Below are 141,001 nucleotides of genomic sequence, written 5' to 3'. Positions count from 1 at the left end.
AGATGGAAAATGCATACTACAAATAAGGGATTTTTATTCATAAGATACAAAAACAAGCCACCGAATAGATAAATGAGCCAAGGATATGCATAGATACCTCACAGAAAAGCAAACCCAAAGGGCCGATAAATAAGGGGAAAGATGTTCAACCATATTAATAGTCAAGACAATTCAAATTAAAATAATAACCCTTTAGTTGATTGCTGTATTTTTCATTTTTAAAAGTAATAATGGTGCTGTCTTTACATTTTAAAGAGTACTATGGCTTTAACTTCCTGAAATAATTACAGATGAAGTGATATGATGTCTAGGATTTGCTTCACAATTATATGGGAAAGGGGAAAGTAGCTGGTAGTCTAGGTGAAACAAGGATGACCATGACCTGGTTATTGTCGAAGCTAGCTAGTGAGTACTTGGAGATTCCTTGTACAATCTGTCTACTATTGTAAATGTTTGAAATTTCCATAATAAAAGATTAGAATAAAAAGATACAGAAATGCTTCAAACAAGAGGTAATGTAGATATGACCTTGAATAGTACCCATGGCAATGCAACAAGAAAATATATGTAAAAGATGTTACACAGGGGCGTCTGGGTGGCTCAGTTGGTTAAGCGACTGCCTTCGGCTCAGGTCATGATCCTGGAGTCCCGGGATCGAGTCCCGCATCGGGCTTCCTGCTCAGCAGGGAGTCTGCTTCTCCCTCTGACCCTCTTCCCCCTTGTGCTCTCTATCTCTCATTCTCTCTCTCAAATAAATAAATAAAATCTTAAAAAAAAAAGATGTTGCACAGGCAGAACCTCCTAAGGCTTGGGTACTGAAGAGGTAAAATGATCGCAGGAAAAAACACAATTAAAGGAGAGCCGCAGGTATTGAGTCTAGGTAATTAGAAAGATGTTGTCACAGAAACAGAGCAATAAGGAGAAAAGCTGGCTTGGACAGTTCAGAGTTGGTTATGTGTTAGACAACTCTATTGTGGGCACAGCAAATTTGGGACAAGCGTGTTGACTGGGACGAGGAACTCTTCACAACAGTTCCAGTGGCATTGGAATTGTCCCTTTGTCCATTTCTCATGCTCATTGTTTAGTTTGTAGCAAAGAAAGCTGTCCAACAAGTGGATTGTGATAACTGAGAAGAAAGTTGCGATGTCAGTATTTGTAAGCTTGTCCCTAACCACATGGACAATGAAGTCTCTATATTCAAATCCAGGAAGTAGCAAATACTGCTCTCTAAGAGCTTATATGAGAATCATTAATGATGTAAACCAAGCTCAAGATTTAGAGTATAAGAAAGTTCAAAGTAGCTTTCATCAGCAGAGAGCTCAAGACCAAAAGTACAGGAGGTATGATATCTGTACCCAGCGTATTATGCATTAAATGCCCCACCAGGACACCTCAAAAGTAAAAGCTAGAATCCTGAAGAGAACTGTATTCATTATCTGCTGTTGCATAACATACTATCCCTAAACTTAGTACCTTAAAACAGCAAGCATTTATTAGCTCACGATGTCTGAGTTAAGAATCGGGACATGACATAACTTGGTGCCTGCAGCTCAGGATTTCTCACGAGGTTATAACCAACATGTAGGCTAGGAAGACTGTCATCTCAAGACACCATCTGGAGAAGATCTGCTTCCAAGTCCCCTCATGTGGCTGTTGATAGGCCTCAAGTCCTTGCTGACTGACACCTAGAGACATCAGTTCCTCACCTTTGGGGCTTCTCTGAAAGGCAACTCACAACATGGCAGGTGGCTGCCCTCAGAACAAGCAAGAGAGCAAGAGAGGGTATGCAAGATGGAAATCACAGAATCTCTGTAATGTTCTCAGAAGTGACATCCTATCCCTTTTACTGTATTCTGTTCATTAGGAGCTAGTCACTAGTTCCAGCCACACAAGAGCAGAAGGGATGACACAGGGACATGAACACCCCACGAGGGTGGGGACCCTAAGGGCCATCTCTGAGGCTGCCTATCAAAAGAAAACTGAAGACCAGTCTGTGACACCAAGTATTTGGTGCTATTTGATGTCCCACTGAATATTACAAAAGTTCTCTAAAAGCACAGAGACTGTATTACCTCTGTCCTCTGTTTGGAGAGTTAGAAGCAAACATACTCTCCATGGAATCTCCAAGAGGCTACAATGCAATCCACCTATATCAGAATCACCTAGGCAAAAGACTCAATCATGAGCTCTTATGATGCAGGGACCGTGTCTTCTCCATTGTTGGTTTCCCCATGCCACCTGACACAAGGTGAGTGAGTGCTCAATAAATCTTGACTGAATTGAATGGAATGGAATTTAAGGTAACAGAGCAATGGCTAAGAGAAAACAAGGTAGGCAAAAGTGTAGAAGGCAGAATCCCACTGTGACAACTCTAAGCGGTCTCAGCGGTGGTTCCCTCATGCAAAAACCTGTCCTTTCCTCATTTGACCCTTCCCTCCAAGTTCTGGGACAATCCTGGCTGTCGGCAGTGAGATTTTGGAAGGATCCAGGCCAGCTCTATGGGACTCAGCCTCAGTCTCACTTCCTGGTAGTCCACATTCACCCTGGTGCTCCTTTTACAGTGACTAACTTTTGCACTGTTTCTGAAACAAAGACTCTTGTGCCCTGTCCTGGGAATTGGACCCTGGCCTTATATTCAGTGCCTCAGTGCTGATCCTGAGGACCTGCCTATTCTTCCATCCATTGAGGATGTGATTTCTCCTTAGCTCTCCTGACAGTCTGCCTCCAACCTCTCCAGGGACTATAGACACATTCTTGAACTACCAACTAGCCAAAAACTTCTGACACCTGCAGATAGACTTCCCAGATATCAATGGGCTGAAATCTACCCAGACCACCAACCATTCCCTCCTCAAGGATGCCCTTTCTGTGCTTTGCCTACCTGGCCAGGCCTGGTCATTTTTAAGATTTTATCCTCTGACCACAGTTTCCTTGCTCAGGCTTTCAATCTACTTTTGCCTGACCTTATTTTTTCTCCTAATCTAGTAATCTTCATCAAAAGTAATGAAGATTTTCCTATGTAATTTCTCTCCCGTACCCTGCAATAAGTCCCTTCATCTCTTTTCCTCGTCCTCCTGCCTGCTTCAATTTCTTCTTCCTACCATTCCCCAGAGTGATGACTTTTTAAAGCATAACAAGATCGTGTCACTTCTCTGCTGAAGACCTTCCGATAGCTTCCAGTTGTACTTGGAATGCACCATCCTCCTTTCTGGCCAGGTCTTCAAGGCTCTGCAAATTTTGAACCCAGCATAATGCTCCAGCCAAATCTCACAACACCATAACCCTCTTCTTGATTCACTGGCCTTCTTGCTGTGTTTCAAAAACACCAGCTCTTTGCCATATCATGACCTCGAAACACTCTGTTCTCTTTGCCTGGAAACTTTCATGACCAGTCACGTGGACAACCCTGAGTCTGCCTTTAAGTATGAGCTACATTCATACTTCCTTAGCATGCCTTTCCTGGCCATCCATCTAAGGCAGGTCTCACCTGTTTTTCTCTCCTCAGACACCCACTCTATGCCTTCAGAGTCCTCATAATGCCTTGTTAGTACATATTTATTAATATGTGTTCTCCTCTGAGTGTTAATGTGAGAAAAAAACTCATTTCCCAGTTTGGAGGAAAGTAATTCGGGTTCTTTTTCTTTCAGATGAGGAGCCCTTTATCCAGAAACAAAGATTCACATAATAAGGATAAAACCATGGTCAGGGAAGAAAAGGGAATTCCAGGGAAGAAAAGGGAGAAACTCTAGTCACAGAGGGGAGTCAATGTTTTCATTTCTCACCATGCCTGGCGTATGCCCACTGATGGGTGATCACCATTCAAAAGCTGCAAGGCTTAGAAACCAAGCCCTTTCTGATCTGGCCAGAGAAGGAATAAAATTTCAACAAGCTGATCCCAGCAGATACAGTGTGTGCCATGTTCACTCTTTACCCTATGCTGTCCAGCTGTCTGGGCCTCCTTCTTATGGGTCACTTAACTTTTAGGTTTGTAGTTTGTAGTTTGACTCTTAGGACCTGGTAAGGTGACTACACAAGCAGTTTATATAACATCCAAGTGGTTAGGGAATGGTTCGCCAACACTAGCCATCCTACCACATCAAGAATAGCCGAATTCTCAGGAGAGAGAAACCTTGGTCAAATTAATTCACTCAGCTGTTTAAAACAGAGAACTGAAAGTCAGTCACTCATTTGCCTTTCCAAACACATCATTGGCTCCTAAAATCATACTACTTACTGCAGTCAACTTATATCAGCCAGTTCTATCCATTCTAAGCAGTAGTGTGGTGATCAAAGAAAGAAGGTGGGATTACAGAGTAGTTTTCACTTGAATGGGTCAAAGACCAAGATGGGGACTGTCCCAAGATCCTCTTACCAAGACTCTCCCAATGAAGAGTAAGTTCCCTGGGGACTAGGAGCATATTTCATTCACCACTCATAGTCAAACTCACTGCATAGCAGAGTGCCTGGCACATAGTAGGTGTGTAATTAATGAAAAGTTTTCATCCCCTATACGCCAACTCATCCTTTAGGTCTCAGGTTTATAGAACTCCATCAGGGACACCTTCTCTTGTCTTTCCGTCTAGTTCAGGATATCCTATGAGCTCTCCTTCAAGACACTTATCACCATAGTAATTAATCACTTATGTAATTGTTTCATGTCTTTGATCCCCACAAGGCTCTGCCTGTACATCTCTGGTATCTAGACATTATTTGCCACACAATAAGCACTCAACAAAAATTTGTCGAATGTTTTGATAGCTGTACTTCTTTGTTATAATTAAACATCATTAGGAGTTTTGAGTTTCTCAGCCAGAAAAAAAGTAAACTCTCAATCTGAAATTTGAAGAAAGTTAGAGGTAAGGGACCTTCCTAGGTCCCTGTTACCACTGATGGTAATGAATCTCAGGGGAAGCACAGCTTCATCCTGCAAAAGAAGAGTGGGAATCTCTAGATTGGTTAAGTTTGAGCTGTTTGCTTTATATATCTCTGAGCTCCATGGAGACCAAACAGAACTTCAAACAGTCCCAGCCCAATGCCGGCTCCACAGAGACAAGGCGTCTGCCACTAATAGTTTACCCCCAGAATCCTCTATGGGCACCATGACCCTGGAAAGGCATGTACCATTAGCTAGAAGCCTCTTAAGTCCAACTGAAGATGAGTCATATGAATCTGCACCAGTTGATATCTGTGTCTGCCTTAGTTTAGGAGGGACGGGTAAATAATTAATTGTGTGTCTACATCCATTTCCCCAGGAAAGTGGTCCAGCAGGGGTACTGTGATAGGGCAGAAGCAATAGAAATTTCCAGAAAAACTGGTAAACCCAGAAGTTCTGGGGAATGCCCAGAGATAGCACATTTCTGAGGAGGTCTGGGGATGTGTTGGTGACAAAGGAGTCAGGGAGCATTTCGTAAGGAAGATTGGTTGTTGGAAAACATAGAGGTTTGTGACACATGCAGTACAAAGAGGATAGAACCTGTCCATGTCCATGACCTTCAGACCATGCTACAGCTCTGGAGCTTCCTTCACTTTGAATCTCTGGTGACTCCCCGAAGAAGTGTGGTCCTCAGGCAACATTGCAGAGCCAGGAGTCTCCTGTGAAAACCAGGCTCGGTCATCACAGGTACCTTGTGAAGACAATTGAGTACCTCACCTGGTAGCTAGTGAGGTAACCTGCTTTGGTGCAATTTTTGGAATGGGGGAAGGGGAATCTGATTGCTCTGGATGCTCTGCTAGACACCTGTTGTCTGTTTGCCAGTGCCACTGACAGGCTATGGCCCAGCTAACCCCTTTGGTTCTTTCATCATTCTCAATATCTTGACTCAGTTTCAGCTGATGAGTCACAGAATCGCTAAAGCTTTTTCTCAGTTGTCATGGACAGCCGTTTGTTTCCCCTTTGTCTCTCCTGAAATGTTCTGCCCAACTCTTAACACAAATGGTTTCACTGTGCTGGTTTCTCTTGTGAGTTTGAATTAAAGTTATTTTATAAGCAATAATTAAAAAAGGAAAGACAAATCACCCACAATCCTCCCATCCTTACTGGCAATTACATTAATTTTTAAATATTCTCATCCAGTCCTTCTTCATAAAAATTCATATTTCACATAGCTATAATGTAGTGTGTTATCATTTTTTGATGCAATCTTATCACATTAGGTTCTGGTCCTTTCTTGGATGGAGTCAGTTCTTCCCTATAGAAGCTTGCCTTAACCTGTCAAATCTACAAAGAACAACCAATGACAAAGTTGCCTCATTCTTTATCCAGATCTCCAAGGATGATATTAAGCAATGAAGTAACAATCATTTTTTAAAAATCATTTAAAAATCATTTTAAACAAACAATAGGGGCGCCTGGGTGGCTCAGTTGGTTAAGTGGCTGCCTTCAGCTCAGGTCATGATCCCAGGGTCCTGGGATCAAGCCCCGCGTCGGGTTCCCTGCTCAGCAGAGAGCCTGCTTCTCCCTCTCCCTCTGCCTGCCTCTCTGCCTACTTGTGCTCTCTCTCTATCTCTCTGTCAAATAAACAAATAAAATCTTTAAAAAAATCTTAAAAAAATAAAAATAAAACAAACAATAAAATTTGAAATTGACCAATGAACCATTCTGAATATCACCATTAATTGTTATCATTCTTTGTTATCATATTTAGGATATTATCCCAAAGTATTAAGCATGATGCCACATCTACAAATATATGCTCTCTTCCTCACTATATATCAGTTTCAAAGTACATGCATCCCTCCAAAAGTATCAGCCAAATAGTATAATAAGAAAAAGTTTGTAATAACTTGGCAAAAATTTCTTACAGTAATATGGAAAATTTCTTACAGCAATAAGGAAAGAGGTACAAAATACATAATCTATTAGCATGGTATGTAAAGCAACAAACACTAGATAAGAATGGAAAAAAATACAATAGAAATAAATCAAAATGTGCATAAAAGTGTCTCTATGGAACTACATGAGATTCTTTCTATTTCATTTCTCTGTGTTCCTAAACTTTCCAGAATGAGCTGATAATGTCCTCAAATTTTTAAGTTTTGTTTAAATACATATTGCCCCAAATCCCAGTATCTTTTCTCTAATTTTAATCTAATTCCCTCTATTATTGCCCCACTAGAGTTTCAGTCACAAAATAGCTAACATTACGTGACTGCTTGCTCTGTGGCTAGCCTTGTGCTAAGTGTTGGGTATGCGTCATTCATTTAAGCTCTGGGAGAACTTTTTATCAATGTGCTGGTATTGTTCCCACCAAGGAAACAGTTTTGTTGAGGTAGATAACCAGTCCCAGACAAGTTGGTGAATGATGGCGCTCAGGTGCAACCACCGTCTCTAACTTAAATGCCTTCTGTAACAGGCTCTAGAGTAATTATTCCATCAAGGCTTTCTATAAAGTTCTGTGATCCACTGGACACAGGAATTGCAGAGGGATATATTTTAATATACTTGAGACACTCCTTATAACATTTGGATGAATATGAGAAAAGACATCATCTAATCTAAAAGAAAAAAATGAAAGGAATTTAATACAGAGTTTCCTAATAGAAACAAGAGAAATGGAAAAAGAATTGGTAAAGGTAAAACTTTCCCTAAAGAATCCCAGAAAACTGGGGCGCCTGGGTGACTCAGTCGGTTAAGGGTCTGCCTTCGGCTCAGGTCGTGATCTCCAGGTCTGGGATCGAGCCCCCGTCAGGCTCTCTGCTCAGCGGGGAGCCTACTTCTCCCTCTCCCTCTCCCTCTGACTGCTTTTCTGCCTGCTTATGCATCACTCTCTCTCTCTCTGTCTGTCAAATAAATAATTAAAATCTTTTTAAAAAAAGAATCCTGGAAAAATTGATTTAAATTGGGTCAAAGTATGTGTGGCTTGATGCCAACTCAATGAGAATTCTGGACAACCAGCGTGAGGAGGCAGAGAAAGGGACTGATAGATCAAAGAAACAAAGGACTCCTTCAGCTCTGAATCCTTCTTTCCTTTCAGTTCCAAGTGCCCTCAGGTCCCCAGAATATCACAGTTCTGGATGCTGCACACCTCTGATTGGCCACCCCCAGCAGACATCAGAGGAGCCATGAGGAACCACAGCACCGTCACTGAGTTTGTCCTGCTGGGGCTCTCAGAGGCCTGTGAGCTGCAGATGCTCATCTTCCTGGGGCTGCTCTTGACCTACCTCCTCACTCTGCTGGGGAATCTCCTCATTGTGGGCATCACCCTCATGGACAGGCGCCTCCACACCCCCATGTACTATTTCCTCCGCAACTTTGCTGTCCTGGAGATCTGGTTCACCTCAGTCATCTTCCCCAAGATGCTGACCAACATCCTGACTGGATACAAAACCATTTCCTTCCAGGCTGTTTCCTACAAAGTTTCCTCTATTTCTTCCTGGGCACCACAGAGTTCTTCCTACTGGCAGTGATGTCCTTTGACAGGTATGTGGCCATATGTAACCCCTTGCGTTATGTCACCATCATGAGCAAAAGGGTCTGTGTTCAGCTAGTTCTTTGTTCATGGATGGCAGGATGCCTTCTCATCATCTTTCCAAGTTTCATCACTTTTCAGCAGCCATTTTGTGGCCCCAATGTCATTAATCATTTCTTCTGTGACAGCTTCCCACTCCTGGAGCTCATATGTGCAGACACGAGTCTGATAGAGCTTCTGGGCTTTATTGTGGCCAACTTCAGTCTACTGGGCACTCTGTCCGTGACAGCCACCTGCTATGGCCACATCCTCCACACCATCCTGCGCCTCCCCTCAGCCAAGGCGAGGCAGAAAGCCTTCTCAACCTGCTCCTCCCACATCATTGTTGTGTCTCTCTTCTATGGCAGCTGCATCTTCATGTACATCCGGTCAGGGAAGGGTAATGAGGGAGAGGACAAAAACAAGGTGGTGGCCTTGCTCAACACCGTGGTGACCCCGATGCTCAATCCCTTCATCTACACCCTAAGGAACAAACAGGTGAAGCAGGTGTTTAGAGAGCAAATGAGCAAGCTCCTCTCATAAAGATGAGCTGGGCCTGAGAGAGGGTAATTTGGGCTCCTTGCCTGAACCTCTGTAAATGCAGTCTTGTCCTGATCTCCATGAACTATCTCCTTCTTGACAGTTTTTACCATGTGCTCTAATCTACAGTGGTTTCTTACATGTATTATTGGCTCATACAATCTTCTCAGAGGGTAGAGAAAATTCAGTATACCGCTACTATGTTGGTATGTGTTCATGCTTCTGACCCTGTGCTGTATCTCAGTTTCTTAGTCTTGCCTCATTTTTAAGTTATAATGATAAACAGGGGTGCCTGGATGGCTCAGTCAGTTGAGCAGCCAACTCAATTTCAGCTCTGGTCATGATCTCAGGGTCATGAGATCAAACCCCGTGCTGGGCTCTGCACTGAGTGTGGAGTCTGTTTGAGATTCTCTCCTGCCCCTTCCACCCCTCCCCCTGCTTACACACTCTCTCTGTCTCTCAAATAAATAAATAAGTTTTTTAAAAAGTTACAATGACAAACAGCACACCTTCTTTACTAGAACCTTTCATAATTGATAAAAAGATCCTCAACAAGAATATATTGATGATAAACTTCAGGAATAAGATATACATGGAAAAGTTAATGAGGTGAAATATCCAAGACATAACGAAGTAAAAAAAGTATCAGGTATTAAGAAGCGCCTGGGTGGCTCAGTCAATTGAGCATCTGCCTTTGGCTCAGGCCATGAACCCGGGGTCCTGAGATCAAGCCCCACATCAGGCCCCCTGCTCAGCGGGGAGACTGTTTCTCCCTCTCCCTCTACTCTTCCCCCCAGCAGGTGCTCTCTCTCTCCCCGCCCCCAAATAAATAAGTAAAATCTTTTTTAAAAAGAAAGTATCTGGTATTAAAACACTAAATCAAGAACTAACAAATGGGGCGCCTGGGTGGCTCAGTCATTAAGCTTCTGCCTTCGACTCAGGTCATGATCCCAGAGTCCTGGGATCAAGCCCCACATCCAGGTTCCCGCTCTGCAGGAAGCCTGCTTCTCCCTCTCCCACTCCCCCTGCTTGTGTTCCCTCTCTCTCTGGGTCTCCTTCTGTCAAATAAATAAATAAAATCTTTTTTTAAAAAAAAAGAACTAACAAATAGAACAACGAAACTGGATATATAATCTGGAAAGATAATGCAATACACATAAGGATCTAATAGATGATTAAGTAGACTTTGTAATCAGTAAAGAAAAAAGTTCAAATCAATAAATGATACCAAGACTATTGCCTAACCAGGTAGAAACTTTCCTTTCAGAGATATTAGGACTAGTACTTGGTTGGTTATTTGGGGGGAGAGGGGGAAGTTAAAGCAGAAGAACAATTTAAAAGTGATACACACTTTAAGTACTTATTTGAAATTAAGCCTGTAAGCAAATATGTATTCACTAATCTATATATATCCTTTTCTATGAGAATGAATGTGATGATTGTTGTAGTCTTTCCTCTTTAAACTACATTCATTATTTACCCTCTCTAATTTTCAGGATTTGTTTCAGTAATACAAAAATTTCAAAGATGCTTAGGAAATTATCTGAGAACAGAATTCCAGAATTTTTGTTTTTTGTTTGTTTGCCAATCTTCACAGTTCTTGCCCACACCTCAATCAACCACATGTTTTCATTAGCTGGCTTTATAGAATCTGTTGAAAGGAATCAACTTGGTTTTCATAGAAACAGCTCTGTTTTTATACTCATATTTCATTGGTATATCTTTATTTAGTTAAAATATGTGATTATAATCACAAGTCTAATTATCAAATCAAGGTTTGGAAACAAAGAACTGATTCTTGGTACAAGCCAACTGGTGGGAACAAAAATATGCATGGGTACTACAGAAGTCTGCTAGCTGCAAAGCTGCAAAGCAAGTAGCTACAAAGCATGTTGTAGACAGCAGTCATTTTGAGAAGCAGAGATTGGAAGCCTCCCAAAAGGTACTGGAAGCCTACTACATGCATTCAGATCCCAGATATCTACTAGCTACTGAATCTTGAGTAAGCAATACTTCTTTGTATCTCGGTTATATTAATAGATAGTATAGATATACATATATCTATATTAATATTATATATAATATTAATAAATATTATTGATGCTAATAATATTAATTATTAATATTATATACACATATAATATTAATAAATATTAATGCATTAATATATGTTATAATGCTTAGCACATGGCTTGGTACAGAGCAAGTATTATGTTAAAATTTAGGTATTATGTTTTACTGAAGGAATAAGTTGAATAAATGAAAGTAAATTAAGAGATCATCTAGTATATTGAAGAAAAAGTTAAGTTAGATCTTAAATTGCAATAAATTTAAAATGAATTAAATAGATAAATATAAATGATGAAAACATTAAAAAAGAAAATTTAGGTAAAAATTGTCTTATTAAAGATATGTAGGGAGTTTTTTAATGAAAGAAACATAAAAATAAATTTATAAATTTGGTTATGTAAAATTTTTAGACTTCTTCAGGAAAAAAAACAAACTTGTAAATGATATAATAGCTGTATGTGCTTTCTACCTGCCTGGCATCCATTCCTCATTCTTAAAATTGAAGGACCCTGACTTTTCTCTTCCCATTCTCAGTCCGTGTAGCTAGGATGATGCTGACTTCATTCCCAACCAATCAGAGCATGGTTGTGTTTTCAGCTATAGCTACATGACTAAAATCAGACCAGTGAGACCAAATGAGTCTCAATTTAGAGATACTTAGGGGAACTGATGGAAAAGAAACTCTTTCTCTGCTGGACTTAAAGGTAGGAGAATGCAGGGAAAAAAAATGCTGGACTTGAAGGTAGGAGAATGCAGGAGAATGCAGAAAAAAAATTACCAATAAGAGAATAACAAATAAGAGAGTGGACACCACTATGGATTCTATAGGCATTAAAATGTAATAAGGGTTGATGGGTATTGGGGAGGGCACGTTCTACGTGGAGCACTGGGCGTTATGCACAAACAATGAATCTTGGAACACTACATCAAGAAAAAAAATGTAATAAGGGAACATTATGAACAACTCTGTGTCAACTTATATGACAACTTAGATGAAATGGATACATTTCTTGGAAGACACAAACTACCAAAGCTCAACCAAAATAAAATAGATAACTTCAATAACCCTATGTCTTTTTTAAAAATTGCATTTGTAATTTAACCCTCCCCCAAAAAAGAAAAGTTCAGGCCCAGAGGGCTTCATTGGTTAACTTTACTAATTATAATACCAATGCTACACAAACTCTTGTAGAAAACAGAAGAGAAAACGCTATCCAAATTAACCTATGAGGCTAGCATTACCCTCATTTGGTATCAAAACCTGATTTCGGTCTGATACCAAAATCAGACAAAGATATTACCAAAAAAGAAAATTACAAATATCCCTCAGGAATATAAATGAAAAAAATTTTAACAAAACTTTGGCAGATTATTTCCAATAATATAGCAAAATAATACATCCTTAACCAAGTGAAGGTTATCCCACAAATACAAGATTGGTTCAACATCCAAAAATCAGTATTGTAATTAACCATATTAACAGAATAAAAGGGAAAAAAAACACATGATCATTTCATTATATACAGAAAAAGCACTTAACAAAATTCAACACTTATACATGATTAAAAAAAAAAAAAACTCTTAGCAAACTAGGATAGAAGAGAATTTCCCCAAGCCGATAAAGTGTATTTATGAAAAACCTACAGTAAACATCATACTAAATGGCAAAAGACAAGGGGTGTCTGGGTGGCTCAGTTGGTTAAGCATCTGCCTTCAGCTCAGGTCATGATCCCAGGGTGCTGGGAGCAAGGCCCATGTCGGGCTCCCTGCTCAGCGGGGAGTCTGCTTCTCCTTCTCCCTCCACTCTCTCGCTTTCTCTCTCTGTCTGTGTCAAATAAATAAATAAAATCTTAAAAAAAAAAAACTCATACAACTCAATGCCAAAAAACCCAAATATGCTGATTTAAATATGGGCAGAGCACCTGAATAGACATTTTTCCAAACAAGCCAAACAGATGGCCAACAGACACATGAAAAGATACTCAACATCACTAATCATCAGGGAAATGCAAATCAAAACCACAATGATACATCACTTCACACCAGTCAGAATAGGTAGCATCAAATAGATAAGAAATAACAAATGTTGGCATTTGTTATTGGAATAACAAATGAAACTGGATATGTCATCTGGAAAGATAATGCAATACACATACACATACTGGGCTCCACTCTCAGTGCAGAGTCTGCTTAAGTTTCTTTCTCCCTCTGCCTCTCCCCCAACCCCCTCTCTCTAAAATAAATAAATAAATCTTTAATTGGAAAAAAGGGAGCCCTCATGCATTGTTGGGGGAATGTAAACTGGTGTCGCCACTACAGAAAATCAAAAAGTTAAAAATAGAAACACCACAGATACAGCCCAGTAACTCCAAAAACACTAAATCAAAAAGATATATGCACCCTTATGCTTATTGCAGCTTTATTTACAATAGCCAAGACACTAAAGCAGCCCAAGTGTCCATCTATTGATAAATGAATAAAGAAAATATGGTATATAAACACAATGGAATATTATTCAGCCATAAAAAGAGTGAGATATTGCCATTCATGTCAACATGGATAGATCTAGAGTGCATAATGCTAAATGAAAAAAGTCAGAGAAAGAAAAATACCGTATGATTTCACTTATAGGTGAAATCTAAAAACACAAACAAACAAGACACAGAAACAGACTTATAAGAGACTCTTAACGATAGAGAACAAACTAAGGGTTGACAGAGGGAGGTAGATGGGGGATGGGTTAGATGGGTGATGGGCATTAAGAAGGGCACTTGTTGTGATGAGCACTGGGTGTTATATGCAACTGATGAACCACTGGTTTCTACTCCTGAAACCAATATTGCACTGTATGTTAACTAACTAGATTTAAATAAAAATTTGAAGAAGAAAAAAAAGTAACGGACTTATAAATACAGAGAACAAACTGGTGGTTGCCAGAGGGTAGGTAATAGGTGAAATAGCTTAAGGGAATTAAGAGGTACAAACTTCCATTTACAAAATAAATAAGTCACAGGGATGAAAAGTACAGCATAGGAAATATAGTCAATAATAATGTAATGATTTTGTATAGTACCAGATGGCAACTACGCTTATCATGGTGAACATTTTATAATGTTTTATTTTTATTTTTTTTAATATTTTATTTATTTATTTGAGAGAGAGAATGAGATAGAGAGAGTACATGAGAGGGGGGAGGGTCAGAGAGAGAAGCACACCCCCCGCTGAGCAGGGAGCCCGATGCAGGACTCGATCCCAGGACTCCAGGATCGTGACCTGAGCCGAAGGCAGTCGCTTAACCAACTAGCCACCCAGGCACCTGAACATTTTATAATGTATATAATAATCAAATCACTATGTTGTACCTGAAACTAATATAACATATATGTCAACTATACCTCAATTTAAAATAATACATAAAATAAAATTTAAAATAAAGCAACCAAAAAGGAAAAAATATTTCACCTGTAAAAGAACAATTAGACTATCTGCTAATCAAAAGTAGCAATGGAAAACCAGAAGACAGTGGAATATAATGAGATAAAATAATTATCAACCTGGGGGCACCTGGGTGGCTCAGTGGTTAAGCATCTGCCTTCAGCTCAGGTCATGATCCCAGGGTCATGGGATCGAGCCCCACATCGGGCTCCCTGCTCTGCGGGAAGCTTGATTCTCCCTCTCCCACTCCCCCTGCTTGTGTTCCCTCTCTCACTGTGTCTTTCTCTGTCAAATAAATAAAATCTTTAAAAAAATAATAATAATAATTATCAACCTGGAATCCATACTCAGCAAAACTCTCTCAAGAACGATAGCAAACTAAAGACATTTTAAGTCAAACAAGACCTGAGAGAGCAGGTCATTAACAGAGCTCTCTAAAATAAATTATTTAAATGGAAAAAAATAGTCCCAGATAGAAGAACTAATAGGCAAAAAACAAATGGTGAGGAAGACATTGATAACATAAAAAAAAGTACTCTTTAATTTGTAGAATCAAAAACAAACAAGTACTCTAAGTTTCATATATTAGATAAGAATAAAATAAAGATATTGATGGTATTTAGACTTTGTACATATTAAAAGTTCTGGAGAAACCTCTAAAATAAAAAATATATATATATACAGTTCATAATCTTAGTAGACAAAGGAAAAGGAATGAAAAAAAAGAAAAAAGAAAACACTTCAATCACTCTAAAAGAAGACAAGAAAAGGAGGCACCTGGGTGGCTCAGTTGGTTAAGTGTCCGGCTCTTGGTTTTGGCTCAGGTCATGATCCCAGGGTCATGATCTCAGGTCATAGTCTCAGGGTCACGAAATTGAGCCCCACCGGCATTGGGCTTCATGCTCAGTGCAGAGTCTGCTTAAGTTTCTTTCTCCCTCTGCCTCTCCCCCAACCCCCTCTCTCTAAAATAAATAAATAAATCTTTAAAAAAAGAAAAAAAATCTTTAAAAAAATAACAAAAGACAAAAAGAACAAAACAGAAAAACAGAACAAATGCAAACCATAAAATCAGAACAAATACAAACCATAAAATCAGAACAAATACAAACCATAAAATAAGAAGGTTGAAATAAATTCAAATATATTAGTGGACAAAATAAATGTAAACAGATTAAGATTTTTTAGATTGAATTTTTAACTCAAAACTAAGCTATAAGCTATTTACAGGAGGTAAAACTAAAACATTAGAACCCAGAAAAACTGGTAGAAGGTGAAGAAAAGATACACCAATCCATCTGGGGTGCTATAATAAAAATACCATAGACAAAACACCTTAGAGTGGCTTCCAAACAACAGAAATTTGTTTCTTACAGTAATGGAGGCTGAAAGTTCAAGGTCAAGGCTTAGCAGATTTAGTGTCTCGTGAGAGCCTGCTGCCCAGTTCATAAATGGCCATCTTTCTACCATGACCTCACATGGTGGAAGGGGCAAGGGATCTCTTTGGGGTCTCTTTTATAAGGCCACTAATCCCATTCATGAGGGTTCCACTCTCAGGACTCAGTCACTTCCCAAAGTCCCTACGTCCTAATACTGTCATCCTGTGAGTTAGGATTTCAACATGGCAAGTGTCCGGGAGGGGGGGGTTCCACAAACACTCAGACCATAACAACCAGAGGAATATTAACCAAAAGAAAGTCAGTATGCTTTTATTAATATCAGGCAAAATAGACTTTAAGAGCAAAACTAGTATTATAAAAAATGAAGAGGATCATTACTTAATGACATAAAGTTCAATTCACTGAATAAGAGCCACAAAAGATATAAAACAAGAACTGATAGAACCGGGCGCCTGGGTGGCTCAGTCATTGAGCGTTTGCCTTCGGCTCAGGTCATGATCCCAGGGTCCTGGGATCAAGTCCCACATTGGGCTCTCTGCTCAGTGGGAAGTCTGCTTCTCCCTCTCCCACTCCCCTTGCCTGTGTTCCCTCTCTTGCTGTGTCTCTCTCTGTTAAATAAATTAAAAATCTTAAAAAAAAAAGAACTGATAGAACCAAAAGGAAATATTGACAAAACCATCATCACAATGGAATATGTAACATAATTATTTTAGTTATTAATAGCTGAGGCAAATAAAATAACACAACTCTCAAGCCTGTTTTGAAGGTGATAGATGAGTTTATGGTAGACTGTGGTGATGGTTTCACAGATGTATACTTACCTCTTCAAAATCACCAAGTTGTATATAGTAAATATGTATAGCTTTTTGTATGTCAATCATACCTCACCATAGTGGCTTAAAAAAAATCAAGCCTAATCTAATGGACACATAAAGAATATCATACCCAACAACTGGAAAATACACAATCTTTTAAAGAACAGGTGAAACATGTACAAAAATTGACCATATATGAGGCCATAATGCATGAATTTCTCTAACAAATCGAATTATCATTATAAAAACTAAGTTCTGATCACTATAAAATTAAGTAAGAAATCAATAACAAAGACATAACTAAAAAGAGCCATAAGTTTAGAAATTTAAAAAGTATTTCTAACCAATTCATGGGTCAAAAAGTCCTATATTGGGAATTAGGAACACATTAAACTGAACAATAATGACAATTCTACCTACATAAAACCTTGTCAGCTGAAGTGTTATTTAGAAAGACATCTGTGGGGGCACCTGGGTGGCTCAGTTGGGTAAGGTTCTGCCTTTGGCTCAGGTCATGATCTCAGGGACCTGGGATCAACCTGCTTCTCCCTCTCCTCCCTGCTCATGCTCTCTCTTACTCTCTCTCTCTCCCTCTCTCAAATAAATAGATAAATTCTTTTAAAAAGGGATATCTGTGATCAACAGATGAATGGATAAAGAAGATGTGGTATATATGAACAATAGAATATTGTGCAACCATCAAAAAATGACATCTTGCCATTTGCAACGACATGGATGGAACTAGAGGGTATTATGCTAAGCGAAATAAGTCAATCAGAGAAAGGCAAGTATCATATGATCTCACTGATATGAGGAATTTGAGAAACAAGACAGAGGATCGTAGGGGAAGGGAGGGAAAAATGAAACAAGACGAAACCAGAGAGAGAGACAAACCATAAGAGACTCTTAATCATAGGAAACAAACTGAGGGTTGCTGGAGTGGAGGGGGTGGGAGGGATGGGGTGGCTGGGTGATGGACGTTGGGAAGGGTAAGTACTATGGTGAGCGCTGTGAATTGTGTAAGACTGATGAATCACAGACCTGTAGCCCTGAAACAAATGATACATTATACGTTAATTTAAAAAATTTAAAAAGTAAAAGATAAAAAAGGACATCTGTAAATTAAAATTTTTACTTTAGAAAAGAAAAAAGAAGGAAATTCATGAGCTAAGCATCTCACTGAAGAAATGAGAAAACAGGGATCAGAAAAAAAATACACACTGAAAAGAAAAAAGGAAATATTAGAAAAAGAATAAACACTAATGAAATAGAAAAGAGATAAAATAGAAAAAAGCAACAAAGTCAAAGTTCAGTTCTTTGTAAAGACAAAATTGAAAACTTTTGACAGAAAAGATTTTTAAAAATGACTAATGAAACAAAAGAAATGAGTCATAAAACATACTAAAGGAATATTATAGCCAAAGAACCCTGAGCATCAATTTGAAAATTTGGATTTAAAAGGACATATCCCTAGAAAAATATAAATATATATATATATTTCTGAAATACGAAATCTGGTTGGTCCTAAAACAAAGAAATTGAATCTGTGGTCAAACTTCCCACAAAAAAATGATTAACCCCAGGCAGCATTAAAGGCAAGTTTTAACAAGCATTCAAAAACTGAAATTATGGGGCGCCTGGGTGGCTCAGTTGGTTAAACGACTGCCTTCGGCTCAGGTCATGATCCCAGGGTCCTGGGATCGAGTCCCATATCAGGCTCCCTGCTGAGCAGGGAGTCTGCTTCTCCCTCTGACCCTCTTCCCTCTCATGCTCTCTATCTCTCATTCTCTCTCTCTCAAATAAATAAATAAAATCTTTAAAAAAAAAACTGAAATTATTTGTAGCAATTTTTAAAAATAGTCTCAAAATTCTATGATGCTCCTCCCACCACAAAGTGGGCTCTGTGTCCCCTCCCCTTGAACCTGGCTTTGCTGTGTCAGTTTCAGGCCCAGACCTAAAGAGACAGGCAGCTTCTACTGTCTGCCTGTTGGGAATGCTTGCTCTTAGAACCCAGCCACCATTCTGAGAGGAAGCCAAGCAGTCACATGGACAGGGCACATGAAGGTACTGCAGCCAGCACCCCAGGTGAGGTCCCAGCCAACAGCCATCCTCAATTGCCAGACATATAAGTAAACAAGCCTTGAGATGATGCCAACTCCACCTTACCCTGCCCCAGTATTTGAGCTGCCCCAGCTGTCCCCATATGCAAGAGAGACAAGCTGGCCCACCAAGCTCTGCCCAAATTACAGATCTGTGAACAAAGGATTGTTGTTTAAGCCGCTCAGTGCGCGGTGGCTATTATGCAGCAATGGGTAATGGAAACATTATTCTATTCTCACCCAGCTATTGCAGAGAAGAAAAACAAGCAGAGATAGAGAACACCCCCAACATGTTTTTAAAAGGTTGGCTGTAAATTCAGTGCATTTCCAATCAAAACTCCACAAGAGTATTTTCAAGAAGCTTGTCGTAAATTTCATGTAAATTTACATGAAAGAGCAACGAACCAAAGACAACCCTAACGAACTAACTAATGTTTTCTGCCCATTTTTTACTGTGATTATTTGGACAGAAAACATGAACAGATACTTTTCAAAAGAGGACATACAAATGGCTAACAGACACATGAAAAAATGTTCATCATCATTAGCCATCAGGGAAATTCAAATCAAAACCACATTGAGATACCACCTTACACCAGTTAGAATGGCAAAAATGGACAGGGAAAGAAACAACAAATGTTGGAGAGGTTGTGGAGAAAGGGGAACCCTCTTACACTGTTGGTGGGAATGCAAGTTGGTACAGCCACTTTGGAAAGTGGTGTGGAGGTTCCTCAAAAAATCAAAAATAGAGCTACCCTATGACCCAGCAATTGCACTACTGGGTATTTATCCCAAAGATACAGATGTAGTGAAAAGAAGGGCCCTATGCACCCCAATGTTCATAGCAGCAATGTCCGCAATAGCCAAACTGTGGAAAGAGCTGAGATGCCCTTCAACAGATGAATGGATAAAGAAGATGTGGTCCACATATACAATGGAATATGGCTCAGCCATCAGAAAGGATGAATACCCAACTTTTGCATCAACATAGATGGGACTAGAGGAGATTATGCTAAGTGAAATAAGTCAAGCAGAGAAAGTCAATTATCATATGGTTTCACTTTTTTGTGGACCATAAGGAATAGCAGGGAGGACATTAGGAGAAGGAAGGGGGAAATGAAGGGGGGGAAATCAGAGGGGGAGACGAACCATAAGAGACTATGGACTCCAGGAAACAAACTGAGGGTTCCAGAGGGGAGGGGGATAGGGTGATGGGTTATCCCAGTGATGGCTATGAAGGAGGGCACGTACTGCATGGAGCACTGGGTGTTATATGCAAACAATGAATCATGGAACACTACATCACAAACTAATGATGTAATGTATGGTGACTAACATAACACAATAAAAAATAAATTAGTTAATTAATAATTAATTAATTAATTAAAATTTAAAAATTAAAAAAGAACAAACTAATGGATGTGACCTGCCAGAAAATACTTATTATAATGCTAACATAACTAAGTGAGTGGAATATCATGCAGGGAGAGACAAATAGACCAACAAAACCAATAAAACCCAGAAACGCTCAGAAGCAGTTATAGGACCTTAATTGGGGATACAGCTAGTGCTGCAGAAGAGTAGGGAGAGGAACACTGCGATGATTTCTTCTCCCTAGGAGAAAAAACAAAATTGGATCCCTCTCTCACATCACACCAAAAAAAAATCAATTCCAAGAAAATTAATTACTTAAATGTAAAAGAGAAAAGCCATAAAATTTTTAAAAGATTATATGGAAGAATATATTCATGCTTTGAGGTCGGAAACAATTTTTTAAGATTTATTTATTTAGGGCGCCTGGGTGGCTCAGTTGGTTAAGTGACTGCCTTCGGCTCAGGTCATGATCCTGGAGTCCCGGGATCGAGTCCCACATCGGGCTCCCTGCTCAGCAGGGAGTCTGCTTCTCCCTCTGACCCTCTTCCCTCTCGTGCTTTCTATCTCTCATTCTCTCTCTCTCTCAAATAAATAAATAAAATCTTTTAAAAAAATCTTTAAAAGATTTATTTATTTACTTGACCCAGAGAGAGAGAGAGCACAAGCAGGGGGAGCAGCAGAGGGACAGGGAGAAGCAGGCTTCCTGCTGAGCAGGGAGCCCAATGTGGGGCTTGATCCCAGGACCCTGGGATCATAACCTGAGCCAAAGGCAGACGCTTAACTGACTGAGCCACCCAGGCGCCCCGGGAACAATTTCTTAAGACAAACACAAATTGTAAAGAAAAAAATGATTACTTCGACACTAATTTCTAATCTAGAACAAAGCCCTTAGCCAGGAAGGTAACCAGACAAAGGGGTTCCAGTTGCTTCTGGTCCTTTCCCCCAACAGCGGCAGTCCATCTGCCCCAGTCTTGGCCCAATCTTCCAAGGCATCTTTCCTACACTCAGCCCACAGCTTAACTCCATAATGCCTAAGGGAGAAACTGGTTAAGGGATGGCCTTCCACAGCCTCTGCTGTTAAGCCTTCATCTCTATGACTTCATTTTCTCCACAGGTGAGATGGGTAAATAATACTTTTTAAAAGATAGTTCTTTGTGCTTTAGAGAACTGTGGGCCCATGTAGCTTCTAGGTAGGCCAGAGTGAAATATACCTGGGGGCATCCCCAGGACAATGTCTTCTCCATGTTCACCTGGCAGGGTCAGTCTGAAAAACCAGTTGGCCATGTTACTCCATGACTGAGAAGCCCAATGGGACTTGTGTCTTCAGTGACATCCTGGTATTCCCATCTGTTTTCCAGACCACCTGAATAGTGCTACCTTCACATCCCCTGGAGCACACCCTTCCTGAAATCCCCTCGCCCATGCCTTTGTTACTGTGTGCTCTTAGATTTCCTTCTAAAATTCTGACACCCCCAGCAGGTAATCCTAAGCATCCTCTGAACCCCCACAGCCTGGGGCTATGGTCACTGACTTCCCCTGCACTTTACCACACAAGAGTCACTTAGATGGTTTCTCTTCGGACTTAGCTCCCCATCTTCTTGCAGTGCTTGCTATGGAGAGTGCCTTGTAGCTTAGTGTGGCCTGTCTCACTTTGCCAGGACCCACTAATACATGGCAGCTCTGACCCAAATACCCCTCAGACATGTTACAGTAAATGTGGAGTCACATACCGTTTCCCTCTATTAGCAGCCCACTGGAAGAGAAATTCCATGTCGGGTTTACTTAGAATGAAAGACACAATCAACACCCCTTATCTGCGGGGGATACATCCCCAGACCCCCGGTGGATGCCTGAATTGTAGATAATACCAGCCTATATACACTGTGATTTTCCTATATATATAAACTTATGATAAAGTTTAATTTATAAATTAGGCACAATAAGAGATTAACAACAATAACTAATAATAAAATAGAACAATTATAACAATATATGTAATAAAAGTTATGTGAATGTGGTCTCTCTCTCTCAAAATATCTTTTTGTACTTTACTCACCCTACGTGAAGAGATGAAGTGAGGTGAATGATGTAGGCATTGTGATCTAGTGTGACAACTGAGCGTCAGAGGAGGATCATCTGCTTCCAGGCCAGGGTTGACTCTGGGAAACTGAAACCTTGGAAAAGGAAACCAAAACCAGGATGAGGGGCGACAAGCAGCGAACTAGTGTACTTGAATTGCTGAGTGCCTGGGAGTGCCCAGCTTCTGCTCCACAGTATCAGCAGACGGCCATTGTCTGCGGGTTTCAATGATACTTAAGCTTTTATGTAACTTTTTGTTAAGATTTTTTTTAAGTGTTTGTGTATCTCAATTCATTTTGTTCAAGAGGAACAAAAAGAGATTAAGACTTCTCTTCATCTAAAGACAGAAAGGGAACCAACAAGCTACAAAGCGAAAAAAACAATCTGAAACCAATTTAAGGGACTAAATATTCATAAAATACAAATTTACAAGTCTTTAAGAAAGAGATAACCAACGTAATGTTTTATTTATTTTAATATTTTATTTATTTATTTGACAGAGAGAGAAAGAGAGAACACAAGCAGGGGGCACAGCAGGCAGAGGGAGAAGCAGGCTCCCTGCTAAGCAGGGAGCCCAATGCAGGGCTCCATCCCAGGACCCCAGGATCATGACCTGAGCAGAAGGCAGATGCTCAACCATGTGAGCCACCCAGGTGCCCCAATGTAATTTTTTAAATGCTAAAAAAAAAAAGAAGAATGGCCAATAAATGTGTGAAAATATGCTCAATCTTATTAGTATTTTTTTATTTTTGAAAGATTTTATTTATTTGAGAGAGAGCATGAGCAGGCGGAGAGGCAGAGGAAGAGAGAAAGGGAGAAGCAGACTCTCTGCTGAGCAGGGAGCCCGATGCAGGACTCAATCTCAGGACCCCTGGGATGGTGACCTGAGCTGAAGGCAGACGCTTAACCGACTCAGCCACCGAGGCGGCCCTCAATCTTATTAGTAATCAAGGAAATGTACACCAAATGCCACTACACAGCCACCTGATTGGCGAAAATATTAAAGTCTCACATAACTAAGTATTGGCAAAAAATGTTGAGCCCTCATAAATTGCTGGTGAGAAAACAAACAGATATAATTTTATATTATCTAATAAAGTTGAAAGTCTGCATAAACTACCACCTAGTGGTAGAGTGAAGGGGAAGGGCAGAGGGAGAGAAAAGTCAAGCAGACTCCATGCTGAGCATGGAGCCCGACACCGGCTGGGTACCACGACCTTGAGATCACCACCCAAGCCAAAACCAAGAGTTGGATGTGACTACACCACCCAGGTTCCCCATAAAGTAGTTTTTCACACAGTGGAATACTATAAAACAGTGAAAATCAGTTAACTATAGCCACGTGTTTTAACATGGATGACTGTCAGGATCATAATATTGCAGTCACAAAAAGACTATCCTCAATTCAATACCATTTTTATAAAGTTCAAAAATGTGCAAAGATTAAAAAAAATATTGACTAGGAATATATACACATAGTAAAACCATAAAGGAGTGTTAGGGGAAGGTAAACTTCAAATTCAGGACTGCTGTTAACTCAGGTAGGGGAGGAAAATGGAGTTGGGGAAGGCACCCATGGGCCATCAACAGTATTAATAATGTTCTATTTCCCAGCAATTGCACTACTGGGTATTTACCACAAAGATACAAATGTAGGGATCTGAAGGGGTAGGTGCACCCCAATGTTTATAGCAGCAATGTCCACAATAGCCAAACTGTGGAAAGAGCCAAGATGTCCATCGACAGATGAATGGATAAAGAAGATGTGGTATATATACACAATGGAATATTATGGAGCCATCAAAAGGAATGAGATCTTGCCATTGCAATGACGTGGATGGAACTGGAGGGTGTTATGCTGAGGGAAATAAGTCAATCAGAGAAAGACATGTATCATATGACCTCACTGATATGAGGAATTCTTAATCTCAGGAAACAAAGTGAGGGTTGCTGGAGTGGTGGGGGGGTGGGAGGGACGGGGTGGCTGGGTGATAGACATTGGGGAGGGTATGTGCTATGGTGAGCGCTGTGAACTGTGCAAGACTGTTGAATCACAGATCTGTACCTCTGAAACAAATAATGCAATATAGGTTAAGAAAAAAAAAAGAAGAAGATAGCAGGAGGGGAAGAATGAAGGGGAGTAAGTCGGAGGGGGAGACGAACCATGAGAGATGATGGACTCTGAAAAACAAACCGAGGGTTCTAGAGGGGAGGGGGTTGGGGGGATGGGTTAGCCTGGTGATGGGTATTAAAGAGGGCACGTTCTGCGTGGAGCACTGGGTGTTATGCACAAACAATGAATCATGGAACACTACATCAAAAACTAATGATGTAATGTATGGTGATTAACATAACAATAAAAAATTTTAAGAAAAAATAATGTGCTATTTCTTAGTCTAGGTGGTAGGTATATATATGTTCATTTTATTGTTGTTCCTTTTTCTTACACATAGATTATAAATATTTTTATGTGTTTAATGTTTAATAAAATAGTTTAATAAAATAATTTTTATTAATATAATAAAATAATTTTTAAATAAAATAAAATTAAAATCCCCATGAAAAGCTCCTTAAGCCAAAATTAATAATGGCACACACCCTGCTGAGAATTAACGAATCACGTATAATCATGCCAAAAGCTGGCCGAAGGGGCACCTGGGTGACTCAGTTGGTTAAGTGACTGCCTTCGGCTCAGGTCATGATCCCGGAGTTCCGGGATCAAGTCCCACATCAGGCTCCTTGCTCAGCAGGGAGTCTGCTTCTCCCTCTGACCCTACCCCCTCTTGTGCTTTCTCTCTCACTCTCTCTCTCAAATAAATAAAATAAAATCTTAAAAAAGAAAAAAAAAGCTGGCTGAAGACTGTTCCAGTAAAGGAATAAGAGTTTGATGGATAGGAGGAAAATGCAGGTATTACATTTTGAGTGGTAATATTAAAAAGTCACTTATACAAGCACTCTATCACTTGAGCCTCATAACACCTGTTCGAGATGTTATCTCCATCATTCAATAGGGAAGCTGAGAATCTGGGAGCTTAAGGGACATGGCTGAGGTCACACAGCCGTTGGTAAGTGGCAGAGTCAGAACTTGAATCCAGACCTTCCAATCACGGGCCTAGTGCCCCCTCCAGTGTGTAGCGCTCTCACCTTGCGAGTAGCACAGAAGCCCGTGGCCAAAAAGGAGTTACCAGAGGGGATGTAGACTCAGGAGATAAAGAAAGATAGGAAAGGGCGCCCGGGTGGCTCAGTTGGTTAAGCGACTGCCTTCGGCTCAGGTCATGATCCTGGAGTCCTGGGATCAAGTCCCGCATCGGGCTCCCTGCCTTTGCCACTGGTAAGAATTCCCTCCAGTCTTTGGAACCCTCCATGGATCTCCTCATTCGGATGCCAGAAAACAACCCACCTACAGGCATGAAAATACTTCAAGGGTTCACAGGATCTCGAGCGGGACCTCGGAAATTTTGGTGATATTTGCTGTGCAAAACCCCAATCTATCTCCAGAGACAGCTCTTCTATCTGTGCGGTGGCATTCCAGCTGGCAGAGCCTCCTGGGGTATGTGGTGGAGATAAATCTCTATGCCCCGCACCTCCCCACCCCCGCCAAAGGAAAACAAATCTCCCTCCCTCGTCATGAATTCAAGAATTCCTGGAGTTCACAAGTTTGTGATTTTTCCTTTTTGGAAACCCAAATACCCAAGATGGGCTTTAATACCCCTTAAAAAAATGGCCCTCATCACAGGATATACCAACGAAAGATGTTAAAAGATGTTATCCAGGCTTTGCTTTAAAAACAGCCAGGGCAAAGCACTCTTCGTTCTTTGGAAGCTGACTCTCTCTCACTGTTGAACAGGTCATTTAACTATTAGGGTCGGGGGACAGAAGGTGGGTCCCAGGCCTCCCGAGGAGGCCTAAGGAAACCAACTCTGTCCGTAAACATTTGTCCATATCTATAGATGCCAATCCTAATTCTCAGGACTTACGCCAGCCTCTAACTGACCTTGGCCTCAGATTTACCTACAAACTGACGCTGAAGCTTGCCGGCCATGGGCTGAGTGTCTCTGAACCTGGCCTGAGCTCATCCTGACTCCCCTTTTCCTGTTGCAGGAACAAGATATTGACATCTTGCTCCACCCAGTGTCCAACCTGTAAATGGCTAATTTTCATATAGATTGGAGCAGGTCACTTCCCTGTCTACAACTCATTAGTAGTTTCCCTTTAATCTCAAAATAAAACCCAAAGGCTTTACCTCAATCCTTAATGTCTGTCCTTTGATGATTCCAAGATCATATAATTTTTTTTCTTTAAAGATTTTATCATTTTTTAAGGATTTTATTTATTTATCTGACAGAGAGAAAGCGCACAAACAGGGGGAGAGGCAGAGGGAGAGGGAGAAGCAGGCTCCCCGCTGAGCAGATGCTTAACCACTTAACCACCCAGGTTCCCCCTAAAGATTTTATTTTTAAGTAATCTCTACACCTAACACCGAAAGCCTGACCTGGGCCAGACAAGGCACCCAGAATCAACTGGGGAATCTCTCTTAGAAAATCATATGATCTAAGGGTACCTGGCTGGGTCAGTTGGAAGAGCATGCAACTCGATCTCAGGGTCATGAGTTCAAGTTCCTTGTTAGGTGTAGAAATTACTAGAAAAGGGGCGCCTGGGTGGCTCAGTCATTAAGCGCCTGCCTTCGGCTCAGGTCATGATCCCAGGGTCCTGGGATGGAGTCCTGAATTGGGCTCCCTGCTCCTCGGGAAGCCGGCTTCTCCCTCTCCCACCTCCCCACCCCCCACCGTCCACCCCCCACGTGTCTCTCTCTGTCAAATAAATAAATAAAATCTTTTAAAAAAAAAAAGAAAGAAATTACTAGAAAAAATAAACTTTTTTGAAAATTTAGAAATAGGCACAGCACTGGATGGTTTTTACCAACTACACATAAACAAAACCTTGCCGGCTCAGTCAGCATTTGTCCATATGTTTCACGCAACTGTAATGAAATATAATTCCCGACCTGTGAAGCAGAATACAATTCATAACAAGATTATAAACTAGTTTAAAATATTTCCCTTCTAATACTCTGCATCCTCTCTCTTTTTAGGTCTTTACTGCCCAAATTTACGTCTTTGCTGTCCAAATCACTGAAAATCACTGAAGGGGAGAGAAAAAAGAAAGGAATCAATGCTGGAGGAAGACGTGGGGGTGGGGTGTTGTTTCTAGCTGACCTCTGCAAACAGTACCAGCCAGCATTATAATGACGGTACTGTGTCAAGATTACATAGTATTTCCAACCATGATGAGGTTATACAGCATTTCCGACAATGGCCCCATATTCAATCAACAGTTCCTTCCTCAGTACCTGCCATATGCCTAACATTCATTCACTCATTGGTTCAACGAAATTATATGTTCCCAGGATCTGTGTTAGGAGCTGGAATAAAAATACGAGTAAAATGTGGTCTTTACCCTCTAAGTAGCTCATTTCTGCAGAGAAAACAAGATCACTGATAGCTACAACTGAAGAATAATGAGTTAAACTCATGTGTGCTAGAAACAAATCTTCACAGACAGTAGAGTTCAGAATGGGCTGAAGTTGTTAAAAAAAAAAAAAGCGAAAAGCAAACAAAAACCCTTCTTACAGGAGGAAGTGCCTGAAATGAAGGAAAAATAAGTAACAGATAAGCTAAAGAAAGGAGGGGAAGGCACCCCAGGCTGTGGGAACAGCTTTGGCAAAGGCCGGAGACTGAAATAAGCTTGAAATGCTTTGCAAACAGTGAGGAAATGCGAAGGACAAAGTAGGCTCTTCATTAGATCCACAAACCAGTTTAAATCTCTTTCGAAAGGAATGGTGAAATTTTGATAAGATATTGTGTGTGGGTTACGAGTCTTTTAGCTGTGGTAGCTTATAATTAAACCTTTGTTTCGAGGCATTGTTAGATCGCTCCTGAGAAAAGCCAGTTACCCCATGCTGATGTATAACCTCTTTGTTTTATGCAAAATAGCCAGCTTCGGTCTCCAAAAGAGCTTCGTGCCTCTATTCAAGTGGAAATGAATACCTCCCCCTGGTTGGATAATAAGAACCCAGGGCTTCAATGATCACAGGGCCTTTCCTGGACACACACAGTCAGAGCATCATGAAACTTTCTCTCTTTCTCTCTACAGCGTGGAAAAAGGAAGCAAAAGCCCTGTATGCAGGGAGGCCTAAGAATACGCCAAGGGCTCACTGGCCCGGTGCAAGGAGCCAAAGCAGGCAGACGCTACCACTAAACGAAAGGCAGAGAATTATGGGAGGCATGAGAGATACAGTGCTAAGGAGGGGAAGGACAAGGAGACCTTCCAACAAGAGTCAGACTGAAGGGAAAGATAAATCATCAGTAAGTGCTTTTGTCTACAAACTAAAACTCGGAGAGAACAGATAAGGAAAAACTTAAGAATGAATAGAAAAGTCCCAGAAATTTATTTTTCTCTTAAGAAAAAAAAATCAAATCAAGATAAAATCCTGGACACTAAAGATGAGTTAGTTGGCCAAAGTTGTTAATTTTGGTCATCCTAATAAAGAGAATGGAGGGAAATGAGAGGAACCATGAGTAATAGCCAGAGACAGAGGACTGGGAGTTGATATTCTCTATTTCTAAACAGGAGCGCTTCCTAACAGTGGAGTGCGTTATGCTCACCATTAGAATGAGTAACTGAAACAGATTATGAAACCTGGAGCTTTCACAGTAGAAGAGATCTTCTTACCATTAATGACCCATTGCAGTGGGGAGAGTGAAGTGTATGTATGGGATAGACCCTGAGAAGAGTAGAGAAGAGCCTACGGACAAGGAATGCTCGTGCATTGCTAGCAGAAATGCAAGATGACACAACCACTTTGGGAAACAGTTTGATGGTGCCTTTTGAAGCTAAGTATATATTTACCATACAACCCAGCAGTCCCACTTTCAGATATCTACCCAAAGGAAATGAAAACATACGTTTATTCAAAGACTTATATGCAAATGTTCATAGTAGCTTTATTCAAAATAGCCCCAACCTGGAAACAGCCCAAATGTCCATCAGCTGGTGAATAGATAAATTGTAAAATATCCCTACTATGGATGCTACTCAGCAACAAAAAGGAATAAACCAATGATATACGCAACAACATGGATTGATGTGGAAATGTTGGTGTTCAGAACAAACAGTCAAGAAAGAATTCTTGAGATGTCTTTAGTGTAAAAAGGTGGTTTTATTAAAGCGCGGGCGCAGGACCCGTGGGCAGACAGAGCTGCACCGGGGTTGTGACGGGTGACTGATTATCAACTTTCAAGTTGGGAGAAGGTTAGAGATAGCATAAGTCTCTAAGGAACTTTGGAAGCAAGGGTCCCTGGGAAGTCCTCAGCTAGTAGAAACTGAAGTCGTGGGTGCCTGAGTGGCTCAGTCCTTAAGCATCTGCCTTCGGCTCAAGTCATGATCCCGGGGTCCTGGTATCGAGCCCCGCATCACGCTCTCTGCTCAGTGGGAAGCCTGCTTCTCCCTCTCCCACTCCCCCTGCTTGTGTTCCCTCTCTAGCTGTCTCTCTCTGTCAAATAAATAAAATCTTTAAAAAAAAAAAAAAGAAACTGAAATCCTGCCAACTGACCCATCCTTCCTCCAGCACCCCCCTCCTCAGTTTGGCTCTAACAATTTCACTTGCCATTTCTTCCCAGAAGGTCAGACTATCCAAAGGCCATAAGGCAAAGGGTATAGTGGCCCCCAGTATCCCCATCCAATAGAGGAGAGTAAACGTTGAAAAAAAAAAAAGGCTTGAGGAGGCTAGCTGTTGTTAGGAAAAGGTCATTTATTATTGTCTAATAAAACCTTAGTCATGAGAGACCTTTCAGATGTATGTCAGTGGGCCATATGCTTGGAGGATAATTGCTAACATATCTTGGGAGGTAGAAATAAAGGAAGTTTCTAAAGGAATTTCTATATGTTTATTATTTATTTATTTTACTAGCAAATCTTGATTTTTATTTCTCTGTTAAGGCAAGATAGAAACATGATACTTTAAAATTATTTTCAATTTCCTATGAACCTATTTTATAGTAAAAAATTATTTGGTACTAAGTGTTCTTTATGCTCAAATTCTAAAAGTAATCTTTAATCCCAACTGAACTTGGTACCCCAAGATTTAAAAAAATTTTTGATGATATTTACATAATAAATATAATTTTAATCACTCAGTTCTTCCTCATCACTGAAATACGTGCTTTTCTTTATCCTTGGGCATCTTGAATCATCTGATGTTGAGGGACCCCCTGAACTGGGTTTCCATTTTTTCTGTTCTTCAATTTTGGCTTGCTGGAAAGCTATGGCCTAAGACTGTCAAGAGCAGGATCTTCCCCTTCATCTTCACTTTCTTCCACTTCTTCAATTTCTTCTTCTGGTTCAGAAATTTTCTTTTTTTTTCTTTTTCTCTTTCTTCTTTGGAGGTTCCCGTTCTCCAAGCATATTTTTAGGACAGGCATAACTTAAGTGTCCACTTTCCCCACATTCATAACACTTAGATTTATCAAAGTAGTTTCGTCTTCAGATGAACTCAGCTGCTCTTCCATTTTCGATAGCAATGCTTGCTTTTATCACTCTACCAAATAACTGTTTGTTGTTTATTGCCCTGGTACAGTTTTGTGCAGAGTCTTTATCCAAAAATAAAATAAATGCAACCCCTTTACTCTTCCTGGTATCTTTATCTTTCATTATAGTAACCTTTACAACTTTGCCATACTTGGAAAACATCCGGTATAAGTCATTGTTGGTCAGGGAAAAGGGCAAGTTGGATACATACACTGTGCTTTTACTTTGGGCCAATCTACCACTCATCTCTCTAGGTGGGGCGGACCTGGGAGACTAGAGCACGAGCCCTCGAGCCCTCGACTCAGCTGGGGCTTGACCTGACTCTTCCTCGTCCCCCGCTGGGGCCTTGGCTTCACGGGTCCTGGGAGGGGTCAGGTGCCGGAGACTAGAAGGCAGCGACCAGGAATTTCTATATGTTTAAAGTAGACTCACAAGAAGGGCGCCTGGGTGGCTCAGTCAGTTAAGCGTCCAACTCTTGGTTTCAGCTCAAGTCATGATCTCAGGGTCGTTAGGTGGAGCCCCACATCAGGCTCCATGCAGAGTCTGATTGAGACTCTCTTTCTCCCTCTCCTTCTCCCTCCCCGTACCCCTCCCTGCCCTACTCTCTCACACTCTCTCTCCAATAAATAAATAAAATCTTTAAAAATAAAATAAAAGGAACAGGGCGCCTGGGTGGCTCAGTTGATTAAGCGACTACCTTCAGCTCAGGTCATGATCCTGGAGTCCTGGGATTGAGCCTTGTATCGGGCTCCCCGCTCAGTGGGAAGCCTGCTTCTCCCTCTGACCCTCCCCCCCCTCATGCTCTCTCTGTCTCATTCTTTCTCTCTCAAGTAAATAAATAAAATCTTTAAAAATAATAAGAATAAATAAATAAATAAATAAATAAATAAATAAAAATAAAATAAAAGGAACAAAGGGAAGACTACCCATGTGGTTTAGACAATGGACTGAAAGAGCCAGCTGTGTTCTGCCAGTGTAGCAGAGGTGCCATCCTCGCTGCCCCAGCTGCCAGTGCTCCAGCTCCTCAGCAAAACCTCAAAGCCCAAGCACAGGCATGGTTTCCCCCACTCCACCAAGGTTCTAGCAGTGCTCTTTATCCTACAAAAATCAAAGGGTGTTCTCATAGAGTGCATTTGAGACAGGGATGGGTGTTCCTCCAGCTCAGGGTGCCTGGACAGGTGGCTCTAGGGCTCTGTCCTCAGGTGATGCCATGTTCCCACTCAGGCCAGGCTCCAAGGATCAGATGATGAAGTCTCTGGTCCAGTCCAGCCATGGGGTCCTGAAATCATGAAATTCACAGAAGGACTGTTCTTGATGGGCTTATCTCAGCATCTCCAGGATGGGAAAAATCGCCATCAGAGACCAGGATCAGACCCCAAGTTGTCAGTCCTACTGATTGCCAATCCTGGGAGCAAGTTGCAGTGGGAAATGGAGTTCTACCCTGTTCTCTGCCAAAGTAAAAAAAATAAAATTAAAAAAAAATCTTTCAAATGATTTGTGATGCAAAGAAAAAACAGAGAGAATAAATTTAAATTTTCACATAAAAGTGGTTTAAGAATTCATATCCTGCTACCCAAGTAGTCTTTGATATACTCTGCTGCTCATACACACACACACACACACACACACACACACACACACATTATCTGTCCCAAATATTTTCACTTAAACTCACACATTCATCTTCAAAAATAAGAGCAGTTAAATAATGCTTGCTATTTGCAAGGTATTGCTCTGAACACTTTACATAAATTAACAATATTGGGAGTGAAGTATAGTATTATCCCCATTTTACATATGAGAAAACTGAGCCTCAGAACAATTTAACTTGTCTCAATTTACTTAGTGAGTGACAAGGTAGAGTTTAAACCAGATAATGTGGTTCCAAACACCAGGTTCTGCCCCACTGGTCCACTCTTCAATTCCCAGCCTTCCTCTCAACTCTGTGCCCACAACCAATAACCACCCAACATCTCCCAAGAGCAGACAGGTGAAGGAAGCTCTTTGCCAGGTGCAACCTCACTTGTTCTCAAAGAGAAGACTTAGGGGGTCAAGGCTAGGAGGACCTTAGAGCTCATTTAGCCCATTGGTTTTGAACTTTTTCTGGTTTTCTCCCATGAAATGTGATGAACATTTGACTCTTTCCCTAGGAAAATGCTTTACAAGTTCACAGACACCTGGAAGCTTATTCATAGTCCCAGCTGAAGGCCCTTGATCTATTCCAGTCCCTTCATTTTACAGTGTCTGGTTCAATAGTAAACATTCAATACATTGTTATGGTTGTAGTTGTTGGGGGGAAAAACAAAAAACAGAAGGAAGCCTGAGACTTTAAAAATTTGAAATGGTGGGCCCAGGGCCATACAGATCATGAATGACTGAGTTGGAAATAACCCAAGATTCTCAGGCCAGTGCTCTTTCTAACCCAATACCTTGAAACACAGTCTTTTAGAATTTCATTTCAGCCTTTTTAAAGTTTTACCTTCATCCCATAAAGACCAAAGTAGTGCCTGCCAGTTGGGCAGAGAGATGTAAACCAAGGGGTCGGTCAGATAGTTGGGAATCTCCCATGTTCCAGCTCTCTCCAGGCCCTTCCTTTTCCTCTACTCCCTGCCTTTCAACAGGCTCCCCCTCCTACCCACCTACCTTCTCACTCACACACCTTTTGCATTCCCCAGAAATAACTAAAAACACAAAAGGAAAGTAGCTACTGATAAAAAGATCCAGATGACACTGATAGCATGAAAGGGGCCTCACCAAGCCCACATCAAGATATACTATGATTCTCTTACCTACACACAGTCACACGACCCATTCTCTTCTCCCCCTGCCTTTGAAGCGATTGTCATACTGGGGAAGTATTGGAGTAAAAAACAGTGCAGGGATCTTTTCTTTGAGACTTCCAAGAAATCTAATATACCTTACCCCGTTGTCTCACTCACAAAATGTATTTCCCTCTATCATCTGAACACTCCGAGCTCACTGAGAGTCCCTTCCCTCTGGTTCTCAGACTCGGGCCATCGGCTTTTCCAAGATCAGAGGTCCTCCCAGCCCTTTCTCCTCCTGTCTAAATAATTCAATATTCAGGATCTTGGATTCCTAGATTCTCTTGCCTAATTCTTTGATCATTTTTATGACCTATCTATGGACTATTTCAAAGGTCCTGTTTTAGTTACGTAGCCTCAAACTGAACCCAACGCATGAAGAAAGCTCTGACCAGAGCTAAGTAAACAGAATTAATAACGACCAGTCCCATCTACTAGTGGAATCCATGATCATGTAGGAGTTTTTCACAATATAGTATAGGTGACCTGACACCTATTTTATCTGGGGGAGGAAATATGGCCCTCTAGTGATTGCATCCCTGGGAGAGAAGAAACTGAAAGTGCGTGAGATTGACAAGCTGTCCTGGGAGTGTTCAGGCTCTCCCATCCACCGGCATCATCCGTAGCCTACTTCAGCCTTGGTTGCTATTTTTATAAACAAAAATAATGTCTATTTCAACATCTAAAAGTGGTGCACACAAAAATTAGGATACCCTATCTTGTAGAAGTTCAGAGAAATACATGCTCTCCAATAACTAATATGATTCCTTTGGAGCATAGTCTGGGAATGTGAGGAAAAAAGCCTTAAAATATGCAGCACTACTGATCCAGTAATTCTACTTCTAGGCAGTTATCCTAAGAATGTAATGGAAGGTATGTGCACAGACCTAACTACAAAGACATTCATCTCAACCTTGTTTATAAAAGTAAAAAAACTAGAGTCAACTAAATGCTAGCAATAAATGATTGGTTAAATAATTTTTGGCATAAAATAGGCAGACAACGGGATATTATGCGGCCATTAATACTCATGCATGGAAGAACATTTAATGACATGAAAATATGTTTACAATGCCCTAGGTAAAAAAGCAAGCTAAAATATACAGTATGCTCCCATTTTTTTATTGAGAAATAAAAAAATATGTATAGAAAACTCTGAGAGGCTAGTATAAAGATGTTAACAATGATGGCCTTAAGAGTGATTTTTATTCTTTTCCTTTGTGTATATATATGTTCTAATTTTCCATAATAAACACATTGCTTTTCTAAATAAATAAACGTATTTTTATTATTCATAGTATATACTTTTCTCACAGGGTTGCCGTGAGGATAAAACAGGATAATGCACCTGAAAAATGCTTTTAGTGTAGTCAAGCACCATGTAAATATTATGATCTCCTCTACCTAAGCCCGGAGTGTCCTTCCCCATCATTCACGCATAGCACTGCGTAGAGCATAGCAGACTCTGCACTGAGTGTGGAGCCTGATGCGGGGCTCCATCTCATGACCCTGAGATCGCGACCTGAGTGGACATCAAGAGTCGGTCACTTAATGGGCTGGGCCACCCAGGCACCCCAACCTCCTTCTTTAAAAAATGCTGATATAGTCAGCAAACCATGGTGCCTATCTTTTCCATACATAATAGACTATTAAAGACCCAACGATATTACTCCACTGAAGGGCCGTGTTTCCACTCATCCCTCTCAGTCATTACTTGGTTTAGTCATTCTTCATAACTTCTGTCCCTCTCCACTATGATCATCACCCCATCGCATTTATACATCTGCCTAAGCCTGTAACCAACCCTTTTCTTTCATTCATTCCTTCATCTATTCATCAAAAAACAACAGTGATTGATTGATATGCAACAGTCGCTGACAGGTTGCTGGGACACAAAGATGAATAAAATACAAAAGAGGTGGGAAGGCGACTAACATAACAAAAATTTTTTTAAAAAGAGGTGGGAGGGAAGACAAGTAAGGTGACTGACAAGAGGAAACAGGTAAGTAAAGGCTCAGAGATGAAAATGAACATAGCATTGCAGAAGACCTGGTTTCATTAGAGAGCAAACATCGAGTGGGAGCACTGCTCCCAAGCAGTCAGGGACCTGCTGGAAGCTACTGCTCACGCAGACCCCCACGGCCATGGCAAAGGCTCACATCCAGGAAGCTCACACAGCCACTTGCCTGCACTGCCAGAAGAGACAGGGGAACAATGCCTTCTGCTTCTCTTCTGCTTTCCAAAACTAGCCAATGTCCCTCATTAGCAGAAGAGAAATGACAGCAAGAACCGGGAAAAACCAGGACGCCCGGGTGGTTCAGTGGGTTAAACGTCTGCCTTCGGCTCAGGTCTGATCCTGGAATCCTGGGATCTAGTCCTCCCCTTGCTCCACAGGGAGTCTGCTTCTCCCTCTGCCTGCCGCTCCCCCTGCTTGTGCTCTCTCTCTCCCTCTCTCTCTGACAAATAAATAAATAAAATCTTAAAAAAAAAAAAAGAACCTTGAAAAGCCAAGAAGTCTGAGAAATACCATTCCCAGGTTTCTAGGCTCTGGGATACAAAGGAGGGCACCCAGTGGGTGGGAAATGATGGTGATTGCCCAGAACACCGTTTTCCCTGGTCTTTATTACAGTTTTGGGTCTTTCCTTCAGCATACTATGGGATGCCGGATTTTGCATGTATTTCATTCAACCTTGTTATGACGGTGGCTTTGTCTCTCTGACCGGGTTGTAAGTTCTCTGAGACAAAATTCCACTTGTTTTGTTCCTTTCTTAGAATCCTCTCAATGCCCAGTGGACATATTGCTCTACACTGAGAAGGTACCCAATAGATATTTCCAAATAAATGCAGTGTTGAGACCAGAATTCCAGCCTTCTGACTCACATTTCAGAGCTCCACCCATCATCGCTCAGACTTTCTTCATTAACAGGAGGATTTTTTTTAGTGAGGGTTAAGTATGAGTTTGAAACTGCTCCATTCGGTTTTGCTTGGCAGGGGCACCCCATTGCAGTAAAAAGAACTGAAGAGACCACACTGAATGAGAAGTTCTCAGCAGACACTGGGTCAGAGGAGTGGAACCCTGGTATCTATGAAGAGCTGTTTCAATTCCCGGTGAAGTAATGGTGAAAACATCACTGGGACAGAAGAGAGCCCCAGCTGGACCCAACCAGCTATTTTTCCAGAATGGACCAGCTCAGCCTCACCTATTTCAAACTAACAGAGATGCGAAAGAAGGTGCTCCCTATACATTTTTATTAGTAAATAATAATCGATTCATGATGTCTATAAGAAAACCAAGACAAGAAGGCCGATTAGATTTGTTATGGAATTTTTTTTTTTACTAAGGATGAATCTGAAGTTTAACATGATACTAACAACCACAACTACAAACTGATATCTATTGGATGTCTCTCTTGTGCCAAGGACCACTCTAAATGTTGTACGTAACCCCATACGGTAATTGTACAGATGAGGGAACTGAAGCACGGACAAGGTAACTAGCATGCTGAAGACACGAATCCAGTAAGGAGTGTCATCAGGATACAAACCTAGGCAGTCTGAGACGATCCTCCCTCTCAGCCACGGGGCAATCATTACCCATGGTTAGAAATTCAAACAAGTATGCCTTACAGACTGTCAGTAATGACTATATCAAACAAACCATTGCACTTAACGTTACTGTAATTCATGAACTTACTAATTGCCATTACCTTTTTAATACATACAAACCAAAGTGTCATATATATAAATGGCTTCATAACATTAGGTAAATATCACGTAATTTTCTAAGTTTGATCCCAAACCATCAAACTCATTCTTTCTAGTTTTTTAGGCAAAAGGTAGAGGACAGAAGGTTGGTCTGTCAAGGAGTTCTAGAAGTTTATTAGCAAATGAACAGGGCAATGAAAGTGGTTAGTTGAGATTAGAGCTGATGAAGGATGACACCATGTTCCTTAGCCCTCTGGAGCCCATTTTGTCTGGGGTCAGGGACCTGGTTAGTTTGAAGCTGCCTGAGAGGGGTAGTCTAACCCACAGGGCACCTGGGAAGGCCAAGTTGATTCAAAAACCATTCTAAGATATGCATTCCACTCCAGGATGAAACTTCCATCCATACTCCTACCCAAGGCTTTCTATGGCAAGCTCACGCTCTGGGGCAGGAGCACCTAATGGGAATCATTCTCGCTATAAAACAGACTGAAGTTGAGCTCTGCTATGCCCAAATGGAGGGTGATTATTTATCCTTCCCCACATTTTCTTCCCTTTCTGTTCCTGTTGCTTCTCCCTTCCCCATTCTCATTAAACAATGCTAATCCTGCAAATATTAGTCATTTTAAGTATGAAATAACATGGCACACTAGGATTTCTTGAGGGGCCTAAATTCCTGAAGAGTGTTAGATTCTCACAAAGGAACCAGATGAATAAAACACTGGCCTTAGAGTCAAGATATCAGGATGGCTCCTCTCCTTCCCTCTTCCCTGCCCTTCTTTGCCCAACCTTCGAAGGTGGCAGTATGGCCACCAAAGAGGCAACCACAGGGAGGCAGCAAACGAAGGGCAATGCTGGCCAAGGATACATGGCATCAGGCCTGGATGGAGATATTGACAGGACCAAGAAGCCCAGCCAAGGAGGCAGTTTCTGCAGTTAGGAAATTGGTTACCTACAGGAAGACTGAAAAGTAGGTAATTATATTGAGGCTGAGAGCCAAGTTCATCAGGGCCTGAGGAGCGATTTACACATACGGAATGGGAGAAGCCTAGAAAAAAACCTGAATATTAGATTGGAATTGGAGATATTGATGTGAGCTCATACTTCCACGTAGAGGAAGATAGATAGATGATAGATATCAAAGAATGCATGGTTACAATAAGCATACTAAGCACCCAGCCTTCTAAATACCATCCTCCACTAAAAGGAATGAGGACTCCTTAGAGAAATGACTGAATCCAGGACTGAGGCATAAGATGAGCTTGGAACATCCCATTGTAGCAGAAAATAAGGAAGGGTTCAGAGTGGTGGGAATATGTCCAGAGAACATGGGACTCAGCTTGAGAGGGTTCTTACTAGCTAATCCTGGGACAATCTGATCATCATAATGATGAGAGTAACAGATCCTAATCTATCGACTAACATAGGAATCCATAAGTCCACTGATAAAATAAGTGAATGATATGAACAAAGGAAAAGCTCTTCCTTACAGCAGAATGTCATCTAATAATGTAAAAGGAATGATAGACTTTTAAAATCACCATGTGGCAACCATCATATTGAGGGCTGATTCAGGCAGGAGTCATCAATGGAGTTAAGATTGTTAAGTACAGTTTGATGAGGAACAGAATATTGGAATAGTCTTGGACCAAACACATTACAAATGTAAAAATAATGACTTCACAATGGAGAAACTTGGCAGATATCAACTTAGCCAAATGATCATGGTTAATGTCAAACAACAGTGGGACTGGTTGATGTCAGATGTCTCCTGATGCAATGCATTGAGAAGAGCACATCATCCTTTGGGGGCTACACCTGCCAAGAATGCATGGCCTAAGTCTGACCACCAGGGAGCATCAGACAAACCCCAATTGAGAATATTTCCAGAATTAAAAGTGTATACTCTTTAACACTGTCAAGGTCATGAAAGAGGGGGAACTAGTCTAGATTGCAGAAGACTGAAGAGACGTGACAACTCAGTACAACATGGTAGTGGATTGGATTCTAGGCCAGAAGAAGGAGAGAGAGAATGGAACAGTAGGCAAAATTTTAACAGGACCTGTGAACTGAATAATAAACAGTGTGGTATGAATGTTGATTTTCTGATTTGGGATGGTTAAATTATGATTATATAGGAAAGTGCTCTTGTTTGGGGGAAAATACACTGTAGTATTTAAGGAATGGGTCATCATGTTTGCAATTTGTTCTCCAACTTGTTCTGAGAAGAAGAATCATCATGGGGTACCTGCATGGCACAGTTGGTTAAGCCTCCAACTCTTGGTTTCTGCTCAGGTCGTGATCCCAGGGTCGTGAGATCAAGCCCCGTGTTAGGCTCTGTGCTCATTGCAGTCTTCTTGGGATGGTCTGTCCCTCAAATAAATAAGTAAATCTTTTTTTAAAAAAAAGAATCATCCAATACATTAGAGGAAGAGAGAAATATGGTAAAATGTTAACAAATAGGGAACCTAGGTAAGGAGAATATGCAAGTTTTGTGTACTGTTCTTACAACTTTTCTCTAAGTTTGAAATTAGTTCAAAATAAGATTTTTTAAAGGTATTTTAAAAATGAGATGCTAGAATGACTCAAATTAAAAAGACTAATAATGCCTAGTGTTGTCAAAGATATGGAATAGCATAAACTCTCATACATTATTGGTGGAGGTATAAACTGATACAACTACTTTGGAAAACCATAAGGAAGTATCTATTAAGCTGACATAAATATACCGTATGACCCAGTAATTCTGCTTCTAGATATGTACTCCGAAAGAAATGCCCACATAGGTGCCCTACACATATAAGAAAATTTGGGCAGGACTATTTGTACCAGTCAAACACTAGGGGGAAAAATCTGTATTAGTTATCAATTACTGCAAAAAAAATTACCCCCAAAGTTAGCAGCTGATAACACAAACACTTATATCTCACAGATTCTGTAAGTCAGGAATCCAGTGTGGCTTAGCTTCATGACTCCTGCTCAAGGTCTGTCATGATGTTGCAGTCAACTGTTGGCCAAAGCTCAGTCATCTCAAGGTTTGACTAGGGCTGGAGAATCTGCTTCCAAGCTCACTCTTGTTTGTTAGAAGACCTCTGTCTCTCACCACGTGGACCTCTCCAGAGGACTGTCTCATGATATGGAACTGATTTTCTTCAGGTAAGCAATGGAAGAGAAAGTATCCATGACTGAGGCCACAGGCTTTTTGTAACCTTACCTCAGAAGTGAAATTCCATCACTTTTGCCATATTCTATTCATTAGAAGCTAGTCACTAGGTCTAGCTCACACTCAAGAAGAGCAGATGACACAAGGTCATGAATTACAAAAAGCAAGGATTATTGGGGGCCATCTTAGGGACTGCCTACCTCACAACCTAAACGTCCAACAGTGGTAGAATGGGTAAATAAATTATGGTCTATTTAAATACACTGCAATATTAAAGAACAAGAAAACAAATTACCTACATTTACTTAGAACAACAAGAAATGACTCTCACAAACATAATATTGGAAAAAAATACACACACAAAAAAAGAATCGTATGGTATGATTCTATTTATGTAACGTTCAAAAACAGACAAAACTAAACTGTGATAGAAGAAGTTAGATAAACGTTACCTTTGTGGAGAAAGGATGGAGTAATGACTGGGAAAGACACTTCCAGAATACTTGTAATGTGTTAGATCCTGACCTACATCACAATTACGTTAGGGGTTCATTTCATAAAAATGTATCAAGCTTTACACTTTTGGTGTGTGCACTCTTCTGTATGCATTCTACACTTCAATAAAAGATTTTAAATTTAAAATTCACCCTGGAAAATTCAGGATTGGATTTATTTGGTAACTTTTTATTTTCTTGTAATTTCAAATTTATAGCAAATTTGCAAGAATCATACAAAGCACCCCTGTATACTCTTGTCCCAGATTCACCAAGGGCTGACATTTGCCCTACTTGTCTTATCATTCTCTCTGTATATGTATCTGTACATGTTTTATCTGGACTGTTTGAAATTAAGTTGCAAATATCATACCTATTTGCCCCTAAATACATCATGTGCATTCCCTATGAACAAGGACATTCTTTTAGATAATCACAGTACAGTTATCAAAATCCGGAAATTTAACATCAAAATACCATTGTCTCAGCTACCGTCCATGGTACAATTTCATCAATTGTTCCAACAATGCCCTTTCCTTTTGTGGGGGGTGGGGTGGGTTGCAGCAAAGCAATAGCAAAGTGATAATACAAAGCTCCCGAGGAGTGAGGGGACCGGAGAGGGTTGCCCCCCTTTTTTTAAGTATAGTCTCCAATTCTAAAATTACATGTTACATTTAGTCATCATGTCTTTTTAGGCTCCTTTAATCTGGAGCAGTTCATCAGTTTCTCATGACCTTGACTGTTTTGAAGACCACAGACCAGTTGTTTATAACGATCCTTCAGTTTGTCTGATATCTCCTCGTGATAAGATTGAGCTTGACACAGTTTTGGCAGGAACACCGCAAAAATGATGTTATGTCCTTGTCAATGCATCACATCCGAGGTACCTGATTCTACTTGGTCCCATTGTTGGTAATAATAACTTTGATTATTTGCTTAAGGCAGCGACTACCAGATTGTACCACTATAAATTTAACTATTTTTCCTGTTATAGTCACTAGCTAACCTTAGGGGAGATAATTTGAGACTATGTAAGTATCATGTTCCTCAGCCAACTTCCCCCACTAATTTTAGCTTCCATTGATGATTCTTGCCTGAAGCAGTTATTAATATGGTCATTGCCAAATGGTGATTTTCTAATTCCACCATTCCTTGTGTATCATGTTTATTAGTTGGCATTCTGCTGGAAAGAGATTTTCCCTTCTCTACCTTTTACATATTTATTCGTTCATCTGTGTACATCAGTATGGATTCGCAGATTCTTATTTCAGTTCCTATCACTATTAATTTTGAGGCTCCAATTGTCCTGGATTTGACTAGTAGGAGATCTAAGATGAAATCTTGCCCTGACTTACTTATTACTAGCCAAGTGATTTCATACTCTGAAATCCCCTTATACTAAAGTAAAAATAGACTGTGCATTTGAACCACACAATGTACCCGAGTACAACAAATGTGTAGGGAAAAGGCAGTACAACCTATGAGGAGAAAGAAGAAAATACAGAGAGTCTATGAACCTTATGTAGAGCAATCTCCTTAGTTTGTATCTTTAGGTTTCAGCTATAAATGGTTAAGTCAGAGTAAATGACAGCAACAGGGATGAGTTTTAAGGCTCTACTAAAATCTGCTGTGTTTGCAATCAGGAATAAATAAGAGTTCAAGTTCACAGAGAAATAACTTCAGGCTTCTTTTTTTCTTTGCCAGGGAGGCTTCTTTTTCCATCAATTCATAACGCTCAGTTCTCTTTCCATTTGGCCTAAGGCTCTATGATAAGTATCAACTAACAGCAATAGCAAGTAGAAGCTCACCTTATAACTTAGCACAATACAAAAAGAAATGGTTTGTGAGATCAGGTTATTTTCTGTTGTTGTTGTTATTCTTATCCAGTCTCAGTACGAGGATGTTTTTCAAGCACGCCCTTCTTATTTATGGAGAGACAATTCTTCTCGCACAGCAATGAACTCTGTCTTCTGCATCTTAAATAACAAACATAAAAGAAGCATTCTGCTTTTCAAAATCTAGATAATGTTAAATAACTCCTACCTTTAACAAGAGAGAAACGCCTGTCAAAGCAGGGCTCTTTTCTTCTATAGAGCACTGTGAATTACACTTGGGGTTGACAGTAAACACCTGCAGAACTCTAAAAATTTGACAAATAAAATCAGCACGTACCATTAGGAAATAAGAAGTAAAAGTCAGAATTGAGAGCTTGACCACAGCCTAAACAGTGGAATTAATATATCCAAGAGATTAGAAACCGAAAGGTTGAAGCTTAGAGAAATAAAGAGAATTGTAAAGGCCAGATCAGCCAGAGTTTAGCTGGCTAGCTAGCACTGTGCAGGGAAGAGACTATCGAGAGTTAGTCTTTTATACAATTTCTTACTTTAACCAGCCCCGGACACAATCAAACATCCAGACCCTCCAAGCTAAGGAAGCTTTTAACATCATTGGACAACATCCTACAAAGCCTGCCTGAGCAGCAATCAGCTTTTGGTGACCCCCACTATTTCTTCATGCCCTCTTCAAGCTGCAATAGATAATGTTAGAAATTAAGCTCAGTATATTTAGTCATCCAAACTGTTGTGAAAAGCTTAGAGCAAAAAGATGAGAAGAAAATCATACGTTGTACCGTGAAAGCCAAGAAAGTTTTAGAAAGTAGGGTAATCAACGGTGTCAAATACCATAGAGAAGTCTAAGAGAATGCAGGCAGAGAAGAATCCACTGTGCCTGATGATGAGGAAGACAGAATTGCCTTTCAGTGGAATGACAGGGACAGGGGCTGCAGAAACAACAGGAGTCAAGAAGGCAGAACTAAGAGTGACTGAGCATTGGAAAAATGGAGGTCTGTCCTTGACCATTCAACAATAGAAGGATAAGGAAAATAGGCTAAGAGTTGCATCAAGGTCAAGTGAAGGTTTGGGGGGTTGGGGTGTTATTTTTTTGGTTTTGTTTTTGTTTTCTCAGCACAGGGAAGAAAGATTATGTCTGCAGGCAGAGGAGAGAAAAAGGAAATTAAAAGTGCTTTTAAGCTAGACAAAATGGAGATCATTAAGGGAGAAAATCTTTGATTCTAGATGTTATAGCCCCCACAAGGGAGAAAGGTGGAAAACAGAGAATTGAGAGCCAAGGATAGTTTAAACCGAAGTTTAGTTCATCTGAGATAAGGAGAGACAAAGAAACAGATACAGGGTTATTTTGGAATGGATTAAAAGGCTCATCTCACATGGTCTTTTCTTCATTTTGTCAGGAAAGTAGGAGGTAAGAGCGCCTTTCAAAGGAGAAGAAGGTACAGGTACTAAGGGACACCCAGAGGGGACGAAGGAGAAAAAAGTCTTGGAACAACTGTGGACCCTAAACTAACACAGAACGGACACCTGATACAAAGTAGGCACTCACTGGATGTTTGAATAAATTGATAAGACATGAAAAAAGTAATTGTCAAGTCACAGGAAAAGCCACAGTTCATTAGAATAATAAAAATTTCACAAAAAATTTTTTAAAGATTTTATTTATTTTGTCAGAGAGAAAACAGGCAAGGGGAACGGCAGGCAGAGGGAGAAGCAGGCTCTCTGCTGAGTAAGGAGTCCCGATGCGGGACTCGATCCCAGAATCCTGGGATCCTGACCCGAGCCAAAGGCAGATGCTTAACCAACTGAGCCACCCAGACATCCTAATTTCACATAATGTTTGTAACCTTTTGTAGAACCAAAAGGCAAAAGGAAGGATAAGTCACTACCTTCAGTGTGACCTCAAGGCTTTCCCCAATGGTCCTGTAGGAAAAGTAAGAAGAGTTCCAGGGTACCAAGCCTTGTATTTCTAAGTATAGCCCCAGTATTGGGATAGACTTGGAAACACAGGCTGGGCAAGAAGTAAACAGTACCCTCCCCCCCCCAAAAAATATCTTGGTATGAGCTTCACTTGTTAATGCTTTAGGATTAAATCATCATTGTATCTCCAAGTTCGTGATTTTTTTAAAATTGTGTTGCTTTTTCTTTGTGAGTATACATGAGACCACTGTTAACCGTCTGCTGCTGGCTCCCCAACACCGCTCACCCAGAGAACTCAAGAGGTCTGACAGTTTCCGCCCTCACCTCGGTGCTGACAATGACAAAACATTTGCAGCTCCGATCTCTCCTACAAACTCCAGTGCCACATTTCCATCTGAGTACAAGATACCTCCACTTGGCAGCCGTCCCCCTTCCCTGTCCTGCGAATTCCATATATCCGAAACCAAACCTGACACCTTTCCAAAACTCCAGCTCCACTTCTGGAGTCAGGATCCCGTCAAGAGCCAGAAACCACAGCAGTTATTTGGAGTGGACTAGAAGGAAGTGTTAAGTCTAACGTTGTAAACTTGTAGCCCAAAGGGTAAAAAGAGAACTCTAAGGTATCCCAGAAGCAGCACCTGCACAAGCAGCAGCCACTCCACACTGAGGGAACAAAGGGAAGAAGGTGGGGTTACTAGAAGCTGGAAGCTTAGAGAAGTCCCCCTCAGAACTGAAATTCAGATATCTGAGGAGGGAGCATCCGACAACTGGTGCCCGTGTCTTGGCAGGGGGAGAAGACTGGTTCTGCAGGTGTTGGGAAAATGGAAAGCTGGATTCCACATCCTGCCAGAAGGACTGCTGGGATGAAGAAGCCCTGCTGGGACGCTGTTCCCAGGAAATGCAATTAGAGAGGAAGCCCATGTGGCTCAAACTAGAAGGAGCCAGTCGTTTCCCCCTCCTCCAGCCTTCCAGTCTCCACCTAGTGCCCTTTGTTGGCAGAGTTGAACAGGGAGTCAGCTGGTGAAGCAGAAACGCAGTTTGGTAGGTTGCCCGCCCCAGCCTAGCAAAGCAGTCGGGTATGGAGCGAAGAGACAATTACTTGAGAAGTGACACAGCTTCTGAGCTATACTAGCTAGGGTCCAGCCAGGAAACAGAAACCACTGGAAGTACGTCAGAGGAATTGTACCACAAGGAATTGGTTGGCACATGGGCAGTAAAAGGGCTATGAAGTCAAACGGGGCCAACAGCCAAGCAATCCAGAAACTGACAACAGGCAGCTGCTATCCTGCCCTAGGCTGGAGGGACAATGAGAGCTGGGGGCGGTATAGAGCCCAGAATCGAAGGGCATCCCAAGGGCACTAGAGTCACAGCAAGGTCTGCACGGAGGGAGCCAGCATTATGGAGAGAAAGGCTGTCTGGCCAAGGAGATACAGTTGCTAGAAATAATTCAGGAAGCAGAGAAAGGAGGAGGAAATGCACTAGATTCTCTGTCCTTTCTACATTCCTTTTCAGCCAATGACTTCCATTGCAGACCTATCCAGAAGCCAGAGGGCAAAGAAACACAGTGCCATGTGATACAAGACAAAGAGGTTAAGAACAGAGAAGGATCAGGGCATCTGGGTGGCTCAGTCGTTAAGCGTCTGCCCTTGGCTCAGGTCATGATCCCAGGGTCCTGGGATGGAGCCCCGCATCGGGCTCCCTGCTCAGCGGGGAGCCTTCTTCTCCCTCTCCCTCTGCTCCTCCCCACCCCTCCTCCCCACCCCCACCCCCAGTCATGCTTGCTCGCGCTCTATCTCTCAAATAAATAAATAAAAACTTAAAAAAAAAAAAAAAAAAGAACAGAGAAGGATCTGAAAGCAACCAGGCAAATGACCAGCACACTAATATAACCAATTATATCAGTGGCACCACCGTTTTCCTGACTTCTCTGTTCAGTGTCCCCAGTGTTCAAGTCCCACATCCAGTGTTTGACCCAACCTGATCTAAGGTGTTTTTCCCTTGAAATGTCTCTAACACCTGTTTCTTTCCATCACATTGGCCTAGCTTAATTCAGGCCTTCCTCACTGCAGATATGATTACTGCAATAATCTCCTTCTAATTGGTCTTGAACCTCCAGTTTCTTTCCAGTACTGTCTATGTCTATTCCAGGGGTCAGCAAACGTTGGCCAATGGGCCATATCTATTTTTGTACATAAAGTTTTACTGGATCAAAAACTAATGATGTGGGCGCCTGGGTGGCTCAGTTGGTTAAGCGACTGCCTTCGGCTCAGGTCATGATCCTGGAGTCCCGGGATCGAGTCCCACATCAGGCTCCCTGCTCGGCGGGGAGTCTGCTTCTCCCTCTGACCCTCTGCCCTCTTGTGCTCTCTATCTCTCTCATTCTCTCTCTCTCAAATAAATAAATAAATAAATCTTTTAAAAAAAAAACAACTAATGATGTAATGTATGGTGATTAACATAATAAAAAATTATTTAAAAAATAAAATAAAATAAATAAAGTGGGTTTCTTGTAAAAAAAAAGTTTTACTGGAACATTGCCATGCTCATTTGTTTACTGCTTTCACACAGCAATGACAAAGCTCAGTTCTTGTGAAGGAGATCATATGGCCCACAAAGACTAAAAAATATTTACTCTCCAGCACTTTATACATTAAGTTTGCTGACCCTTGGAATGGAATAGCCTGCTCCATTCTGTTACTAATCTTCCTAAACTACTCTTCCTTGTGTCGTTTTCCCACCTTCAAACTATTCTTCATGTCTATACAATAAAACCCAAAGCCCACAGCCTACCAAGATTCAACAAGTTCCCAAAATTGGTGCCATATCAAATTAATGTTTAAATCAATGATTTAGTGAGATAGTGAATATAATGTAGCATAACACCCAGCACATAAAAATTAAGTATCATTGTGTTTATTTAATCTACTTTTCCAGTTATCTACCACATCCTCTCTACTCATATTCACCCCATTTTTTTTTCTAAAGTTTATTTATTTATTTTAGTAATCTCTACACCCAACATGGGGCTCAAACACAACCCTGAGATCAAGAGTTGCATGTTCTTCCAACTGAGCCAGCCAGGCATCCCCCATTTTTTGTTTCTGAGCTCACCAATAATATAGTAGTTATTTTTTAAATAATGCTGTAAGCTGAATTGTGTCCCCCCAAAACTTGTATGTTGAAATTCTAACCCCCCACCCAGGACCTCAGACTGTAACTACATTTGAAGATAAGGTCTTTAAAGAGGTGATTCAGTTAAAATAAGGTATTTTAGGTGGGCCCTAATTTAATATGATCAGTGCCCTAACAAGAATTACAGGGTTGGGGGTGCCTGGGTGGCTCAATCTGTTGAGTGTCCAACTCTTGGTTTCAGCTCAGGTCATGATCTTATGGGTCATGGGATGGAGCTCCATGTCCCATGGCTCTGTGCTCAGCCAGGAGTCAGCTTGAAGAGTCTCTCCCTCTGCCCCTCCCCCCACTCAACGTGTGCAAGCTCTCCATCTCTCTCTTTCTCTCCCTAAAATAAATAAATCTGGGGCACCTGGGTGGCTCAGTGGGTTAAGTATCTGCCTTCGCCTCAGGTCAGAGCAGGGAGCCTGCTTCTCCCTCTCCCTCTGCCACTCCCCCAGTTTGTGCTCTCTCTCTGTCAAATAAATAAGTAAAATCTTTTAAAATAAAATAAAAGAAATCTTTTAAAAAGGAAAAAAAAAGGGCGCCTGGGTGGCTCAGTTGGTTAAGCGACTGCCTTCGGCTCAGGTCATGGTCCTGGAGTCCCGGGATCGAGTCCCACATCGGGCTCCCTGCTCGGCAGGGAGTCTGCTTCTCCCTCTGACCCTCTTCCCTCTCGTGCTCTCTATCTCTCATTCTCTCTCTCTCAAATAAATAAATAAAATCTTAAAAAAAAAAAAAAAAAAAGAATGACAGGGTTAAACTCAATTGCAGACCAGTGTTCATGGTGTCCTCCACACACCGGACTCATTGCCTTGTCTGTGCTGTAGGCTTGCTCCACCTCCCTCGAAGCACCAACCGAAATCTCATCCACTCCCCTCTTTCTTGAATTTCCCCTGACTGTTGTGGCCTTGTTAATTTTGCCCTCACAGTTAGTCTGTATTTTGTTACCAAAAACTTCACTGTAAACTCATTTTTAAAGTACTTTAATCATGTCATGCATCTGTATTTTCTCCATATCTAGACTGTGAATTTCTCTGAGGTGTTTTCTGTATCCTAGAGTGTTTAGTGCTGAAAAATGAACAAAGAAAAATTATGGAAGACCAATATTTATGTATAAATATGTATCTTTTTTAAAGGAAGACTAGGGCGCCTGGGCGGCTCAGTCGTTAAGCGGCTGCCTTCGGCTCGGGTCATGGTCCCAGGGTCCTGGGATCCAGCCCCGCATCGGGCTCCCTGCTCCGCGGGAAGCCTGCTTCTCCCTCTCCCTCTCCCCCTGCCTGTGTTCCCTCTCTCGCTGTGTCTCTCTCTGTCAAATAAATAAATAAAATCTTTAAAAAAAATAAATTAGAAAAAAAAGGAAGACTAAATAGGACTACTGATATCATACTCTACCTAAAGTGGTTTTTCATTCATTACAGAGTGGTTTTATTGCCTAGAACAGTGCCAGGTATATAACAGGCACTAGACACCTTTGAATGAACGAATGGTCTTTTACATGGTAAATTGCTATAATGGCAGGAATTATTTAGTTATAGCTAGTGCCAATTTTTAAGTTAATGAATTCCTAGAGATGACTCTTTTAAAAGATTTCCTGACTAAGAATAAGCAGCATTCTGCATAGGGAAAGATCATCCATGTATAATTAAAAGTGACAGAAAATTACATATAGGTGTTTGATATAGAGACATGGTATAATAAACAGTGAAGTGCAGACTTGAAGTCTCCCCAAACAGTGTATTTTTGCAAAAGACAATATTGCTTTGCTTTATTGTCCATTCTGCCTGAAATGCCATATCATTATCTTTATTTTCCTTTCTCTGTTTCTATTAACTAAGGCCAAGATTAAAAATGGTTTCCTCCAGGAAGCCATCCCTGGTGTTCTCTTACTTAGAAATAATATCGCTCTCTCCTCAGAACTGCCAAAGCACTTTATGTGTATCTCTCAAAGATACCAAGTATCTCAAAGACCCAAAGAATTAATATCCATTCTGGGTGAAAAAGTAAGATAATTATCCAGAGAATTATTTTTTTTTTAATTTTTTACATGAGATTTATGGATAAATGAGGCAAATACACTATTTTGACAGAGCAATGACTTCTATAAACATTTTTCACTTATAAATCAAATGTATTGATGTATAACACAAAAAATGCACCCATTTAAGTGAATCATTTGCTGAGTTTCTCATAAATGTTATTCATCTATATAACCGCCAACACAATTGAGATGTACAATATTTCTATCATCACAAAATGTTCCCTCTGGCCTCTCTGCTGTCAGTTCTACCCTCACCCTTACACCCACAGCTCCAGGCAATCACTGATCTGCTTTCTGTCACATTAGATTCATTTACAGTTCTAGAACTTCAGATAATGAAATTGAATTATGGATTCTCTTGTGTCTGGCTTCTTTTGGTCAGCGTAATGTTTCTGAGATTCACCCATGTTGTTGTGGGTATCAGTAATCCATTCCTATTTATTGCTGAGTAGCCTTCCATTGTATTAATATACTGGAATTTATCTAGTCACACACATGAATATTTGTTTCCAGTTTGGTATTGTTACGAATAAAACTGCTGTGACTACTCCTGTACAAGTCTTTTTGTGAACATATATTTTCATTTCTCTTGAAAAAATAGCTAGAAGTGGTATTGCTTGGTCATTTAGTAAGTATACATTTAATTTTATAGGAATCTGCCAAGTGATTATACCATTTTGCATTCCTACCAGCAATTTATGAAAGTTTTAGTTGGTTCACATACCCAACACAATACCTGGTATTGTATTAATTTCAGCAATTCTAGTAGGTATGTAGTAGTATATCATAACATTGTGGTTTTATTTTGTATTTCCTTGATGACTAATGATTTTGAGTGTCTCTTCATGTGATTTTGGCTATCTTTTTTTTTTTTTTTTTTATTAAGTAGACTCCATGCCCAGCGTGGAACCCAACTCAGGGCTTGAACTCACAACCCTGAGATCAAGACCTGAACTGAGATCAAGAGTTGGACACTCACCCGACTGAGCCACCTAGACGCCCTGATTTTTGGCTATTCTTTCTAGTATCTCCTTTTGTGAAATGTCTGTTCAAAACATTTGCCCATTTTCATTAGGTTGCTTTGTTTTTAATCAGTAAGTTATAAAAAGAGTCGCTCACATATCCTAGATACAAATCTTTTGTTGGATATATATAGTGATTATTTTTCCAGTCTATGCTTGCCTTTTAATTTTTCTAATAATGCCTTTCAAAGGCAAGCATTTTAAATTTTGATGAAGTCCTATTTATCAAATTTTTCTTTTATGACTAATGTTTTTGTGTCCTGTCTAGGAAATCTCTGCCTACTCTAAGATATTCTTTTGTGCTTTCTTCTAGAAAAATTATAGTTTTAACTTTTAAGCCTAGGACTATGAGCCATTTTAAGTTAATTTTTATATATAGTACAAGCTAAGAGTTGATCAAATTTTTTCTATAGGGATATCTAGTTATTCCAACACCATTTGTTGAAAAGAATTTCCTTTTCCCTTTGAATTGCCTTGGCAGTTTTATTTTTCTTATTTTTATTTTTTTAAGATTTTATTTATTTATTTGACAGAGAGAGACACAGCGAGAGAGGGAACACAAGCAGGGGGAGTGGGAGAGGGAGAAGCAGACTTCCCGCCGAGCAGGGAGCCTGATCCCAGGACCCCGGGATCATGACCTTAAGGCAGACCCATAATGACTGAGCCACCCAGGTGCCCCTGCCTTGGCAATTTTATTGAAATATGTTGATCATGTATGTTAGGATTTTTTTCTGGACACTATTCTGTTCCTTTGGTCTAAATATCTATTTTTATGCCAGTACCACAGTCTTGATTATTGTTGTTTTGTTATTTTTTTATTGTTGTTTTATAGTAAGTCCTGAAATCTGGTACTATAAGTCATCCAACTTTGTTCTATTTTGAAAAGTGTTTTGTCTATTCTAGGTCTTTTATATATTTCATATAAATATTTCATATAAATTATTTGTCAATTTCTACAAAAATGCTAGGATTTTTATTGAGATTGCTGTAAATCACTTTGAGAAGAATCAACCTCTAAACAATATTGAGCTTAAAATCCACCAACATGGTATATCTCTCCATTTGATTAGACCTTTTTAAAGTTTCTCTCAGTAATGTTTTGTAGCTGTCACTATACAAGTCACACACATATTTTGGATTTGTTTGTTTACACTCATATTTTGTTAAATGTACTTATGTTTCTTGGTTTTGATGTTCTTATAAATGGCATTTTTTATTTTCCAGCTGTTCATTGTTAGTGTATAGAAATGCAATTGATTTTTGCATATGACCTTGTATCCAGCAACCTTGCCTAATTTACAAGTTAGTTCTGGTAGAATTTATTTTTAAGATTTTATTTATTTATTTGAGAGAGAGTGTGTGTGCCTGGGCAAGCTGGGGGAGGGGCAGAAAAGGAGGGAGAGGAAGAGAATCTCAGTCAGACTCTGAGCTGAGCCCAGAGCATGACTCCGGGGCTTGATCTCATGACCCTGAGATGATGACCTGAGCTGAAACCAAGAATTGGACGCTTAACTGACTGAGCCACCCTAACACCCCTAGAATTTTTTTATATATTCCTCAAAATCTTCTTTTTCCAGCTTTATTGAGATATAACTGACATACAATATTGCATAAGTGTACAATGTAATAATTTAATATACATATATATTGCAAAACAATCATCACAGTAAGGTTAGTTAGCAGTCATCACCTTGCGTAGTTACAATTTGTGTGTGTTGAGAACTTTTTTTCCAGCTTTACTGAGGTATAATTGACATACAGCACTGTATAAGTTTAAGGTGCACAGCATAATGACTTGACTTACATATATTACAAAATAATTACAATAGATTTAGTTAACATCCATCATGTCATGTACAGAAAAAGAGAGAAAATGGTTTTTATCTTGTGATGAGAACTCCTAAGATTTACTCTTTTAACAACTTCCAAATATACCATACCAAATGTGCATATTAGCGATAGTCATCATGTTGTGCATTACATCCCCAGGACTCATTTATACCTGGAAGTTTGTACCTTTGGACCACCTTCATCCTATTCTGCACCTCCCCACCCCACTGCCTCTGGTAACCACAAACCTGATCTCCTTTTCTATGAGTTTTTTTTAATTCCACATAAAAGTGAGATCATACAGTATGTCTTTCTCTGTGTGACTTATTTCACTGAGCATAATGCTTTCAAGGTCCATCCATGTTGTCACAAATGGCAGGATTTCCCTCTTTTTTGCAACTGAATAAGTTTCCATTGTCTATTTATACCACACTTTCTTTATCCATTCATCCTTCCACAGATACTTGGATTGTTTCCATGTCTTGGCTATTATACATAATGCTACCGTGAACATGAAGGTACAGATATCTCTTTGATGTATTGTCTTTGTTTCCTTCAGATATATTCCCAGACATGGGATTTCTGGATCATATGGTAGTTCTATTTTTAATTTTTTGAGGAACTTCCATACTGTTTTCCATAGTGGCTATACAAGGCTCTACAACGATGGTTCATTTGGGGCCACCAAAGTAACGGTTTGATTTTTTTCTCCCAAGTGTCCTGTAGTTGTATATTTGTCATCACCTCTAACTGGGTTAATTTTTTAAAGTAAACTTTAAAATCTTATTTACAGGGGCGCCTGGGTGGGTCAGTCTTTAAGCGTCTGCCTTCGGCTCAGGTCATAATCCCGGGGTCCTGGGATCGAGCCCCGCATTGGGCTCCCTGCTCTGCGGGAAGCCTGCTTCTCCCTCTCCCACTCCCCCTGCTTGTGTTCCCTCTCTCACTGTGTCTCTCTCTGTCAAATAAATAAAATCTTTAAAAAAATAAAAAAATAAAATAAAATAAAATCTTATTTACAATAATATCCAACATATGTGATTGATAGGTGATAACCCCTATTATTACTAAATCTGGATTATATTTTTTGCCTATCTTTACCATGTCTGTCAGGTACACTAGATGTAGGAAAGATGTTAGGATTCAAAGCTGACAGCTAAGAAAAAATTCTTGAGCTGTCTTTGGTGTAAAAAGGTGGTTTTATTAAAGAACAGGGATAGGGCCCTGTGGGCAGAAAGAGCAGCGCTGGGGTCATGAGAAGCGGCCCATTATACACTTTCAAGTTGGGAGGGGGTTAGGGATACCGTATGTCTCTAAGGAATTTTGGAAGCAAGGTTTCCAGGACCTTGAGGGGGGGCTAGCTGTTGTTGGGAAAAGGTCATTTATTACTGTCTAATAAAACCTTAGTCATGAGATCCTTCAGATGTAAATCGGTGGGTCATACGCTTGGGGGATGACTGGCAACGTATATTTTCAGGGTAGAGATAAAAAGAAGTTTCCAAAGGAATTTTTATGTTAAAGTAGAGCTACAGGATCCTGGGGGGGTTGAGATAATGTTAAGCTAAGATTGCCTTTTGCCCTTAGCAAAGTATTAACATTGAGGCTGAGCTCCTAGAGGAAGGTCACTCTGCCGGTTTCAAGGACTTGTCAGTGGGCTGTAAGTCATAAGGAAATTCAGTTTTTCTGCTGCCTTTACCTCCCATATCACATTCATTATCATCCCCAAAGAGCAGGGACTGAAATAATTTCAGGCTATTGTATCTTTCCAAAAATAGATTATTCAAAAAGCACTCTGGGGGCGGGGGGTGGGGGGAGCACTCTAATTTGAGAGACTTTGTAGGAGTTCAAATATAACCAATTCCCACCTTTCGGAACAGAAATCTTTTTTTCTTTAGGAGAGAATTTCACCTCATATATCCTTAGGAATGCTTTCAGCTTCAAGAAACAAAACACCAAAGCAACAGAGGCCTGGAGTCTGGATAATAAAGACCTTTAATTATCTTACACAAGAAAGTCTAGATACAGGTGGTACCAAGTCTGGTGCAGCACCTGAAGGACATCAGCAAGTAGTCAGGGTTTTTCTCTTTCCGTACCACCATCTTCAACACGTTGGTTTTGGATTTATCCCCTCGTGGTCACAAGATGATCCTCACACAACCCCACTTAAGGAAAGGAAAGGTGAAAGGTGGGGTCCCCTCTTAAAACTCTGTCTTTTTATCTGGGTGGAAAATATTTCCTACAAGCTGCCTTCCCGCAATTTCTGTCAGACGCCGGACTACCCTCACATTTCAGTTAATCTGTAATTACAATATTATCTAGCAGTAAGAATCGAGTATCACCGGACAGGAAAGAGCCACGCCAAGCACAGCCAAGACTGTCCCGAACTTGTTTTTTAAATCAACAAATGAGAGGAGAATCGCGGATTTACAGAACGGAGGAAAAAAATCCCCAGGTTTTTGCAGTCACTGCGTGAGGGCCCCTCAAGTGGCTCTTCGATCTCCTTTCAATCTCCTGAACACCCTGCGCGATCTTGTTAATAGGGCCCTTAGCGTCTTCTATACCCACTTCAAATATGGCCGCTAAGTCCCAGTCTCCTTTACCACCGGATCGTGGCAACAGCTCTGGCTTCATGCCCATTTCCAAAAGGGCCTCTTCCCGCGAGGCTGAAGTTCTGAGTGCGCAGGCGCGAGCGCAAGTTCTCTTCCCGGCAAAATGGCGATGAGCCTGATGTGCGGACGCCGGGAGCTTCTGCGCCTCTTACGGCCACAGCGTCAGGTAAGGATCCCCCGGGGCTGAGCACCAGGATGCGGCCCTATCCCGGTGGCCCGAGCCAGAAACAGCTCGTGCCAGGAGCAGCCTGAGCAGACGCTGACCTGCTCACCGGGACCTGCCTCTCTTGACCTCGGCTCGCATGAGTACACGGAACGGTTACTTCCCCGACCTTGCGGGCTCAGCGGCCGCGTATTGTTGTCTGTTCGTGGGTCTCGTCGTTACCCATGCCACAGAAACTTCAGCCTCGACCTCTGCGCTCCGGGGTGGGTCTACGGTAACCGAGAGCCTGGCCGCACCAATTGCATGCCATCGGGCCAGCCATCTGCGCGCGGAGTAGTAGTGCCTTCATCTGTGGTAACGGGCTGGCAGCTTCCTGGCGAAGGAGCATGATGAGCGACATCTGTTCCTGATAAAAGGGCTCCATCCCTCTTTTACTCTTTCAGTTCCACAGCGCCTCGGGGCTCTCTCATTGGCCGCGGAAACCGATGACTTCGGGGCTCCTCTTCCCAACCGGCCGGTGCTGCGAGCGCCCGCACTCTGTCCTCCTCGCGGGCCCTGGTCCCCGGGGTCTCAGTACCTCCGTGATCTTGTTCGCAGAATCCCAGGTAAGAGGCCATTCGTCCCTGGGACATTAGGGGTAGCGTTTGTTGGTTGATTTCTTATTTTTTTTTTTAACAACAAGGAGGGGAAATGTGGCACAGGGGAAATGTGGCACAGAGTTCTTGGCCACACTCCATGCAGCTCCCCAGAATAGTAGCATCTCAACTTGGGATAGATTTTCCAATCCGTGGGAAAATGAGAGTACAGCAGGAGAAATGTATGTTATATACAAGGTATTGTTTGCCATAATGGTGGCAAGCTGCTGATGGTGTATGAGATGTGATTCCAGGTGTGCATGTGTATTAGAAAAGTTATAACTTGCATATCACTGACTTCGTGGGTATTAATATTTCTGATGGTGAGACCAAGTAAATATTTTGGTCTTAAAAACTGAATTGTTTTAAATAAAAATTACAACAGTTTCAGTATCTGCAAAATCGTGCCAGTGATACTCAAATGACAAGTTTGTAAAACACTGATAGAAGAAATAACTTACTAATAGGAAGGGAAGTCATGAAATCTTACTCTAAGTAACTTGTCTTCCTGCCTAGAGGAAAAAAATAAAATGTCCTTTTCAAGCCTTGAATTTTGTGTACACTGTAGACTAATCTGGGAGAACAAAAAGTAGAAAGCCCGTAGAACAACCTGATACTAGTTATTATCTTGGGCCGGTGATTGCTATATGTCCCCCCTACTGAGTATTACACAAGACTTCCTTTTGCACAGGTTCAGGCCCCTCCTGTCATTCCTGCAACTCCCTCACCCACAGCAGTACCCGAGGTGGCTTCTGGAGAGACCGCAGATGTAATCCAAGCTGCTGCAGGACAGAGCTTCGCTGAACTGGGGCTGGGGTCATACACCCCAGTGGGACTGATTCAGAACTTACTGGAATTTATGCATGTTAACCTAGGCCTACCTTGGTGGGGGGCCATTGCTGCATGTAAGGGAAACACATCCTGGTCAAGCATAGAAATGGGAACTTCGGGGGTAGAACTTTAAAGACAGCAGTTCTGTAAGTGGATGGAGGAAATACAGCTGACCCTTGAACGACCTGGGGGTTAGGGGCACTAACCCCACCCCACATTGAAATTCCACATATAAATTTTGACTCCTCAAAAACTTACCTACTAATAGCCTACTCTTAGAAACCTTGCTGGTGAACAGTCAATTAGTACATGTTTTGTATGTTACATGTATTCTATATTCTTACAATAAAGTAAGGAAGAAAAAATACATGTACAGTACTTTAAAAAAAAAAAAAACCCATATGAGTGGGCCCATGCAGTTCAAACCCCTTTTGTTCAAGGGTCAACTGTAGTTGCAGAAGTTTAGGGGTCACAAAAGCAGATGATTCAGATGAGGGATAGAGGCTCTTGATCCTTAGATACACTCTATTTATCTTTATTAAAGGGCATTATAAAACCACTGGATCACCTGGGATTCAACAAGTGTAGATATTTAATGTGAGCATGGGGTTAGAGTAAGGAGACCTTGTTAACAGTGATGAAGTTGCCCTGGTTTAGGAGAATAGAAGGTCAGGCCAGGCGCTTAAATCCCCCCTCCCCCCGCCAAATTGGAAGGTGCCGACATTGTTCCTCTTGTAGGCTAAAACTATACTTTAAATTCTGTTCTTCCTACCCTTGCTCCAGTGATCATCCTTTTCCCTAGGTCTTCAGCTTCTCTCTTTTTACTGCCCTGTTCAGACATGTTCAAGTATACCATGGATTTCTTGAGGAAAAGTCCCTTCTTTTCATCCTTAGTTCTTTCTCCTTTCATAGCTGTCATTTAAAAGACTGTTCTGCATGCAGTGGACTTCTTTCTTTCCACTCTTTGACACTCAGCAGTCTGACCTTTTTAGCAATCTGACTTACTAATACCACCTCATTTTGTCAGTGACATCATTATTAAACCCATTATTCTTTTCATACTTTCTGTGTTAGACACTTTTTTCCAATTTTTTTTTAATGTTTTATTTATTTATTTGACAGAAAGACGCAGCAAGAGAGGGAACACAAGCAGGGGGAGTGGGAGAGGGAGAAGCAGGCTTTCCGTGGAGCAGGGAGCCCGATGCGGGGCTCGATCCCAGGACCCTGGGATCATGACCTGAGCTGAAGGCAGATGCTTAATGACTGACCCACCCAGGTGCCCCTCCAGTTTATTTTATTGAAGTGTAGTTTATATACAATATTATGTTAGTGATAGTGATTCAACATATATATATGTTGAACATATATGTATATTATGAAGTGATCACCATGTCACCATATAAAGTTGTTACAATATATTAACTATATTCCCTATGCTGTACATTGCATCGCTGGGTCATCTTTAGTTGTAACTGGAAGTTTGTGCTTTTTGTTGTTGTTGTTTTAAGTTTATTTAAGCAATCCCTGGGGCACCTGGCTGGTGTTCAGCTGATGAAGTATGCAGCTCTTGATCTCAGGGTCATAATCCTGACCCACACATTGGGTGTGTGGGGCTCGAACGCACAGCCCCTAGATAAGAGCCGCATGTTCCACAGACTGAGCCAGCCTAGCACCCCTGGAAGCTTATACCTTTCAATTACCTCCTATTTTGCCCATCTTCTCCAGTCTCCTCCCTTCTGGCAACCAGATTGTTCTCTGTATCTGTGAGTCTGTTTTGTTTTCTAGATTCCACATATAAGTGAAATTATACGGTGTTTGTCTTCCTCTGTCTTATTTCACATAGCCTAATACCCTATAGGTCCATCCATGTCACTGATGGTAAGAGCTCATTCTTTTTTATGGCTGCATAATATTCTGTTGTGTGTTTATACACTACACCTTCTTTATCCATTGATCTGTCAACAGACATTTAGGTTGCCTCCATATCATCACTATTGTAAATGCTGCAGTGAACTTAGGGGTGCATATATATTTTTGTTTAGGGGTTTTGGTGTTTTCTTAAGATTTTTTTTAGAGAAAGAGCAAGTGCATGCATTAGTCGGGGGAGGGGCAGAGGAAGAAACTCTTTCCAGACTCCCCACTAAGTATGGAGCTGGACACAGGGCTGTACTATTTTGCATTCTCACCAGTGGTGCACCAGGGTTCTCTTTTCTCCACATCCTTATCAACACTTGTTATTTCTTGTCTTTTGATTCTAGCCATTCTGACAGGTGTTGAGGCAGTAACTCATTTTGCTTTTGACTTGGATTTCCCTGATGGTTAGTGATACTTAGCACCTTTTCATGTGTCTGTTGGCCATCCATATGTGTTTGGAGAAATGTTTGTTCAGGTCCTCTGCCTATTTTTTTAATTGTACCATTTTTTTGACCCCTTACTGATTATACCATTTGCAAATATCTTCTCCCATTCAGTATGTTGCCTTTTTTGTTGTTGATGGTTTCCTCCACTGTGCAAAAGCTTTTTGTTTTGGTACAGTTTCAATAGTTTATTTTGCTTTTGTTTTCTCTTGCCTGGGGAGACATATCCAGGAATACATTGCTAAGGCTGATGTCCAAAAGTTTATTACCTATATTTTCTTCTAGGAGTTTTATGGTTTCAGGTCTCACATTGAAGTCTTTAATCCAGTTTGGTTTATTTTTGTATATGGTGTAAGAGGGTGATGTAGTTTCATTCTTTTGCAGGTGGCTGTCCATTTTTTTTTTTTTTTAAGAACACCATTTATTAAAGAGACTCTCTTCTCCATTGTATATTCTTGCCATCTTTGTCAAAGATTAATTGACTGTAGGGGCGCCTGGGTGGCTCAGATGGTTAAGCGTCTGCCTTTGGCTCAGGTCATGATCCCAGGGTCCTAGGATCAAGCCCCACATCAGGCTCCTGCCTCAGCGGGGAGCCTGCTTCTCCCTCTGCCTCTCTCCCTGCTCATGCTCTTCTCTCTCTCTGTATCTCTGTGTCTCAAATGAATAAATAAAATCTTAAAAAAAAAAGATTAATTGACTATATAAAGTGTGGGTTTATTTCTGGACTCTGTTCCATTGGCTTATGTGTCTATTTTTGTGCCAGTACATTACTATTTTATAGCTTTGTAATATATCTTGACATCTGGGATTGTGATACCTTCAGTTTTGTTGTTCTTAAGATTGTTTTGGCTGTGCAAAGTCTTGTGTGGGTCCATACGCATTTTAGGATTATTTGTTCCAGTTCTATGAAAAGTAGCATTGGTATTTTGATAGAGATTGCATTGAATGTGTAGATTGCTTTGGGTAGAGTGGATATTATAACAGTATTCTTCCAGTCTGTTAGCGTGGTGTGTCTTTTATTTGTGTTGTCTTCAATTTCTTTTATGTGTTTTTACAGTTTTCAGAATACAAGTCTTTCACCTGCTTAGTTTGGTTTACCCCTAGATACTTTATTCTTTTTGGTGCAATTGTAAATGGAGTTGTTTCTTGTCTTCTACTTCATAATTAGTGTGTAGAAACACAAGAGATATCTGTATATTAATTTTGTATCATGCAGCTTTACTCCAATTCATTTATTACTTGTAATTTTTTTAGTGAAGTCCTTAGGGCTTTCTATGTACATTATCATGTCATTTGCAAATAGTGGCAGTTTTACTTCTTTACCAACTTGGATGCCTTTTATTACTTTTTCTTTGCTGTGGTTAGGACTTCCCAGGGCTGTGTGAATGAAAGTGGCAAGAGTGGACATACTTGGCTTCTTACTGATCTTAAAACAAATGTTCTCAGGTTTAATTGGGTATGATGTTAACTGTGGGTTTTTCCTTTTTTCTTTTTCTTTTTTTTTTTTTTTTTTTTTAAGATTCTACTTATTTGACAGCATGCACGCACAAGCAGCTGAGCAGGGAGCCTGACACCGGCTTGATCCTAGGACCCTAGGATCACGACCTGAGCCTAAAGCCCATGGTTAACAGACTGAGCCACCCAGGCACCCCTTAACTGTGGGTTTTTCATATATGACCTTTCTTATGGTGAGGTATATTCTCTCTAAGCCCAATTTGTTGATTTCATCTTGAATGGATGTGGAATTTTGTCAAGTGCTTTTTCTGCATCTTTTGAGATGATCGTACAATTTTTCTTTCATTTTGTTAATGTGGTAAATGACACTGATTTCGTGAATATTAAACCATCCTTGCATTCCTGGAATAAATCTCACTTGTTCAGGGTGAATCATCCTTTAAATGTATTGTTGAATATGGTTTGGTAATATTTTGTTGAGGTTTTTTGCATCTGTTACGTTCATCACAGATTTTGGCCTGTATAGTTTTCTCTTTTTTTAGTGTCTTTGTCTGGTTTTGCTATCTGGGTAATGCTAGCCTTGTAGAATAAGTGTGGAAGCTTTTCTTCCTCTTCTGTCTTCTGGAATAGTTTGAGAGGATCGGTATTAACTCCTCTATAATGTTTGGTAGAATTCCCCTGTGAAGCTCTCTGGTCTTGGGAGTTTTGTTTGATGGGAGTTTGCCCATTCAATTTCATTACTAGTAATTGGTCTGTTCAGATTTTCTATTTCTTCCAGATTCAGTTTTGGAAGATTGTATGTTTTAGGAACTTACACATTTCTTCTAGGTCCCATTTGTTGGCATATAATTGTTTATAGTAGTGTCTTGCAATCCTTTGTGTTTCTGTGGTGTTGGTTGTTAATTCTTTCAGTTTTGATTTTATTTGGGCCCTCTTCTTGATGAGTCTGGCTAAAGCCTTAGCAATTGTTTTTATCTTTTTTAAAAAACCATCTCTAGTTTTCTTGATCCTCTCCATCGCTTTTTTAGTCTGTTTCATTTATCTCTGCTCTAATATTCATTATTTCCCTCCTTCTACTAACTTTGGGCTTTGTTCTTTTTCTAGTTCATTTAGCTGTAAGGTTAGATTGAGATTTTTCGTGTTTCCTAAGGTAGGCCTATACTCCCATAAGCTGCCCTCTTTGAACTGCTTTTGTGGCATCCCATAGGTTTTGAACTATTTCCATCTTCATTTATCTTAAGTTTTTTTTTTCTTTGATTTCTTCCTTGACCCATTGGATGTTTAGTAGCATGTTGTTTAGCCTCCACATATTTGGTTTTTCCATTTTTCCCTCTTGTAATTGAGTTTTAATTTCATCCCATTGTGGTTGGAAAAGATGCTTGATACGATTTCAGTCTTCAATTTGTTAAGACTTGGTTTGGGGCCTAACATGTGATATTACCTAGAGAATGTTGCATGTGCACTAGAAAAGAATGTGTGTTCTGCCATTTGGGATTTTTTTTTTAAGTTTATTATTTATTTTTAGTAATCTCTATACCCAGTGTGAGGCTCAAACTCACTACCCCAAGATCAGGAGTCTCATGCTCTTCTGACTGAGCCAGCCGGGCACCCATGTATTCTGCCTTTTGGGGATGGCATGCTTTGTATATATCTATTCAGTCCATCTGGTCTTGTGTTTTTGTGGGTGTTTTTTTTGTTTGTTTTTTAAGATTTTATTTATTTGAGAGAGAGAACACAAGCAGGGGGAGGGGCAGAGGGAGAAGCAGGATTGACATGGGGCTCAATCCCAGGACTCTGGGATCATGACCTGAGCCAAAGGCAGATGCTTAACTGACTGAGCCACCCAGGCACCCCAGTCCATTTGGTCTTACGTGTTGTTTAAAGCAACACTTTCCTTACTGATTTTTCTGTCTGGACAATCTATCCATTGATGTTAATGGGGTGTTACAAAGTCTCCTACCTTTATTGTATAACTGTCGATTTCTTTTTGTCTGTTAACATTTCCATTATGTATTTAGCTGCCCCTGTGTTGGGTGCATAGATATTTACAGGTGTTACATTCTCTTTTTGGATTGATACTTTTATTCATTTTATAATGCCCTTTTTTGTCTCTTGTTACTATTTTGTCTGATACAAGTATTGCCACCCCCGCTTTCTTTTCATTTCCATGCAATATCTTTTTTTTTTTTTTTTTTAAGATTCTATTTATTTATTCATGAGAGACAGAGCGAGAGAGGCAGAGGAGAAGCAGGGTCCCTGCTGAGCCGGGAGCCCGATGCAGGACTCGATTCCAGGAGTCTGGGATCATGACCTGAGCCGAAAGCAGACGCTTAACCAACTGAGCCACCCCAGTGCCCCTTTGCAGTATCTTTTTCCATCATTTTCAGTCTCTCTTTATGTCTCACATGTGAGTCTCTTATAGGCAGCGTATAGATGGGTCTTTTTTTTTTTTTTTTAATCAGCCACCCTGTATCTCGATTAGAACATGTAGTTCATTTACACGTAATTACTGATAGATGTATTCTTCTTACCATTTTCTTAAGTAACCTCTATACCCAGTATGGGGCTTGAACTCAGGACCCTCAGATCAAGAAACATGCTCCCCTGACTTGAGCCAGCCAGGTACCCCTACTTCTTACCATTATATTGATTTCTGGTTTTTGTAGTTCTTCTCTGTCCCTGTCTTGTTCTTGTAATTTGGGAACTTTCCTTAGCGTTATGTTTATATTCCTTTCTCTTTATTTTTGTATGTCTATTATAGGTATTTGGTTTATAGTTACCATGAAGTTAATATTTAACACTGTATGTATATAAATCTATTTTAAGTTCAAGTGGAATATAAAAATACTAGTCCCCCCCCTTCCCACATTTTGGTTTTTTTGCCCCCCCCCCAGGTTTAAAATTTTTATTTAGAAAGCCTGTGAAATAATTGTATAATAATTTGAATGGGTAGGTTATACAAAAAAATTCCCACATTGGTTTTGACATCATATCTTAGAATTTAATATTTTGTGTATCCCTTGACTAATTATTGTAGGTCTAGATGATTTTACTATTGTAACCTTCATACTAGCTGTGCAGGTAATTATCTACTACCTTTATTATATGTTTACCAGTGAGATTTTTTTTTTAAATAATTTTCTTATTCCTAATTATGGCCTTTTCTGTTTTGAGAAGTCCCTTTAACATTTCTTATAAGGCTGGTCTGGTGTTGATGAACTCTTTAGCTTTTGCATGTCTGGGAAACTCCTTATCTCTCCTTTGGTCTGAGTGATAACCTTGCCAGGTAGAGTATTCTTGGTTTTAAGTTTTTTCCTTTCAGCATTTTGAATATATTGTGCCACTCTCTTCTGGCCTTTAAAGTTTTTGCTGAAAAATCAGCTGATTGTCTTATGGGGGTTCCTTGTATGTCATGAGTTTTTTTTTTTTTTCTTGCTGCTTTTAAGATTCTTTAACTGTTGGCATTTTGATTAACTAGTCTTAATGTGAGTTTCTTTAGGCTCAATTTTTTGGGATTCTCTGTGCTTTCTGGACTTGAAAGTCTGTTTCCTTTGCCAGGTTAGGGAATTTCTCGGCTGACAGGTTTTCTGTCCCTTTCTCTTCTCCTGGGATCCCTATAATGCCAATGTTAGTTACACTTGATGTTGTCCCAAAGGTTCCTTAAACTGTCCTTAGTATTTTCCTTTTTGCTGTTCCAGTTGGGTGATTTCCACTACCTTGTCTTCCAGATCGCTGATTCATTCTTCTGCATCACGTAATCTGCTGTTGAATCTCTCCAGTGGACTTTTTATTTCAGTTACTGTATTCTTCAGCTCTGATTGGTTGTTTTTGTTCGTTTTGTTTTTAAATCATTTCTGTTGAAGTTCTCATTGTGTTCATTCTTTTGAGTTTGGTGAGTATGTTTATGGCCATTACTTTGACCTTTTTACCTGGTAGATTGCTCATCTCTTTTGTTTAGTTCTTTTTCTGAGTAATTATTCTTTCATTTAGAACATACTCTTCTGTTTCTTCGTTTTGCCTAACCCTGTGTTTCTTTGTATTAGTTAGATCAGTTCTGTCTCCTGGTCTTGAAGGGGAGTAGCTTTTTGCAGGTGTCCTGTGAGGTCCAGTAGTGCAGACTTCCTAGTCACCTGAGCCAGGTGCCCTAGGGGTTCTTTTTGTGGGCTGCGTGCACCCTCTTGTGGCTGGGTCACTGTTGGTATAGACTTAGTGGTTTGCAGGCCTGTCCCCTGACACAGCTGTCTGCAAGATTCAGCCACAACTTCTTCAGGTATGCTGGTAAGCAGGACTGCCCCCCAATCCTGTCTGAGAGGTCCAGCCACTACTGTTGTTGGGTGGGTAAGTGGGGGGTTGGCCTCAGCACAGCTGGCTACAAAGCCCAGCTGTGACAGCTCCATTCCACTGGTGGGGAGGGCAGGCCTCCTGTGTGGCAGACTGTGAGGTCCAGCTGCTGCAGGTGCTCTCGTATACACAGGGCAAGGGCTGCTTGGTGGGGGTGGCTCTGGTGCAGGCTGAGGCCACCTGCTGGGTGTGGCAGGGGCAGGGAGCCTCTTAAGAAGGGCTCTTGGCCTGTGGGTTGGTTGGGCTGGGCAAGCTGATGCTAGCACAGTAGATGGAGAATGTCAGAAATGGTGCCTGCCAGCTCGTCCATCCCCAGAGACTGTTCCAACAGATCCCTGCCCTGCCAGCACATGCCCTAAAATCAGTCCGTGCATCTCCTTCGCCTGTAGCCCAGGCATTTTTCAAACTGCTGCCTCTGTGCTGGAACTTCAGCAAGTGAGATTGTGCTGCACCTCCCAGGCATAAGCCTTGCTGGTTTTCAAAACCAGAGGTTGTAGGGGCTGGTCTTCCTAGTGTAGGGCTGGGAACCCAATATGGGGCTTGGACCCCTTGTTTCACAGGGAGAGTCTTTATGGTTATGATATCCCTTCTACTCGTGGGTCCTGACTAGACCTTGTCTCTGCCTCCTACCCAACTCAAAATGACTTTTTCTTTATATCCTTAGGTGTGTAAGATCTGTTTTGCTAAAGTTCTTTACACAGTGATAGTTCTATATGTAGTTGTAGATTTTGGTATATCCTTGAGCGGATGTAAGCCCAGGATCTTTCCTTCTCCTCCATTTTGATCCCCTTGGGCCTATGGTCCTGTATTAGACATTTTAGACCTTGAAATCTCTCCCTTGGCTTTTGTGATCATCTTTCCCGATTTTCTTGTCTTTCTGACCACATCTTTCCATTGCCATTGCCCAGTTCTCAGTCTGCTCCCTCAGGGCTACTATTATCGGTTTCATCCTTAGCTTCCCTCTCTTCCCACCCCATGTCAGCCATCATAATGTTGATAAAGCCTAAGCCCATATTCCCCCCCTGCGCCACCACCCTCTTCTTAGCCCAGACCCTCTTGCTTGTCTACTGATAAACTAAATAAATATTTTTGGAATGATCAGGAAATAGGAAGTATAAGAAATGGGGAGGAGCTAAAGCAGTAAGCCACCAGATTACTTCCTACCCTAGGGATTTCTAGGATAGTGGCTTTCAAACTTCATTCCTGAAGTTCCCAGAGTTGTGTATGGTGCCTCTCAGAAAAGCAAAGGCCAGAGCTTGAACAGTTCTGTAGCCAGACTACTCTCTCAGAGCAGCTCGGTTTTATCTCTTATGTATATTGGGGCTACACTTAAAGAGTTGAGGGTAGGGAGATTCCGTTGATAATAGAAAAGTTCAGATACCACTGATTTAGAAAAGTATCTTCTCTCACCTTTTGTTCGAGGAAATAAACGGTATCCCTGGCCATTTGCTTACAGAAGTTAATGTTAGACTTTTGTGAGGTCAAAGCAGAGAACTGAGCCTTGAAGGAGCCAAGTCACTCCTGCTCTTTGTTTTGGGTTCCTTCAGCAGGCACCACAGTGTTGAAAAGACTAGAATAAAAAAAGGCCCTTTCAGTGAGGCCCTAAAACCCTTCAACCTTCCAACTGCAGAACTGCTTTGATTTCACTCCAGTCCTAGTTTGTGTTTTCCAGGTACTGTCCTTGCCCGCTGCCTGGTGTTTCCTCTCATCGTGAAGGGCCAGCGAGAAGCAGCCAAGATCCACAACCACTTGCCAGAGATCCAGAAGTTTTCCACTCGAATCAGAGAGGCCAAGTTGGCAGGAGACAATGCTGAGTGTGAGTCAACTGCAGAACGCACATAGGAGAGGACCATGTTTGCACTTTCCTGACATTCTGCTGAGGGTTGCTAGAGGTGGGCGAGTTCTAAAGATCTACCTGCTTCTTGGGCCTAATGTTTCCAGTGACTGGCCAGGGTCAGGTAGAAATCTTATGGGCCAGGTGGTAAGGATGGTCACCTCCATCGATGTAATTATTAGCCCAACCATTAACTTCCCCTCATTCACAGTTTACAAGGCCTCCTCGGAAATGACATTTTACCAGAAAAAGCATGATGTTAAACTCTTTAGACCTCTTATTCTACCTCTGACTCAGGTAAGCAAAAACCTTTTCCTTCTTATTTTATCCTACACCAGTCAGATAAACTCCTCTGTGTTTCCCACGCCCTAGACTCCCAAAGAGCAGGGGTGGTGGTAAGGTTTTCATTGATGGAGTAATGAAAATGTCCCCTTTGCTAAAAGGCCCTGACACTGTTTATCCTGTGTAATAGGCCCCGATTTTCATCTCCTTCTTCATTGCCTTGAGAGAAATGGCCAACCTTCCTGTGCCCAGCCTGCAGACAGGTGGCCTCCTGTGGTTCCAGGATCTCACACTATCTGACCCCACCTACATATTACCACTGGTGGTCACTGCTACAATGTGGGGTGTCCTTGAGGTAAGCCCAGGTTGGCTAAGTGCCAGGCCTGCAAAGTGGGGAATAAAGTAGAATTGATGGGTTGAAATCTGAGCCAGATTCTCTAGAAATGATGTGCAAGTGTTTTTTTTTTTTTTTTTTTTTTTTTTTTTTGGCAGTTAGGTGCGGAGACTGGTGTGCAAAGTTCTGATCTTCAGTGGATGAGAAATGTGATCAGAGTGATGCCCCTAGCAGTGTTGCCCATAACTATCCATTTCCCCACGGTAGGTAATGGCTTAGGAACTGGCTCCAGGCCTTTCCATCTAGCCTAGCTATCTGCCATCAAGCTGACAGCAGAGGACAGCTCCTCAGTACTGTCTCTCTCTTCTCCTTCAGGCGGTGTTCATGTACTGGCTCTCCTCCAATACGTTTTCCCTGGTCCAGGTGACTTGCCTCCGGATTCCAGCCGTACGGACTATACTTAAAATCCCCCAGCGTGTTGTGCATGACTCCAGTAAATTACTTCCACGGGAAGGTTTTGTAAAAAGCTTCAAAAGAGGTAAGGGTCTGTCCTCAGTGAAACGGGACTGGGGGGAAGTAGTCTAAAAATGGGCCTAGGACCCACCATCTTCCTCCTCTTTACACAGGATGGAAGAATGCTGAACTGGCACATCAGCTCAAAGAGCGCGAACGACGCATGCAGAATCACTTAGAACTAGCTGCCAGGGGTAAATAACCCTTGCGGTCTAAATTCTGGGATTTATTTCTTCCTTTCCTTCATTGAGATTTGTTTTCTCTTGCCCTAGGTCCCTTACGACAGACCTTTACCCACAACCCATTGCTACAGCCTGGAAAGAATCAGCCTCCCAGCACCCCTAATGGCAGCAGTGCCAAGCCAAAGCAGCCCTGGCGTGACACGCTGGTCTGAATTCCGTTCCTGCTCAGACTGGTAGGAGCTCTTCAAAGACTCGGCATCAGAACAGATTTGACACGGAGTCCTTGCCCCAGACCTAGAAACCATGGGGTGTCGAGATCTTCCTTTTAAAAGTGGTTTCCATTACAGACTCTCACACCTAAGTGTAAAAGAGCCAAGTGATCTTGCCAGCCACAGAATCAGTAAACCTCTGAACTACATGCTGCTTCCGGATACTTTATTAAACAGGGAAACGGATGGTGTGCTTCAGAAAACTGAAGACTAGATCAGCTGGGGATTGCTCCTGCCTGTGCTCTTAGGAAGTGCCTCAGCATTGTAACCTGGCATTACAAGCTTACACTCCCACCCCATACATGGGTTTATCTCAGGATGCTATAAAATAATCATCATTTTGCTAATAAGCAGCTTAGGTGTGTTCTCTAGTATAGAGAGTGGTTGCATCAGCCACCAGCACCTGACTTGAGAGGAAAGAAATACTCAGATACTTTCAAGCACAAGACCTATCTAAAATGAAGCCACTCGAAGTTTAGAACATCACCCTTTTTTTTTTTTTTTAAAAGATTTTATTTGAGAGGGAGAGAATGAAGGAGAGAGAGCACGAGAGGGAAGAGGGTCAGAGGGAGAGGCAGACTCCCCGCTGAGCAGGGAGCCCGATGCGGGACTCGATCCCGGGACTCCAGGATCATGACCTAAGCCAAAGGCAGTCGCTTAACCAACTGAGCCCACCCAGGCACCCTAGAACATCACCCTTTTATTATCTAGCACCTGTGACAGTTTCATGTCTCTCTAAAGGAGACAGGAAGTTCGGAGCATTATTGGCCCTTTTAAAGGAAAAGGAGTGCTTGGGCACACCCAGAGGTGAATGAGTATCTTAACACGTGGGAATGTGCTGCTAGTAAAACCAAGCCCACACCTGACATGCTCCCCACCATAGTCTGTTCCAGATTTTTTTAAAAGGGACAATAAAGCAATGGGTAGCAAAACAAATAAATTACTTTTCATCTCTCAAACAGCAAGTTCGAAAATTGAAGGCACCTGTCCGGAAGCCTGGTCTGAGCAGCTTCAGCAAAGAGGTGTACTTTCCCTTTTCATCTTCCTTGGCTCCAGCCAGTAAGAGACAAGAGGCCCCTGCTTTCCACATCTCAGGCTTGATTCTAGATGGTATTTAGTTAGACTTGGGATCTCGTTGCTTGGGCATCTCTCCTCCATCTTCCAAATCCATCTCTGCAGCAACTGACATACATAGGACCTGGAGGTACCACGTAGCGGATGCTACGAAGAGAAATGTGAGTCAGGACTGAGAAGAGGTCAGCTGGGCTCAACTCCGGTGGCACCGACCGGGGCTGGCCTGAGGGCAAATTCCATGAAGCCTTACAGTGAACATGGAGAAGGGGCTAGGGCAAAGCTGACGGGGGGGGGGGGGGGGGGGGTACCAGATTGGGGGGGTGGAGATGGCCGCATGATAGCCGGTCAGCTCGAAGACCCAAAGGCTTACCCACAATCCTTCGGAGGCAGTGAGGTCTTCTGTGTTCTGGCACTCTGATGATGAGGAAGTAGAAGGGCAGGCCTGAGAGCGCAATGCCAATGCCGATGAGGGAGTTGATGGTGTCGCTGTAAAGTGGCACAGCCACCAGGAAGATGGTGCAGAGGCAGAAGACCACGGGGAAGAAGAGGCTGAGCTGCAGGCACAGAGGAAACGGGGGCTCAGCTCGCGGGGCAGCTGTGCTAGTCCCTCCTGGGAGGGGAGGCCGCTGAGCCTCTCCCGCCCTTCATCACGCCCTAGCGCCCCCGAGGCCCAGGCAGAGGGAGGAGGGAGGTCACATACCTTGAGGGGACGAGGCCGATTAGGCTCCTTCCAGCGCAGATAAAGGTGACCCACAATAGAGAGCCCCACAAAGAACCAGTAGCTGAAGCTGTAGTAGTTAATGAGCTGGAAGATGTCCTCCACACACAGGTAGATCAGTGCCATGATACCCTGCAGGCGCAAGCCCACGTCAGCTCCTCTCACGGCCTGTCACTGAAGGCGCGCTTCCCCCTTCTCAAGGCCTCAGGGTCTCTCCTCCCCCGCCCCCCCTTCTGTTCCCACACGCTTCAGCACCCTAGTGACAATAGCTCCTTCCTTTTCTAGTAAGCCAGGGGCCTCTCGATTTTTTCAGGCCCATTCTTCAAACCTTTGCCACAGATCAAAACAATTCCTCACAAATCTTTTGCTAAAGAGCCTCTCCATGATGGCTCCAACCTACATTTCCAGGCTTTATCTCCTACTACCCAACTTCACGCTGCTTTACCCCAGGACTTTGATACGGTTTTGAGGGGTTTTTTTAGTGCCTTTTATTTTTTAAGTAATCTTAAGTCCAACATGGGGCTCAAACTCACGAAGCCCCCGAGTCCAAGAGTTGGCATGCTCCACCGACTGAGCCAACCAGGTGCCCCCCCCCATATTGTTTCTCTTAACTTAAAGCCCATTTCCACCTTTTGCAACCTATCCTTAAAAATCCACTTCAAATGTACTTTGTCTAGAGGCGCCTGGGTGGCTCAGTCAGGTAAGCGTCTGACCCTTAGTTTTGGCTCAGGCTTGGATCTCAGGGTCACAAGTTCAAGCCCGTGTGCGGTTCCGTCCTCCCTACGGAGTCTGCTTAAAAGACCCTCTCTCTCTGCCCCTCACCCCTGTGCACGCACTCTGAAATCTTTTTTTTAAAAACAAAACAAATGCACTTTGTCTAAGAAGTCTTTCTTCCTTTACCTTCTATTCCCATGGAAGATCATTTTTCCCTTAAGCACTATGTCATTTACTATCATGGCAGTTATTTCATTATATTCATTGTACTTTATGCTTTATCCTAGACCAGAGGAGGTTACTTTTTTTTTAAGAGAAGATAGTTTTTCTATTAAATTCTATAAGGTTTTGGGAAAGCTAAAACAGTTGCTTCTACTGGTTTTATTTAAGATTTATTTGTTGGGGGGAATGGTAGAGGGACAGCGAGCCTTAAGCAGACTACACGCTAAGCGTGGGGCTCGATCTCACGACCCTGAGACCATGACCTGAGCTGAAATGAAGTTGGACGCTTAACCCGGCGCCCCCTACTTCTGTTAACATTTCCCCCACAGTCTGGTGCGCCCCTGACACAGTCAGCCCCATCCTTGAGGTCACTTACATTGAAGAGCAGAGCAGGTACTGGTGTGAACCGCTCAACATGAATCAGGGAGATGGCATCAGGGAGATGGCCTTCTCTTGAACCCACAAAGAAGAGCCTATTTTGGGTAAGATGAGAGAGGCTGAGAAACTTGGGGGACACTGGGTGGGGCTGGTTCACATGCCACGTAGCCCTCCCACTGCCCTCCCCTCCTCCAAAAAAGTGAATAATACGGAATGGGGCTCAGTTTTGAGATTAGGGAGAACTAGAGGCTGCTGATGGAAACAACAAAGGAGTAACTATGACCTGGGGAACACCGTGACTAAACCTGGGTCCTGTAAGTCCTACCCTTCCCCCCATAAAAGGCACCACTCCCACCTAGAAGCAGCCACAATGGAGGCATTGAGGCCACCAAAGCAGGATAATGCAACCGCCAGCGGAATCGTCCAGTTGAAAATTCCAAAAATCTGGTCTGCAAAAGTCTAAGGGAAAGGACCAAAAAAGAGTCATTAGCAGGATCTAAAAAGGATGCAAGCATGTCCTGAGACGGCCCTGAAACTAGCCAACCCTTCTTCCACAGCTGGAGTGACAACCTTGTAAACGCAGTATCCGAAGCATACTTTTTAAGATTTAAGTAATCCCTACACCAAACAGGGCTCAAACTAAACCCCCAAGATCAAGAGTCTGTCCACTCGACCAACTGAGCCAGCTAGGTGCCCCTACGCATACTCCTTCCAAGGACTACCCCCTCTCCAGGACTGGAGCTGCAGTATTCCGAGAAGCCCACAAACACACCCTCAGCCTTCTGCTAGTGAAAATCCTTTACCACAGCAACGGCATCACTGGCTAGGATGTCCCTCATGTCTAGCACGGTGTAATAGGCCACATTGGTCAAGATGTAGATGATGGTGACAATGGGCATGGAGATGCCAATGGACAGGGGCAGATTCCTACAGCCAAAAAGAATAATGCACACGTTAGTCCCAGGGTCACATCCCCATCTCCTTTAATCCTCAGACTCCCACACCAATCCAGGGATGGGGCCTCCTGTGCGTTTCCCCAGTGCTTTTGCCTTTGAAGCTGTGTATAACAGTGACTTCATTCTTGAGCTCAGAGCTTAAAGAGCATCAAGGGAAAAGAATATCACATTTAGAGAAAAGGCTAACCAAACAGCAGAACAAGGATTAATAGAGAACAATGTCACCATGTAATAGCACAGGAAATGGCAGGGGGGCAGGGGGGTTTTTGGGTTTTGGGGTTTTTTGTTCTTTTTTTTTACATCCAAGGCCTCTTGGTGTCAGGATTCCTTCTTAAGATTGCCAACATAGGAAATTTGTCTTAAGGTTGAGAAATACAAGAGGAAATTAGGCAAATTGTGAAATCCAGAGAATAAGGCCCTCACTGACAAGAACAATGTGTATATCCAAATAAGCAACCTGGGAACTGTGTTCACTCCATCCTCCTACTCAGTGTGAGAACCTGGGGGGCCATCCTAACCAGTGGCTAAGAGAAAAACACAAAGACAAGGTCCTCTAGACCAATAAAGCTCTGACCTTCATAAACCATTCTTCACAGTGACAGGGAAGGGGCATACTCAAGTCATTTAGCTTCTGTCCAGTAGGTGGGAGCACCACCCAGGCTTTGGTCCTGCTTCTAGCATTTGCTCCGGGGATTGCAACACTGGCGGTGTGCCGAGAGTTTATTATTTTGACTTAAAAATTTACAGAAACTCCACTCCCTGGTAATCTTAGTTCCAAGAATCTGAATTTTAGAGCCAGGAAGGGCTCTAGAGATCATATAATTCAACCCCGTCAATTTACAGATAAGGAAGCAGGCAGAGTTGGCAGGGGACTGAAATCAGTGGAAAGACAGGCTCCAGGCCCTTTGACTCCCTGTCCAGTGCTCTTGTCACTCTGCATGACGGCCGAATAATTTAGAATAGCCAGGCTGAAGTAATGCTGTTAAATGCTGACACGATACCACTATGTCAGTACACATTTGAGAAAGCAGGAAGGGCTCAAAAGGAAAATGGGAAAGTTTTGGGGCATCTATGACCTAAAGTTGTCTGTGTGGGAATAAGGGTGGGTGAATATCAAGGAAAACCCGTGAGAAAGCACATATGAACACATGGTACGACCTGCTGTAATGAATGCAGGAATGAAGGGACAGTTGTGACAAGGCCTGTTATCCGGGACAAGTTATCTCTCTGGCCTTCGGGCCTCCCATCTAGTCAAGTGGCACTGATAAAATCTGTCTCGGTGGTTGTGGTGTGCTCTCAGTGAAGGACAGCTATCCTTCTTGCCATGGAAGACTGATGGTGAGATACCGACCTCTCAGGATTCTTGATCTCTTCGGTGACGTAGTTGAGCGTGTCCCAGCCCGAGTAGGAGAACAGAGCCGAGTACAGTGCCAGGGCAATATCACCCATTGCAAATGATGAACCCTCAAAAGAATTCTCAAAGTGCGTTGAGGCTCCTAGAGTCCAGAGAACATGGAAAGGCAGGATTAGTGGCCTACCCCCAGCTTCAAAGTGATCCAGAAAAGGAGTGGGAGAACATGATGCTTAACAGCAAGTGAGTGGCTTAGAACACCTTCGGCAGCAAGGGTGCTGGTAAGAGAACAGGGAACGGGAGACAGACCTCTACAGTGATAGGCTGGAGTGCAGGGGACAGCACGGGCATCTTGACAGGAAGGACTGTGATGGCTTTCTAGGGTAAGAAACCACTACGGAGCAGGCCTATAGAACAGAAGTGATGTGGTTCCGTCCTGCCCTGTAAGCTGCCCCATTCCTACCCCCTTTCTAACACCACAAATAGCTGGCACAGGATGGAGGAAGGATAGCGCTCCTTATGCCCAGGGCAACAGACTGGCGGGGCAGGTGTTCCTACCTGGAAACTGGAGAGGAGTGGATACAAGGAGTTCATTTCTGCCCTTGCAGAACTTCCAAGGGCAGAACAATCATAGCCTACAGCACTGGGCTGGACAGTCGGCTAAAGCCGGCTCCCAGGGCATGATGGTCAGCCCTTTTGCCAAGACCAGCCTCCTCTGGGAGCATGCAGAGAAGACAGGCTTTGAGGTCAGTCTGAGTACAAATCCCCACTGACGTACTAGGAGCTAGGGACTTGGGCAAGATACTGAGTTCCGCAGCCTCAGTCTCCTCTACAAAATGAAAATTATGGCACCTAGCAAATGAGAATGCACAAAGGGCATTTAAAGAAGTAGGACTCAAAGAAAATGCTCACGAGTTCGTTGCTCTTCCGCTTACCCTGGCCAAGTCTAACAATGCCCGCGATGATGACAGCAATCAGCGCCAATACTTTAGCATAGGTGAAGATATCTTGTACCAGCGTTCCCCACTTGACGTAGGCACAGTTAACAAAGGTTAAGAGACCTGAAAAAATAATTCTGTTCGGTGACTGAAAAAATAATTCTGATTGGTAACCAACCCTACCACCCAAAGAGCCTTAGACTCCCCCCAAGCATTATTTCCACTAGCAGTCCTCTTTGGCCAAAGACAGTGTTTGGGCTCTGATCTGCTCTGTATTCAAAACCTCTGCCCAGCAGGTCCTCCCCGTTAGCATTCAAAGGCTCCTGCTAAGCATCTGCATAGGCAGCACCACACACACCCTTTAGCACTTACCCGCGAGGAAACACAAAGTAACTGGATTTTGCTTACATACAACAGTGCTCACAGCAGTGGGAGGTAACCAGTAGCCATACAGGATTAGTGATGCTTTCCGGCTGTTGGCTCTGAAAAGTCACCATCCTCCCAGCTTTTGCACCCCTCTACCTCCTGATATGGGCTCCAGGACTCGGCGCTCTGTGCTATTGTTAACCTTGGCGAATCCTGTTGTGACTTATCCAGTGCTGGGCCAGCGGGTCAGGACATGTGGCCAAGGATTCGAATGGAGGCCAGACCTCCCGCTACTGCCTGCCAGCTCAGCCGCTTGTTTTTGTACTTGGAAAGATCCTTGGAGCCGAGGTTCCTATAGAGTGGGGATGGCATTTTTCCTGACCACACAATGCAAAAGGGTGAGCCACAAACACTCCTTAAGTCCTACCCTGGGGGAGAGGCAATCCCTTTACCCAGACGAGCTTTGGGAAAGTTCACGGATCACCCTTAGAGCCAGGGTTCTTAACCTAGGGCTTCCACGAGGCCTGAAATTCCTTGTAAATGATTACGTACATATGTCCAAAGTATATGCATTTTTTTTTTTTTAAAGATCCTATTTATTTATTTGACAGAGAGAGACACGGCGAGAGAGGGAACACAGGCGGGGAGTGGCAGAGGGAGAAGCAGGCTTCCCACAGAGCAGGGAGCCCGACGCGGGGCTCGATCCCAGGACCCCGGGATCATGACCTGAGCCAAAGGCAGACGCTTAACGACTGAGCCACCCAGGCGCCCCCCAGTATATGCATTTTTCTAAGAAAAAGGTCCATGGCCTTTGTCAGAATCTCGGAGAAATCCCTTACCCCTAAAAAAGTTTCAATCCAGTACTTCAGAGGAAAGAAAATCAAGAAGGGAAGCCCACAGATGCTGTGAGGTTGACCCCTAGCCCCAGGATGTGGCCAGGAAGAAAGTGAAAAGGATTCTGAGAGCCAGCTGGAGGTTCCAGATCCCGCACCGGTGCCTGAAGCGTGCAGGGAGCCCGCCTCCACTGTGGCAGCCCATCACCTCACTGAGCCTGCCTTCCTGGCTCAGCCATGGGAGCCCCAGGGGGAAGGCTTGCCAGTCCTTGCAAGAGCTCGAAGGGCAAGGTCAGAATCAGCCTGCCTTCCCAGTGGAGAAAGGGAGGTCTGCTGCTGGGCTTGCCAGCTTCAGGCCACCAACACAGGAAGCCTCCTCCTTCCCTGTCCCTAATCCTCCTGTTGTCTTGTGTCCTGGCCTCACCACCCTGGCCCAGAAGCATCTTCATCCTGAGAAGCAGGAAAGACCAACCTCAGGGAGCAGCTGGCTCATCTTCGGCTTCTCCCTCTCCCTCCCTTACACCCCTTCCTAGTCTACTGGCTGCCCAAGTTCTTTTCTGCTCTTCCCTAGATGGGGCATCCTACTCCCATACAAACACTTGCTTTTCTGCCTAATAAACAAGACAATAAACAACCAAACCTGATCACAGGGCTGGGCAAGACTACTCCCGTAATTCCTCCGTGCTAAGTTAATAATTAAAGACACAAGCACACAATCTCCACAAGCACCCCACAAAGTGACCAAAGTGCCTGTATCTCACCCTCCACAAATCTTTCAGGTCCGTTGATCCTCCGCGGTCAATCACCCATCCTTTACTCCCCACTGGACTTCTGTTTCCAGCCATTCAGTAGCCCTCATGTCCCTTCTCTCCATCCTGTAACCCCTACGCCTCACCCTTGGACTCTGCTGCTGCCTTACAAATAGGACCCGGCCCAGGTTTCTGATTAGAAACGCCAGGGACAGGGCCGCCTCGGTGGCTCAGTCGGTTAAGCGTCTGCCTTCGGCTCAGGTCATGATCTCGGGGTCCTGGGATCGAGCCCCGCATCGGGCTCCTTGCTCGGCGGGAAGCCTGCTTCTCCCTCTCCCTCTGCCTCTCACCCTGCTCATGCTCGCTCACTTGCTCTCTCAAATAAATAAATAAAATCTTTACAAAAAGAAAAACATGAGGGACCAAAAAAAAAAAAAAAATGGGGGGGGCCACCTGGCTGGCTCAGTCAGTAGAGCATGCAACTCTCAGGGTCCTGAGTTCAAGGCCCACACTGGGTGTAGAGCTACTTAAAAAAAAAAATAAAAAGAAACACCAGGGACATCTGATGCTGCCCCCTTCACAAGGGAACGGGATCACCTCGTTGAGATGGATGGTCCCAACACCAAGCCGGGATAGGCTGAAGGGACTCGTTCTGGATCAGAGTCAGTCTGCAGCCATGTGCCACAGGGATCTGCTCTCGGCTTTGTCCAGGCACGCGGGCAGCAAACAGACAACTCATCATCCTTTACTACAACAAATTCTGAAATGAAAATACATGGATCGTTTGCATTTTAATCCCTACTGCTTCACGACTTGAATTCCATATCCATCCATTTGTACCCGTCCCTTGACCCGCCAGTTTTTCTCCCTCCCCCACACCTGAGCCTTATTTCTCAGCCACTGACCCACCATCTTGCCCTGATCTACTCTCTGTACTAAGCACAGGGACTCGGTTTGAATGAAGAAGGGAATCCTCTGGAAAGAAACCAGGAGCAGAGGAACTGCCTGAAGAGAGCTGGCCCTCACCCTCTCCAAAGTCCAGCTTCCTCTGGGGCCTCTTGGCCATGGGAGCAGGAAATGGGTACAGCAGGCAGCACCACTGACTGGGCTCTTTGTCCTCACCCACAGCGGACACAGCTGACCAGAGACCCCAAAGCCCGGCCTAGTGCACTGTTCTTAAGGTGGAGCCCAGCCTCCTGCTTCAGAGGCAGAGAAAGGAGAGGACCACGGACTTAGAGTAATATGGAGGCAACCGCAAGTCCTCAAGGACAGAAATGCCCTACCCTCCTACCACTAGGTGTAACTCCATCTCCACCCAACACCGGGCCAAGTCCACAAGAAGACGGCCTGAAATCACCCTGGACCCTTGACTCAGGTGCAGCTCCATTCCTGCTTTGACCTGCTTTGGAGGAAGGAGAAGCTTTGAAGAAGTCACTCCTACAATCATCTAAATAGATGCTCCCGAGGGGCGCCTGGGTGGCTCAGTCAGTTGGACGTGCCTTAGGCTCAGGTCGTGATCTCAGGGTCCTGGGATCTGGCGCCAGGCCCCCTGCTCAGCTTCCTGCTCCTCCCTCTGCCCCTCCCTCCAGCTCATGCTTGCTCTTGCTTGCTCTCTCTCTCTCAAGTAAATAAATAAAATCTTAAAAAAAAAAGAGAGAGAGAGGTGCTCCTGAATGGTCATGAGAGCCAACCTACATGGGCTCTCCTGGAGCAGGCGACTAGTCCTAGCACTAAGGCCCAGCATCAGCTGTAGAACTAAAAGTAAGGAAAGCACACACATAGGTTGATCCAGAACAGAACAAAGCTTGCAGGCCCACTCTGAATCAGATGCCCAGGTTTGGTTTAGAAGCCCACATTAAACAGTCCCTGAAAAAGAACATTAACCCCACAATTCTCCCAACGTTGTTAGTTTTTGGTTTTTGTTTTGTTTTTTTTCCAGCACTGTTAGTTTTAAATATGTAGAATGTAACACATAAAACGTAGGCCACTCTTCAGTCTATTTTCTGCTTCAAATTCCCAGGGACTATAAAACCTCAGTACTTTACCTATGAGACAACCCATTCCATTTTTAAAGAGATCAATAGCTCTTCCTTCCATGAAGCCAAATATTTGTTCCTCACAATCTCTACCCAGTAGTCCTCTCCTCTGGAACCACACAGAATGCGGCTAAATGCGCATCCACATAATGGTCCTTCTTATCATTAAAGATTAACATCCTGTCCCCCTGGAGGCTTCCCCCTTTGGGGCTAAAAACCCAGTTTCTTCAGCCTCCTGTGTGCAAATGTGGCTTCCAGGCCACTCACCATCGAGAATCTCCCCTCTGCATTCACTTCACTTTGTCAGGAAGTCGCTGAAACATGAGACCCACAGAGAACACTCCAGGCATTTTTGCACACTATGGGGTCTCGGTTTGAATTCATTGTCAACTAAAATTCCACCTCAAACTGATGAGCATTTCCCTATCCCCCTTTTGGGGCCTATAAAAGTGATTTTAAAAAAAAAGATTTTCTTTATTTATTTGTTAGAAAGAGACAGTACAAGCAAAGGGAAAGAGAGGCAGAGGGAGAAGCAGGCTCCCAGCCGAGAACTCTGTTCTAGGTCCTCCTTTCGCTTTCATATACACAGCCTTCCGCGGATAGACATGAAAATGTTACCTTCCACTCAGTTCTCTATCTTGAACTTCAAAGTCACCGGTGACACACCTCGGGTATCTTCTGACTGGTGACATCATTCATCCCACAGGATGGCAAAAGGATAGTTGTCTGTGGGCTTAACTGGCTCGAGCGAGCTCTTTGTGCTATGTTGCTCCAGGAAAACCCCATGTCTCTGCATTAGGCTGCTCTACGTATAGCCAGAGTCACAGCCCCTAGCGAGCAGCCGAGCCTCTTAACTGGTTTGCTCAGGGCTGCTATACCCAGATGTCTCCAGAACACTATTGCTGCCATTTCCTCAGAAGGACCAGATGTAAGCTCTCCAAAAAAGCCTCAGGTATGTTGCCTAAACCCACAAATTTCAAGTCTTTCTTCCCTTTCTCTGCTGTATGTCTGTCTGTGTTGTCTCATGCTGGTTTAGGATACTCTCGACACCTTAAAAATCATTTTTCTTCCTGTCTTCCTTTATGTATTGTTTCTTCCACCCTTCCTAGGTGCGGTTATAGGTCTCAGACAGCAGATGGTCCTCAAATTCTTTTACCTTTCAGGCTACAGAACCACTCTGCTCACTCAGACATCAGGGGTGAGAGCATCTGGCAAGAAGACACACCAAGCATAAACCCTATGGGTCACTGGACCAGAGACCTCCTCCTCTGCCTCCTGGAACTCAGCCAGCACGTTGGTCGCCATGACCCTGCACCACTCTGAAGGAGCAAGCAGGCAGTCTGCACCAGCAGGCCCTCCGACTAAAGCCACACTATCTGCTCCCTTCTCAAAGCCGCCTAATCCTTGTCCATCAGATTCTTCCTGGTTTGCTCCACCTGGTACAGTTCAGGTCCTCAGAAACAGGACCCCAAGCCTGAGTGAGCATCAGAGTCACCTGGGGAATGTTACCGACAGCTTCAGGGCTCCGACCCAGCAGTTCTGATGTGGGAGGCCTGAGACGGGGCTTCCCGGGGCAGTCTGATGATCTGCCTGCTTTGGGTGTGCTCCGTAAAGGTACTCACTAAAAGAAAGCATCACCCACAGAACCACCTTGATCGGAACAAGCCCAAACCCTTCACTTAACGCAGTGCCCCTCTATCCTGGCTGCAACATTGGCATCACTCAACAAGCTTTAACAGAGTCCAGGGCTCGGGCCCTGCCCAGGACAATCAAGTCAGCAACTCTGGGGTGGAACCCAGGCCTCAGCATCTTCTCAAAGCACCCCGCATAATCCTAAAGGACAGTGACAACTGAGAACCTTTCTTCCCAAGGCCCCCATCAGTTCTCCTCAGCAGCAACTTTTCCGCTTCCCCAAGTCTCGTTCTCCAAGCCAATTCCCATTCTTCTTCTTTTTTTTTAGATTGATTGATTTATTTGTCAGAGAGAGAAAGAGAGCATGAACGGGGGAGCTTCAGAGGGAGAGGGAGAAGCAGGCTGACGTGGGACTCGATCCCAGGACCCCGGGATCATGACCCAAGCCGAAGGCAGATGGCTAAACGACTGAGCCACCCAGGCGTCCCCAGTTCCCATTCTTCTAATCAGCGGTTCAGATTTATTTGGCTGGGGAAACGAGGTGGGAGAAGGGGCCACTACCATTTTTCTTTTTTTTTCTTTTTTTTTTTTAAAGATTTTATTTATTTATTTATTTGAGAGAGAGAGAATGAGAGAGAGAGAGCACGAGAGGGAAGAGGGTCAGAGGGAGAAGCAGCCTCCCTGCTGAGCAGGGAGCCCGACGCGGGACTCGATCCCGGGACTCCAGGATCATGACCTGAGCCGAAGGCAGTCGCTCAACCAGCTGAGCCACCCAGGCGCCCCACTACCATTTTTCTAAAGCCCGAGGTGATTCTGACATACAGCCAGGGTGGGGACCCACTGTCCCTCGCTCCTTCCCCAGCCCCCTTTAGGCTATCCCCTCAGTCTCTTCTGAGGCAGAGAGAAAGAGAACCAAAAAAAGAGGAGACCAAGGGTGAAACCCTGAAGAGCCTTGGGAATCAAACCAGCACAGGCCCTACCCTCTCAATACTGGTGAAGGTTGTGCCAAAGTTTACACTGACCCCATAACAAAGAACCCTAAGCCCTGACTCCAGCCTGTTTTGTTGGTGTGAAGATGGGACGCAAAATGTAAGCTTCCTCACCTCCAACCTAAAGTGGCTCTTGAGAAAACTCCTCTGGCAAAGTAACTAGCTTCCAAGGAGAAAGTTCAAAGGGCAAAAATCATTTGGGGGCCGAGCACCTGGCTGTTCTACTTCATCAGCCCCAAGTACATGAATCAGTCATCTGGTATCAGAAGCTGCTGCACAGGAACGCATGGCCAAAGCTCTCAGACACACGAGGAGATCCGGAGTCCTCTACGTCCCACAGGTGGCTCTGGGAGACTCAGGAGGAGCTATGTGCCCTCCCCTGTGCCCAGCTCCCACGGTGGCCCCAGCCGCCAGCCAAAAGCCCCCAAGAGCCCCAAGCATGCAATGCCCTTCTCAGCCAAGTGGAAGCTGGAGGCCTATCTTCTGTTCATTCATCCAGCTGCCGTTTCTCGAAGCACCTACTCCATGCAAGTCACTAGGGTCAAGCATCAGGGACGCAAAGATTCTGTGTGATCCCTGAAGACCAGTGCTCTGTTCACAGAGGGGCCTGCATAGGTGCTGCAGGCTGACCTCTACGGCGCGGGCAGACCACCTGCAAGAATACGGGGAGTAAAATGCCCCATCAGTGAAAGGGGAAGCTGGAGCTGGACTTGGGTGGAGCCGGCCTTCTGGACACCTAGCCCTGACTCTGCCAAGAGAAAAGTTCCAGCTCTCACACCCACAGGAAGAAGGATCTCAGCCCTCCTTCCTGATCTCTGAACTAAAGAACTAAAACAGCTCTTAAGTGATCCAAACAGAGAATGCCGAAAGTATTTAGAAATTAGTAAGACACATGTGACTGTGAATTAATAAGATGCATGTGAGTGAATAGAATTTGCAGCAGGAGATACAATTTTTGGCTGACAATAAAGTGTCAGGTCACTCACATTCTTACACACATCATCTAACTTAATCGGACAGAGTAGGTCAACTGTCTTTATCTTATAATTGAGAAAATGGGGGCCACTCAGTCCATGGCAGGCTCCAAAGCTTGTATACATTCCAGAACACCATGTGCCTCCCTATTTGTATGCAAAGATGTGGGATGACCTCCCTCTGGGGTGTTGGGGCTTCTGACCACAGAAAACTGGACCAATCCTCAAAGAACTCTGAGATTCCAGAATAATTGGCTTCAGGAGGGGCCACCTGCATACCTCTCTGGTTAGGAAAAGTAATCTTTTTTTTTTTTTTTTTTAAGATCTTATTTGAGTTAGAGAGCACAAGCAGGGAGACCAGCAGGCAGAGAAGGAGGGAGAAGCAGACTCCCTGAGGAGCAGGGAGCCGGATGTGGGGCTCCATCCCAGGACTCTGGGATCAAGACCTGAGCTGAAGGCAGATGCTTAACCGACTGAGCCACCCAGGCACCCCAAAAGTAACCAGGACAGCAAGGTTCCTTCAGAACTCCCAATTCATTCATTCATTCATTCATTCATTCAGCCAGCCAGCCAGCCAGCCAGCATGTACTGAGCATTGGCTGTGCTCCAGGCCCCATACAGACCCAGTCCTCAGCCTTCCCAGAAAAGTGAACATAGACAATTGTAAGAACTGGGTGCTATGAAAGTCTGTGTGAGGTACCCCATCCAGTCTAGGCCAGTGAAGGGGGTGCAGGTGGGCACCAGGACCACGGTTACCTGGACTGAGCACACGGAGGAGGCAGGTGCTAGGGCTGGGGGAGGGGAGGACAAATTCCTGGCAGAGAGGACAGCATGTGATTACCCCGACAATGAAATCAGCAGGGAGTGAAGTCAGCCACGCGTAGAAAAAAACTTACTTAAGCAATCATCAGTAAATGACTTCAAGGTCTAGTAGCAATACTAGCCTAGCTAGGGCTGTAGCTCATCAGCAGTTCTAAAGGAAGACTATACCCGGAAAAGGACAGTGAGCCACCATGACAGGAGCAGAAACTCTATTTGCTCTCTTGAAATGGTCACTGTTTGAATAGAAAAGGAGGAAAGTATGGGAAAAATAGAGATCACGCCTCTATGAGAAGAGACCCCATTCTACAGATGAGGAACCTGAGACTCATAAATTTGGCCTGATGCCATGCTTTTTTTTTTTAAGATTTTATTTATTTATTTGACAGAGAGAGACACAGCAGGAGAGGGAACACAAGCAGGGGGGCGTGGGAGAGGGAGAAGCAGGCTTCCCGCCGAGCAGAGAGCCCGATGTGGGGCTCGATCCCAGGACCCTGGGATCGTGACCTGAGCCAAAGGCAGACGCTTAACGACTGAGCCACCCAGGCGCCCCGCCATGCTCCTACCCACCATGCACTGCTGCTTCCCAAAGGGACGAGAGGATCCTCTACACTGGTCAAAGGAGAGAAATGCCGACTCAGGGCACCCAAGCATTCCAACCATGGGCAAGACCTTATTGTTAAGGATATTTCATCCAGCTTTTCCAGAAATATACCCCCAAACCAATCTAAGGCAGACTTAAGTTTTTCCCATAAACTCCTCCCTCAACCTTGATCCCTCCCTCTAACTACCACCCTCCTTGTCTTCAGAGTCAGCCTTCTGGAAAGGCTATCTAGATCCTCTCCCCTTCCCTCGACTAACATCCACTCCACCACTCCAGCTGAAGACAGTTTTCCTTGACCTCCTGCTTGCCAATTCCAAATGATATTCCATGCCTTATCTTACTTAGCAGTCCCTCCACAAAGGCTACTTTTGAGGGTAAACCCACCACCTTTGGGTATGCTGCCCCTGCTCTGGGCTCCCGCATCCCCACACTAACCACACTGCGACAGAATGGTTTATATATCTGTTTCTACCATCAACTGGGAGCCACATGAGAGCAGACTGAGGAACCACCATCCTTGGATCCCTAGGGCCTAGCTCAGAGGTAGGCACATAGCAGACACTCAGATTTCACTGGATGAATAAACAATCCCTCTGAAATCTGACTATACCCTCACTGCCCTGAAATTTCCCTCTCCAGAGTCACGGTGGCCTCCTGTTGATACATCCAGGCCACTGCCCTCCTTATCTAGCTTGGCCCCTTAGCAGATTGCATACTGTTGGCCACCAACTCCTCCTCAAATTGCTCTCTTCTACTCACTGCATTCCATTTCCCTCTTATTTCTCTAGATGCTTCTTCTCCTTTTTGCAGAGTATTTATCCTTCAATGTTGGCATTCCTGAGAATGCTATCCTAAGCTCTTTCCTCCTCTCTTGCTACAACCTGGCCCAAGATCACCTTATCTGCTGAATCCAATGACCATCTCTACACTGATGATTCCCAAAAGCATATCACCAGCCCAACTATTGTGATTGCAGATATATATGAACATCCAACCACCTACTGGACATCAGCAGGCGCAAACTCAACCTATCCAAAACCAATCCTATCAATTTCTCTCAACCTACTTCTCCTCCAGTCTAACTCCCTATAAGTAACTGGCAGCACCATCCACCCAGGTGCCTGAGCCAGAAACCTGGCCATATTACCCTCCTCAACTACTACCCATATCTAATTAGTATCCAAGTCTTAAACCAGTCTCCTCCTCTCTCATCCCATGACTCTAATCCAAACCACCATCACCAGGGATCATGGTAACAGCTTCCTAACTGGTCTCCCTGCTTTCAGTTCTGCAAACTGAAGTCGGAGTAACTTTCTAAAAATCACAAATTCGGGATGCATGGGTGGCTCAGTCAGTTAAGTGTCTGCCTTCTGCTCAGTTCATGATCCCAGGGTCCTGGGATCAAGTCCCACAGCCAGCTCCTTGCTATGCAGGGAGTCTGCTTCTCCCTCTGCTTGCTGCTCCCCCTGCTTGTGCTCTCTTTCTCTCACTCTCTCACGAATAAAAGCTTTTTTTTCTTAAAGATTTTATTTATTCTTCAACAGAGAGAGAGAGACAGCGAGAGAGGGAACACAAGCAGGGGGAGTGGGAGGGGGAGAAGCAGGCTTCCCGCTGAGCAGGGAGCCTGATGTGGGGACTCGATCCCAGGACCCCGGGATCATGACCTGAGCTGAAGGCAGACGCTTAACGACTGAGCCACCCAGGCGCCCACGAATAAAATCTTTTTAAAAAATAAATAAAAAATAAAAATCACAAATTCTAAGATCTAAATCACAAATGACACAAGTCACTCTTCTGTTTTACACCTAAATAGGTTTTTCATTGCCTTAGGAGAAAGCCCACCAAACTCCTTAATATGGTTTGGGCAATATTTTCCAAAGTATTTTCCAAAGATGTCTCAACAATATCTCCCAGGTAGAGACATTCACAGAAGACCATTCATTCCTGAGATGAAGAGGCACAGGCCCTATCTCTGGACGGTCAGAGTGTTGTAGTCACATTGTAATCTTGCGGCCGGCTGCCCGCCCCGCCCCCAGCGCACGCACACGCACGCACACACCAAGAGCTCCATAAAAACAACGAGCAGTGCCGGGGAAATGAACGTTCAACAAGTAGTCACGAAGCACTTGCCAATCTGAAGCCCCATCTCTTTCCTGAGCTCCAAATGGGCAAATCCACCTACTAGCCTACAAATAAATTTCAGCTGCAACATGATTCCATCTTCCCCACCCCCGTAAATGATGCCACCACCTACCCAAACCAGAAACCTCAGCTTTTCCTTCAAGCAATCTTTATCAAGCTTCTCTCTTTGTCTCTTTGCTGGGGATGCAGTGGATCCTAAGACAGGCTTAGCCCTTGTGGCACAGAATTTACAGGCTGGTGAATGCTTTCCTCATCACCTACCTCTCTCTTACACCGGACATCCCAATGAGTATCATTGGTTATACAGATTATACCTTCTAAATTGCTCCCCTACCTGTCCTTTCCTGGAGACGCCATCGCCTAAGTAAGCCACACTCCCGCCGCCACTGCCCTAGTTCAGGCTTCTGTCACTTCCTGCCTGGATTGCCAGAGAGCTTCCTAATCTGTGTTTCTGCCACCAGCCTTGCAAGATCTTAAGTCCCACCCCAGCTACACTGTTCCCCTGCTTAAAACCCTTCAGTGGCTCCTCAGACACTTTAGGGTAAAATCTAAACTCCCTAGGAACATTTATTTGCCTCGTGCTCTAGCCCCTTGCCTCCCTTTGTCCCCTCACATCCCACAATGGCCCCCACACACCCCACACCCCATACTTTTTCTCCCCTTTGTGCTTGACATTGTCTGTCCTTTACATCCCTGTGCCTAGAATGTCCTTGCCCCTTCTTCATTCATTCATTCCCTCAATTTTATTGAGTACCTAGCAGATGCCAGGCACTGTTCTAGATGCTGGAGATTCAGCAGTGAGCAACACAAAGTGCTTCCTCTTCTGTTTACATTCTAGAGGGAAAGACAAACAATAAACAAGTAAATATTTAATGCCAGGTGGTGACAAGGGCTATAAAGAAAAACAAAACAGGATTGGAAACTGAGAGTGACCCCTTGAGACAGGATAAGTCTCCGGTGAGGTAATATCTATACAAAGACATGAATGGAGTGGGGGTTGGGGGGCAGGCTCTGAGGGTATCTGGCGAAAGAGCCTTCCCAGCAGAAGGCACAATAAAGTACAAAACCCCTGAAGCAGGAACAGACCAGGCAAACTGGAGGAAAAACAAGAGGGCTGGTGTAGCTGGAAGAGAAAGTGAGGGTGAAAGAGAGGTCAGAAAGAAGAGAAAGGGAGCAGGCCTCGCAGGTCATGCTAAGCGGGCGCTTCAACCACGCCTGGACTCCATTTCATCCTTCCGTGTTGCGTGCAGACATCTCCTGAGTAAGGCGCTCTCCACCCCCTCCCAGCGCTGACCAACCATATGTAGGTTTCACTGGCTACTTTGCCTATCTCCACCACCACACCATTGAGTTCCCTGCTCTACCTCTCAGCTCCGTATTTTGGGGAGCCCATCACGTTCTGTAAATTTTTCTTCCATGGTCAAAACTTTCTTCCTTTGTTCCAATTCCATGCCCTGCAAGCAATTCCCTGATTACTCAATGGGTTTCCTAGGGATTATGGTATTAGGAAGCCTTAATAGTGAGCACTCACCTTCTGTTCATTAGAAATTACACATGTACACTCACCATTGTACAGTCGTAGACTAGCATCATCATTTACACATCAGTTTCTTTTTTAGGTAAGTCAGACTCCGTGGATGGGAAAATGACCAACTCTGGGTCACAAAAGACCCAAGGAAGGCACTGCTCAGGGAAGGACCCCATAAGCAGTCCAGCAGAAGCCCCAGATGGCCCTCCGCTCATCACTCAGCTCACCTTCCCTATTTCAGATGGAGGCCCTATCACTGCCCACCTGTCCAAGCTTGAACCCTTAGCATCACCTCTGAGAGCTCCCCAACACATCTCCAGCCAAAAGTCCTAGAAATTCCACCGTATAACTATTTCTTTATCAGTCCCCTCATCTCTGGTCCAAAGGCCTTGCCCACAGTGCAGGCCTCACTATCCTTCACGTGGACTCAGGTTTCAGCTCCCTAAACCGGTCTGCCCACTTCAGACTCTCACACTTGCCAAAAACACTCCACGTGGCAGAGTTCTTCTCCCAAGCAAATCTGATTTTGCTTCCCCACTTACAATCAACAGCGTCGCCCCACTTTCCAGATAAAGTCTAACCCGTTTAGGCAACGTATAAACCCGTCCGGAGCTGGCCCTGGGCTACATTTCCAGTGTCTATCGTCTCACCCTCTCCCACCCCGCATTCCAGCCACACCAACCACCTGATTTCCCTGAACATTCCATGCCTTTTTGCACCTCCACACCTTCTATGCTCTCTTCCCCACAGGAAGAAAGTTGTCCTGCTCATTCCCATGGTGCCTCCATCAACCACACTTACTCTCCTGCATGACAACTATTGGTCAACATAGCTGTCTCCCTCCTCGACTAGGAGTTCTTGGATGTCAAGGGCCATACTTTTGTCTTCTTTGCTTGCCAGCACTATGTGTAATATCTAGCACAGAGTATGCCCTAAATGTTCCCTGAATGAAGGAATGTTCTATATTAAATCCCTTCTCTTGCTAAATTTGAAGATTTAGCCTTAGTCCTCATTTTGTGCGTAAACTGTTGGCCTATATTTGACAACTCCAGTAGAGTGACAAGTGCACCAGACCTGTGTTTGAGGGAGGGCTCAGGAGCCACGTGACACTAGGCAAGTGCAGGGATGGCTTACTTCCAGGCTACTGTGTGAGTGAAGTGAGATTCAGTTAAAACCATAAATCATGACTCAAGTGTAACATATTGATGATTGTTATGTTTAAAATTACTCTCTTTCGGGCGCCTGGGCGGCTCAGACGGTTAAGCATCTGCCTTCGGCTCAGGTCAGGATCCCGGGGTCATCGGGCTCCCTCCCCCCCACCCGCCTGCTGCTCCCCACTTGTGCTCTCTCTCCCTCTCTCCCTGTCAAATAAATAAAATCTTTTAAATAAATAAATAATTAAATTAAATTAAAATAAATAAAAATAAAATTACTCTCTTTCTTAGATGCTTCTAGGCCTACCTCCTGGCTTTCTCCTGAAAGGCTACAGTTAGATAAACGAGATATTACTGCATAGGTGGTATATGGACAGAATGTCCTCCTAGGTCTCTGCATCTGACATGTATTGGGTGCTCATTAGACAATGGTTGAAGGAAGAAACTCATGAATCATAGGTCCCTAATTCTTACTTAAAACCTTGGCTGCCCTTCTGAACCTTCTTCCAGAGCAGGGAACTCAATGGTGTGGTGGTGGAGATAGGCAAAGTAGCCAATGAAACCTATATATGGTTGGTCAGCGCTGGGAGGGGGTGGAGAGCGCCTTACTCAGGAGATGTCTGCACGCAACACTGAAGGATGAAATGGAGTCCAGGCGTGGTTGAAGCGCCCGCTTAGCATGACCTGCGAGGAAGTTATTAAAGACTGAACAAAGTCCTAGAAGCAGCCAAGAGAGAGAGTAATTTTAAACATAATCACCACCAATACATTGCACTTGAGTCATGATTTATGGTTTTCACTGAATCTCACTTCATCCGTGCAGTAGCCTGGAAGTAAAACAGTAACCGCATCTTGCCTAGGTCACACAGGTCTTGAGCCCAGCCTCAAACACCAGTCTGGTGCACTTGTGACTCTATCAGAGTTGCATCAAATATATGCCATAAATCCATGCACACAACTGTGTCTTTTATTACCTGGGGAGCTCTGCAGACTGATCATAAACCGTGGTTACTTCGCATGTATTTTTTTTTTTTCTTCACATGTATTCTTACCAGGATGTACCGGCGTGCGTATGTGTACTTGGGTGTACAAGAGTTTGAGGCCATCTCTGCTCGCAAGGTAGACACGGCAAATTAAAAAGGGGGTGATGGATGGAGGTAGGCCCGATGCCAGAATCAAGGAAGAGCTATCAGATGACACAGATCAAAACTGTAAAGAATGAAACCTGATGAACTAAAGTCAGGCCAGGGGCGCCTGGGTGGCTCAGATGATTAAGCATCTGCCTTCGGCTCAGGTCATGATCCCAGGGTCCTGGGATGGAGCCCCGCATCGGGCTCCCTGCTCTGTGGGAAGCCTGCTTCTCCCTCTGCTTGCAGCTCCCCCTGCTTGTGCTCTCTCGCTCTCTCTGTCAAATAAATAAATAAATAAAATCTTTAAAAATAAATAAATAAAGTCAGGCCAGCACTCTGAAGCCACTGAGGAAGTAAACACACATCGTCACCCCAGTGGCTTGGGAAGGCCTCACAGTCATACAAGAATTGAGACGTGCAATGGTGACTCTGAGTCACCCAAAGTTATGAAGGCAAGGAGACATATCATTGGTTTTAAAGAGACTATGACAAAGATGATTAGCATAATAGGATCCTAGGGCTTAAAGGGATGCAGCCATCTTGGAAATTATACTTAGATGGAATAATCCTTACACCACACAAGATATGTAACTGTATACCCACATTTGAGGGCACCTCAAGCCTGACAGATCCTAAAATTAGTTTCACCAGTAAATCAACCTACCAGATCATCTGTAAATGACGCAAGAGAAATTACAGATCACATTTAAGACCTCAAGGAGAACCTCCTTCTTGTAACACAAGGCAGTGCCTCCCACCCGTCCCTGATTGTTGCCATGCAGGGCAGACATCCCCATATACAAAGATGAGTCCGAGCCACACACATGGGCACACAAAGCACGGGGGGATCCCCACACAGACACCCAGGCCTCTGCAACAGTAAAAGCAGGGAGGCTGGGAAGGAAGCTGAGGAGTAAGACGGGGCAGTGGAGAAACCTCGAGAAAAGGGGACATGAGGCTGCCTGGACAAGGTTGATCCAGGGAGCAATTGCACCTGGTACAAAACACCTGCACTTTCACAGCTGCCACTGCTGGGTAATTGCTCCTTAAAATGACAGAAGCTCTGAGCTTCTCCACAGTTGGGGCATGGAAAGGGTCTCCAAGGTTTCAGGCTAGGAGGGCATTTTTCCAAAACAGAGGTACCGGAGGGATGGGGCTATAGCGGATCAGCTTCTCGGCACCTCCAATGTAGCTTTGTTGAATGTACAGATTTAAATGCGCTATTTATGAGACAGAGCAAAAGTCAAGGGAGCCTTCGGCTCAGGTCATGATCCCGGGGTCCTGGGGGTCAAGTCCCGCATCGGGCTCCTTGCTCAGCAGGGAGCCTGCTTCTCCCTATACCTGTACCCCCCTGCTCATGATCAAGAAAGAAGAATCTAGGCCACAGAAAAACTCATGCGAACGCAATAGGATATTCACCGGAGCATTACCTGTATGAAAGAAAAACTGGAACAAACTTAAGCGGCCACTAACAGAGGACTGATTTGTTACATAATACAGCCTTAAAATTAACATGGAACACCATCAAACTTTTTTTTAAAAAAGTAGATCCCTAAGTAGAAAATGTCACTGGTAAATTCTGGGAAAAAAGCAAAAACTGTAGGATTATATATGTATTATGATCCCGTTTTTTAAAAACAGAAAAGTCACCCAGGCGCCCTTCTTGAAGGGCGCCTGGGTGACTCAGTCAGTTAAGCATCCGACTCTTGGTCTCAGCTCAGGTCTTGATCTCAGGGTCGTGAGTTCAAGCCCCCATTGGGCTCCACACTGGGCATGGCGCCTGCTAATTAATTAATCAATCAAAAAAACAAAAACACTACACTTCTTGAAGGAAAAAGAAAAAGTTGGGAAGGGCATACAAACTGCTAATGGGGCTCACCGTGGGAAAATGGGGGAAAGGTAAATTGTTCTCTTTGCTGTTTTGCTTGTTTTTGTCTGTTTTTACACTTTGCTACCGTTTGAATTTTCACAGGAAGCATACACGAATGTAAAAACAATAAGAGGGGGCATCTGGTTGGCTCAGTCGGTAGAGCATGCAACTCCTGATCTCAGGATTGTTAAGGTCAAGCCCCACATTGGGGGGTAGAGATTACTTAAAAATAAAATCTTTAAATAATAATAATAAAATAAAAACAACAAGAGTGTGTGTCAGAGGCATTCCCTTCCAGCTCCTTCTGCTGGCTTACTGGACTCACATCCCAGCCTCTGCCCTGGTGCTCCAGCCCACACCTCCTGCCCCGGCCCCACTTACAGATGCAGGCAGCGGCCAGCAGGCGCCCAGCAACATAGGGGGCGAAGCAGCTCGGGAAGATGGGCTGCACCATGTAGTTGGCAAAGGTGATGGCAATGATGGCCTGGCTGGTGGGCTCGATGATGAGGAGTGAGGTCCAGAGTCGGATGAAGGCAAGGAATCCCCCGAAGGCCTCGAGGATGTAGGCATAGCTGGCCCCAGATTTCTTAATGGTGGTGCCCAATTCCGCATAACAAAGGGCCCCAAAAACGGAGAAGAGGCCCCCAACAGCCCAGATGACCAGAGAGAGGCCAAAGGAGGCACTGTACATGAGCACGCCCTTGGGGGAGACAAAGATGCCCGAGCCAATCATGTTCCCCACAATCAGGCACACGCCATTAAGCAGCGAGATCTCCTTCTTCAGCTTTACCTGCTCCGACCCTGGGCTGGCTTCATCGGCGGAGTGGGGAGCATCCCCCTCCTGCTGGGAGGCCACTTCATACTTAATGCCGTCAGCCATGGCGGAGAAGAAGATGGCCGTCACCAGCTTCTTGGCATTGCCTTCTAAGGAAGAAAGATGAAGATATAGATCAGGTGGTTGGCAATTACATAGGACTCTTGCCCATAGTGGTCAATATGGGCAATGTCCTGCCGCACCCCCTCCCCCCAGCTGAGAGAGCTCTCTCTGGCCTCCCACCTCCCATTAACTTCTTCTTCTCCTGCTGGCTCATTAAAATAACCCCAACTGGAAATTTTTAAGGGAAGGCCCTCACTCGCTAGAGAGAAAGCAGCTGTTTCTCCACATTAGGACGGTGCTGCCCACCAGACTGACAAGAGAGAAAACTAAATCCTGGTTCTATCTGAGTCTGCTGTGATAAAAGGCAAGTTGGCAGTTCCCAGGTATAACCCTCATGATTTGAGTCTGCGTTTTTCAGCCTCACCCCCAAACAGTCTGTCTTCCCTCTAATTTCAGTCTCACCTGTTACCTGCACTGAGCTGCAACGTGAGGAACCAACCTTGCAAGCAGCCTATCTGTGGGTTCTCCTCACAAACCTCTCTGCCCCCCACGAAGGACACGGGCTCTGGCAAACCTAAAGGCTTCGGGAACCTCTTGCTGGAAAACTACAACCCTCCCCCTGCTCAGGGAGCCGCTCTTAACCACCCTTACATGAAGTCGGCAGCCCTAGCAAAGCCCAAGCAGCCCCACCCCACCCTGGAAGAAAGAAGACAGGTGATTCTCCTTGCTTTTCCTTCCCAGACCTCTTTCCCAGCCCCTAGTATTCCAGGCTTCCTGCTGTCCACTTCCTCACATCAGCATAGCTGCATCACCCAAAAAAGTATGAATGAGAGAAGGGTGATCCAAAGGGGACAGCCCAACCTCGAGGTGATTGGAGGCAGCTGATGACGGCTCCCCACCCAGGAGTTGCAGCTGGAGAGTCGGCACCCAAAGACGCAAAGCCGAGGCTGGGAAGTCACGGAAGCGTCCGCAGGTGCCGGCCCTGCAGAGCAGGGGACTGCTGGGCGCAAGAGAGGGAGGCTGGCCCAGCAAGGGGAGAGGTCTAGAGCCAGAGGCACTGGGGAGAGGAAGTGATTGGCCAGCCTCCCCCCCCCCCCCCCCCGCCCGAGCAGCACAGCGGGTGGGCGAGGTGAGCGGGGCTGGGGGCGGGGGCGAAGTACACTCACTCCCTGGCCCGGGGTTCCAGCAGGTTCCCGCGGTGGCAGTCACAGAGACGCAGCCTCTAGGAACTGGGGCCTGACCGCTCCTCCTTTCCAGCCGGCGGTAAAAGGAAAGGCCAGGCAAATGCTTCTGGATTTAAATCAAATCGAGAAGTCAAGATGGGTGGAGGGGGTGAGGGAGGGGGAGAGGAGTGTTAAGCAACTGTCTGGGTTCAAGGTTCACGGGCCCTTCACATCTGCAAAAGGGGCAGCCAGGAGCTCTGGGCTCAGCACTTTCCATGATAAGGCACTCTCTCAGGAATCTCCTTTGTCAGCGCTGCTCCGGGACTGAGGGCCCAGAAGAAACGACGGTGGCTGGGCGCAATTTCTGCAGCCCCAGGGAGGCTGGCCCTGAGGCAGTTAGCTGAAGACGGGGCGGACGGCTGAGAAGGAATGCACCCTGCCCCCATCCCCCAGGTCCCACCCTAGCACCCCCCCTCCGCCGACAAGAAAGGGAGGTGGCAAGGGTGCCACAAAGGCGTGTTGCTGTGCTGAGATTAGAGGAAGTCTTAAGTGCAGTCCCCACGCTTTGTGGCCTCGTGACGGGCGTCCTAAGAGAGGAAATCTGCACACTTCCCCTCAGAGCAAAGGATGGCTGCCCCCAAATTTGAGCCATGACCCCAAGGCTGAGCCTCAAGCTACTTCCTAGGAAACAAGGTCAAGAAATGAGACTCAAACCCCTGGCTGCATCCCCTCCCTGCTCAGGTGCCCTTTCATCCTCAAAAGAAACCATGAATTCCTATAAACACCTTCCCCACATACAAGTTTAGTCCAATTTCCTAAAAAATATGGAGAAATAAGAATTCATTCGGCTATCCTGGCCAGACAGGCCCAGAACAGAGAAAGTCAAGCATTTTTTGGAAATCACATATTCATCTTCATAGTCTACTTCAATCTGGTTTTCTGGGTCTCTTTTACCAACAGAAATATATCCTATCCATTCTGAAGTTTCTCAGTCCCTTCCCACACTCTTTCTAACCCTCTTTGGTTATTCTACAACCAGAGAACCGAAGATCTAAAAATCCCCAGGCAGGTGGGGGGGCGGTGCTTATCTCTACCCTACGTCTTTGCATTCCAGCCCCTTAAATCTTTTCTTTTTTTAACCGAAAGGAATATCCTGGTGTCAGCCTTCCCAAAGATCATGCTTCTCCCCAGCCATCCTCACAAATATCTGGAAATTCCTCCAGAGGAGACTGTCCTTGTCTTCTGGCTGCCCCCTCCACGCTCCTTTAATGATGGCTGTCTTTTATGGAGCACTTACCCGGTGCCAGACATACTGCTAAGCACCCAAATGCCTGATCTCATCCAAACCTGCCTGCAGCCCCTTAAGGCCGGCACTAAATCACGTGCCAGGGTGCCAAACCAGCGAGGGAGCCAGGAGGCTCTCCAGCAGAGGCCAGGCTCTGAATCGACACTGCGCTATCTCCCCCCACCTCCCACCCAATTCGACCTGCTCCGACGTGCCCCATCGCCAGGCCTTCCCCTCAGACAGGAAAACACTTCAGATGGCTCCCTCGTGAATTACCTGGGGGAGGGTGTGATTAGATTAAACAGAGAGCCTCTGCCATCCTTCAGCCTGCAGGCTAGGCTAAAGGCTCCAACCAAGCCGGTCCATCTCCTTCCCAGCTGCTCCTCCCCTTTCTCATCCCTTTGCAGGGATGAGAGGCGACCGCAAGTCCTCTTGGCAGCGATGCTATTGCTAGGGTGCCCACTGCTTAGCAAACAAAAACACACGGAAATACATCACCCCGCCTGCCATTTTAAGACCACATTTACTGGCACCAAGGGGTGGGTGGAACATGAAGGAAAGGAATGAAGGGGGGACGAAGGAAGGGGAACCCGTGAGGGAGAGTGGGGAAGAAGTGTGCAGGGTTTAGTCCCCGGTTGGGGAAAAGCGAAGTCCTCCTCCTCAGGGAATCTTCAGACGGAAACCCACGGGGGTGAAATCCACACTCCGGCAGACAGCACACCCTAGCGGCCCCCCCAGGAAGTGCTGTCAGTGGAATCTCCGTAGCCTACTTCTCAGTCTGCGCATACTGGGCAGGGGAGGCTGCCCTCCAGAGAAAAGATGCCCCCTCCTTCCTCAACCACTGCTTAGCACCAGCGGCTGTGGGCAGGAAGGCGCCGTCTCCAGCAGCTCACGTTCCTCCCGGAGACTCTGGCTCTCAGGCAATGCTTCCACCATTCAGGCAGCCTGGGACCAGCAGGCTCCCCAAGGGCTCCACCACCCCAGGCTTTACAGGAGAGCCTTGCAGAGTCTGGAACCCCAAGAGATAGCAGCATTCCTGATACACAGCACCCTGTCTTCTTCCTGCCTGAGGTACATTCAACTCTGAGGACCTAGTGCAGGTACCAGGACAACACACTCATCTTGCAGCCTATGGGTGAAGTTTCAGTTTCAGGGGTCCAGAGAACCCAGGCACAGGGCCCCGAGTGTGCCATCCCCAGCACAACAGCCAGTGAAGCCCCTGGCCCCAAACCCACCCATGAATGGCAACACCAAAGCATACTTCCTCCAGGAACCAGCCCACAGTTCAGGGTCTTGGCTGCTCGGTCAGGCTCAAGAGCTAAATGTGAGAAGATACTTTCTCTCCCAGAGACCCCATGTCCTGCCTTCCTAGTTCCAATTGGTCTGTGCTGCCTTCCCTAACAACAGAAACAGAAAACACATACACTGTGGTTCAGCTGGATGCCCCCATCACCCCAAGCTGGAAGCTCAGCTCCTCCCTCCCCAGTTCTCCATTTGTTTTTCTATATTCCACTGTGGCTCCGATAGTCCCTTTAAAAAAAAAAAAAGTGAAACAAGAAATTGTTTACTCCTGTGGCCAGGGCTCCCATTAGCATAGGGCTGAAGTTTCTGGGCAGAGGGCTCTGCCTGGGGAGGGCCGGGGCCGGGACCGAGAGACAATAGGCTCTTGGGTCTCCAGTGAGCCAGTTTTCAGGACGCTCGCTCCATCCTCCTCCTGCACTTCGCCTCTCACCTATAGTCCCTTCTCTCCCACCTCTTACCTGTCCCGTGACCTTTGGGCAGGTGCGAGGAGGAGGGGCTACCAGCACGCTGGGGGGCAGGGGAGGGGAAGGTGCTAGGAAGGGAAGCCGGCTAAGGCTCGAGCTGCAGCAGCTGTTGACTCCGAGGAGCAGAAAAGGCAGAGGGTGACGGGGACCGAAACGGAAAACAGGAAAACACATGTGTGACTCTGGCCGGCAGCGGGGAGGGGCCAGGGGATGGGCTGGAGCTGGGACTGCCTGGTCAGACCCAGAGGACCTCGTCGCCTGCCCGCCTCTAGGCACCTTCTCTACCCAGGCTCAGCTCCTCCTGTTCACCGCCTCAGCCCCTGATCTTCCTTGTTGCCCTACGTTTACTGAGCACTTAAGCTCTTCCAGCAACTGGCAGTGCCCTCCTGTTCGCCTGTTCCCCTCATTCCGTCTCCTACTCATCTCCCACTCACATACTCTCCTTCGTCCTGCGGAGGGCGTAGGCTCCATCCTTAGGGCTCTGGAACTCAGCCCCTATGTCAGGCCACACATGCCAAGGAAGACCACTTGTGCGGGTACAGCCAGATGCCCCAGCACAAGCCCACTCACAGCTCAGGTCCCCAGCTGGTTCAGGGGATGTACACGCCACCAGGTAAGAGCCAGCTCTGGCACCCTGGGCAAGCTAATGAATTGGCACCCCTTCAAACCAGGATCCTTTAAATATCTGTTGAATGCCGACTTCGAAGAGGTGGAGGAATACCGATTTTCTTGGAATCAAAACGGGAAGCCTCATTCTTCCTATTCAAAATGAGAGTTTATTCTATGACTTCATTACGTGTAACTTTCTGAAGTCGTTTCTCGGTGGGCATATTGAAGTATTTAAATTGCGGACAAGAGCATCAATCTCTCTGGGGGCGGGGGATGGCACTGCACAGTGCATGGGGCATTCGCAGATTTCCAGCTGTAACTCCTGCCTCCCTACAACGACCCACTGGTCAATCTCAGGGCTGCACCCTGCAACTTATACCTGTACCTGAGTGTTGCAAAATTATCCTAGAGACAGACAGCCCAGGTAAGCAGTCGTCAAGGGTTCTGTCTGCAGATGGGAGCCAACTTACCGTTCACCAAGAGACCCAGACAGAAATCGAAGTTCATTGGCACCAAACATCTGAATTACTCCAAGGATCACGTAGTGCCTTTTTACATCCAGGCCACTGCCCGGCTGGCCTGCCCCTTCATTCCCCTCTGGGGTCAGGCCCACGTGGTACATGAGGGAAGTCCTAGGAAGACAGCCCTAACACGGCCCCCTTGGCATTGGCGCCTGCACTGTCACTCCACTCAAGCCACCCTGGCCGCCTCCTTGCTCTTGCCACACAACAGACACGCTCCGGGCTCAGAGCTTTCGCAATTGCTGTTGCCTGGGCCTGCAACATGTTTCCGGGCGGCGGCACTGTTCATCCCTTCACTCACTCCATCGGGGTCTGTGCTTAGAAACCACACTACCAGAGGCCTTCCCTGAGGAGTCTCTGAAGGAGCAAGGTCTTGCCTCTTCATCCATTCACCGTTCTGGACTCCTCTGCAAGGGCACCACCACCCAGAGTGCATCTGCTTGTTGGTTGTCACCTCCCTCACTAAAATGCAAGCACCACCAGAGCGCTCGCTCTTCACCCTGTGTCCCCAGGGCAGAGCACACCTAGACAGGCAAGAATAAATGAATAAACAATGTTGTTCCTCCTAGACTGATTTCCCAGCAGCCTGGGTTCTGTGAACGTCCTTGAACTTGCCCTTCTGGGCCACCTATGTGGCCGCTGGTCTGGCTCCTAAACTAAGCAAGGAGTTATGTGGAAATATTTATTCTTTTTGACAGTAATGGGTTGAAGGGAGAGGGCGGGTGTAATTTTCAGTTTGACTGCGAGGCCTAGAATGGTTTGAAATGAGTAATGGGAACACAAAAAAACCCTCATCCCACCCGCTCTCCGGGACCGCTGCTGTCCCACGCCCCGGCTCAGGTGACCGGCCTGAGCAAGGTGCGGCGACAGCAAGGTGCCACGACCGCCCGGCGGCGAAAGGGCGGACGAGGCAAAGGCAGGCGAGGGCTCAGGTTCACGAGCATGCAGGCGAGTTCAAGAGTAGAACCGCAAACCCTTAAGCGGGACCTCTGACCGGACGCCCTCCTGCAGCTCTTCTCTTTGCGGTGACCCTGGCCCCACCCCCTCCGCCCCCGCTCAGCGGCAGCCCGACCTCACCTTTGACCCTTTCTCCCACGCTCCCCTCCTCCCCGCCCCGCCAGCCCCCGCCGTTCCCTTTATTACCCTCTTTCCCTTGACCTCCGGTTGTTCCGAGTCTGCAGCCCGGAGACCTCGCCTTCCCAAATCCCGACCCAGCCACCGCCCGCCCTCAATGCCCCTCTTAAGAGCTCGGTCGCCCCCGATATCCAGGTCTGGCTGCGGAGGCCAAACCGGGGTCTGCCTTGGGGGACCAGGAGCCCACCCCACCCGGCGTCCGGTCCCTTCCTTCCTTGCACCTGGCGGAGCAGCCCCCGCCCCTCTCCCGGCTCCAGGAAGCCCTGGGGGTAGGGGGGGGGCTGTAGACAAAGGGCGCCAGGGTCCGAGAACCCAGGGGTCCCGCAACCCGCTCCCCTGCCCTCTCCTCACTCAGGCACAGCTGCGCTGCCTGAAAGTGACAGCGGATACCCTTAGACGCGCCCTCCTCCCCAGGAACGCTCAGCTTCCTCTTCCCCTCCTCCCAATCCTGCTCGCGCTGGCGGCCCGACGGGGGTCCGCGCGAGAGCCCCAAACCCTGGCAACCCCGCCTCCAGCCCCGAGACGCCCGGCTGAAACTCGGAAGGGACTCTGGACTGCAAAGCCCCGTGGGGGAGGGGGAGGGCGGTGGCGCCCGCCGGGAGCCAGGGGAGGGGTCTCTCGGAAGGGCGTCTCAACTCCCCGCCCCCTCGGGGAGCTGTTGCATCAGCTCCGAGATCCCCAGTTAACGAAAAGTAGTCTCCACCAGGCCGGGAAGGTGACGGGCAGTAGAGCCGCCGCCAGGAGGCAGCACTTAACCAAAAATATCCTGTCTTAGGGTGCCAGAGAGGTTGGAGTCCCCAAAGCATCCTTCATCTGAAGAGTCTGTCAGCGTGGACCCAACAAAAGAGGGAGTTGCTGGGCTCTGGAAACACTTTTTTCACCATGTTTTTAAGGCTTAAAGATGACTTGTGGGGCTCCTGGGTGGCTCAGTAGGTTAAGAGTCCGCCTTCGGCGGGGGTCATGATCCCAGGGTCCTGGGATCGAGCCCCGCATCCGGCTCCCTGCTCTGAGGGAAAACCTGCTTCTCCCTCTCCGACTCCCCCTGCTTGTGTTCCCTCCCTCGCTGTGTCTCTCTCTGTCAAATAAATAAATAAAATCTTTTTTTTTTAAAGATGACTTGTAAATACTATGATTTTTTTACACCTTTTGGGCAAACTTTGGCATTTTTTAAAGCCAGCATTGTCGGGTGCCTGGGTGGCTCAGTTGGTTAAGCGACTGCCTTCGGCTCAGGTCATGATCCTGGAGTCCCCGGATCGAGTCCCACATCGGGCTCCCTGCTCAGCGGGGAGTCTGCTTCTCCCTCTGACCCTCTCCCCTCTCGTGCTCTCTATCTCTCATTCTCTCTCTCTCAAATAAATAAATAAAATCTTTAAAAAAAAAATAAAATAAAATAAAGCCAGCATTGTCACTCTGCAGAGATTCACAAGAGCCACCCACCTACAAGACCAGCCTCATTTGGAAAGGCACACAGCTGAGAGACTTCCCAGCTGCCAGGCAAGAAAAAAAGAGTGTAGCCCGAGGTCATAATTTACCCATCTTGAAGCTGGGTGATTTAACACAAAATTTAGCCCGAACTGATTTAGCAGCCATGAGAAAAGAAAGGGAATACGTTACGATAAATTATGTGATAAGGAAATAATATGCAAAGCAATGTATTGTGTGAGGGCTAGCCTTTAGCTCCCACACTTCTTGCATGGGGTGTCAGTGATTTAATTGTTGAGCTGTCCTAAGAAGGAAGATATTGAAGGAATGTAAAATAAGATACTTCCCAAATAGTTTGCTCTTCTTCAACCTTCAGTTTGGTCAGAAGCATGCAAAAAAAGGAGAACAAGTTACAAAATAAGGTGGAATTGGTCACCCTGAGTCAGTTTCACTGACATTTTCTCCAGTGTCATTGGAGATTATTCATCTCAACAGTTTAAAAAGCACCTAATTTCCCAGGAGCACCTGGCTGGCTTAGTCGGTGACTCTTGCTCTCGGGGTCCTAAGTTTGAGTCCCACTCTGGGCATAGAGATTATGTAATTTAAATTTTTTTTAAATTTTTTAATAAAAATAAAAAATAAAATGCTCCTAATTTCTCAGAGCAGTGCACTTGTACAAAATTTACTGTGTACAGACCATACAGAAGGATATTTGAATAAACATGTTGGACAAAACATGAGTGGACAACGAAATATTAAAACCAAATGCAGGCTGTGATGCCCTTGAGTGGCAAAGGAGTTTAAGAGAGGAAAGACATGAAGCTCAGACTCCTGATGCTTCTTGTTGCTCTTAACGCCAGCCTTTGCCAGATGAAGTCAAGAGTCTGAAAGACCTCTAGTTTGGGATGATGAAGCCGCTTTCCTGTGGCTTGAGTCTAGTGAAGTCATTAAGGAGTGCTGTCCACTTGCCAGACCCCCTCCCCTGCGACAGTGTTCCATGAGGTCACCGAGAATGCTACTGATGTCAGCTGTCAGCACTAATGTTCCTTCTCTCTCGTTCTCAAAGTCCTAACCCATATTTCCTGCTATTTACAACCCATGGACTATCCACATCACACCAACCACGTCAAAGGCTGAACTTGTCTTCCTTCCAAAGACCTTTCCCCTCCCAGATTTCTCAGTTTTCCCAATTAACTTCCCATCCTGCCCCCAAAGTTCTCCAGCTCTGGCTCCTTGACTCCTACAGCTATTAAAGTATTGAATGTGCTCATTTCTGCCTATGGAATTTATATTATTCACATTATTTGTTCACCTTAATGTGTGTGCCCTCTTTTATAATTTTGCAAACCCATGGTGTCCCCCTAGTGTGTGAGCTACTGGAAGATAGGAGTATTGCTGCTTCAATTCCTTATATAGTGTTGGTGGTACTACCAGCTTGTCATCTTTCCTGTCAATCTTGAATGTTGACACTAAGGTTATTTTTCCAGCCCTTGCCTTCTAGTATTTGACTTGCCAACTGTAAACTATGTAATGGGATTCCAAGTGCTGTCTACCTCAGCTGTCTTTCTCAGAATCAGCCAAAGGTATACGAAGCCAGGCCTGGGAAAGCGGCATTCAATCATTATTGCAACTGTAAAACAATAAATCCACAGCCACGTTTTGATTCAATTTCCTGATCTCTGAAAACTACAAGCCATCTGTACAATGATTGTTTCCTGGACTGTCTTATCTACTTTACAGTTTATTATGAAAATCATGTGAAATCACTTATATAGAAGTGTTTCCATAAGTGAAAATGAAGTGTATGAATGTAAGATGGCGATAGTTCTTTATTGTCTTCTTGCCCTTGCTTAGTTTTGGGGATCCATCTGTTGGCTTATAGCCAAGGTTCTTTTGTTCCCATCCTTTCTTCTGGTTCAGCCCTAGCCTATACCACTCTTACTGTTATTGAAACAGCTGCTTTTACTTCTTAAACCAGGATCCACCCTTCCCCTCTTTCAAAGCATAGCTCAGAGTCACCTCCTGTGGAAAAACTTCCCAGTCATGCAGAAGGAAATGATAAACTTCCAGATAGGCCATTGCACCACTCCCTCAGTTTCTCCCAGCCCCCAGAGTAATGGGCACTTTTGTAGGAGCTTCACCATGTATAAAGCATTTGCACTTACATTATCATTCTTTAATGTTTTCAGAAATGTGATATATTAAGGGTTTTTTTCAATGAAGAAATTAAGAATAAATGAATTCCCCAAGACAAATAATGATTAAAAAGGGGGGAAGGAGTCACAGATCTGGGTTTACTATGTACTTATACAGTGTAGTCCCATCTTATCCACAGAGGATACTCTCCAAGAACCCCAGTGGATGTCTGAAACCGTGGATACTACCAAACCCTATGTATGTTTTTTTCCTATACAGACATACCTATGATAAAGTTTAATTTATAAGTTAGGCATAGCAAGAGATTAACAACAATAAGAAAAAGTTATAACAATATACTGTAATAAAAGTTATGTGAATGCGGTCTCTCTCAAAATATCTTACTGTACTGGAGCCCCTGGGTGGTGCGGTCGGTTAAGCATGGTTTCGGCTCTGGTTCTAATCTCAGGGCTGTAAGACCGACTCCTCGCTCAGCACGGAGTCTGCTTAGGACTCTGTCTCCTTCTCCCTCTGCTCCTCTACAATCTCAGCGGTACTATTACAGTAATGTGTGTGATTATTGTCTTCTCTCTCTAGACCCGGGGCTCTTATCAGAATAGTGAAGATGTCTGTCTTGCTCTCCATAGAATCCCCTGCTCCTAATACAATGCTTGTCACATATAAGCTCTTCAATTTTGTTGAATAAACAAGGACTGAAACCCAAATTTTCGTATTCATTCTAGATTTGACTGGGAAATCTTAGGCTGGGAAAAACGTTACACTGATGCAGAAGAAGGCAGAATGAAGTAAATACTCCTCTAAGATAATGGCATAAATTCCAAAGGACTAGACACCGCTGCGCAGAGGTGGCCGGAGGAGTTCAAAATGGTTCAGTCTAGGACACGACTTCCACTGAAGACGTAGCCATTACTGGCGATTCATACGCAGACCAACCGCTCTCCCCCCAAAAACCCGGACCACACTCCTGTCCCCTCTTCCGTACAGTGCCCCAAGATGGCGGGGCCCATGATTGAATCCCAGATTCAAGATGGCGGCTTCCGACTTCCCCTGCAGCGTCGCGCGTGGCCACCGAGGCCACGCCCACTTCCGGCACCGCGGCCTCAGTATGGCAGCTTTAGGTACGCTGCTTTTGAGTAAGTAGGCGTGGAGTCGGTGGGCTCGGGAGTCCGCGGGGCCAAGTCTAGGACCCCTGAGTCGGCTGCATGGCCTCTGCTCCAATTCTGCCATTTTCCCTGCAGGTGTCCGGAGGCTGCACAGCAGCGTGGCGGCTCGGGCGGGCAGCCAGTGGCGACTCCAGTGAGTGCCGGTCTAGTGCGGGTCTGGGGGGTATTGGGGGGGTAGTGGGAAGCCAGAAGCGGGGCCGAATCCTCACCGTACTGTTTTTCTCCACCCAGGCAGGGCCTGGCTGCCAACCCCTCCGGCTACGGGCCCCTTACGGAGCTCCCGGACTGGTCTTACGCGGGTGAGCGCTGACCTGACAGTTAATTCAGTTTCGCCCAGAGGGAACGCCCCTGGACGGAGGGCGGCGGGAGAAGGGGGTCAAGGTGGGGATGTGTCTGAGTGGACAACGTATTGACCTTTATATTTGGAGTTGGGGGAAGAAGCCCAGTTGTTTATTTTGTAAATTAAACTAGGCCTATGGAAAGTAAAGCTAGACAGGATCTTGTGGGGATGAGCAGAAGATAATTCTAATTTGGGACGCCCCGGGGGAGGGAGTGACAAGATTTTTACGTTTCTCGTGGTGGGACGGTTTTTTAAAAAAGTTAGAAAGACCCACCGTTCAGTGTGGTGAGTACATTGTTGAAAATTTGGTACCAAATGGAGGGAGAACTCTTTGAAAGGCTGCCTAAGTGAACATCTCAGAGAGAGGGGTTAGAAGGGTGAGGATTGAGGATGGAGGGCTCCTTTCAGAAAAGTTTCTTCTCTTTACTTAGGGGGGATAAAAAAAAAAAGAAGAAGAAAAAGGAAAGAAAGAAAAAATAGGTATTACCCCTAGAAGGGAGGGATCTTAGAAAAGTTGAAGCCACTCCCCACTCCCAATATGGGACTCCAGTTTACAGGTGGGAAAATTGAGGCCTCAGAGTTCCTGTGATCACACAGCTAAGTAATAGCAAAGCAAGGACTAGAACTGGGTAGGGGCAAGGCCCCCTTCAACAGGACAGAAACCTGGATACTAATACCCTGTTGGATTCTATAGGAGTAGGATCCTGAGAAGGATGGTAAAGATTTTTTCCACTTGTTACTTACTGCAGGAAACCCAGCATCTCCTAAAAGTAGTATGGAATATTGGAAAGACTCTGGAATTGATTCTTAATTCAGGCTTCTCTACTTGCTGACATTGTGGTCTTGGACATGTTACTTAATTGTATCTCTCAGTTTCCACAAAACTTTTGGGCGAAGTTTTCACTGTTTCTTATTTTGTAGAAAGTAAGTGTCCTTTTTCTTCATCTTCATTATAAATTTCAGGTCGATACTGCATTTTTCACCAAGTCAGCAGGTATTTCTGGAATTTGTAGGATGTGCTTATGTGCTTACACTGTACTACAGTGAAACCTAGGGACATAGTCTGTGAAAGTCTAGCTGAGAAAACAGCATGGACATTTTAAAAATTAAATAATAGGGGCGCCTGGGTGGCTCAGCCGGTTAAGCATCTGCCTTTGGCTCAAGTCATGATCTTGGGGTCCTGGGATTGAGCCCCACATCAGGCTCCCTGCTCAGCAGGAAGTCTCCTTCTCCCTCTGCCCCTCCCCCCACTCATGCTGTCCCCCGCGGGTATGCTGTCTCTCTCTCAAATAAAATCTTAAAAAATAATAATATGTCATTGCTCTACCCCTTTCCAAAAGAATTTGAGATGGCCAAATAAAGCAAAAAACCAGTAGTACGATAAATGTCCCAAGGCAAATAGATGAATATTAAGTCATTGGTAGGCACTTTTTTTTTTAAGATTTTATTTATTTATTTGAGAGCGAGTGAGCGAGCCAGAGTGACCACAAGCAGGGGGAGGGGCAGAGGGAGAGGGAAAAGCAGACTTCCTGCTGAGCAGGGAGTCTGATGCAGTGAGCTCCATCTAGGGACTCCAGGATTGTGAGCCGAAGGCAGATGCTTACTGAGCCACCCAGGTGCCCCAGTAGGCACTTCTTTCAGGAGAGGGGTAACAGAGTTGAAGAGGTCAGAGTAGGGTTTCTGGGCAGATAGAGCTTAAGGGGGGGGGCCCTAAGGACAAGAACTGGGCTGAAAGGAAAGGAAAAGAGAGTATTTCATTGAGGAGTGAGATGGAATTTAGCAGACTCATGATGAGTAGAACAGTGATCAGATTGCCTGAGTGGAGGGTTTCTAAAGATAAAACAGGAGAGGGGCGCCTGGGTGGCTCAGTCAGTTAAGCATTAGACTTTTGATTTTGGTTTAGGTCATGATCTCACGGTCGAGATCTTGAGATTAAGTCCCAGACTGAGCCCAAGTCAGGCTCTGCACTCCGTGGGGAGTCTGCTTGAGATTTTCTCCCTCTCCCTCCGCCCCTCCCCCTGCACGCGCTCTCTTTCAAATAAATAAAAACTTTGTGGGGGGGGGGAGATAAAACGAGATTCAGCACTGCAAAGGACCATTCCAGGATAACGAGGGGTAAGTGAAATAGAGTAGGAGTATGCCTCAGAGCTTATTCTTGGCATACCTTACCCTTGACACTAAGGGATGGGTTTTTGGAGAATGAGGCCACCACGGCTGTGAAATGGGAGAGACGAACTAGAGACCGGTTCTTCCCTCATTCCTATTCCAGTGCCTTCACAGGGTGCTGCCAGCCATCTCTAATACCTGTCTTTTTCTTCACTTCCATGTACAGATGGCCGCCCCGCACCTCCAATGAAAGGCCAGCTTCGAAGAAAAGCCCAAAGGGAGAAGTTTGCAGTAAGTGGCTACAGCCCCAATCAGGGCAACCTGTGTGTACTTGGAGGGAAAAAAATTACACTAATTTGGCTTGAGCTGTGCTGACACCTAAGCTCACACGTACCCTCTACCCCAGCGTTTTAACAGCTAGAGGTTTTTATGGTAGTGCGAGAAGGGAGGAAGAGAGTGGGGCACTCCCAGGGCCGGAACCAGTAGTAGCCATTCTGCCCCGCATTTTGCCTCCTCCTGCTTCCCATCCCAGGACCCGGTCCCCTAACCCAGTCAGCAGTGTCATTTTCCAGCTGAAACCTCTGACTTTGATCTGTGAGTGAAAGGATATATGGTGCAGAGCTCAAGCCCCAGATGTTATCCACCCTGTTTTCCTGTCTGTTTCAGAGACGAGTTGTACTGCTGTCACAGGAAATGGATGCTGGATTACAGGCATGGCAGCTTAGGCAGCAGGAGAAGTTGCAGGAAGAGGAAAGGAAGCAGAAAAATGCTCTTAAACCCAAAGGGGCTCTCCTGCAGAACCCACGACCACGTCAGTAAAAAGCAGTCCCTGTCTCCCTTTCCCAGCCTCTCTCTGGCTTTCTTCTCTATCACCTCCATGCCTCATCCCAGCCAGGAGAGAGAACCTTCACATTCCCCATCTGTCTTCAGAGCACAGGAGCTTGGACACTGAGAAGAACCGCCCACAAGATCACTGCCTGGAGGAGTTGGCCTAGTTGCCCTCATCCCTGGCCCCATTCCAGTTCAGTAGACTCTTGCTCTGGGATACTCACCCCCTTTGCAGGCCACAGGACTGGCCCACCTGTGAACAGTAGCTGCCCTGCGAGCATGGAAAAGGGGTAGCAGCTCTCCTGGTTTTAGCCAGCCACTCAAACCTTTAACAGCCTGTACACAGCTCAAGCTGCATGCAGTTACTCATTTAATAAATGTTTTGATGAAAAAGGCTTTCCGGCTGAGGTCCATTTCTTGGCAAGCAACTGGTGTCAGTTTTCCTCAACTTCCGATACATGGCCCAAGAGGATACCCCCACTGGGAAGGCTGACATGGGAAGAACCAGACTTGGGTGTTGCATGTCTGCCGAAGAGTTGGATCCTGAGGTTTCTGTGGTTCTGGCTGAATTCCAGAGCCTGGTCAGAGAGAGGCCTGTACCTCTCGACCCCAATTTGTGTAGGGGAGCCCTGGAGGTGCTCAGCCCCCAATCGGTCACTGTGGCATAGATACGCAATATCCATCGTATATCTCCCGCAAACCCATAAGCTGCCGAGGGCCCAGGGGAACCTTTCCCATTTTTTTTTTTAAAGATTTTATTTATTTATTTGAGAGAGAGAATGAGATAGAGCATGAGAGGGTCAGAGGGAGAAGCAGACTCCCTGCTGAGCAGGGGGTCCAATGCTGGCCTCGATCCCGGGACTCCAGGATCATGACCTGAGCCGAAGGCAGTTGCTTAACCAACTGAGCCACCCAGGCGCCCCAACCTTTCCCATTATTGATCATGGATTCTGGGAGAAAAGGGCCTCTGCTCCCATTACAATACAGAGCACTGGGCTTTCCTTCCATTTTCCTGCCACAAACTTGTAATATTTCCTGGATCTCTAGTATTGCTGGAGCTTCCTACCTGATGTAAATTCTGTCCAGCCTCCTTTATTCCTTGCCTTGCTTTCTTTCCCTCCCTTCTTGCCCCCACTACCTCCTTCCTCTCTCGCTGACCAATGCAATTCTGGGATCTTAGATTTCGCTGATGGTCGAGTTTTCTGTCTCCCACACTTTTCCTGCTTCTGTTGGGCTGCTTTTCCAGATCTAGCTCCCAGCCTCTTATCTGTCTCTTCCCCACTGTCAGCTTCAGCTCTCCCTCCCCCTTCCCTGGTTCTCCTCCTTCCCTGCCTATCTCCACCTTTTGTTCTCTTGTTTAGTCAGTCCCTGAAGATTTTACTCCTCAAGGAATTGCCTTTTTCCACTGTGGAGGGGAAACTAAACCCCAAAGTCTGAACTCCCAATCTCTCTTGTCTAACAGTTTCCCTGAACTTGATTTGCCTTTCCCCACATTCCATGGCCCTACACCTCCTTCCTCCCCAGCCAGATTGCAAATGATAATTAAGGGAGTGCATTTGTCTTTTCCACAAGGCTGGGACCAGCGTGGGTATGGAGTTGATTGGTGGGTGGTTGGGTTTTGTTACTGTTGCAGGTTTTGAGCAGGAGAGGGATGGCGGTGGTTGTCCAGAACAAGGGGCATAGTTTCAATTTAGTTGAGCCACAGGTCCCAGCAGACAATCTCCAACCCAGGTGTGGTGGACATGGAAGACCCCTACCAGCAGCATCCCAGACTCTGAACTTGTCTGGCCCAGCCACTGAGCCTCCCAGTACTTCCCACTCTGAGGTGAAACAAACGCTGAATACCAGAGGAATCAAGCCACCTAAAATATGCTTAGGGGGAGAAAGTCTCCCACATCCCATCCCCTGGGTCCTCCCCCACACACCCACCCACCCCAGACCCCCGTCCTTAGCTGTGGCCTCAACCCCTGCAGATGGCAGCCTCCACCACAGAAAGGCAACTTAGGGGTTTTTTTTACCCGGCTCTTGGCTGTAATTGGATTCAGGCTGAAACAACCACGTCCGCACGGGAAAGGAGGGCATTGGGGCGGGGGCGGAGAGGCTGTGGGAGAAGGGAGGGACCAGAAGAGTGAGAGAGGGCTCGCGATGCAGTTCGCAGACTAAGCAGAAGAAAGATCAAAAAACGGGAAAGGGGACGAGCAAACAGGCGCTTTCAAGAACAATCCCCTCATCTCCAAGCGGACAGCGCTCGAGGAATCCAAATTCAGTGCCCACCGAAGACAAAGGCGCCCCAAGGGAGTGGCGGCGCGACCCCAGGGCTTGGGCCCCCGCCGCGGAGCCCGCACGGCTGGCTGCCGGGACGGTCGCGGACCATGTCTCCTGCCCCACGGCCCACCGGCGGTCTGCTGCTCCCCCTGCTTACGCTCGCCACCGCGTTCGCCTCCCTCAGCTCGGCCCAAAGCAGCTTCAGCCCCGAAGTAAGTGAGCTCCCCGGCCCCGCCGGCAGTCGCGCCCGCCGGGGAGGCAAGCCGGGGGTCTCCAAGGGGACAGCCCCCTCTTTGGAGAGCAGGGCGCTCGGGGTCTCGGCCGCTCCGGCCCGCAGCAATCCCCTCCCTTTCCTTTTCCTCCTCAGCTCCAAACTTCCAAGTCGATCCAACTTCTGCCTCCCCCAGCCAGCCCTCCTCCCACCCGCCGCCGACTTGCTTTCCCAGTCCTTTCCTGGGAAGAGCTTTACAGCTGGGGCCCACCCGCACCCTCCCCGGTCCCCCCCGGGCTCTGAGCTCAGCTCCAGAACCAGGAGGGAGCCTGCTAAATAGTTGGACTCCGCTCAGCCCCGGCGCTGCCCTGGTTTCTTGTCCTGTGCGCGAGTCCGTTGTTTCTTCGACTTTCCAGCCCGCCCGCGCCCGCCGGCCGGGGAAGGCTCCGGTGGACGGCGCCGCGGCTCCGGGGCCCCCCACGCTGCGCGCCTCCCGGGCGGTCCCGGCCCTCCGCGGATGCGGCCGCCGCCAGGTGGGGTCGGGGCTGGACTTCCGAGCCGCTCCGGCCCCCACCCCACCCCAACTCCGCGCCGACCCCTCTGTGTCGCGGCCCGGAGCCCCGGCGTCGAAGGTCGCGGAGCTGGCGCCCTAGCCGCCTTTCCGGACACACAAAGCTCTCCTTGTGAGCCGGCGGTTCGGCCCGGAGGCCGCCTCCTCCCTCTGCCCCCGTCACACACACACACACACACACCCCCCCCCGCAGCGGCGCCTTTAGGCTCTTCTAGTTGCTTTTCTTAATAGTTTTTCTGTGTTAATTGCAGGAAGACTGAGGGCATCGCACTGGGGAGTGGGGAGAGGGCCGGGCCCAGGGCACCCGCACATGTCTCGACTGCCTCGGTCGCCCCCCCAACCCATTCCCCGACGCTGGCCCACTGGCCCGGGAGGAAGCCGCGTGGGAGTTGTCTGGGGAGGTTTTTCCTCTCTTTCTCACTCTCTCTTATTTTGGGGTGAAGGTGGGAGACGAATTTGATCAGCTTCTTATTTTGGGCCATCCCAACCCACTCAGCCCGGCAGGGCCTGGGTGCGGTCGGGAGGGGCCGGGAAGGGCCCCAGAAGGGGGAAGGGATCTGGACTTGGCTTCCTCCCTCATGGTCCTGGCCCTGGACCCACCCCCGGAGGAAACATCTCCAGAAAGAACACACTCTCTCTGTCCCGAAGGGATCTGAGGCTAAGAAGCAAAGCGTGGCCCTAGGAGTGGGGGTGACCAGGGAGAGTGCAGATCTGCCCTGGGGCTAAGCCTGACACGGTCCAGCAGGAGGGGGCATCCTCTCTGCCTCCTGGAGCCTGGAGTCTTCATCCGAGGCCTGCAAGGAGAGCTCCTAACAAAAGAAGCCTGGGCATCTGGGGGCTGCCCACTGCCAACTTTGCCTGCCCTGCCTTCCCTCCCCTGCCCCACTAGGCCCCCTAGGGGAGGGGCAGCAGCCCTGGCTCTGTTTTAAGTGGGTCATAGGCAGTCCCAGTGCCAGAACCACCCTTTGCTTCTGGGCCACGGAGGGGTGGGAGGCAGAGGGAGGGAGGAACAGGCCCAGAGGCTCCCATCCAAGGCCTGCTAGAGTTTGCCAACGTTTCCCCCAACCCACCCACCTTCTCCAGGACTCCTAGGCCAGAGGTGGGAGGGGTTCTCTGGACTTCCCTAGGGGAATACCTCCAGACCACTCAGTTTTCAAGACAAAGCCAGCCAACCGAGTTTTTTGACCTAACATAGTTGCTCCCTCTCCAGGCCAATCTAGAGGGTGAGCTGGGGTAGCCAGGCCTCAGGCAGCCGGCTCCCTCCCACCCGGCCTCCAGAGTCCTGCACCAGCTCCAGGACGGCCCTCTCCTCCCGAGGCCTCTCTGGCACTTGGCCCTTCCCCCCACCCAGCCGCAGACACAAGAGTCCTCTCTTCTGTGGTTCCTACCTCACCTCCTAGTCTTCTCTGTGGTTCTTGCTTTGCTCAGAGCCTAGGCCTGGGAGGAGAGGGATGGGGGCACTTCCTTTCCAGGCCTCAAGGCTCTCTTGACTGCAGGGAAGTCCCTTTCTTGCCTAAGTCTCCATTTTTCTCTTTTGTATATGGGGTGGACGTTGTGGTGTGAATATTTAGACGGGCCTACTTTCTTGAAAGACTCATCAGGGAGAGGGATTTATCCCAGAGCTCCTGGATGTGGATTCTCCTCACCTCTCTGCCACCCTCCATTCTGTCATTCTGCCCTCAGAGAATTCCCCTCAGTTCCGTTCCCCGAGGGTTGAGGGGGCCTGACTTAAGCCCTCCTGACTTCCAGCTCCAGGAGTAGGCCACTCCCATCCTTCTCCAAAGCTGAAGCAGCCGCTCCCCCACCAGGGGTCATAAGCCTGGGGGGGGTGTGCCCCACAGGTGAGGCTAAGGGCAAAGGGAGTTTCCCGCGTACTTGGGCACAGGCCACAGCAGGCCTCCCATGGGCACTAGCTGTGGCATCAGCCAACACAGGTCAGGGCAAGTCTGCAGCTCCAGGGGAGAGCAACCAGGTACTGCAGCACCCTGCTCTACTCCCCCGTGGTCTACCAGAGGTTAAACTTGGCTCCCTCCTCTACCCCTGAGGAGGGACTCTCAGAGGCGGGTGGTGCTAAGGTTGTTCTGGCCAGGCCTGTTGGCTGGGGAAAGGCTGGGTTGTTTATATCTCGGGCCCTAACTCCCATCAGCCTTGGGGGATCACTTCCCAGAACCCTGTTGCAATTCTTGCCCTCGTGGGCACATGTCCCCAGTCAGCTGCTCCTGAATCACCCCCAGCCCCAATGCAGGAGCACTGCTCCACCACCAGGGCCTGGGCCTAGAGGTGAAGGGCCTCGGGAAGATCCATCCTGACGACCTGGGATAGGGGTTGTGGCACCCAACGGTGTCCTCTACGCTCCGAGCTTCCATCCTAGGCAACCTGCAGGCCCCCTCTGAACTCCTTAGGAAGGCAAAGCTGGAGCAGGGACCAAAGTAGTATCTCCACTGGAGAATCTGAGTATTTTCATATTCCATATATAACTTGGCTCATTTTACTTTTCAGGCTTTAGGAAAATACTCCATTGTTCTTGCAATAAAGGCTGTATTCTGTGTGCCTTTCAATCAAACACCGAAAACCCAACTTTATGTTAAGGCAATATGCCAGCCTTTATATTATGAACAATTCACAACATACCTCAAGTACAATACTGTCACCGAGTCTCTACCACCACCCCCATCTCCCACTCCCTCTACTAAGAACCTCAAATGGGCCTTTAGGTCCCAAGCCCTAGGTCAGATGCTTGGATGGGGAGAGAGGCAGGATCCTAGCTCTGTGGCTGGATCACGGCCCCACCACCTCCAAAGGTCCCAGTTTCCGGTCTCAGCAGCCAGCCTCAGCCCTAGCTCCTCTTCTGCTCTCTCCTTCCTAAAAAGATATCAGCTGTGAGGGTCCTGGAGGCATGGCATCCCTGTCCCAAGAGGGTCTCATACCAGGACCAAAAGAGAGCCCCCTCAGCCTCCCTGCCTCCACCCATCATGGGAACAACCCACTCGCAGGTAGGACATACTATATTTACAGGAACACTGACACAGAGGAGGAAAGTGCTGGAAGGAATCTCAGCTCTGAGAAGACATCCTAGGACTCCGTTAAGCCATTTGGGCTCCCATTCTCAAGAGTTACAGCCAAAGTCCAGAGCCGTGGCTCCCCACCCCTGTTTGAGCCCACAGCCCCGAGAGGACAAGTCATACTGGGGCCTGGGCCAGAGTTCAGGTCCAACCTGGGAACTCCTCCAGCCCCACTGCCAGAGCCAGGCTGGGAGCTCGTTGCCCTTTCCTCCTAAGCCAAGGGTGCGTGCCAGATACCAGGGGGAGGCCGAGGCTCCCCTTGGGCCAAGTGGAGATGCTTGAAGCCACATTCCTCTCCCTACAGGCCTGGCTGCAGCAGTATGGCTACCTGCCCCCCGGGGATCTGCGCACGCACACACAGCGCTCCCCCCAGTCCTTCTCAGCTGCCATTGCTGCCATGCAGAAGTTCTATGGTCTGCGTGTGACGGGCAAGGCTGATGCAGACACCATGAAGTAAGTGCTAGACCCTGGCAGGAATCCTGCGTGGCACCCAGCGACAACACTGAGCACAGGGACATGGCTACCTACACGCCTGACTCCTGCCCCCTCCCCCAACCCCACATGCTAGTCAGTCGCTGGTCCCCACCCTCTCCTATTCACCCTGACCCCATAACCTTGGCCCTTCCGAGGCCAGGCACTTCCCCTCTCCTCTGAAGACCTTTCTCTTTAATATGCTACCCTGACCACAATCCTCACTCCCTAGGGCCATGAGGCGTCCCCGCTGTGGTGTTCCCGATAAGTTTGGGGCTGAGATCAAGGCCAATGTTCGAAGGAAGCGCTATGCCATCCAGGGCCTCAAATGGCAGCATAATGAGATCACTTTCTGGTGAGTCCAGCAGGCAAGTTGCCTTTCTCACATCAGGGTCGCCCTCCCTATCAGTTGTGCTAACAGACTCTGAGGCCTCCTGTTCTACTCACCTCTATCCCTGTGAAGCATCCTTGGGAGTGGGGAGGAACGTGGCTGTAATCTTGGAGGAAGGTGCAGCCTGTGGGGGGTGCACCCCAGGGCCAGAAAGCCGAAGCCTGGGGGGCCCCTGAACCCTCAGTTCTTGGGGCAGAGGCATCCCGCACAAGGCAGCAGGAAGAGCTGGGCAGCAAAGGTGGCTGGGCGGTTCAGTCAGACCTGGGAAAGTACAGAGAAGGAGAATTGTATTGGTTGTGATCCTAATGCCCTCCCATCCTCTCCCCATGTGGCTGGACCTCAGCATCCAGAATTACACCCCCAAGGTGGGCGAGTATGCCACATTCGAGGCCATTCGCAAGGCATTCCGTGTGTGGGAGAGCGCCACACCACTTCGTTTCCGAGAGGTGCCCTATGCCTATATCCGCGAGGGCCATGAGAAGCAGGCAGACATCATGATCTTCTTCGCTGAGGGTTTCCATGGTGACAGCACGCCTTTTGATGGCGAGGGTGGCTTCCTGGCCCATGCCTACTTCCCGGGCCCCAACATCGGAGGGGACACCCACTTTGACTCTGCTGAGCCCTGGACTGTCAGGAATGAGGATCTGAATGGTGAGCGAAGTAGCCCTGGGACTCATTTATTTTGGGGAGTGTCAGTGACCATTTGTAGTGGGGGCGGTTCTCCTGCCTCCTCCCCAAACCTCAAACCCCCAAGTCTCTGGGCTACAAAGATCTCCTAGTCTGACTTCCAGTGAAAGCAGGATTCTAATTTTGCTCCACTTATATCTGGTCCCTTTGTCACCCAATAATTGACTTCCCAGTCAAAGACTTCCCACTTCTCTGGGCAAATGTCACCTCTAGCTCCTGGGAGAACCTGGGGACCAGATGGGACCTCAACTTCCCTTAATACACGCATTCCTGGGATTGGTATCTGGCCCCAGAGCACCCTCTCACTTCCATCCAGAATAGATTGCTGACTGGCTTTGTGGCTTTTTGGGTGAAAAACATGACAGGCAGGCTCGGGTGTGAAAACGAAGCCTCTGGTGGGAAAGCAGGGAGTCTGAGGGAAGGGACCCAGGCTTCCCACATCATCCTACCCATCACTCCAGGGAATGACATCTTTCTGGTGGCTGTGCACGAGCTGGGCCATGCCCTGGGCCTTGAGCATTCCAATGATCCCTCGGCCATCATGGCGCCCTTTTACCAGTGGATGGACACAGAGAACTTCGTGCTGCCCGATGACGACCGCCGGGGCATCCAGCAACTTTACGGTGAGTAATCTATGCCCACATCTGCTCCTTCTCCCCTCCTGGTCTCTCTGACCTACGCATCCCTTCCCTTCCCCCACGCCCTACGGTCCGCCCCCAACCCCACCTGACCCTGCCTCCACCCACCACCCACTCCCACTTTTTTCTTTTTTTTTTTTTTTTTACATTATTTCTTCTACATGTTTTATTCTTCTCGCACTTTTGAGTCCACCTTTCCTGTCCTTTCCCACCTGATTGCTTCAGCCTCCCCGCAAAGGGCCATCCACACCTTTCCAAGGGGATTGTCTGCCCATATGCCTGTTCTGTCCTCCCCCTCTGCCACAAAGTCTGAAGTGCCTCTCATGTTCTCTACACCAGGGAGTCAGTCAGGGTCCCCCACCAAGATGCCCCCTCAACCCAGGACGACCTCCAGGCCCTCTGTCCCCGATAAGCCCAAAAACCCCACCTATGGGCCCAACATCTGTGACGGGAACTTTGACACCGTGGCCGTGCTCCGAGGGGAGATGTTTGTCTTCAAGGTGAGAGGAAGAAGGGGGCCGCTGTGGGGGACGGTAGGGCTCTAAGCCCAGCAGGCTGGGTGGAAAGAGCAACAGGAGGACTAAGAACTAGAACCGAGACAGTGGGAAGCTTTGGGGACTGAGCCAGAGGACTAGCTATAAAACAGAACGCACTGTCCCCACCTCGACGCCTTCTAGGAGCGCTGGTTCTGGAGGGTGAGGAATAACCAAGTGATGGATGGATACCCCATGCCCATCGGCCAGTTCTGGCGGGGCCTGCCTGCATCTGTCAACACTGCCTACGAGAGGAAAGATGGCAAGTTTGTCTTCTTCAAAGGTAAGCAGGCATTCTGCCCGTGTTCTCTGGCTGATGGGGAGTCTCCTGGGAGGAGTGGGTTCCACTCAACTCCTCCGAAGACCCAAGAGCCCGAGGGGAGCCCTGATCCCGCCCTCCTTTCTCCTCTGCAGGAGACAAGCACTGGGTGTTCGACGAAGCTTCCCTGGAACCTGGCTACCCCAAGCACATCAAGGAGCTGGGCAGAGGACTGCCTACTGACAAAATCGATGCCGCTCTCTTCTGGATGCCCAACGGAAAGACCTACTTCTTCCGGGGAAACAAGTGAGACCTCAGCCCCTCGGCCCCAGGCCTCCCGCCTCAGACGCCGCCACTAGATTCCCTCGATTCTGAAGAAAGACCCACCTACCCTGGGGATGGTTCCCTGGACAAGTTAGTTGCTGGCTGAGCCTCTGCTGTTGCCTAGCAACAGACAGCCTCCATTAGGTGCCGAGTGAGTGGGAAGTGACCGGGTCACAACTGCAGACCCGGTCATTTGGCGCCTCCTGCCCCCAGCACCGTGCCTCCACCCCAGCTGCCAGGCACTGTCATTAAAGGCTACTGGCGGCTTCTTGCAGCCTGGGACCTCCCATCCACCCCCACCTTCCGCCACTTCCAGCTGCAGGCCCTCATTACTCAAAACCCCGGTCCCGCGCCCTGTCCGTAGCCACCCTTTGCTCACTGGTGAATTTAGTCCTGGGCCCCGCTACCCTCCGAGGACAGGCCCAGTGCCCGACCGCTTCCCCTCCCCTCCTCTCCCCCAGGTACTACCGTTTCAACGAGGAGCTCAGGGCAGTGGACAGCGAGTACCCCAAAAACATCAAGGTCTGGGAAGGAATCCCCGAGTCTCCCAGAGGGTCCTTCATGGGCAGCGATGAAGGTGAGGGGCGAGGGAGGTGTCCGTGAGGGGAGGATGGGGACACAGGGCTAAGGGAGAAGGGGCGGCAAGCCGGACAGGACAGTACGGTGGGGAAAGCAGTGTTGACGAGGACGCCGGAACCCTTGCCTTGTGCCAGGCTCTGAGCAAAGTGCTTTCCACACATCGGATCCCCAAGCCCCACCGCCCTCCCAGCCTGGTACTAGAACTAGCCCGGTTTACAGCTGAGGCCACTGATGTTCCCAGACGCTGAGGGATGAACTCAGCTGGCTCGCACGACTCACAGATCTTCCTCCTGCTCTTTCCCTCTCTGTGGCTCTGCCCCGCCACCTTCTTGCTGCCCCCTGCAGTCTTCACGTACTTCTACAAGGGCAACAAATACTGGAAGTTCAACAACCAGAAGCTGAAGGTAGAGCCAGGCTACCCCAAGTCAGCCCTGCGGGACTGGATGGGCTGCCCTGCAGCGGGCGGCCGGCCGGACGAGGGGACGGAGGAGGAGACGGAGGTGATCATCATCGAGGTGGACGAAGAGGGCAGCGGGGCGGTGAGCGCGGCCGCTGTGGTCCTGCCCGTGCTGCTGCTGCTCCTGGTGCTGGCAGTGGGGCTCGCCGTCGTCTTCTTCAGACGCCACGGGACCCCGAAACGACTGCTGTATTGCCAGCGCTCCCTGCTGGACAAGGTCTGACCCCCACTGCCGCCCGCCCGCGCCTACCACGAGGACTTGGCCTCTGACGGCCAGTGGCAGCAGGTGGTGGTGGGTGGGCTGCTCCCACCTGTCCCAGGCCCCCCTCCCCACCCCGCCCCCCACCTCCCTGCTTCTCTGTCCCGCCACCGCCTCTCTCAACCTCAACCCTGGCATTGCTTCTTCCCTCCATGGGTCCCCTGGGGGCTGATCAGGGGCCGCCCCTCCCAGCCCCTGTCCGCCCAGGGGCCTCTGTAGCTTGGTATGTGTCCAGCCCCATCTGAATGTCTTGGCTCTGCACTTGAAGGCAGGACCCTCAGACCTCGCTGGCAAAGGTCAGATGGGGTCATCTGCTCCTTCTCCTTTCCCTGACATAACTTTAACCTCTGAACTCTGACCTCAGGAGGCTCTGGGCACTCCAGCCCCGAAAGCCCCCAGGTGCACCCCATTGGCAACCTCCTACCACTCTTTCTGGCTTAAAGGAATCTAATCTTGTTGAGGGGGGAGACCGACCCTGAAAGAGTAGGAGCGGGTGGGGGGGGGGAGTGGGGAGGGCCACACAGCCACCCTAAGACCTTGGGAGGAAAGCTCAGAGTCAGTCCTCTCCACAAAGATCTGCCTCTGCCCCACCTGGCCCCGAGAACTTCCCCAGGAGCCTGAGCCATTAAGGGGCTGTAGAAACCCTTGACGGTCCTACCCCCACAAATGTCAGCCTTGGCTGGGGATGTCAGGGTTAGAGGAGCTGAAACCAGGGGCTGCAGCTACCGGGGTGGGGGGGGGGCCAAGGAGAGAGACTGTCTGGAGCCCTGGGGGTGAGCCTGAAGACCACAGAAAAAGAATCTTGCTCAAATGCAGGCAGCTGGGAGAAGGGACCAAGGGGCAGAGCAGTTGGGGGGATAAGACAGGACCAAAAGGCTAACCGGGGAGGTGCAGTGGGAGAGGAGGGCCGCGAGCCGGGCAGGCCAAGCCAGCAGGGCCACTGCAAGGTGGGCTGTGGTACCCAGGGGAGGGCATGTTTTATCGGAGCTCTGCGGAAGGGCCGGAGAAAGGCACACCTACTCCACGTTGGTGCCCTTCCTCCAACCAGCGTACACGTATGGGAAATGTGGGAAGCCCAGAGAAAGGAGCAGAGATGACACACATCCAGGGACTGATGACTTGGGACCTTCATGAGGGTGGCCACCTAGTTAGGGAGGCGAGCAGAGGCGGCAGCGCTCAGCAGCATCAGCTGGCTTCAGTGAGGGGGCAGGTGCCTGGGTGGGGCTCGTCAGGTTAGCCCCTCACTTCCTGATGCCCCCGCCCCTCGGCCCATCCTTCCGGTGTCCTGCCTCCTCTCCCCCACCCAGCCCACCCATTCGAAGTCTCCTCTGGCCACCACAGGTGGTCACGGTACCGGGGACTTGGGAGAAGTGAGACCCTGTGGGGGCAGAGAGAGGGGAGGGATGTCAGGGGTGGGGGGGTGGGGGGTGGTGGGAGTGTGTGGGGTGAACGGTGCTGGCAGTTCGGCTAAATTTGTCTTGTTTGGGTTTTTTTTTTGTTTTGTTTAATGTATATTTTTATTATAATTATTATATATGAATTCCCTTCAAATCGTTCCTTTTTGTTAACAAGGGGCATGGGAAGGGTGGGGGTGGGGGGGGCAGAGGCATCCGACCCCAGGAACCTGCAGGGCGGGGCTGGGTCAGTGCCCTCTAAGGACATTTTTGACCTTGTTCAACCTTTCCACAAAGAATAAATGGTGTTTCACATTCTTTGTGTGGCTGCCTTCTCTCTGAGAGGTGAATGGAAAGCATGCCTGTAACCGGTGTTTTCTGTGACGTGGGGTTTTGGTATTTTTCATAAAGAATATGTTTATTCTTGGTGGACAATGGGGATTCAGGGCCATAGCTGGAAAGGAGGGCATACCTACTCCACGGAGGCAGGGAAGTGGTCCACAGAGCCCAGCCACTCTCTCCCAACCCAGCTAAGGGGTTACCTCCGAGGCCCAGAGCTGCAAAGGCAAGAGGAAGTGGTCAAGCTGAGGCCACTCGGAAAATCTTCCTAGATTGCATTACCCTGTCCCGTGATCTGGCCACAGACCCTCCGTTTCCTCAGACCTCTCTTTCTGCTACTGGGGACTCCCAGGATCATTTTCGACCTCAGGCAGGCCCTTTACCCCAAAGCCCTCCTCATCTAAGCCTCTTCTAGGCCTGGGGGGCTCCAGGCGCAGGGGCAGGAGGAACACCCAGGAAGGACAGACAGTTGCCTGTGGCCAATTAAGAGCAGCCTATCTCTGGCAAAACAGGAATCTCACCCCAATTGCCCAGGAGAGGCAAGATGGTCAGGTTGGAAGGGAAGAATAACAAGGCTTTGTTTCTTCGAAACTTCTGCCCCAGACAGGGTTCCCAGGCTGTCGGCCCACCCTTCCTCCGAAACCAGCCTGGAGGGAGGAATAGCTCAGTTGCTGAGTCAGCTCAGCTGAAGGGGAGCAGCCCTCTTTCCTCCTCCCCTTCCCTTCCTGCCTGAGCCCAGCCCTCCCTGGGCACCAGCCCAGGCCCCCTCCTCGGCCTTCCTCCAAAAGTGCTGGCCCCACCTAGGCCAGTGGTCCTATCCAACTGCTCTTCAAGGCTGGTTGGTGTGATTGCTTTGGCAGAAGGGGTACCCCACCTCTCTGCCAGCCAGGAACCCTGACCCTATGCCTGGCCTCCTCCACCTCTCCTGCCAACAGCTGTTTGGCACAGCCTGTGTATCTCAGTGGATTTGGACACCACCTCCCTGCCACCCTCACCGGAGGGGATGGTGACCCAGGGAAGCTGGTCTGGGAAAGTTAGGGGTTGTCTGGGGGGGGCGTGGAGGAGGCGGGGGGCTATGCATGTCGCAAGGAGCTCAAAGATGAGCTCATGGCCCCTTTGTGTTTTTGTGGCCCACATCTGGAGGCAATTACAGATGTTATCCAGTGGGAGTTGTGCAAAACACAGCTGGAGCCAGTCGCGGAGCCTGGGGGGGGGCTGCCAGAGGGAAGAGGAGGGGGAGCCTAGGGCTGCCACGGCTGGAGTGCGGTTTCCCCATCACGAGGAAATTGTTTGGCCCTGATTCTGGAATCACAAGATGCTCTCTGAAGCCAAGGGGGAGAGATGGGAATGGAGGACCAGAGACAAAGGGGGGAAGAGGTGGAAGAGGCTTCACGAGCAGGGAGAATTGTGGGGTGGAGGCCGGCAAGGTCCCCTGCTTCTGACTGTGCCCTGGGCCTGAGGGATCCAGCCCAGGGAGGCTGCCGGAGACCCTGGGAGGTGCCTTGCTGATCGCACAGGGTCAGGCAGGGTGAGGGGAGAACAGAGGTCCCTGCGGCTTCCTGAGAGACCTGAAAAGGCCGCTTTTACTGGCCCTACCCCGCTTTGTCCATTGGGCCTGACCCAGTTTCTAAGGTTCCAAGTTCCTGTATTCGAAAGCAGCACATGTGAGCTAGAGCAGCCAGGAGGGAGCCAAGGGGAATCTGCGAGGAGCTTTGGGCAGAACCCAGGAAAGCGGCCTCAAAGGGGACTGCAGCAGGGGCAAGCGCCGAGGAGAGGCACCGCTTGGCCTACGATGGCATCCCACACATTTGATGGGGGGATCCACAGACTCCGCTCCCCAGGGCTCCTGCCACCAGCAGGGCCCACACCTCCCAGGCTGCCAGCCAGGTGCTGGGTCAGCTACACGAGAAGGGAATATCGAAGAATGAGCCGGGCCCTCCAGAGAAGAGAGGACTGAGCAGAGTGACCCCTCACACACAACCTGGCCAGCCCTGCTGGTCCTTCACTGTCCCTCCCCTGAGGCCCCTTCTCCACATGCTGCCAGACTTCCCCGTCCTCTTTCCCCTCCGTACTCCCACTTCCCTTTCCAGCCAAAGGGAGGTGGTAAAAAACCCAACACTTGCTGAGGTCCTCGTGACACCTAATGACACAGGCACGACCATTGCCCCTGTGTTACAGGTTTGGAAACTGAGGCCCAGATAAGACTTCCTTAAGGTCATAGCTCGTTATTCCATGATGAAAACCCAGGTCTGTCTGATTTTTTTTCCCCCCTGTGTAGGTAGATTCTGCCCGTGTCTCTGGGTGTCTCTTCCAGTGTGGCCCCTGCGTGGCTGGGTGTGTGTGGTAGTGTGTGTTCTGGGGATCTGACGGCCCATGAGTGCTTGCTTCTTGTTCCATGCGGCAGCATCGGCATGGGGAGTAGGAATGCAGCAGGAGAAGGGCTCTTCCTCAGGAACCCGCTTTGCCTGCAGTCACCTCCCTTCTGGGGGACAGAAACAGGTACTCTGAGGGAAGGCAGGAAGCAGCAGGAAGGACTCAGAAGCCAAAAGGACTGAGTGGCACGAATGGCAACAGCTAGGGGAGGGATGGGGGTGGTGAATGGCTGTGATGAGGGCCTAGGAAGACGAGGGCCTTCTCGTTCCCTGAGGCCCCAAGGGAACCCCAGTCAAGGCTAATCCATTGTCCTACAGTCCCTGTACCCCCTTCTTACCCACCCCCCAAATCTGAATTCACTTCCTTTAGGAGACCAATGCCTGCACACCTAACCTGGGGGTTTCGGCCTTTGTCCCTCAGACAGTCTTGGGAGACTGGGGAGACCCAAAGGCAGCCTTCAAGGGGGCTGGGCACTTGGGGCCTGGAAAGGAGGCAGGCCTGACTGGCCAGAAGCCACCTTTCAAATGAGCTCACACACATACTTTCCACCCTGGCCCAGGGCCGAAGGCTGAGCGCCTTCCAGGCCAGCCTTCCCCAGCCTGGCCCAGCCCCCTCTGTCCTCCTCTGTCCCTCACCAGTCCTGGAACCAGGGCCATTACAGCAGGATTGGGCACTCCAGGGCAGGGCTGTTGCCACACCCCAAGGGAGCAGCTTCCACCACCTCCATGCTGAGGCAGCGCTCCTCCACTCCCCCAGGGTACCTGATTTCTCCAATGGGCCCTTCGTGGCTTAGAGGAGGAGGAGACCAGTTTCCGGCCCCCATAGACCCACATCTGGGTGGGGAGGGGCAATAGATGGCTCAGAAGAGGTGTCCACACTGCAGTGAATTGGCGGAAGGACTTCCTGAAGTAGCTCATTGACTCAGGGACAAGACCAGGTCTGGGAGCTGCCTCACCATGGGTCACATCCTGCTCACACACTTCACTTCCCAATAGGGGCACTTCCCTGATTTGGGGCAGGATGGGGTCTGGGTGGGGCAAGGCCAGGATGACCACAAGGGAGGGGAAAAGACTGGTGCCTCCAAAGACCTAGCAGATTCACACACACATGACAAGCTCCAGCTCATTTTGATACAGCCTGTGGTCAAAGACGTCACCCTTTGCTCAGCTTCCAGAGACATGGAGCACCAGGCCAGAGAGCAAAATCAATTCCCAAAAATGCTCTCCTTGGCCACTCAGTGTCTGGCTCTGTGCTAGGAGTGTGGTTGCCCTGACCGTATATTCTGGATCCAATAATATTATCTCCCTGAGGTTCTGTGCGTTAGTGTATTCAGACATGGCAGACAATTCCTCCCACTTTGGATTCCAAAAATATGGCCACAGCAAGCAGATCACACAGCCTGCCACAGCCCTCCAAGGCACTGATGGGATAGTTCTGTCAAGAAATAACTATGATTCATAATAATACTGACCCCACCACAGCCACGGGACAAACATGTTCTGTCCTCGCTTCCTTACAAAGGAGTAAGATGGTGCTAGGCACGCAAGAGCCCCTTAATAAAAGTTTGTTGACTTAAAGGAACGCCTGGGTGGCTCAGTCAGTTGGGTGTCTGCCTTCAGCTCAGGTCATGATCCTCGAGTCCTGGGATGGAGTCCCGCATCGGGCTCCCTGGAGCCTGCTTCTCCCTCTGCCTCTGCCTCTCTCTCCGTGTCTCTCGTGAATAGATAAATAAAATCTTAAAAAAAAAAAAAAGTTTGTTGACTTAAAGGGACGCCTGGGTGGCTCAGTCATTTAAGCGTCTGCCTTTGGCTCAGGTCATGATCCCAGGGTCCTGGGATTGAGTCCTGCATCGGGCTCCCTGCTCAGTGGGGAGCCTGCTTCTCCCTCTGCCTGCTGCTCCCCCTGCTTGTGCTCTCTCTCTGACAAACAAATAAATAAGATCTTTAAAAAAGGAGAAAAAAATGTTTGTTGACTTAAAATGCCAGTGAAGGGGCGCCTGGGTGGCTCAGTTGGTTAAGCGACTGCCTTCAGCTCAGGTCATGATCTCAGGGTCCTGGGATCGAGCCCCGCATCGGTCTCCCTGCTCCGCGGGAAGCCTGCTTCTCCCTCTGACCCTCCCCCTGCTTGTGTTCCCTCTCTCGCTGTCTCTCTCTCTCTCTCTGTCAATTAAATAAATAAATAAAATCTTTAAAAAAAAAAAAATGCCAGTGAATATTGTGAATTACACAAGCAAACAGCCGTAGCTGGGAATGTAGAAGTACTGTACACATATGTATGTATATAAGTATTACGTATACGAAACGTAAAAAATCATTGAGCTGTAGGTTTTAGTACATTTCATGAACTTGACTGTATATTTCACCTCAATCTTTAAAAAGTTAAAAAAAGAAAGAAAAATATATCAAGGTAATGGGTTCATAATTCCTAAGCATTTGTCCCTGTGGCCTCCTCATGTGTCCCCCACAGCCTGCCCTTAATCTGGGAGTGATCGGTATCGGGTTGTGTTAACCCAGCTCTTCTGGAAATACCAATCCTTCAGACTGTACCCTCAGGCCAGCCTGCTCTGGACCCTGGCCTGGGGGGCCCACACGAAGTTCTCTCCTCCTGACACCTGTCTAAGCTCCATGCCAGGTGTCCCCAAAGTCTCTCCTCTACCTTACCAGCCAGTGTCCCAGAGCCCCCCACCCCTTGCCTGCACAAAACTGCATCTAAATTCTGGGTGGAGGAAAGCAGGACAAGGGGCCCAGAAGAACACCCACCCCATTCCCCGGCTGGCCACACCCCCTCTTGCTGCAGAGACCAGCCGGGCAGGGTTTGCGGGGCGATAGCGCCCCCTTGTGCTGGGTGTTGGCGCGGCGAACCAACCCTGAGAGAGGCAGGGGCCAAGCCAGGCCCCCGACAAGGGCCACGGATACCAGATAGCGCCAGACTGTTCCTTCCCCCTTTCCACTTTCCATGTTTCCACCCAGGACACCTGTACTTAAAGGGGTGGGACTGTGGGCGCAACAGGATGACAAGCCTTAGCCTTCCAGCTGCAGAGAAGAAAAAGTCAGAGTTTCCCTCAGCTGTCCCTGTGCGGGGGTTGGTGGGCAGCCCTCGAATAACAACGGGAAGGAAGAAGGAGTGGAGTTGAGGGGGGTGTGGGAGGAAGTAAGGGGCCACTTCGGGGCCCTCTCAGAGCTCCTCCGAGTCGCCACGCTGCCCCCCTGTGGACGCCTCAGACACTGATCGCTCCACGATGCCCTTCCCCTGGGCCCGACCTCGGAATGCTTTGACAGAACTCCTTCGTGCCAAGGCAAGCCGGCCTCCCTGCCTCCTTTATCCGAGAGTGGGCATGTCTGTGTCACTTCCCTGAGGCCTTTGGAGGTCATGCCCCCTCTTGGGGCGCCTCTAACCTGCACCCATCCTAACCTCATCCCCACCCTAACCTCATCCTCACCCCAGGAGGATCCTTTAATCCCAGTCTCACATTTATAGGGCTCTTCAATTTTGTACTTAAAACAAAAACAAAAACAAAAAGCCTGTAGGCATTTTGTAACTATCACTATATTATTGCTGTATTTATGCTAAGAGTTTTCATTTGTTAAATAGAAACATTTATTTATTTTTTAAGATTTTATTTATTTGACAGAGAGAGAGGGAGACACAGCGAGAGAGGGAACACAAGCAGGGGGAGTGGGAGAGGGGGAAGCAGGCTTCCCGCGGAGCGGGGAGCCTGATGCAGGGCTCGATCCCAGGACCCTGGGATCATGGCCTGAGCTGAAGGCAGACGCCTAACGACTGAGCCACCCAGGCGCCCCAAATAGAAACATTTAAAATACACCAAGTATTGGGGCACCTGGCTGGCTCAGTCAAGTAGAATATGTGACTCTTGATTTCAGGGTTGTTAAATTCAAGCCTCGTGTTGGGTTTAGAGATTACTTAAAAAATAAAATCTAAATAAATAAATGAATGAATTTTAAAAATTAATAAAATATACTAAATATCTTCAAAACCATCTATCTTAGTATTTAACTTTGTAATATACCAGACACCCCCAAAATGGACATGATTTGAGGTTGCTCCAAACCTCCAAGGTGTGTCTCCAACCCAGCATCTCATTTTTTCCAAAGCATAAGGAAACTTGCTCCTATAACCATATGGCAGGGTCTTTAATCCCCATTCCCTTCAAACACAGAAGTTTCCACATCTTGAAAAGCTCTCTCCTGGATATTGCTGCAGCTTTGAATGATTTCCCTCATATCCCTGTTTTCTGTCAAGCTAAGGTTTTTCAACAGCTGTCTGCATTCCTTCACTAGTCATTTTTTAAAAGTTTTTTAAAGTTATTTATTCATTTAAGTAATCTCTACACCCAATATGGGGTTCAAACTCACAACCCCCAGATCAAGAGTGGCATGCTCTTCTGACCGAGCCAGCCAGGCACCCCAACCAGTCATTTCTTTTTCTTTTTTTTTTTTTTCCAACCAGTCATTTCTTTTTAAACTAAACTCCACATCTGTGGAGGCAACCCAGACATTTACTGAAACTTCTCCTTTATTTTTTTTTTTAAGATTTTTAATTTATTTGTTTGACAGAAAGAGCGAGCAAACACAAGCAGGGGGAGCGGGAGAGGGAGAAGCAGGCTCCCCACCAAGCAGGGAGCCCAATGCGGGCTCGATCCCCGAACCCCGGGACCATGACCCGAGCAGAAGGCAGACGCCCAACCAACTGAGCCACCCAGGTGCCCCTGAAACTTCTCCTTTAAAAAAAGAGGGGAGCACCTGAGTGGCTCAGTAGGTTATGTTTGCCTTCTGCTCAGGTCACGATCTCAGGGTCCTGGGATCGAGCCCCATCTTTATCTTCTTCTTGGGGCTCCCCACTCAGCGGGGAGTCTGCTTCTCCCTCTCCCTCTGCCCCTCTCCACTGCTCACGTTCTCTCTCTCTTTCTCAAATAATGTTTTTTAAACAATTGAAGTTTAATTAACATACAGTGTTATATTAGTTTTAGGTGTACAATAAAAATATGGAACGCCTCATGAATTTGTGTCATCTTTGCACGGGGCCCTGCTAATCTTCTCTGTACTGTTCCCATTTTAGTATATGTGCTGCCGAATTGAACACTGAAACTTCTGAAAGGGCCCTCATGACTGCTTTCCTCCCACCCGAGGTCTTCTCTGCTTTCACTGTGTTGGCCTCATGTTAGCATTGAACACAACAAAGCTGCTTTGCCCTTGTTTTCTGGAAAGTTATGCCATCGTGAAATTCACAGAGTTGCCAAGGAATCCTGAAGGTCCAGGACCTCTGTCCTCTGCATCAACCCTACCTGTACCCTCAGCTTCTGTGCCTCAAGCAGGGAATAGACTTTCTTTGCTCTGTTAATTCCAGGCTCTGCCCTTCAGACTGCACAGAACAAAGTCTTGTTCCATGCTATAGCTCTTCAAATATTTGGATCTACTTTTCATATATTCAATCCCTCACTCAAATTAAGCTTTTCTTTAGGTGAAAAGACTTTCTAGTTCCATAAACTGCTTATCATATGACATGGCTTAGAGACCCCTCACCAGTCCTAACACCCTCCTCTAGATTGATTCATTACATCAATCTTTTTTTTTTTTTTTAAGATTTTATTTTAAGGTAATCTCTACACCCAATGTGGGGCTCAAACTCACAACCCGGAGAGTTTTGTGCTCCACCAACTCAGCCAGCCAGGCGCCCCCATTTTATCAATCTTTTAAAACATAGCTTCCAGCACAGAGAGAGGCAGGATCACGTAATGGTTAGGAACAAGGCCTCTGGAGTTACACAAGCCAAGTGGGAATCCAGGCTTTACAACTTACTAGTTTGGCAGCCAGCAATTTACATCACCTTACAGAGCTTGCATTTCCTCATCTTTAAAATGGGGCTAATAATTGAAAGAGTAGTGGGGCAAATTAAAAGATATAATCTGTGTGATGCCTAGGACTGGCATTCATTCGGCAAACATTTATCGAGTACCTACTTTGTGTCAGACACTGTTTTTGGCACTGGGGATACACCAGTGAACAAACAGATCCCTGTCCCAAGGTTCTTACATTCTTTTTTTTAAGATTTTATTTATTTATTTACCAGAGAGAGAAAGAATGCACAAGCAGGGGGAGAAGCAGGCAGAGGGAGAAGCAGGTTCCCCGCTGAGCAGGGAGCCCGATGCGGGACTGGATCCCAGGACCCCAGGATCATGACCTGAGCTGAAGACAGCTTAATGACTGAGCCACCCAGGCGCCCCAGAAACTTACATTCTTGTGGGAGGAGCAGTCAATAAACATTATAAATGAGTAAAATATATATAGAATATTAGATAGTGATAAGAACTTTCCAAGTTTTTAGTTCTGCATCCTTTTTGATGAACAATTCCCCCTTTAAATCATTTTTCTCTTCTTGCATTTTACTGTAAGTATTCAAGGGAAACCAGGCTGCTTCCTCAACACTTTGCTTCGAAATTTCTTCAGCCATCTGGGGCGCCTGGCTGGCTCAGTCAGTACAGCATGTGACTCTTGATCTTGGGGTGGTGAGTTTGCACCCCACATTGGGTACAGAGATTACCTTAAAAAGAATTAAAAAATTTAGGCGCACCTGGGTGGCTCAGTCGTTAAGCGTCTGCCTTCGGCTCAGGTCATGATCCCAGGACCCTGAGATCGAGCCCCGCATCGGGCTCCCTGCTCCGCGGGAAGCCTGCTTCTCCCACCCCCACTCCCCCTGCTTGTGTTCCCGCTCTCGCTGCCTCTCTCTCTGTCAAATAAATAAATAAAATCTTAAAAAAAAAAAAAGAATAAAGAAATTTAAAAAAATAAATTTCTTCAGCCAAATACCCAATTTCATCACTCACGAGTTCTACCTTCCAGCAAATACTAGGACACAAACACAATTCGGCCAAGCTCTTTGCCAATTTATATCAAGGATCTCCTTTGCTACAGTTTCCAGTTAACATGTCCCTCATCTCCATCTGGGACCCAGAGTGACTTTGACCATCTATATTTCTATCCACACCCTGTGCACTACCACTTAGGTAATCTAAGGAGACTGAGGTCTATATAGCTCTCTCCTTCTGAGCCTTCACAAGAATCGCCCCTAATGGTCCTTTCATGGCAATGGTGGCTTTCTCTAAGCATGCATCTCTGGTCTCTGACCATTCCCCAGTTCTAAAGCCACTTCCACATTTTCAGGCATTTGTTACAGCAGCACCCCAACTTCTCGGTAGCAAGCCTCTGTCTTAGGCCATTTGGGCTGCTATAACAAAATACCACCAACTGGGTAGATTTATTGCTCACAGTTCTGGAGACTCAGAAGCACAAGATCAAAGCACCAGGGTGGTCACCTGCTAGTGAGGGCTCTCTTCCTGGTTCACCGCCACACCTCCCCACTGTGTCCTCTCATAGTGGTCAGGGAGGGATCTCTCTAGGGCCTCTTTTATAAAAGACACTGGTCCCATTGCGGGCTCCATCTCATGGACTTAACATGTCCTGAAGGCCCACCTTCTAATACTATCACCTTCTGGGGTTAGGAAATCAACATATGAATCTGGGGACTGGGGGACACAAACATTCAGACCATAGCACTGTGGCTCCTGCACGTGCTAGAAGTTTCATCTTAAGCAAGTTATCTGACCTACCTATGACTCAGTTTCCTCAATTATAAAAGGAGGGCAAAAATAACACCTACTTCCTAGGGGTGAGGTGTGGTGAGGATTAACTGAGATAATACACGTGAAGTGTTTAGAACAGCGCCTGCCATAGGCAAGCAGTCTACCAAAGTTAGACACTATCATTCTGAAAGCCAAACATCTGCCCATTTTCCACTACTTCGACTATTTCTCAAAATTCCTCAAAGATTTCCAAGAACATCTCCACAGGCTCATTCCTAAATGTACCTGATGGTCTAGGTTGTGATTTATATGGGCCCGGACACTTAAACTCACTAGATTAATTAAAACTTAAACTAATTTTAAGCAACTAGGTCCTCTTTAGTTTTTTCCTATCGTTTTGGGGCTTGAATTCACTCTTAAATATGAACCCCCACTGTCTAGTTTAGTGCCTTGCACTTGGAAGGCACTCTAAGAAATACTTATAGAATAAAATTCTTTTCTACCTTAGTGCTATTTCTTCCTGATGATGATGATTGCTCCCAACAGCCTAGATCTTGACTTTATTTTTTGGCATATTTTCATTTACTGGGCATCCCAGACCATGGGCTCCCTTCCTCCTTTCCCTGCATCCCACAACTCTTTCCAATTCACTACCACCTTTTCCGCTTACTTTCTAAATTCCTCACTCCCCCGCATACCCACTCCTGTGGGTACTCCTCATGGCTCTCTGGCTTCTTTCATTTGTGTACCTGATTTCTCTTTCCAAGTAGACAGTAAGCTCCTTGAAGTTCAAATGAAGTCTTAAGAATTCCAGGCATCCAAGGCACCTGGGTGGCTCAGATGGTTAAGTGGCTGCCTATGGCTCAGGTCATGATCTCCAGGTCCTGGGGTCCTGGGATCCAGCCCCACATCTCATCATCTCATGATTGTCCTCTGGCTCCCCACTCAGTGGGGAGTTTGCTTCTGCTTCTCCCTCTACCTCTGCCTCTCCCCCTGCTCATATTCTCTGTCTCAAATGAATAAATAAAATCTTTAAAAAAAAAAAAAAGAATTCCAGGCATCCACCAAGCATAGAGAACACATAGCCAGCACTCAACTAACACCTCCATGATCACTTTTAAAACTTACATATCTTTAATTTTTCCAACCCCTTAGCTCTGCTTTCCTTTGCTCGACATCCTTTTCCCACACTCAGGATCCTACTTCACTCCTCATTAATCCCTAGAGCTGCACAGAGAAGGAGTACAGAGAGGGAGCACAGCAGAGGGCACAGAGAGACCAAGGGACCAAAATCCCTTGGCACGGGACCAAGATCCAAGTGGAAGAAGGGCCTTATGACCAACTCTATGGCTTCAGGCCCTGCTGTGGTTCCAGTTTTGAAAATATCAAAACGAATGCCAACAACAAATGTCATGGATAAAAAAGTGTTTTGTACCATTTGTAGAGAGGAGAGAGTAGTGAGGATCCAAATGTACACTCTGTCCAGGGCCAGATCGCCTAGGTTCAAACCCTTGTTTCAGCATTTACTAGATTCATGATCTTGGGCAAAATCCTTAGCCTCTCTGTGCCTGAGTTTCCTTATCTGTAAAATGGAAGTAACAATAGCTTCTACCTCACAAAGACTGTGAGGAGGATTAAAAGAGCAAATTCTTGAAAAGTGCTTAGATCTGTGCCCAAAATGTGAAAAAAGCTCAAGAAGTATTTGCTATTGTTACTATTTACTAATATTACCTATCAGTACCACAGGAATAAGAAGTAATAGCAGCGCACATAAATAAGAAAGATCTTCTGTGACTAATCATAATAATTGTCGCAAGGTACAGAGCACTTCCTAGATGCTCAACTTGCATTACCTCCCTAAATGTTGATGACAACTGTCGCACCATTTTACAATCGAGAAGCACAGAGAGGTTAAGTGTTTTTCTCAAGACCACAGAGTCGGCATGTGGCGAAGGTACATTTATTGGTAATTCTTACTGCGTCTCAGCAGGAAAGAAAGCCTGTGGGTGCAAAGGTAAACAGTCCAGGCCCCAACCTACAGGAAGTTTCTGCTTCCAGAGAAGGGGCGGGGCGGGGGCGGGAAAGAGGAGTAAACAAATAGTTATAGCACCGTGTGGTAATTGCTATAATAGAGGCTCACGGCAAAAAGCGCTGCCGGATCTCAGACACTGGAACAAGAAAAGTACTGACAGCTTAAGGGTCCATGTGGAAAGGGTCCACATGACAGTGACGGAATAAGCAGTGGTCCTCTGACCAACGTGTCCTGTAACAAACGTGCCACCCCGAAAGGACCGAACAAAAGCAGAGTTCAAAGCGGAGGCTGAGCGCCTAGCCGGGGGCGGGTCTGACGAGTCGCGGCAGGGCCGGAAAGGGGTTAAGGCGAGCGGGTGGGCGGGGCGCGCCCGTTGATTGGCAGGGGTGGGGCCAGGCTCGTCACCCGCCCCGTCCCTCCGCCCCGGCTCCTCCAACCCCTGGGCTGGCAGGGGTACCGCCCGGGCGAGGGCCGGGGAGCTGGGCCGAGCCTCCCGTCCCCCTCCCCCGCGCCCCTGCCGCGTCCCGCCGGCTGGACGCGCTGGAGAAGTTGTGCGGCGCCCGGGCCGGCCCTACGGGCTGACCGTCGGCAAAGTTTGGCCCGAAGAGGAAGTGGCTTCAAGCCCCGGCAGGTGGCGGCCGGGCCTGGACAGGAGCCCTCGCGGCCTGCGGGCCGGCTTTAGGCGAGGGCGCGCTCCAGCGCCGGGCCTCGAACCGAGTCCCGGGACTTCGGGAGCCGGCCCCGGGAGAGAGCGCGGCGGCGGCCGGGGAAAACAACTCCGAAGTTGGAGAGAGGCACCGCCCCTGCTCCCAGACGGCCTCCCCCTCCTCGCCCCCAGCCCTGGCATCCAGAGCGCCGGTGGGGGAGACCGGGCCATGCAGCCCCCTCGGGGAGGCGGCAGTGGGGGGCCTGGACGCCCGGAGCGGCGCCGCCTCCCCACTGGATAGACGACAGAAGCTCCGGGATTCTTCCTGCACCTCCGGACGGCTCAGGATGCTGCCCACCACCCTCCTCTTCCTCCTCCTGGGTAAGAAACCGAAACGAGACTACTCACCCGGCACCCCGCCCCTAGGGCTGTCACAGAGCCCGGGCGCTCACTGCCTTCCTGCTCTGCCACCCCTCACTTCCCCTGCCTGCCGGCGTCTCCCAGCCCCTGCCGCCGCATCCGACGCTGCCGGCCCCAACCCCGGGGAAGCTGCCCGCCGCTCCCCTCAGCCCTCATCTTCCCTCGGGCTTCCCTAGATCGCCATGCCCACTCCCCCAGGCCGTACTGCCGTACCTTCCTTCGAGGTCACACAGCGCAGCGTCCCCCAGCTCTACTGCCCCTTCCCTTAAACTACCCGGAAGTCCCAGATGGCTCCCTTTCCTCCTTGAGTTGCTCAGGTGAAGAAAACTAGGGGCGATTCACTCCCCTGCGCCTTCTCGCTCTTCCTCTAGGAGGCGCTCTGGCACATCCAGACCGGATCATTTTCCCAAATCCTGGTGAGTAGAGGATGCCCTTGGGGCGCCAAGGGCTTGGTAGTGAGAGAGGACCCATGAGGATTCTCTCTTCCCTGAATTCCTCTGGCATTTACCATAGTTTTAGAGTGGAGATCACATGGGGGGCGGGGGGGAACAGACCCCGTGTGAACTCTCACCTGGTAGTTATGTACTATTTTGGTTTATTCCAAATATCCATACTTGACCTCCCTAGCCAGATGTAGTCTCCCTGATTGTAGAGACAGTATTTCTTGCTCCTCCTGGCCCGGTGGCTGGCACAAAGCAGACCTCAGATTGTCTGTGGTGTTGATATTTAAGGTGAAGCTATAATGAATGTGGGAAAGAAGAGGGTCCACTGAAGACTGATTCTAGAGTGTGGGTGTGGGTGTGTGGACGGAGAGGGGGGGGTTTCTCTGCTCGTTCTTAAAGAGCTCAGGCCCTTAGAGGCCTCAGGCCTGGGGGCAGGGGGTATGACAGTAATGGGCTCTCAACCAGTGTCCTTACCTTCCTCTCTCTCCAGCCTGTGAGGACCCTCCGGCAGTGCTCTTGGAAGTGCAGGGCACCTTACAGAGGCCCTTGGGCCGGGACAGCCGCAGCGCCCCTGCCAACTGCACCTGGCTTATCCTGGGGAGCAGGGAGCAGACTGTAACAGTGAGGTGAGAAGCAGGGCAAGACCCTATTACCCTCCCTCTCCCTCCCTCCTTCACCATGGGAAAGCCTTCAGGAACTACTTCTCCATGGAGTTTCCATCCCTGTCAACGGGAGGAAGAGTAGAATTTGATTTGGCCGAGTCTCCCCTAAAAGCCTGGCTTGTTCTGGCCCAGACACAGTGAATTGGAGCCGAGCTGGGGCCGACATCTAGTTTGGATTCTGGTCCCCTCTGAAGGACAGCAGGCACTCTAGAAGCAGTCCTTGGGTTCCAATGTGGCTGCTCTGAGGAGTCCTTCAATCCATTGCACATCCTCGCCTGGGTTTCAGAAGCTATTCCTAGTTAGCGTAGAACCTTCCTCAGCCTCCCCAGATCTTTTAAGTGGTATAAGTCTCCCCAGTCTCCTCTGACCTTGGGCCAGAGGGTTGGGGCCCATGTTAAGTACCTGGCTATTTGCCTCACAGAGTTCACTCCCGTGAATTTACCCAGAAAGGGCAAAGAGGATAGTGTGGGAAGAGGCAGAGGGATCAGAATGCCATGCTGCCGCAGGCCTCTGTCAGGACTACTGCCACTGACTGTGAAGGAATCCAGCTGAGTTCATTTGGCTGTTGGATTTGGACTGTGGATGAGCAGGGGCTTGTGCTTCTTGGGGTAGAAGGGACCTCACACCATTGGGAGAGGAAGAAGCCAGCGGTGGTCAAGAATATCTCATGTCCATGGGGTGCTTGGCCGGCTCGGTGGGTGGAGCATGGGACTCTTGATGTCTGGGTTGTGAGTTCGAGCCCCACACTGGGTGTGGAGGTTACTTAAAAATAAAATCTTAAAAAAAACTCACGTCCTGCTCTCCTCCACCCCTGTAGGTTCCAAAAACTGCACCTGGCCTGTGGCTCAGAGCGCTTAGTCCTGCGCTCCCCTCTCCAGCCACGGCTCTCCCTGTGCGAGGCACCAGCCAGCCCTCTGCAGCTGCCTGGGGGCAACGTCACCATCACCTACAGCTATGCCGGGGCCGGAGCACCCATGGGCCAGGGCTTCCTGCTCTCCTACAGCCAAGGTATGCTGGACAGGGAGGTGTCTGGGACTAGTAGAACAGGTAGTAGAAGCCCCAGGGAGGAGGGGAGGATGCCACCAGCTCCCATGTCTCATAGCCCTTCTCCACTGTGCCTCCTGCAGACTGGCTGATGTGCCTGCCCGAAGAGTTCCAGTGCCTGAACCACCGCTGCGTGCCCTTGGCCCAGCGCTGCGACAGCGTGGACGCCTGTGGCGATGGCTCTGATGAGGCAGGTTGCAGCTCGGACCCCTTCCCTGACTTGACCCCGGCCCCTGTCCCCACCACCCCCTGCAATCACACCTTGGAAGACTTTTACGGGGTCTTCTCTTCCCCGGGCTACACACACCCGGCCTCGGTCTCCCACCCTCAGTCCTGCCTCTGGCTGCTGGACCCCCATGACGGCCGGCGCCTGGCGGTGCGCTTCACGGCCCTGGACCTGGGCTACGGAGACGCGGTACACGTGTATGATGGCCCCGGGCTTCCCAGGCCCTCCCGGCTGCTGCGCAGCCTCACCCACTTCAGCAACGGCAAGGCTGTCACCGTGGAGACGCTGTCGGGCCAGGCCACCGTGGCCTACCACACGGTCGCCTGGAGCAGTGGCCGGGGCTTCAACGCCACCTACCACGTGCGGGGCTACTGCCTGCCCTGGGATCGACCCTGCAGCTTGGGCACCGGCCTGGGGGCCAGTGAGGGCCTGGGGGAGCGCTGCTACAGCGAGGCGCAGCGCTGCGACGGCTCGTGGGACTGTGCCGACGGCACGGACGAGGAGAACTGCCCCAGCTGCCCGCCCGGACACTTCCCCTGCGGGGCGGCCGGAACGCCCGGGGCCTCCGCCTGCTACCTGCCTGCCGACCGCTGCAACTACCAGACTTTCTGCGCCGACGGAGCGGACGAGAGACGCTGCCGGCACTGCCAGCCCGGCAACTTCCGCTGCCGGGACGAGAAGTGTGTGTATGAGACGTGGGTGTGCGACGGGCAGCCAGACTGCGCCGACGGCAGCGATGAGTGGGACTGCTCCTACGCCCTGCCCCGCAAGGTCATTACGGCTGCGGTCATCGGCAGCCTGGTGTGTGGCCTGCTGCTGGTCATCGCGCTGGGCTGCACCTGCAAGCTCTATGCCATTCGCACCCAGGAGTACAGGTCAGTGAGTGCGGCCAGCCATCGGGCCGGGCAGACCGAGGGCGAGACCGTGACAGTGCCTGCACCGGGGACGGGTTCTGGTGCCCTGCTTATGGGTTGGCTTCCGGACTCATCCAGCGGGGGGGCACAGGGTGCTCCTCTGAGGAGAGGACGGGGCTAGATGCTGAAAGCAATCTCAAGGAAGGAGGGGACCTCGGGTGACTTTTGGGAAAGCCAGGGCATCGCTCAGTCGTCCTGGCCTGGGTGTAGAGGGAAGAGACGCGTCCGGGCTAGGACAGGCTGCTCTGGCTGGCACCGCCTGTGGCTAAGCAGCCCTCATTCCTTCCAGCATCTTCGCCCCCCTGTCCCGGATGGAGGCTGAGATTGTGCAGCAGCAGGCACCGCCCTCCTATGGGCAGCTCATTGCCCAGGGCGCCATCCCGCCTGTAGAGGACTTCCCTACAGAGAACCCTAACGATGTAAGTGACCTCCCAGCCCTCGTCCCTCCTGTTTCCAAGCCTCCCGGGGCCCTGCCACCGTACCATCCTTCTTTAGCTTCCTGGCCCTCCCCACGACTCTGACTCCGGGCTCTGCCTCCTCTCCTTGCAGAACTCAGTGCTCGGCAACCTGCGCTCGCTGCTCCAGATTTTGCGCCAGGACATTACTCCAGGGGCTGCCTCAGGTGCCCGCCGCCGCCAGCGGGGCCGCTCTGTGCGCCGGCTCGTGCGCCGTCTCCGCCGCTGGGGCCTGCTTCCTCGAGCCCACCCCCCAGCCCGGACCCCTGAGACCAGATCCCAGGTCACCCCCTCTGCCGCTCCCCTTGAGGCTCTAGATGGCAACACAGGTCCGGCCCGTGAAGGGGGAGCGGTGGGTGGGCAGGACGGGGGACAGGCACCCCCGCTGCCCGTCAAGGCTCCCCTTCCATCCACCAGCGCGTCTCCGGCCCCCGCTACTGTCTCCGAGGCCCCGGGGCCACTGCCCTCCGTGCCCCTAGAGCCCTCACTGTTGTCTGGAGTGGTGCAGGCCCTGCGAGGCCGCCTCCTGCCTAGCCTTCGGCCCCCAGGACCAACTCGGACCCCACCTGAACCCCATACCACAGCCCTGACTCCAGAGGACGAAGATGATGTGCTTCTGTTGCCACTGGCTGAGCCAGGGGTCTGGGTGGTGGAAGCGGAGGATGAGCCACTGCTTGCCTGAGGTGACCTGGTGCCCTCGGGGGCTCCGGTCACAGTGACGACAACCCTTTAGAGGGCAGCTCAGCTTCCCGTCCCCCACTTCCCTCCCTGGCCCTCCGTCTGAGGGGCCTTGGTGAGCCTCCTGTTGACCCTGTGTAGCTGCTGTAAAATTAGGTTCCCTCAGGCGGGGAAAGGGCTCACACAGAGCTCCCTCCGCACATGCCCAGAGACCACAGTCTCTCTACCGCCACCGTCTCCCCACACCACCACCACTCATGTGGCTGTTTTTAAAAAGTAAGTTTCTTAAAGGGTCAGGGGCCTGGACACTCCATCCTTACCAAACCCCTCCCCAGAAGTGGCCTTTAAGCACCAGAATGTCAATTGGCTGGAGACGTCCAGCCCCCAGGGGAAGGATTTGGGCAGAGCCTGAGGTTTTGCCAACTGTGATCCTTCCTACAGGGCGTGGCTCATAAAAAGAGCACAAAAAATGCTTTTGTCCCATAGCTAGGTCATTGCCCAGCAAGTCAAGGTTGAAAATAAAAGAACAAGAAATTTCAGATTTTTGTAAATGAGCTATGACCGGAGCCCTGTCTCTACCCGTCTCAGCTGATATTCGCCTCATGGTGCTCCTCCCTACCAAGGCCTCTGGTCTGGCCTCCCACTCCTGCCTTCTTCCTACTAACCACACACCCTTGGTTTTTATACCGCTCAGACGGTAAGAAAGTTCCAAGAACCCTAAGGACCAGTTCTCTCCACCAGCCCCACCCACCTGCCCCGCTGGGGCTCAGCTCTACAGTGAGTGTCACCAGCGGTAAGCACCAAGCCTCTTCACTCACCACCAGGCCAGAAGTCTGGTGAGCCAGCTGGGCCCTATAGCTGGGAAGGTTCCCATTTATGGAGTACTCCCAGAGCACAGATCACAGAAGCAGAATGTCCCTAGTGGAACATAGGAGCCATAACTCCTGGCCTCCACCTTCCACCCCCACCAAGCACTTACAGTCTGGCTTAGGCAAGACAGATGAACTCTCAGCCAGGATGCCTCAGAGCAGACAAAGATAAATTGAGAGAAAAATCAGGAACATTCGGGGTTGAAGATGCTGGCATCACTTTGACCAAATCCAAAGGGTCTTCCTAGAAGAGGGCTCAAACTAGACTCTAAAGAATGTTGTCAGTAGTTGGAATAGAGTTGTGGATTCTAGGAAGGGTGAGCATCCACAGGATAAGCAAACTAAGCTGCTGTGAGGGCTAGGGCTGGAGGCTGGACCCCAGACCTGAGAAATGGGGCAGGAGTGTAAGCAGTGGCCGGAGTTGAAGAGCTGGAGAAGGTGGTGGAGGAGGGAACAATCTGTGAGAAATGTTGGGAGCCCAGCCTCTGATGAGTGAAGTGACAGAAGCTGTCCCAGAGTTTGAAATGAAAACTGGGACAAAGGATACAGTCGGAGTCTATGGGGGTGTGCATGGTGCCCTACGAGCGGAAGTGAGGCATTCCCCAACAGAAGCAGACCCCCGTCAGGCGGACCCTCACCCTTCCCGGCAGGCCTGCCCTCTTCCCACTCCCTGGTGGAGGGGCCCTGTTGATCACAGCCTGTTAGCATCCTCACACCTAGCACCAACTGCATGTTTCCTCCTCCCAGGGAGCAAGAGACTAGGGAAGTGGCAGAGGGTAAATGTGTTACAGTCATGGGATCATGGGATCTTGACTTGGGAAAGAGCCAGATTCCTTTCACTCCAGACCCTCTCCGGAGATTGGGAAAGGGCCGTCAGAAATCCCCAACCTTGTGTTCTCCAACCCCTTCGGGCCTTCCCAAGTGCTAACAGTCCCTGAGTTCCCCCAGTGTCAGGCCCAGGGAAGCAAGGAGTGCTGATTTCCCTCCCACACCTCCCCATCAGTGGTCTATGCCTCTCCCTTGCTCCTCTCTTCTTCATAGCCACCCCCCAAAAAAACCTTCAGCCAATAGCTTCATCCCTTGTCCTGCTCCAGACCTTTTACTTCCTGGTGGTATTTGTAACTTGAATGTGGACAAAGACTGAAGGTAAAAGAATGCTCCTCAGGGTGGAATGCTTCAAAAGCCAGAGGGGGATGACCTGAGGGTAGAGTTCACCGGAAAGGGCTGTGTGTCTGGATCCCTGAGCCTCAAAGAAGTTTCTCTAGATGCTGGGTGTATGCTCTAGAAGGTGCAAGGGGTAACACTACTTGTGTCAGGCACGGTGAAGCCCCAGGTTGGTGGAGAGGGGGGATCAGCCTTGTGCAGGCAACATGGCGAAACTAAGAGGGTCCCACCCAGGAGAGGTGGAGCCTTGGGGAGCAGTCACCCAAGTTTACTTGAACCGTGGCCTAAGGAAAAAGAAACGGGACCACCTCACATCCTATCAGGACAGAGACACCGCCATCCAAAGTGCCCAGTATCAGGGTGTAGGACTCTTGCCAAGGCTCTGGCTGTGGAGGAGGGAGGTGCTCTCAGCATGAGATGGAGATCAGCCCGGGAATCTGAGATAACAGGACAGACCAGAATTCAGTCCTTGAGAATCAATCTGAAGCCAACTCCAGGCCCTGCTGGGAGGGGAGAGGGACCTCCAGCCACACTGCCTGAGGTTGTGGGAGCACAAGAGAGTTGGGTAACCTGCCCAGTGCCAGATCCTTTTTCAGGCATAGTGCTCATAACAAGGCTGTGCAATGAGCATCATCAACCCAATTCACAGGTTCAGGAGCAGTCCCAGAGGAGTGATGAGACTAGCCCAGCCTCAATGGAGACGCAGAGTTAAACCTGGGTTGGTTCAGTTCCAAATCTCACCTTTGCCCCACCATTCCACAGGACCTCCCATTCCTGAGGAAGCTGGGACAGGGGCCAGTGCACAACCTCGTACTAGTGGGACAAGAGAGACAGTGGTTCAAGGTGTAACCCAGCCTGCTCCTAGGACCCAAGGCTGGCTGAGTCCTGCTGGGGTCAGCTGTGCCCTGACTCACTCACTCTCATCTAGTATCCCAGAAATGAATCCAGCCACCTAAGTGAGTTTTCCAGATACGTGAAGCTCACCCCTTTACAATTAAAAACTTTTAAAACTCACTGTGGAAGGAAATCATTCTAAACATTCTCCTCTTCAGCACATCTGCAATAGAATATACATTTTTCTGGAGAGCTGAGGATCACTCACAGAAACCAGCGGCCTCTCTATAGCAATCTTTAGAGGCTGTAATGGTGTCAGGGAAGCTGTTTGCCTGTCTGCCCAATGCCCTCCGACCACTTTTTAAATGTTTCTGACTGCTTTCAAAGTTTTTTGTAGCGTTATTTCCCTTGCTACCAGGCTTTCAGGGGTCCCTTGCTACTCCAAATGTTGAGTATGGGAACACACAGGGACATACTGAAATTGTGAATAAGGAAGGCCAAGTGGGCTGTGACTGAGGACTGGAGAGTCTCTCCACTGAGTAAAGTGCGTAAGTATGGTGGTTGCTCAGGAGTCCTTTCTGTTTCCCCTAGACCCCAAACGTGGCCCTGCAGTTCACCTCCAGCTAAGTGGTCAGTGCACATCAGTCCAAGATTACTCTTCGTCTCTTCCATTGGAGGAGTCCACTGAAGATTACCATACAGACCGTTCCCAATAATAGGAGACAGTTGGAATATTTAAGACAAAGAAGGCAGCATTGCAGATGAAAAACAGTCTTGGGTATTGGAAAAATCAGGGTGGGAATCCTGGTGTCCCCATTTTCCAACTGCACGATCGATCTGGGGACAGGCCAGCCACCTACCACTCTGAGCCTTTGGGTCAGGAGGATGACAGGAGAGAAAGGAAGGTGCTTAGCGCAGCACCTGGCAACAAACACAGGGTGAGAACGAGCCAGGAAACTGAAAGGTCTGTTTGGGTGCTTGCAGCGTCAGGAAGAAAAGAGAA

General features: G+C 46.9%; 6 protein-coding genes, 1 non-coding gene and 1 pseudogene across 14 annotated transcripts; 5 read left to right on the top strand and 3 right to left on the bottom strand.

Moving 5' to 3' along the window:
* The first annotated feature begins 8,013 nt into the window (after positions 1-8,013).
* LOC114217810 (olfactory receptor 6E1-like) lies at positions 8,014-8,990 on the top strand. Its single transcript, XM_028114757.2, is given in 2 exon segments — positions 8,014-8,335; positions 8,338-8,990. Coding segments are annotated over 2 exon segments (975 nt in total).
* A 21,450-nt stretch (positions 8,991-30,440) lies between these two features.
* On the bottom strand, positions 30,441-31,088 carry LOC114217971 (zinc finger CCHC-type and RNA-binding motif-containing protein 1 pseudogene; annotated as a pseudogene).
* Positions 31,089-55,538: 24,450 nt separating this feature from the next.
* Positions 55,539-68,802, top strand: OXA1L (OXA1L mitochondrial inner membrane insertase). Its single transcript, XM_028114878.2, has 10 exons — positions 55,539-55,623; positions 56,064-56,225; positions 56,947-57,160; positions 66,912-67,055; positions 67,285-67,370; positions 67,546-67,710; positions 67,848-67,952; positions 68,065-68,227; positions 68,316-68,396; positions 68,475-68,802. Exons 1-10 carry the CDS (start codon positions 55,561-55,563, stop codon positions 68,594-68,596), a joined length of 1,305 nt encoding a protein of 434 aa, XP_027970679.1. The 5' UTR covers positions 55,539-55,560; the 3' UTR covers positions 68,597-68,802.
* Positions 68,803-69,142: 340 nt separating this feature from the next.
* SLC7A7 (solute carrier family 7 member 7) lies at positions 69,143-114,378 on the bottom strand. Of its 7 annotated transcripts, none has more exons than XM_028114779.2 (12): positions 96,916-97,004; positions 95,432-95,617; positions 93,874-93,997; positions 92,212-92,754; positions 75,002-75,127; positions 74,067-74,211; positions 72,563-72,686; positions 72,115-72,218; positions 71,758-71,854; positions 70,428-70,577; positions 70,098-70,281; positions 69,144-69,874 (listed from the first exon to the last, which is right to left on the bottom strand). In XM_028114779.2, exons 4-12 carry the CDS (start codon positions 92,708-92,710, stop codon positions 69,768-69,770), a joined length of 1,536 nt encoding a protein of 511 aa, XP_027970580.1. In that variant the 5' UTR covers positions 92,711-92,754; positions 93,874-93,997; positions 95,432-95,617; positions 96,916-97,004; the 3' UTR covers positions 69,144-69,767. The 7 variants fall into 7 exon arrangements, with proteins under 7 accessions (XP_027970579.1, XP_027970583.1, XP_027970580.1 ...); XM_028114780.2 differs by having other exon boundaries at positions 95,432-95,620; positions 96,916-96,931; XM_028114778.2 differs by lacking the exon at positions 95,432-95,617 and having other exon boundaries at positions 69,143-69,874; positions 92,212-92,751; positions 96,916-97,070.
* Positions 103,792-107,597, top strand: MRPL52 (mitochondrial ribosomal protein L52). Of its 2 annotated transcripts, none has more exons than XM_028114787.2 (5): positions 103,792-103,882; positions 104,003-104,060; positions 104,159-104,226; positions 106,600-106,664; positions 107,040-107,597. In XM_028114787.2, the coding sequence occupies exons 1-5, from the start codon at positions 103,792-103,794 to the stop codon at positions 107,190-107,192; spliced, it is 435 nt and encodes a 144-aa protein (XP_027970588.2). In that variant the 3' UTR covers positions 107,193-107,597. The 2 variants fall into 2 exon arrangements, with proteins under 2 accessions (XP_027970588.2, XP_027970587.2); XM_028114786.2 differs by having other exon boundaries at positions 103,792-103,897.
* MMP14 (matrix metallopeptidase 14) lies at positions 109,324-118,377 on the top strand. The gene is made up of 10 exons (XM_028114784.2): positions 109,324-109,678; positions 113,615-113,763; positions 114,014-114,136; positions 114,516-114,823; positions 115,321-115,482; positions 115,837-115,997; positions 116,175-116,313; positions 116,445-116,595; positions 117,075-117,190; positions 117,538-118,377. Exons 1-10 carry the CDS (start codon positions 109,574-109,576, stop codon positions 117,870-117,872), a joined length of 1,749 nt encoding a protein of 582 aa, XP_027970585.1. The 5' UTR covers positions 109,324-109,573; the 3' UTR covers positions 117,873-118,377.
* An 8,633-nt stretch (positions 118,378-127,010) lies between these two features.
* LOC114218001 (U6 spliceosomal RNA) lies at positions 127,011-127,114 on the bottom strand. Its single transcript, XR_003611084.1, has one exon. It is a non-coding gene; the product is annotated as a U6 spliceosomal RNA (small nuclear RNA).
* Positions 127,115-132,063: 4,949 nt separating this feature from the next.
* LRP10 (LDL receptor related protein 10) lies at positions 132,064-137,670 on the top strand. The gene is made up of 7 exons (XM_028114776.2): positions 132,064-132,670; positions 133,081-133,125; positions 133,643-133,778; positions 134,632-134,822; positions 134,942-135,959; positions 136,288-136,417; positions 136,548-137,670. Exons 1-7 carry the CDS (start codon positions 132,637-132,639, stop codon positions 137,133-137,135), a joined length of 2,142 nt encoding a protein of 713 aa, XP_027970577.1. The 5' UTR covers positions 132,064-132,636; the 3' UTR covers positions 137,136-137,670.
* The last annotated feature ends 3,331 nt before the right edge of the window (positions 137,671-141,001 follow it).

The sequence above is a fragment of the Eumetopias jubatus genome, unplaced genomic scaffold, assembly GCF_037043125.1.
Source record: "Eumetopias jubatus isolate StellerSeaLion01/CBP00866 unplaced genomic scaffold, mEumJub1_p1.0 scaffold_7, whole genome shotgun sequence".
Lineage (NCBI taxonomy): Eukaryota > Metazoa > Chordata > Mammalia > Carnivora > Otariidae > Eumetopias > Eumetopias jubatus.
This window is presented reverse-complemented; position numbering and strand designations above follow the sequence as displayed.

Coding starts and splice junctions, on each gene's coding strand:
- MMP14 (XM_028114784.2), top strand. CDS start 109,574: ATGTCTCCTGCCCCACGGCCCACCGGCGGTCTGCTGCTCCCCCTGCTT. Junction 115,998..116,174: donor GGGAGATGTTTGTCTTCAAG/GTGAGAGGAAGA, acceptor GACGCCTTCTAG/GAGCGCTGGTTCTGGAGGGT. Junction 116,596..117,074: donor TACTTCTTCCGGGGAAACAA/GTGAGACCTCAG, acceptor CCTCTCCCCCAG/GTACTACCGTTTCAACGAGG.
- SLC7A7 (XM_028114783.2), bottom strand. CDS start 92,710: ATGGCTGACGGCATTAAGTATGAAGTGGCCTCCCAGCAGGAGGGGGAT. Junction 72,687..74,066: donor GAGATCAAGAATCCTGAGAG/GTCGGTATCTCA, acceptor TTTTGGCTGTAG/GAATCTGCCCCTGTCCATTG. Junction 70,282..70,427: donor ATCGGCCTCGTCCCCTCAAG/GTATGTGACCTC, acceptor CTGTGCCTGCAG/CTCAGCCTCTTCTTCCCCGT.
- OXA1L (XM_028114878.2), top strand. CDS start 55,561: ATGGCGATGAGCCTGATGTGCGGACGCCGGGAGCTTCTGCGCCTCTTA. Junction 67,056..67,284: donor GGCAGGAGACAATGCTGAGT/GTGAGTCAACTG, acceptor CCTCATTCACAG/TTTACAAGGCCTCCTCGGAA. Junction 67,371..67,545: donor TTATTCTACCTCTGACTCAG/GTAAGCAAAAAC, acceptor CCTGTGTAATAG/GCCCCGATTTTCATCTCCTT.
- LRP10 (XM_028114776.2), top strand. CDS start 132,637: ATGCTGCCCACCACCCTCCTCTTCCTCCTCCTGG. Junction 133,126..133,642: donor GATCATTTTCCCAAATCCTG/GTGAGTAGAGGA, acceptor CTCTCTCTCCAG/CCTGTGAGGACCCTCCGGCA. Junction 134,823..134,941: donor CCTGCTCTCCTACAGCCAAG/GTATGCTGGACA, acceptor TGCCTCCTGCAG/ACTGGCTGATGTGCCTGCCC.
- MRPL52 (XM_028114786.2), top strand. CDS start 103,792: ATGGCGGCTTCCGACTTCCCCTGCAGCGTCGCGCGTGGCCACCGAGGC. Junction 103,898..104,002: donor TTTAGGTACGCTGCTTTTGA/GTAAGTAGGCGT, acceptor TTTTCCCTGCAG/GTGTCCGGAGGCTGCACAGC. Junction 104,061..104,158: donor GGCAGCCAGTGGCGACTCCA/GTGAGTGCCGGT, acceptor TTCTCCACCCAG/GCAGGGCCTGGCTGCCAACC.